At 31.2% G+C, this 121,896-nt stretch overlaps 5 protein-coding genes across 6 annotated transcripts; 3 read left to right on the top strand and 2 right to left on the bottom strand.

Annotated features, from left to right (window-relative positions):
- The first annotated feature begins 856 nt into the window (after positions 1-856).
- Positions 857-16,754, top strand: LOC134707221 (TBC1 domain family member 13-like). The gene is made up of 15 exons (XM_063566812.1): positions 857-921; positions 1,048-1,121; positions 5,901-5,941; positions 6,804-6,865; positions 7,532-7,613; positions 8,817-8,899; positions 9,780-9,939; positions 10,472-10,603; positions 10,882-10,948; positions 11,511-11,612; positions 12,113-12,256; positions 12,880-12,961; positions 13,991-14,048; positions 14,771-14,877; positions 16,547-16,754. Exons 1-14 carry the CDS (start codon positions 902-904, stop codon positions 14,828-14,830), a joined length of 1,167 nt encoding a protein of 388 aa, XP_063422882.1. The 5' UTR covers positions 857-901; the 3' UTR covers positions 14,831-14,877; positions 16,547-16,754.
- A 3,261-nt stretch (positions 16,755-20,015) lies between these two features.
- LOC134707220 (guanine nucleotide-binding protein-like 1) lies at positions 20,016-33,493 on the bottom strand. Its single transcript, XM_063566811.1, has 13 exons — positions 33,327-33,493; positions 31,061-31,202; positions 30,574-30,661; positions 28,663-28,782; positions 28,174-28,314; positions 26,665-26,872; positions 26,079-26,171; positions 25,397-25,543; positions 24,092-24,144; positions 23,202-23,327; positions 22,417-22,567; positions 21,006-21,146; positions 20,016-20,233 (listed from the first exon to the last, which is right to left on the bottom strand). Exons 1-13 carry the CDS (start codon positions 33,400-33,402, stop codon positions 20,031-20,033), a joined length of 1,689 nt encoding a protein of 562 aa, XP_063422881.1. The 5' UTR covers positions 33,403-33,493; the 3' UTR covers positions 20,016-20,030.
- Positions 33,494-33,661: 168 nt separating this feature from the next.
- LOC134707218 (alpha-tubulin N-acetyltransferase-like) lies at positions 33,662-49,793 on the top strand. 2 transcript variants are annotated; one of them, XM_063566810.1, is made up of 9 exons: positions 33,662-33,848; positions 35,006-35,075; positions 37,985-38,076; positions 38,514-38,685; positions 40,000-40,201; positions 40,948-41,105; positions 41,611-41,696; positions 42,907-43,056; positions 44,899-49,793. In XM_063566810.1, the coding sequence occupies exons 1-9, from the start codon at positions 33,757-33,759 to the stop codon at positions 45,053-45,055; spliced, it is 1,179 nt and encodes a 392-aa protein (XP_063422880.1). In that variant the 5' UTR covers positions 33,662-33,756; the 3' UTR covers positions 45,056-49,793. The 2 variants fall into 2 exon arrangements, with proteins under 2 accessions (XP_063422880.1, XP_063422879.1); XM_063566809.1 differs by having other exon boundaries at positions 42,733-43,056.
- Positions 49,794-51,354: 1,561 nt separating this feature from the next.
- LOC134707217 (putative RNA polymerase II subunit B1 CTD phosphatase RPAP2) lies at positions 51,355-64,650 on the bottom strand. Its single transcript, XM_063566808.1, has 10 exons — positions 64,518-64,650; positions 61,769-61,943; positions 61,139-61,237; positions 57,196-57,261; positions 56,772-56,890; positions 54,847-55,978; positions 54,253-54,350; positions 53,622-53,702; positions 52,584-52,652; positions 51,355-51,513 (listed from the first exon to the last, which is right to left on the bottom strand). The coding sequence occupies exons 1-10, from the start codon at positions 64,538-64,540 to the stop codon at positions 51,369-51,371; spliced, it is 2,007 nt and encodes a 668-aa protein (XP_063422878.1). The 5' UTR covers positions 64,541-64,650; the 3' UTR covers positions 51,355-51,368.
- Positions 64,651-64,807: 157 nt separating this feature from the next.
- LOC134707216 (general transcription factor 3C polypeptide 5-like) lies at positions 64,808-117,542 on the top strand. The gene is made up of 9 exons (XM_063566807.1): positions 64,808-64,975; positions 72,768-72,966; positions 73,471-73,725; positions 79,835-79,968; positions 87,836-88,043; positions 89,490-89,656; positions 91,789-91,899; positions 103,401-103,530; positions 117,122-117,542. Exons 1-9 carry the CDS (start codon positions 64,835-64,837, stop codon positions 117,361-117,363), a joined length of 1,587 nt encoding a protein of 528 aa, XP_063422877.1. The 5' UTR covers positions 64,808-64,834; the 3' UTR covers positions 117,364-117,542.
- Positions 117,543-121,896: the final 4,354 nt, after the last annotated feature.

Raw genomic sequence — 121,896 nt, 5'->3', positions numbered from 1 at the left:
CGAAATAGCTGAGTATTGGCGTTAAATTTATGTTAGCGAATTGATTTTTGTCTGCAAAAAATGCGAAAATTAGGTACTACAGCGATGGGCAAAACCCGTTAAAAATCTTTATCAATATGTACATGTGTCATACAGACCCTGAGATCACTATAACACATATATAATTGTCTCAGCTTGAACTTGATAGGATAATTATAGATTATCGTTGATCATGTCAACGAGAAAAGCAATTGAGTTGAGATGACCAATGATAATCTGTTTATCGCTATTTTACCTATGAAGACGTTGTCAATTTCATGTCGATTTCATCAGCAACGCCACGTGCCCCCTTAGTTTCTAGCGGTAATTTCCCATCTCAAGCGAGTAGTCTGATATGAAAATTATGATAAAAAAAGAAAAAAGGAAAAATGCACAAAATAGCGATAACAACAAATAAAACATTTTGCTACAGATCAACGTAAAGATGCTTGTCTTTATAAAATCGGAGTTTCTTAGTTGTCTCCCTTTATATGACTTGATTTGTGAAAAATCCTAATGAAGCAATATATACTGTGTGTGTGTAATATAGTAATAATAATAAGATAAAGCATATAGATTTCTTTTTTTAAATGAAGTTTTAAAAAATGAATAATGATTTTATCTCTTAATGTTTGCATTTCTCTCTTTTAAAAAGTTTGCATATTTCATGAATGATCAAGGCAGATAAATTTATCCTAATTTACATTCTAAGATGGCAACCAAACATGCAAATCTAATCTCTTGAAGGGTAAGTTTCTGTCATTATCTCTTGGTCACAAGTTTTTGTACTGACCCCAAGAGGTTTTGTGTTTATGTTCGATAAAAATAGAAAAGCACGTGCAGGAAGTGGCCCACTGCGCGTGTGTACAGATAGTAAACAAAGATGGCAGCTTACCAAGCAAGGTATGACGCCCACAATATAGCAAGTTTATTTACAGTTTAAATGTGTTTGTCATGTCATGTGTTCAGTTTAAAGACATATCTATATGTTCGACAACTAAAAAAATCTATCAAATTTTAATATTTCAGGTTGAAGCAATTTGAAGATGTCCTGAAAGAAGAGGTGATTGACATAAAGAGTTTACGGAAGTTATGTTTCAATGGTAAAACTTTTATATGGCCACAGACCACAATTAATTCCTCTATCAGTTCTTTAGAACGTTTTGTATCATTAAAAAAATTGCACCATGCACTTTTGTCAAATTTTGTGTGTGTGTAATGTATAGTACTAGTCCAAATATATATCCAAAATTCAGAAAGATTGAAGCAATCACTTTTACAAATTTAGCCAATACACATCCATACCCCTATGGACAAGTCAAGAGATGTTCCGAAAACTGTAAATATTACCTTTTTGCACTTGACCTAATCACTCATTCCATATCAAAATCAGTTTAAATACAACATCCAAAAACTTATTTCACCTCTCTTCTTTCATTTCCACCAAAAAAAATCTAAGAAATGAGTGAGGAAGGGAAAGAAAAAAAATTAAGGAAAAATACACTCTAATTAAAAGGAACTATATTCGTGAACAACGAAACGCGGGGTCATTAATTGTGGTCTTGGGCCTATTAGGGGCTTAAAACTTGACCAATTCTAATAAAACTTGGCATGATTCAAGCTTAGTGAATTATAAAACAGTTTACAAAGTTTCAAAGCCATATGATACCAAATAAAAAAAATGTGGCATTTTTTATATCTGAACTTTGGGTGCTGAATTGTGGCGTTGAATTAGAAAAATTTCAACTATCAAATTTGAGCTTCTAAAAACCAAAAGATACCAAAACTTACACTTTTTGATGTCTCTATGTATAAGTTATTATCTATTAAAAGCAACAGATAACATACTTCATGTATCAGACTTATAAAAATTGGCCAGAAGTTAATTTTATATGAGCCTGTGGCAAAAAATAGAGGTTTTCAAATGGAGTGAGGCTTTATATGAAATGTAATATTTTTCACTTACCACAATTTTCTGAAGTTGTTAAGTTATCAAACAAACTTTAACATGTTATAAATGTACTTTTAATGGAAATATAAGTTTTAAATAGCATAACACATGTGGATAAAATGGTCTTCAGTAATGTCAAGCTTAAAAAAACAGGTTGCCAATTTGGACCGTTCCCCACATTTGCATATTAAAAAGCATATAAATGATATGGGAGATGGAGATATGCTTCTTTTTTGCTCAAATCTTTGCTTAGATATGATAAAACATGGAGCCTGGATGTAACAAGACTGTCACTTTCAACTATATATGTAGACAGGATGGTCTGATGCAAAGTTTATTAACTTTACTGTTTAAAACCTGAATGAGATTTCAGCCTCAAAAGGCCAATATTTTAACCACTAGCTATCCAACAGAAGAAAATAAAGGTAGTCTGTGAAATAGAAAAGGTTAAACAACCAGTAATAAGTGTTTTTGATATGGATTCAGTGCAATCTGTTTAAAGGAATACCACTTTTAAGTGCATAGAACTTCATATTTCACCTGTTGCATACTGACCGTTGGACTTAAGACTATTAAAACAGCACATTATGCACTCTTTTTATGTTTTTATTTACTTTTTTTTGTGTTCAGAGTTCACAAATGAGTAAAACAACTGAAATAAATACCACAAACACAAATAGATATCAGAAAAAAACCTGTCAGATAGAAACTAAGCATGCTGTTTTTGCAAAAATATTGAAAAAAAGAAAAAAACTACATTTTGGGCATATAAGCTGAAAAGTGACATTTTGACAAAATTTCTATCAAATAAAAGTGAAAATCATTTATTCTCATGTAGTTTGACAAATTAATACCAATAGATCATTCAGAGAAGTTGTCAAAGAAAAATATCAAAATTTGCTGAAATGCACCTCTTAGGCCACAGACCACAATTAATTCCTCTATCAGTTCTTTAGAACGTTTTGTATCATTAAAAAAATTGCACCATGCACTTTTGTCAAATTTTGTGTGTGTGTAATGTATAGTACTAGTCCAAATATATATCCAAAATTCAGAAAGATTGAAGCAATCACTTTTACAAATTTAGCCAATACACATCCATACCCCTATGGACAAGTCAAGAGATGTTCCGAAAACTGTAAATATTACCTTTTTGCACTTGACCTAATCACTCATTCCATATCAAAATCAGTTTAAATACAACATCCAAAAACTTATTTCACCTCTCTTCTTTCATTTCCACCAAAAAAAATCTAAGAAATGAGTGAGGAAGGGAAAGAAAAAAAATTAAGGAAAAATACACTCTAATTAAAAGGAACTATATTCGTGAACAACGAAACGCGGGGTCATTAATTGTGGTCTTGGGCCTATTAATATGTGTGAAAGGGGTCTCTTCCGGTATAATGAAATAAACGAAAGACTTTCTAAGGTTCGGATGGTTTTATTACCAGAGAATAAAAACTCTGAAATAACAAGATTAAAAACATTAATGATAGTTCACGTAACATATATAATATATTATTATACACATATTATATCACAGACAATTTTAATACAGTTTACACAATTTCTAATATAATGGTGTTACTATAAACAGTAGATACACATTTACTATGGAATGTTCATTCATTCAATCGTGTAGTGAAATGTACATCACATGTCACATGTACTTTAACAAACCGGTTTCTCTGACCGACATTTAATTATAACGGTAACCAGTTTCAATGCGTTTACAACCAAATAGAATTAAATGTATCTTAAAATTACTTCTCGCAAGTATATGAAAGTTTACAATTAAACTTATTAAATATTACAACATTCAAAAAGTATTTACTATGTCTGAATACCAACATATAAATTCTACCACTGATTTGCTAAAAACGCGCAAATCGCCAATGGAAATAATCCATGAATAACTATCATTTCTATAGTATAAAATAATACAAAAACTACAAATTATGCGCTTACCACTTGTGGAGTGAGTTCTCTAGTAAATAAGGAACTTGGCACAAAGTACAAAGAAGTAATCTACATCAGAGTCCTGAAAACCAAAATACAATAATAAGAACGGACTCTTTGTAATTATATAAAATACTAATCACATGACAATTGTATTCAATTCGTCCATATAAAAATAGCATTATGCGGACATGTAACTCGTTCTTCTTTTTACAATATACTGTAACTTATCATACATGTCGCTATTTTTCTACATGCAGTATTCGTAAAATACTGTTATTACGATATCTCTATACATTACATAATTACGCTATGATCAGCGGCAAATATTACATTACTTTATAAAAATATGACCTAGCTTCTTTACCAAAAATACGCTCATTCAAATCTTTCATTCCGATGTTATAAACATGCAATCTGAAGAGTATTTACTCGAAAATAGGAAAGTTAACCAAATCTATTAATTCGTGTCAAAATGTTATTAAGAAGAAAGTGCAACTTACTAGTCATGTCTAGAAAACTGTCAAGCTGAATATAATAAATACACAATCTGTAAATATGGGTTTCTGCTATAATAGTCTGAGTAAATAAATGGACGTCTTTCACTGACCAGTGTCCAGGTGAATTCTACCCAAGGTACACAAAGGAAAACTCAATTTAACCGCCAATAACTAAGAACCAATCAAAACAAGAGTTCAATTTCAACCCCCATGAATATGTATGAGTAACATTACTCAATACGTAAATTATATACTAAATCAAGTCATAAAGGATAAATATCCTTTAGTAAAAATACTTTGCAAGAGTGAAATAATTAAACTAAAGACCCAATAAGAATTTGATAAGTAGATTTTTAATATAAATCAATGATTTCAAAAGTGCAAATTACATAATTTATGAAGCATGAAAAATCACTCTGCTACATATGTTTATAAATTATAGGAGATAAATCGTTTTTAAGTCCTATTTCAACTTGACAATTCTTTTGCTTATTTTTAAAATTTAACAGTTTTTGCAAATGATACTAATGGCATTTTTGTTCATAACATATCCGAACTTTTTATGAAAGTTGAGACAGTTTTGTTTTTGGGACCCATGGCCATGGACACCCCATTTTTGTTTTCCAGTAATAATATATACATGTATTACGGATTGAAATCTGCTAGGCATTGTTGTTAAATTTATTAACCTTTGATTTGCCTGAGACTACTCTGATGTCCAACAGCTGTTTTGCCAGACAAGCTGGGACCAAGGTACATCTGTTTCGGTACATCAGAGCTTATCCATATCTATAGTGGATGTTTGCCCCTCCAAAATGAATGTGATGTTTGGTTGCTTCTAAAGACGACTCACAGCATTGGCTTCATATAAATCAAGCCTCAATTTGATCATTTTTACATTTATCTCTTCATTCATGTACGTTTCCTCTACCTACATGTACCTACCTTTGTTTTCTCATATTTGAACAGTTTTCACAGTGACCCATTGATACACCTTATCGCCTTTTAGTCCAACAAATTCCTGTTTGGGTCATGCCGCCGAAAATAGAGGTCATCAGTGGTAAGCTGATGGAGGGAAAACTTTAGAAAGCAACCGTTAAGAAACTTTCATAGACATGATAGAGTATGATCCACTTTTTCGAAATTAAAATTGAAGTAAAATATATTTTGGTTGGAAGTATTTATGGTAGTTTAAACAGGTCTCATTAAAAAGTATCATGCATGGTGCAATTTGTTTAAACAGGGTCCCAAATAGCTTTAACTGGATGAAAAAGTTATGTTATTTTAGAACTTATCTGGAATAGAATAAATAGCGATTAGGTGTATTCCAGCATGTACTTATGTATAAGACTCAGAGTGTATAAGTACAAATCTATCTACAGAAAAAAATGAATTTTTGTTTATTTGATCTCAGAAAAAAACAAATAATGACCTTTGGTAACCATGATAACCGTGACAATATAATTTTGTAGGTTGTCCGTTTGAATGTGGTTACAGATCTGTATGTTGGAAGGTTAGTACATTGTAACAATAAGTTCATTCAATTTCAATTTTGACAAATCAGTTGTCAATTATTTGATGTTTCTCTTTAGTCTGTATCAATTTATAAATCAACTGATTCGAAATGTTCAGGTTCATAAAATTAAGAGTTGAGGTACAATTGCTAATGAGACAAATATATATATGAGACCACATGGTTTAGATTTAAGCAATTCTATAGGAAAGCATACAGCATTCAACAATGAGTACATTTGTACAACACATACACTATAGTAAGCTTTTAAAGGCCATCATGGCATGACATGAAACATTGTAAAAAAACATTCAAATACAAAAATACAAAAGGCTTATGTATGTACAAAATGTACAGATAAACAAACCTCAAAACAAATTTGGACATGCACACACAAAATATGTGGGAGAGTTAATCCTGTTTGTAAGAGGTCAACCCTCCCTTAACCTAGGACAGTGGTATAACCCCACAACATAAGCAACTATTTTCTGCATTTTTTCCTGACATGCTTATCCTCTTTGTTGTTTTTGCATACATGTACTTATTTGAGACATTCTGAGTATATAAAGTTTTCCTACCAAAGGTTAGTGGTTTTATCTCTAAGGCTTCCTCTGCCAATAAAAACTGGTCACAGTGAAATAGCCTACAATGCTGAAAGTAGCACTAAACACCAATGGATCAGTCAGTTTATTTTATCACAGATACATATATCGAAATATTATGAAAACACATAACTGATGAAGATACTAAACAATATAATACAGAAAGGGTTTATAATTTGTTTTATATGAGAAGTGTTGTCAATTACAAATGTATTACATGTATGTTTGATACCATATTACATTGTATTATATTTTTGTAGCTGCTGCTGAATTATCTTTCTTGTAAAAGATGTGAATGGGGTGATTTTTTGAGCAAGCAGAGGTTAGTATTGAAATCTATAGAAAAAAGCATTGATGGAAAAATTTCGCACATGTAATGACATATTTGGCATAGGGATGCAAATCTGGTGGTGGTACAGGTGACCTTGACACCATTTTTATGATTGATTGGGCCATTGTAAAAGTTTTTTGTCTTTTTCTTATGAAATATAAGTAATGTATATGTCAACTACATTTTGGTTTAATGGAATGATTGTAAGGTGTACATGTAAGACTGGTAGGATTTGACTGACATTGAATCAATTAGTATATCATTCATAATGTTAAGCCTATGTGATACTTGTAGTAAAACCTTTAATAGTCTCTTCTTTTTTTTTAAATACTTTCAACATAAAAACCAATCATGATCAGTATAATAGGGTAGACACTATCTCATTTAAGTTGACTTTTCTGACACTTTTTTTTCTACCAACAATCAAGAAGTTTATATATTCTTCAAATATTTTTTCAGCTTGAAATCCATTAGTTTCTTACAACCTCCATCAGTTCACTTATAGAATTGTCTAAATAACTATAATCTTGCACTGGGGTTATAGTAAACAATTTTATATTGAAATTGGACAAGCAGGTATATAACAGTTTACATTATTATTATGTGTCTTTTAATATTTTGTTTTCATTTTGAAAAGTTAAATTTTATCTATTTTAGAAAGCTATATACACATTTTATAGATGAGATGATAGTAAAACCTGGACTGGATGCTTCAACTGGAACTCATCAAGATGACCATGTTAGTATACACATATAATGTATTGTCCTAATTATTGTAATTATGTCATCAAGTTATTTTCACCACATGTTTTATTTCAATCTGTGAAAAGAACAGAAAGTTGCAATCAAAGTTGGCTAAGATTTATAAACATGCTTTGAAAGACAGTCATAGTGTGTATGCCAAATCTTCTAATTTCTTAATGTGCCATTTTCGTATTACTATATAACTTCAACAAAGAACTGCTGAACCAATGTATCCACAATTTCGTATTGGTAGAGAACTCTTAAGGTGGTTCGGGCCTATTAGAAGTTTCTATCAGAAGTGCCGTATTTTTGGTTGTTTTATTCTTTAAACAAAAGGAATCAAATTGGTCAAACAAAAATAGGGGGTCACGGACCATTTAAGCTCAAAATTTTACTTTTTAACAGGTATGTAAAACAGACCATTTTTCACTGAAGTGATAGGGAAAATAGAGGTGTTGACATATTTTTATCAGATTATTAAAAAACCGTTCAAAGACAATTGGTTCAAAACTGTAATATGAAAAGCCGGAATATAGCTTCAAAGAATGAGCCAATAAAAAACATAGGTCAATGATAAGGAAAAAAATATTTTGCCTTAAAACCCAAATTTGGGCGGGAAAATGGTGAAAATGGGTGAAATGTCATTTTGACCCTTTAACAAATACGGATAATAACGAAAATATTCTATTAGTCACATAACAACAATGATTTCACATTTCTAAGCAATCAAAATATTTAGAAAAATTTTGTCGAATTTAAGACAAATACTTTTGTAATTCATGCGTGAAATTATGCGCAGTCGAACAGTCCCGAGCCACCTTAAGTGGAAAATGATTGTCTGCAGGGTTGTCAAATAAAAGCACAAATTAAATTAGCAACAACTCATGATATGATGTGATATAATAGAACAAAATTAAAAATAACAAATTGTTCAGAATTGTTTGTTCTGTTTATATGAGTTAGAATTATAAGGGGAAAAAAACCAAACAAACAATTGCTAGAGTCTGTCAGATTACCATGTATACCATTTTTTGTCATATTATTTAACTTTAAAAAAAAAAAAAAGAATAGAAAAAGACAGGAGAGCTGTTAATATCAAACAGGTACAAATGTATTGCCCTATATTAAGTATTAAGTTCTTATTTATTTGTCAGACTTCATTAAAATTTAGATAAATTTTGAATATATAATATTGTAGCCATTAAACCCAAATCCAAACAGTAACTGGGGAACATTTTTCAAAGACAATGAAATGTTATTACAGATTGACAAAGATTGCAGGTAACTAATGTACAGTAGTTTGTTATGTGTCTTTTATAGATTACCAGGTGTGCTTAACTCATATCTTACATGTTTTGAGTTAATCCTATATCTAACATGTATTTTGAGCTATTTAGTGTCAACATTTTACATTTAATAGTAGAAAATAAATGTTCTTGTACCTTGCAGTAATTAAAAGGTAAACACAGGTATATCCCTTGTTTTCGAGGATCAACACAATGTTTTTAAAAATATTTCATTTTTTTCAGGGAGCAATAAAAGGTTAAAAATCTTTTTTTATTGCTTTTCATTGCACAATTGTGTACATTACGGTAAATATAAACATGAGTTGAATAATAGAAAGACTGCCTTTATAGATGTGTAGTAGCTTGCTTTCCTCAACAATGGGAAGTTAATTAGCCAGTTGTTTTTTTTAAAGATTTACAAAATTGGCATTTCCTGCTTCTCTGCTAAACATGTTGTATTTGTGACTAATAGCAAAATGTCTGGCCCGGAATTTGCATAATGCCTAGCCATTATATGCCTATATTGTGTGACATGTCTTTGTTGCTTGAATAAACATAAAACCAAATTTTAAAATTCAGTGATTTTTTTTAGACTAAGTAAGGCCCTTATTGTACCTATCCTTTTTTTTTAATTTATTTAAAATACCATTGTGCAATTTCACTAATAAAACTATATCTTACTTTTAGTAAATTTACAAGGCAATGAAATAATAAAATGCATTACAAATGAAAGTCTCATCAGATTGTTATATTATTATAGGATATTTTAAGGTATTTTAAGATAAAAAAAAGTTGAATCAAGTGTATTGAATTGCTTCTAAGGACAACAAAATACAGTTGCTAATACTAGTAAATATTTAAATCTTATTTTGCAGACGATTATGTCCAGATTTGTTTTTCTTCCAAAAAGCCACAGATTATCCATGTAAAGATATTATACATGCTGATTCACGTGTGGAAACATTACGTAAACGTGTAGAACAATGCGTACTGCAATCAGAAACCATTAAAGTAGACAGGAAAGGCAATTATAATGTGAGCCTTAAAATCTATACCAGACTTGAATGGACTTTTCACAATCTTTTAAAGATATAAGATGTTAAAATATAAAATGATACCTATAATCAGTTGGTTGTAAATTGAAAAATTGAAGAAATTATTGTTTTGCTGTTGAGCTCGAGGTAAACAAATGAAAATTATTTTGTGTTAAGCAATTATCAACACTGGTCAAAGTCAACTTTGAGGTCAATAAACAGTAGTACATCCTATGACAGAATAAGAAAAATATTTTAAAACATTTATTGAAATTGAAACTTTCACCCAAAATGGGTTGGTTTTTACCTAGCTGTTAAAAGTTTAGCAAAGTGAACTGTCCTATTTAATAAATGCAATAGACATAGTTTTCTGGTGATATATATTCAAAAGAAACTTTAAATTTCTTTTTGAAAAAAAATCACCCATAGATTAGTTTGCCTGTATCTTTGATCATTTGATAGAAGTGTGAAACTATTAAGGAAACAGCCAAGCTAAAAAATCTATGTAAATCAATGTTTTTTTTATTTTGTAGAAAGTTTTCAGTAGAAAAAGAGTGAGTGAAGAATACATGGTATTGCCTGATGGTCATGAAGCTCACTGGGAAGTTGTTGAAAGAATATTGTTTATTTATTCCAAATTAAATCCTGGTCAAGGATATGTACAGGTCAGTACAAGTAGAAATATCATCAGAAACATGACAATACAGTATCAAGAGATACATGTACAATATATAAGTATTTCTAGTAACAAAACTATTGTAATATTTACATTAAAAAATATTTTAAATACACTTAAACTATCATTATAGACAAGTGTCTTTTGTCCAAGAAACTTCTATAAAACCTGGTATTCAGGAAACAATTATTTGTCAGTTTTTCCTATAAAGATTATTGATAACAGATATCTGGTAGTTCTTATGGTTTGTTGTTTTGTTTTGAACAGGGTATGAATGAGATTATAGGTCCAATATACTATTGCTTTGCTGCAGATCCTATAAAAGAATGCAGAGGTACAGTATTTTCATATCAAACCTCTTTATAAATTGTTTTAAGTGGTTAGTGCATGTTTTTCCACCAATATTAAGGGATGTTTATGCAATTTTTATTTGGAATATTTGGTATATTACAACTTAAATAGAGCTAATTGATGAACTCTGTATTTTTATCTTTATAGCATCTATATATAGTTCACTTGATTTCATAATTTTATATGGAAATTATAGTAATGTTCTATAGACAATTAAAAAAATTGATAACATTGTATACATAAATTAGGTTTTCCGTTACAATCCTTGACAATGATGTAATTTCAATAGAGTTTTTCTTGATTTGTTACAACATATAAAGTATGATGTAGACCAGATAACCTTGGAGGAATACAAATAGATGATAAGGTTTGAGGGTGTACCAATTCCAGACAGAGTTTTCTTAAATTAATAAAAAACAGCTTATGACAAAATCAAAAGTATTATTGAAAATATTTAGACAAATGCTACTGTTTGATGACTCAGTATATCATCTATTTCCATCTTAGCATTAACATGTTTTCATCATCATATCTATAATTTTTAGAGAATGCTGAGGCTGATTCCTTCTTTTGTTTTATGAATTTGATGTCAGAAATTAGAGATTTATTTATAAAGACATTAGATGCAGACTCACAATGTGGGATAGGTAAGAACAAAGCTACAAAGTAACTTATGCTAGGAACTACAAAGTACATTATCTAACTACTGTAAATTCTGATTTTTGTTTGCATGTATATATATATTATTGTGATTGTTGAACAATAGGCACCACAAATGGCTATAGATTACTGTGATTTTAGGATATGCTGCATAAAAATAATGCCATACAAATTTGGATTCAATTTAAACCAATTTTTATTTCCAAGAGTAGCAAAAGAAATTTGTCCGAACTTTGTTAGGGCTGTTCCAGAAAATACTATGTCCCCCCAGGGAAGGCAATTTTTTAAAATATTATGTGGGTGGTTGTATTTGAAATACCAAAATGCAAAGGGAGTGCTGTTCTAATTAAATTTTATTTCTGTGGGTGGTGGGGGTTAAAAAAAAGTGCCGTCCCTGGGGGGACATAGTATTTTCTGGAACAGCCCTTACTTTATCATTCCTTTTTTTTGCAATTTATTTCATGTAAATATTATTATTATTTTTCAGGTTATATGATGCAAGATTTTTCTAACATGTTGCAAACTAGTGATCAAAGACTTCACCAAAGAATAGAGGAACTCAATATTAAACCACAATTTTATGCCTTTAGATGGTTAACATTACTCCTGTCACAAGAGTTTCCCCTCCCAGGTAAGCAAATATAAACACTTTTACTATGTTTCTGTTCGCTATGGAATTTAACTCCCTTAAGACAACATTCTCCTGTAACACACTGACACTTGTTTCTTACAAGGTACTTTTAAAAGTTGACAATTTTTTAAACACATATGGCATACCAGGTTTTAGTAATTTTAGACTCATAAGACATAATAATAAAAAAATATCTTCAATAATTAAAAAAAACATGTATTATATACGCTTACCATCTTTTTACACCTACATTGTATTGTAACCACCCTTTGTAAAAGGTCAGACCCATTATGAATATAATTCTCTTAATGGATTAGTATTTCTGCAAGAACTACTGTACATTTAATTACAAATGTAATAATGAATCGTAATACTTATGACACTATATATATTTTGCAACAATTATGGTTTGGTTTTCAGTAGACATGAATCAAACAAGTGTACAGAGCTTTTTCACCAGTAATTATGAATCCATCTCCAACAATAATTACTTTGTTTTGCATACAATCCCTTTTGTATACTCTTTTATTATTGAATAATGTTTTTAAACGTGATGGATGTCTTGATAAAGATTTTTTTTTTAAACAGTAATTATTTTCATTGAATGTGTATTTATTTTGCAGATGTAATGAGAATATGGGATTCATTGTTTGCAGATGACAGAAGGTTTCACTTTCTGAAATGTATATGTTGTGCAATGCTGATGTAAGTTTCTTTACAATTAAAAATAACCAGAAAAACATATACTGTAAATCAACTTATTTTCGTGATAGGTTTATTTTCGCAACATTTGCAAGTAGAAAAACAACGCGAATATAAATTGTCGCAAATAAATACAATTTAAATCTTTACTTATCAAACTTCATCAGGTAGATAAGAAAATCGCGAAATCATTTAGCTGCGAAGTGGACTGCGAAAATAATTTGGTTTACAGTAGAGGGCAGCACAGTCTTCATCATAGACTGGTGTCTATACAATATGTCAAGCTATAAATTGTCCTGTGTCTGTCCGTCTGTCAAATGGACACAATATATGTATGATTTTCTGACCGAAAGAAACAATTGTATGAATAAGATTAAAGTAAAACAATAGCCTCATTAGTACTGATTGTTAGTATTTCTACTGAATGTCATGGTTCTCTCCTGGCACTACAGCTTCCTTCAACAATAAGAACTAACTGCAACAAAAATAGCCAATAGTCCTGAAATGGAGGTTAAACAACAATAAATCAATCACTGGGTACATCTACCTATGAAGATACTGATAGTTAAGGAAGTTTGCTACTCAGCTTTTCATAAAACTAGTATATATATTGATAGGGGATTAATTCAGGAATCAAAAGAGCAAAAAATATATAGAGGTCAATGTGCTTGTTTTCGAGATATTAGTCATTGAAATTTTAGCGGGAAAATGTTCTTTCTTGATTTTTCATTGCTTTGTCATTGACAAGTTAAAGTTCTCAAAAACTATTAAAAGAAATAATAAGACTTTTACAAATGGCTTATAATTATAAATGCAAAAAGATTAATAAAAAGAAAAATGGGGTTCTAATAGGATTTTGGCTAGAGTTGGATTTAAAGTTAAACTTTATTGATTTTAAAAATAGGACTTGCTATAGAATTGGTTTTGTTGATTTAGTATTTAAAAGACTAAAGAAAGTCTGGTTTATTTAAAGTTATGTTATTTATGTATTTAAACTTTGTGTTAAAATGTTTTAAATGTTTCTCTTTACAGAGAGGTACGGGATGAAATAATACAAGGAGATTTTCCTCATGTGATGAAATTAATACAGGTACATAGATGTTAATGGAAATCTTAATCAAGATAAAATTGTTATAAAAGATTCAAAATTTGACCTATGACTTATGATACAGGTCAAAATATAAAATTCTGCAATCCTTTCAAAAAAATTTGAGTTTTATCGATAATTACATCTAGACAGTTATTATTTGTTTATACTAGCCTTAATAATTGCTCTTTTTTTGTATAGCTTGAATAACTTTCCGAAATGTAAACTTGTCAATTCATTACACAAGAGTGCTAAAAATATATGATTTCATGATAGCCAACAACTTCAGATGTTTATACATATAACATTATAATTTAATTTTGGATGTAATGTGTCTTCTGATTGGCTGATGTCGTTTTGTTTATCAGCTCATAGACATAATTTTGTCATCAATGTTTTTTCATAGTTTACTCTGGTTTAAAAGGGAATTTTGAATTAAATTATAAGAAATGAATGTAATATTTTTCTGTCTATTCGAAATAACATATAAAATGTGATGCACATTTTAAAATAACCCCTGTAGCAGGTTATTCAGTGTGCACCACATTTTTTATGTTATTTCTTCATAGACAGAAAATATATTACAGTCATTCCCTAAATAAAAAGGGATAAGACCAAAAAAATGAAGTATCCTATAGTGTGTCAAGTATTTCCTAAATAAGTTTCAATGTATATTTCTTAGCTTGATAGCATAATTGTATTTTCTATTTCTTATTTCATTGTAGAATGTTCAAGATAAAGTAGACTTACAAAGAGTAATAGCTAAAGCAACAGAGATAAGATAGCATTAACCTATACTTTATCTGTTTCATCATTTATCTGTGATATAAAGGTATGAACATATATCAGTTTACAAGTTACATTTAAGGAAGATATGTTATCAATAAATCAAATGTCAATAGTTTTTCCATGATATGCAATAGTTTCTAGAATTTTTGAATGATCTTTAGTGTAGTCCGTATGTTAGAAAAGAAATGCATATTAAAAGCAAATGTGGACAAAGAAAGTAACACTTATACATAGTATTTTTATACCCATTCTACATCATATGCGAGGGGGTTGTATACTAGTTAACCTCTCTCTGTCTTTCTGACCATTACACCTTCTGTCACATATTTATCAGCGACTACAAACAAGATATTCTTGATATTTGATACAAGGCTTCATATTTGTTGGCTTTACAGATAGACACATTTTAAAATCAGACATTTATTGTTTCATCTGCAATAAAAGTAACAGTGTGCGAAAAATAGGGAGTACCGGTATTGTTAATTCAGAAATTTTGCATTGTTTTTATTATTGGGAAAAATGCTACAGGGTTATACTCGCAAAAATTTAAGCTTGCATTTTTTAAGATATTTATATGAATTAAACAGAATTTTTCTCAATATTGCAAAAAATTATATCTCATTTTAGTCTCAAAATGAAGTGCATGGAATAATTTCTGAATTTACAGTTCTATCTGGCAGCCTCTTTGGCATCTATTTTTAGAAAGCTTTATATTTCAGTACATGGAAGAGATGGATGCTTCATACCTTGTGTTACAAAGTTTCTGTCTGTCAAATGTCCATTGTCCTTGGCCTGACTTGCATTAATCAGGGAATGCTTAAAAACAATACACGTTTTTTCATGTAAATTTATCATTTATTATCTGTAGTAGGATAACTATATCTGGTATATGCCTACATGTCTGTCAGATAGGATTCACCTGACCTCAATCTCATTTGATGGACGATCAAGGTTAAAGTTAGGGATAGGGTCGTTTCTCAGATACTATAAGCAGTAGATCAGTTATGTGTGGTGTATCATACCCGTAGCCGGAGGGGTTCGGGGGTTCGGACGAACCCCGCCTTGAAAACAAATAAGCACTGTTAAAGTCGATGTTCTGTTCGAATTGTGACTGTTAAAGTCAAGTTTGTGAGTCAAACGAACCCCCCTTTGGAAATTCCTGGCTACGGGCCTGTGTATGGAATGATTGTAAGAGGTACATGTCAGTCTGGCAGGTTTTCTGACATTGAGTACATTTTCATGGTTCATTGGTCAATGTTAGGTTTTTGTGTTTTGGTCTGTTTTTCAATTACTTAAAGCAATTGGTTAGTATTGTTTGGTGTATGGAACAATTGTAAATTGGCCATATCTGTCTGGCAGGTATTATTTGACCTTGACCTCATTTTCATGGTGCATTGGTCTATGATAAGATTTGAAATGTCGTCAGTTAATCAGATACTGTAAGCAACAGGTCAACTAATTTGGTGTACATGTCTGTCTGGCATGGTTCATCTGACCTTGACCTCATTATTATGATAAAGCATTGATAATGTGTAAGTTTATTTGTTGTACAACTTTCATGTTAAATACTTTCAACATTAAGTAAAACAAGTGAGACATTTCAGAGTTTGCACTCTGTTTTCTTCAGATAGATGTTCTATAATATATGGATTCATAAAAACTACAATAACATGCATTTAGTTGATATTAACTTTTATTATATTTATTTTTAGGAGGGCATTTGAATTGATTGCAATAATGAATGGAGAAAGGAAATGACCAAACAAAACCATCAAGAATATCTCTTACCTTACATGTAAATCTGACATGAACTGTGAAATTATCATAAATCGGACAAAAACTGTGAACGAATAGTGCTTCAGTCATCATTCTTATTTCATTTACAGCATTATTTTTACCAAATAAATTTTATTTCTTGAAGTATTATATTTATTTGGACAAGTTATACAATCTAAAGCAGTAACACCAACATTTAATTTTAGATTATCTTTTTAAAAAGATCCAAGTAGAGCTTTTTCTGTTTTAAATTTGACATAATTTTAAATATGCGTGCAGTTTCACTGAATAGGAAAAAGAGGGCAATCAAGACCACAAAAAACACTATACCTAATTCAAAAGACGAACAACTTTAAAAAAAGAACTAGGGCTGAACCGAGGTGCTCTGAAAAGGTTAGCTGTTTCTGTCTCACTAGAGTTGCATGTAAAGCTGAATCCATTGCAAATTTTCTTTAGAAGTTCTGCCCCATAAGAATGACAGAAGAATAATTGGTTTTCAGAGAAATGACCGTTCCTCTGTTGAAAAACACATACATGTACTAGCAATCAAAAAGCAGCAAATGTTGTCAATTAAAAAATTTCAAGCATCTTGATGATGTCAGTTTCAGAGAACTTCTTGTTGTAATCAAGTGTTTTTATTGATGTTGATATGTCCTTTAATAAAACCAGATATTTTTTTTGAATTAACAAATCCTTAACCATTGGCAGTCTATCTGTTTAGAACCAAATAAGAAAATTCCATAGAGCATCTTATTACATCTTTCCCCCCAAGCTTGATTAAGTTTCTGTAAATTCAGAATTGCAGGATTTTATTTTTGCAAATCATGTGAACAAAAAGAAATCGTACTCTGATATATGAATGCAGCTTTTCCTAAAATTGCAATCACTTAAACTAATAATAATTGCACACAACAGTTTCTGAATATGCAGTAGTAAAATATATTCATTTAGGAATATGTAGGTAAGTGCCATTCTCTGCACAATGAAGAACCCTTGCAACAACAATTTGAGGGATCTGTCTGTGGTCCACTTTGCAGAACTTACATATCAGATTTATTGTTGTTCTTGTACTGATTATACATGAAATGTTTGCCACTAGATGTTTAAAAGCAAACAACAACCAATCAATCAGTGAGAGGAAGATAAAAATATGATTTTCCATAGGTTTCAACTGGCACTTAATTTGTTCCACCAATGCCAAGGACAATATCTGCACAAAATCATTGAATCCAGAACAAATTTCGAAATTGATCTGTCATTTACTGTGGATTCATTTATTTTCATTGGTACCAATTTTCATGGTTTGAGAAAAACTTGCATATTCATGGATATTTAATTTCGTGGTTTTGACAAAGTCTGAATACATTCCTTTAGAACATTTGCAATTCACTGAATATTTAAATTCTTGATTCCTTTGTTCCCACCAAATCCACGAAAATTGGTATCCAACGAATATTGAATCCACAGTAAGATCAAACTGATATCTCTAAGCATGATTTAAAAAAGTTTGGTAAACTAATTGAGTGAATTTTCTTTGGCCAAGGACCATAACTGTGCATAAAATCATCAGAAGGGACAAAATTTAAATATGATCTGTAACTAGCCCTGAAATTTTATTATACCAATTATCAATTCAATATTTTTAAGCATGACAAAAAAGGGCAGAAAGCTGATTGAGTGAATTTTCAGACCATAACTCCGCACAAAATCTTCAGACCAAGCAAAGTTCAATCTTGATCTATAAATTTGCATGATTAGAATATTTACCAATAATCAAATCCATATTTTCAAGCAGGACAACAAAAGTTCTGGTGGGGACCATGGAACATGAAAATAAATGGGGAATGTGTCCATTGAAGGCAGTTGATGCTCTGCTTACATACCATATCAAGTTATAAAGGGGCAAAACTTATGAAAGTTGAAAGTTATAAGTGACACTACCCGAAATTTGGATTTGATTAGAGTTTTGTGGTAGTTGGTATTGTGTATAAGTTTCATAATATTTGATTGAGGTAAAGTTAAGTGAGAGAACAGAAATGAAAAATCCAGCAATTTTTCAATTAGTAAAGGGGCATAACTCTAGAACAGTAAAAGTGATACCAACAAAATCCCATCTTGATCTGTGCTTTGTGGTAATAAGCATTGTGTATAACTTGAATAACATTTTGTTGAGGCAGAATAAAGTTAGGGTAAGGAAACGAAAAATTCAGCAATTTTTCCATTTGTAAAGGGGCATTACTCTAGAACAGTTAAAGCCACACACCAAAATTATAACTTGATCTGTGGGTGTGGTTATAAGTATTGTGTATAAGTTTCATAATATTTGGTTGAGGCAAAGTGACAAACTTAAGTAAAAGCTGAAATAAAAATTCAGCAATTTTTCCATTTGTAAAGGGGCATAACTCCAGAATGGTTAAAGTGACACCACCAAATTTCAAATATGATCTGTATTTTGTGGTAATAAGCATTGTGTATTACATTACATTTGGTTGAGGCAAACGAAAATTAGAGAACTGAAACAAAAAAGTCAGCAATTTTTCCATTTGTAAAGGGACATAACTCTAGAAATATTAAATTGACACAACCAAAATTCAACCTTGATACGTCTTTTGTGAAAATAGCATTGTGTGTAAATTTCATAACATTTGGTTTCAGAAAACTAAAGTTAGAGACAAGAAAAAAATCAGCAATTTTTCCATTTGTGAAGGGACATAACTCTGAAATGGTTAAAGGTACACCACCAAAAATAAAACTTGATGTGTTTTGTGGCAATAAGCATTGTGTGTAAGTTTCATATCATTTGGTTGAAGCAAACTAAAGTAAGGGAACAGAAACCAACTTTGGGAGGTACATGCAAGGGTTAAAACTTAATACCCCCTCCCCTACGCCAGGGGCATAAAAATTAGTCAATTGTGTTTTTCAAAATTTGTTTCTAGGCATTGCTTATATCAACCTTTGATATAAATTTCATAACAATACAAGAAATGAAGGCTTGAAAGCCCTGAAAATGCAATTTTCCATAACATGTATAGTTTCAATGAGCATAACTCCTTTAAAAACAATTGTTTGGTTTTGAGCCTCTCCTGGACATTGCTGATATAAAGCTTTGATATCAATTTCAAAATCTTTTTACAAGTGAGATTGCTTATGAGACTAGACATACTTGACAGAAGGAAAGACAGATGGATGTCTGGTTATTGGTATTTCTATGTACAAAGCACCCCATTGAGCAGGGCATAGAAAAGTTGGATAGGGCTTAACTTATCAGATTCATAATTAGCATTAAATCAAAAAGAAATAAGACATAGCATATTTTATAAAAAAAATAACAGTGAGGAGACTGATAATTAGGATAATGAATTAAAGTTGAGTGTAATATCTATAGGCTTATTGCATTTGAAGTCATGTTTGAATAAGTATTTAATCATCATCACATAATAAAGCAAAAGGATTTTTAGTTGTCATTTTAACATCCTCTTCATCTGATGATGTTTCATTTTCATTTTCATCTTTATCAATGCCAAATTCTCCATCACTACCATCAGAAGACTCTTCAGTTGATGGCCTATATTTAGATAGTTTCTCAATCAATCCTTTAGTTTCTTGATGTTCTTTCCAAATATCTGGGGAAAAAATTATAAAAAGATAAATTTCGTCATTTTCTGAATTTTGAAATTAATACATTATAAAGTAACAAATTTATGTACGTGCAGAAACCATAATATTACTGCATGTCAAATAAGAGAACAGAGTACAATATTGTACACTTTGCATATATTTTACATATCCAAGGAAAAAATGCAGTAACTAAAAAACCTTTTATTAAATATCTTCAAGAAATAAAGACTTCAGAGAAAATGCAATATAATTTCCAGAGGCATAACTCGTTAAAAATATTTGATCACCAGTTCTTTTTGAAAGTGTAAAGATTGTTGCTGATATAAACCTATGATATAAGTTTCATTAAATCTGGCAATATATATACATGTATATATATATATGGGAACACTGACAATGCACTTTTCCATAAAATTAATGTTTCCAAGGGTAATATTTTTTTTAAAATATAATAGATCAACACTGTTATTCAAACTTGTCCAAAACATTGCTGATTTAATCCAATGATATAAGTTTCATATAAATCTGACAACAATTGTACAAATAGAGCACTAACAAGGCAACTTTCCATTTAATTAATAATTCAAAGGGGGCAGAACTCTTTTACAAATAAGAGATCAGCAATAATTTTGGAACTCATTCAAGACATTAAAAATATTATCCCATGATATAAGTTTCATAAAATTCTGGCAAGATTTGTACAGATGAGAGCGCTAACAATGCAATTTTCCATATAATTAATGTTTCAAAATGATATAACTCTTTTAATTATTTTACCTCTATTTTGTGTAAAACCTGGTGGCCTCAGTGCTAAACAAAGTCGACCATCTAATCCCATCCGTAGAATTAAATTTGCAGATCTGTGAATATCAGGTCTTCCAGCCTTAGCTGTTATCATTCCCCGCTTTATTGCAAAAGCTGAAAAAGATCATATAATCATAAGTCACTTAAAATAGTTGTCTTTGATCTTTTCTACACTAAAGGAAAAATGTATCCTACATTTAACTTTGTACTGCCTGAATCCTATGTTGCTAATCCAATAATAAATACCAGAAAACAATCATAAACTTTCTCTCATGTTAATAGATGTAACAAAGTCCATGTTTTGATGTAGGAGCCCAAGAAAGTAATTAGATAAACTATTAAAATAGAATGTGCTCAGAAAAGCATTATGTAAGAAATATTTTGTGAGAGATGTTCAGACAGCATTATATTAGAAGTTGTAGACACCGGTGTGTTCACATTTCCATCAGTTCCTAAAGATTGTGTGAAAGGCTGCAGATATAAAGTGTGGATCAACAAATGAATAAGGAGACCAAAAGATCAAATAACTTAAAACACTCACACAATAAGGTTTATCACATTTAATTCTGACTTCCCATGCACTTCAAGGGTGGGAATGCTGTAGTGTTGTTTTAATAATGTTTTCATAAGATTAAGAATTTCTTGAAACTATACAAAGTTTGTCTATCAATGCCATTAATTTAAATGCAATCTGAAGTCAACTATTATATTTCAAAACTGTATGACACTAAAATCATTCAGTGTATAATGTGTTAACTGCAATATACAAAATTTCTTCATTTGAAACAGTAACAAAAACACTGATAATCAAAGGGTCTATTATAAAAAAAATGTATGCATATAAAATTCTCATGACATTACAATGCATCCAAAGTAACTGTATGAAATACCATTTATACAATCATCTTGCATATATTTGTAAATTTAACCTGAATTTAGCAAAATGAAATAATTTGAGAAATATGGATATGCAGTATAATAATTCAAAAATGGATATGTCATACACCAAGTTAATACAATTTTTATTTAGAAAACGGTTGGTCTAAATTTTTAAGGGAGTCAATATTATATAACAATACTGTCACAATAGTCACAAAATATTTTTACATTATATTCATAAATCAATAAACTTGTATAAATAATGCACACACTCACAGAAGAATACTGTGGATTCATTAATATTTGTTGGATACTAATTTTCGTGGATTTTGTGGGAACAGATTAACCACGAAATTAAATGTACAACAAATCACAAATTTTCTATAGGCTTGTACGCAGACTTCAGCAGAACAATGAAATCAAATATCCACGAACATGTAAATTTTCCTTAAACCACGAAAGTTGCTACCAACGAAAATAAATGAATCCACAGCATTTACCTTACCTTCACAAATATCATAAGGAGACCATTCTTTTGATGGCGGATCAGGATGTTGTAGGTGTAAGATGTTCACAATGTTAATTCTCTCAGCTAAATATCTTATTGCACTAAAAGCTTCTCGTACTTGTGAGATTGGATAAATCCCTGCCAACACCTAGAATTGTAATACAACAAACAATTAGATGTTTCCTTGCTTAGCCTAAAATCATGGTTTAATATAATCAATAGATATATATCCATATTCTACAGTGGTTGTTATATTGCTGTCAAATAATTAAATTGTTGTTACTTTACTTTCTAGGTTAGGCACAGTTTCAGAGCTATATCCCTATTCTACAGAGTTGTTATATTGCTGTCAAATAATTTAATTGTTGTTACTTTACTTTCTAGGTTAGGCACAGTTTCTGAGCTAACAAACCACATGAACCATACCCTATTCTTTACATTTCCTTCAAAGCCAGGAGCTATTTATTTAAGTGTTTGTCATTGAATGCTGTCTGCCAATTTATTTTTTTCATTTATTATTGTAGTTTTAATCAGACTGTTGGTTTTCTATAGTGAAGTGTTTTACATAGTTTTTATTCCTCAGACTTTTATAGCTTACGTTATGGTTTTGCTCATCGTTTACAAATCTGTGATGACTTGTTTTTTTCACATCGTTAATTTTGTCATCTCATTGGTGTCATACCAAATCTGGTTAATTTTATACTGGAAATCTTAAATTTGGTATCTTTTCCTGTTAATTACAAACAAACAAATATTACACCTTATGTCATACATGTACATACCTGAAGTGCTTTATCACATTTTGATGGGAAAACCAGACCAGGACAATCACACAGCTTGACAGTTGGTGTTATAAATATAGTCTGAAAGTGTTTGGTATGACCTGGGGTTTTAGATACACTTACAACCTGAAATACAAGTGTCATTTTTAAATATGATTTCGAAAGGAAAATATCAGTTATTAATTTGATGATGTATGCCAGGCATCCACAGTGTCTGTGCAACAACTTAAAAACACTTAACTTAGAGGAATTATTTTCAAATTTAGATATGTTGTTTCCTGTGTCTAAATGTAGGTCTAGTTCTATTTTCAAGATTTTAGCTTCTATTAGACCTTTAAGTAGTGAATACGTTACTTAAATTGATTTTGGTCTTTCTATTACTGAACCCTACAAATATTCATTTATCTTTTAACTTGACCCAGTTTGGGGGTCCATATTTACAAATACTATTTTCATGCAGATATATCTGGTTTGCTGTCTACATAATAGGCTCTTGTCTAATATGTCAGATAAATATCCTCATTTTAATCCTGTCATATATATTATATGTGATTTATGTAGTGACTGCATAATTTAGAAATTGTTACCATTTATTTCATGCATGTGAATAAACTGGTATTACACCTTAATGTAGTTAGCTTGATTTTCATATATTGTTTCAATGATTTGCTTCTAGATATACTTCACAATATATTTTGTACTATTTTTACATTTAATATACACTTGTTTTTATTAGCAACTTTTAAATTCTAATAAATGTTCTTAAGTAAAACAATGTTTCTATTGTACATGTAAATTTTTCTTACAGATGTAACATTAAATAAATGGTTAAAAAAATATAAACAAAACACATCAGTTTTCAAAATCAAATGCAATGTTCAAAATAATACCTTTACTCCTTTAAGTCCATTTAATAATGATGATTTTCCAACATTTGGATAGCCTACAAAATATAAAATGAAGATTTTGAGAGTAGTTTTTTGAAGACACATTTCAAAAAATTTAACAAGAAATTCAAACAAATACATTAAGTCCTAGTTTTGGCCCAAGAAAATGAAATGTTTGATAAATATTTCAAATTGGCACATAATGTTTAGGAATTCATAGGGTCAAGAAACATAAATGAAAACATTAAGATTTTTATCTGATGACGTCAAAAATTACGTCATAATATGTACTGTTTTAACAAAAACCATGAAAAATACAGATTTTATGCAGTTTTCTGACTTTATTTCTGTTGTGGAAACATCATGTGTGCAGCCGAGAAACAACAAAATAATTTAACAAAAGCTTTATTATAACTATTGGCATTATCTCATCAAATATAAAGTTGTTTTATTGGGTGCGCTCATACTTTTTCAGTCTAAAATATACTTAAAATTTTATGAAAAAACAAGGAAAATCACGAAATTTAACAAAATATGCAAATAAGGTTATGATTTGTTGCCATGGTAACTTGTTCTATGTCAATTTTTGTTTGTTTTTGTTTGAACCTTATACCTTAGACAAGTTTTCTGTAATTTAAGAATATTTATGATAACTTTAAAATTTACAGTAATTTTTGGGCCAAATAAGGGCCTTATTGCCCCTACTCTTTTCTCATACAGTCTGTATTTTTACTGTATTCAATAGTTAAATGTAAATTCCTAACCAAATTAATCAATGACAACTGACCCAGATAGAATGAAACTTTGTTTTTTTATCCCAAGTATATATATGTATAATCGCCTTTTCAGAATCTAAGAACTATGGGTAATCTCATCGTTCGTACACCAACACAAAAATAACATTACATCATTGGTTAAATTTCCATTGTTTAGAATGTTTAAAACCAATCACAACTTTATGAAGTACGCTTTTGAAAATATTACCCAAAATGCATTAGATTCCGAAATTGCAAATGAATTTCTATATTAACAGTCTAATTCTAACATCAACCTTTGAAAAGTCTGCATTTTTAAGAAAATTATTTATAGCCTTATGTTTTGCTACAGGAAACACTGAGATATCTAAAAGGGCTTCCTGTTTCTTAAAAAAGAGATTTAAAATGTCTGATCTTGACACATTTCTAAGACTCAATATAACTGAAATTAGGAATTTTATTTCAGTCATTTGTTAAGATGTACATGTATTATAAACCAGTCATGACAACCAGTATGAGTGTGTCGGGACCCTAAGTATATAAAGTTACTAACCTGTACATCCAATTGCAAGCATACCATTCTTATATTTCTCTCGAGAGGGAGATGCTGTGTTATCTTCATGGCTCTCATTAATATCTTCATCCAATCCTGAAGCCTCATTTTCAGATTCAATTTTATGTCTCCAGGATGACAAGTCAACTAGAAAAGAAAAGATCAAACTTTGTTTTTTTCTCTATATGCACAGCTAAAGAGATAAAATAGCATCTATTGATTTGTATCATTTTGAATTCTATTTGTTTAAATTTTGAGGGCATGGAACTTGAATATTATATATAAAAAAAATTAATATGTACTTTTATCTCTGGTGCCAATAACATCGTCTGACTTTATTCACAACAGTTTATCAATGTAATCTCCAGTGAAATCATATGTAAAGATTTTCCATAACAGCAGAATGTGTATACAGCTGTGTGTATATATCAGGCATACTAGTCATTGGGTGTAAAAATAAAATAAGATTAGACACAAATGTTTACATCCATAATTAAAAAATTTATATAATGTTAAGAAATATACATGCTTGCTTAAGCTCATCAGTTTTAAATATAAGGCAAATACATTTATATATGACTTAGAGAAATGGTAATAAATTTTAATACCATTAATATAAAAAAAAATAGTTTTCTCCCTTTTTTCAGTATTTAATAACTCATAAAAAAATGTTTAATCATACCCTTTTTCTGTACAATACTTTCACATATTTCCAATAATTCTCTAGCTCCCATATTTATTGCAAATCTTCCACCTCTGTTTCTTTTCTTTCTGGCTTGTAATAAAAAATAAACAAATAATATTCATGTTAAAGGTTAAGTCTTCTAAAATATTGTGTATGATGTTTTCTCAGCAGCACTTAATTCTAATGAAAGAAAAAGATCATTTTAAAACAGATTGTTTGTAATACTTATACCCCTATATAATAGTAGCAGTAGCTAAGTATTCTAAATATCTACTCATAATCAATTCAATATCTACAAGTTTGACAAAAGACCATCAATGAAACAGCTAAATTTTAGAACATGAAAAAAAGAGTCCTAGAACAGTGGAAGGGGGAAATCAATGAATCTATATTAAATTCTGGTCACTAAGTAATAGATTCACAAAAGTCTATAAAACTATTGGTGTTCAGGTTAAAATACAGTGTTGTGGGTTTTTTAAGCACAGAAATATTTGTGGTTCTAGTCACGAGTGTTCTAAGCATAAACAAAATTGGCCTAATCAAACAAAATGAAAATGATAAAATCAAAAACACATAAGCTTACCTTTACCAGGTATTATATTTGTTATTGCCTCTTTAGGATATGATGTGAAACAAGCTATATGTAGTTTAGGATATTTTAACAGGAAATGCTCTTTCCATGCTATAACCAGTTCTGGTGGTACCATATCAACTTTATTTAATATCAAAATGGCATGTTTTCCTAAATCATTTATTACATGGTTATATAATGCTGGAGAAAAATGGAGCATCTGAAACATAACAATATATATATATATATATGTGGTCTAACGGGACGGCTGCAGTGCAGGCGATTTGGTGTCACGATATCACAGTAGCATGGGTGCGAATCCCGGCGAGGGAAGAACCAAAAATTTGCGAAAGCAACATTGTTGGGTTGATGTTTAGACAAGTTGTATATACATTATGTACACAGCCATGTATCACCATCATTGATGGCGATCCGATGGATACATCTGTTGTAGGGTTGTCACTGACTCAGACGTACTTATGAATATAATTATTTTCTGTGACTGTATCTTACATTAATTTGTAGGATCCTTTACTATAGATAATTTAGCTGATCTGTAACAATAACATCTTCATGCCTTATATATCATGTACTGTAGTACGCCGCTAGATTAAAACTGACGTGGAAAGGTAACACATGCCCACCGAAAGCTCTTTTTTTGAGAGCCCAGGTGGTCATGTGGTCTAGCGGGACGGCTGCAGTGCAGGCGATTTGGTGTCACGATATCACAGTAGCATGGGTTCGAATCCCGTCGAGGGAAGAACCAAAAATTTGCGAAAGCAAATTTACAGATCTAACATTGTTGGGTTGATGTTTAGACGAGTTGTATATATATATATATATATGCAAAATGAAAATTTATAAAATTTAGATATTCATGTAGCTGATGTAGAAACAAATACAAGTAGCTAATGTTTGAAGCTTCAATTATTGCTACACAAACACCTAATAAAATGCTTTAATTCAAACTGATTCATACCTCTTGACAATGTAAAAAGAAGAAGATGCTAACAGAAAATTGAAAGTAATGAATGTGAATCCTTTTATGAATGTTGATATCAAATTTCAGGATGTCATGAATCTTAGTTTCTGTGAATAATGTGAAATTTTGTAAGTTGTTGTTAAGCATCAGTGTGCAAATGCATCACATGATATCAGATGTTTGAATATGAAACATTATAGCAATTCTCCCAAATCTCTGATATGCAGTTTCTGCTAGAAAATGTGATTTAAATTCTGTACCTGGCCATTATGTGTAAACAATAGAAGTATTTGGTGAACAGGAATTATGTTCACATTTGATGAGCAATGAATGTAAAAACACGTCACACAATATAGCAAGCCTTCAGAAAGCTTGCTACCAAATTAAAGAAGCTATGATTTGTTATATCTGACAGACAGACATGAAGGGTCATAATATTTAACCCTTTCTCAGGAGTAAGGGTATTAAAACTATGTTATCATAATTTACAGGATATCTTATATCTACCATAATTAAGAAACAACTTTATGATAACTTACAGGATATCTGATATCTACTATAATTAAGATAATATCTGACATCTCCAGTACTCTCCATAACTGCCTCCATGTCTCCAAGTTCAACTCAAAATAACTCAATTTATTTATATCATGTTCAGCAAAGATCTTTTCCACATATTCCTGAAAGAAAGATTTTTTTTATTCTACAGAAGCAATCTACAATACAGATATACCGTCTTTTTCTATGAGTGGTAAGGTCATTTTCTTCTTTCCTCTATAACTTCCTCCAATAGTTGGAGTACACCAACCTTACTAAATTAAGGTTGGTTAAACCCTCATTACAATCTTTCTGAAGCTTAAAGTTTTATTTAATAAAACCTACATGTGTGCAAAATATATCAACAGAAGCTGTGATTAAAATATGTACAATAATTAACATTTACAGATCAAAAGAGAGAATGAGTTCTTTTCCATATAGAATTTTCTAAATCCAATGTATGAAGGCAAAATTTTACTTTCATGTATTACCTGAAAATATTTAGTTTCTGTTTTTTGTAGTTCTGCTGTTGAACAGTTGTAATGCCATGGTGGTCTCTTAGCAATGTCTATGTAAGGTTCACTGTCATCATCACATACTTCAAGTTCAAGCTGAAATATAAAATTTGTAAGTTCATGCATTGAACTACAATGAATAAAAGGAGATGTGAGTTATAGTCCAGTCAATCTAGCTTTAATTCAAAGTAATTGCAACAGAAGATTTTTAAGTTTTAATCTTTAGCATTATGTTTTATACCTCAAATAGACACAGAAAATGTCCCTTAAAATTTTTTTTGAGGAAGACTTACAAAATCACCATTTAAAATTCCTATGGAGATTTGCATTGAAAAGGGAGATAACTCTTGCAAAAAAGGCAGAAAAATCAATAAAAATTGTTACAAAAATATAGCTTTACCACTTCTATTCATCAGAATGTAATGATTCTTGATTTTTTAGCGGTCTTTTGAGTGTAACAAACAACTCTAATGGTGTTTTCATATCTTTTATCAAGATAATCTAGATTTCGTAATTCATTTAGTTAAGCTTTTATGGAATTTTTCAACATGTCAAGGTAAAGAATCTCAAATATAGTTATGCATGTATTATTCTTTTTGTGGTTTAAAGTTTCTTAAGACTAGTTAGATGCTGAAAAAATATAATATACATATAAAAACAATACCAAATTTTCACCTGATTTTTTCAAAATGGTCACAAAGCTTCAAATTTGCAATTTCTTTAATGAAAAATGCACAAAAAAAAATAAAAATACCCATAACATTTCAGTTTTGTACATTTCATGAGCAGAAGATTATATAATTTATTCAAATATCAACTTATAACCCCATCAAAGTATCATACTATATATAAATTTCAAGACAATCAACCAAAAACTAAAATATAGACTCATTTTTTGAGGAGTTATCTCCCCCTCCAATGTTAATTTCCATAGGAAATTTAAAATGCTGATTTTGAGTTTTCCTCAAGTTAGATTTTATGGGACTTTTTTCTTTGGATATTAAGAACATAATGCTATAGATTAGAACTCAAACATTTTCTTGTTTACCAAAAATTCAGATGCATTTCAAGTTTCTGATTTTGAAATTTCTATAAAAGGGTCAAACTTTGAGTCATATTAGTATTGTCTTGTGCAGTGCAATTGTTTTAAATGGCAGAATTTCCAATGTTACACTATTTTGTGTTTGTTTTCATGATATACATGTACGACAAAAAACAAGAAGAGATTAAATAGCCCTTTCAACTTAGATACAGTGTAGTCCTATTTATTTGAATATTGAAAAGAAGATAAAAACTGCCTTTCTTTCATCATGTTCATGCCAACAACAGGCAATGCCATCATGTTCATGATGCTAGTCTTTTTGATCAGGACAAAAAATTAGGTGCTGACTCGTGGCTCCACCAATAGAGTAGAAAAGGCATCCTCAGGAAGTCCCTGTCCTGTTCGTAGTCAGTTTGTTATACACTGTATTGAAAGCTGGCTTGTGAAATAAAATCGATGATGTGTATGGCAAGCACCTTACACATACTAGATATATATTTTACAGAATTTATATTGAACTCTCTACAATTTTTTCTTGGCCCTCAAAACTAGTTTTTTATACATATATACATGTCATAATAGTTGAAGACTCATTGGTGACCTTCACCTATTGTCTGCTCTTTGGTGGGGTTTTTGTCTCTTTGACATGTTTCCCATTTTCATTCTCAATTTTATATATTCATTTTCTATTCATGTTAATTATACATCATAATATGTATTCAATGCCATGGTATAGCTTTTTTGTGCAACTAGAAAAGAAAACACCAACCATAAACAGTCTCATTTTTAACTATAATCAATAAATAAGAGAGCAAGAGGAAACTTTTACTACTTAAAAAACTTACTTCTGAAACGGGATGTAAAACTTGTCTTCCTAATTCTCTTTTCTTCTTTAATTTTGTATTAGATTCTTGGAGGAATTGAAGTCGATATCTAAATGAAAAGCAATCACATCAATAATAATTAAAACAGGATATAAATACTCTTACCATATTTGTACACGTATACAGATGAAAATTTGTTACCTTATTTGAAAGTTTAATGTTGTTTTAGAATCTTAAATGGTTTGACTGTACACAATTAAGCAGCAAATTGTTTATACTTATTAGTAGTTTAATTGCTCTTAAAGGGTAAACTAAAGGATTAAACCTATCCTTTAGTTTACCCATGATGTAGGTAAAGACTTGCTGTTTACCCATGATGTAGGTAAAGACTTGCTGGATTCAAAAATTCCCAAAATTTGAAAATCAAAAATTGGAATATCATAACCAGGAAAATGAAAGGCATGGTTTGGACAACTGCATGGCATACAGAAACAAAGCAATGTATCACCTGTTTGGCTCAAGAGATTTTGTTGACTGGACAGACTGTTGTTGTAAAGATTGTGTTTGAGATTCATCTTCCTCTACTTTTGATGAACTTGGAACTCTGTCATTTTCCTCCTGGTTTGATCCTTCATCACTGTCATTTTCACCTGTTTACAAAAAAAAAAATATATATTTAAATTTCCAGTACATTTTGTTCACCTTATAATACAAATTAACTGCTAAACATATAAACCAATGATTGTATTCCATACAAGTAGTTTTGAAGAGAAAATGCCACAGTTTGCCTCTCTTTAAATAATTACAATATGCTGTCATGGCTCAGTCTCACTCTGAAATGGTGAACCTGAACAATCATCAATGATTATATAATTATCTATCTGTAATGGTGTACCTGAAAAATCATATTGTAAACGAGGAGCATGAATTTCCTTACAAAATTGAGTCCCTACCTGGACTCAAATCTGGATTCTTTGTGAACATTTCAAGGCAGCATGTCATGCATGTTAACCAACTGAGATAAAGAACTTATTCCTTAGCTCCATCTCTTACGATAAACGTATTTACCCATTTGGTATTTAGCTGAATTTTGTCTCCAAATGACCATAGATCACCTCCGAATAACATTTTGCCTTCAAGCAACAATCACTTTTTTATTGTGACGTCAATTATTTTGAATTGTTATGTCAATGTGTGATTCTACATAATGGCGGACAAATTTGCATACAAGTGTAAATACATCTATTGACTAAGTGTTTACCTCATGAACTAAGGAAAGCAATCCTACTGCATACTCGGATCCATGAGGGGGGGGGGGGGGGGGGGGGGGTCCCTGCCCCTTCCTTTTGTTGAAAAAATTTCGTAGATTATATAAGGCAGATTTTACAGTATTGTGTTCTGTCTCCTACTTTCATGTTGCTAACGTGACGGAGACAAAAATAAGTAACGTTAGCGACATTTGGACATGTAACATGAGCAACAACATCTTTAAAAGTTCAAATGTATGCACAGTGATGTTTAATATATGCCTGGAGTAATAAAATTGTACAGTCTGGTTTAGAATTTCTAAATATACAGAATGTCATTTGCAGGTGTACTTTATATCAAATGAATACACATGAAACCAATTCGTAATAGTAACATTAGCAACATCTACTATCATGACATTACGTTTTGTTGCGAACGTCTTTTTGATGGACGGAATACATTTAAGGTCCTCTTGTAACGATATTACATACAACTAACCTTCTTTGCTACCCCATCATGTGAAGGAACTGACTCCGAATCTAATTCTGCAAAGGGCGATATCGTAACTCCTATACAGGAGAGTTACAGATCTAAATATATGTTGCTCACGTGACACTGATTTGGACGGAAACCTCAAGTAGTAACGTTCGCAAAAAATAAAACAGCCAATGATATTGATTCCTCAAGTCCTTTGACCCCCTTACGTCATCCAAATTTAATATGATTGCTATTTTCAATTATTTATAAAACCCGGGATAAAAATAACTACAATTGCCTGTCTGAGAACCAACAAGAAAATTGCGATCGTGACATACCACAATGGACGGAAAAGACGTGACGTTAGCAACAATATTATTAAATTACCTTTTTTAGCCTTTACCAATAAAAATCTGCCTTAAAGTTATGATTAAAACACAAAAGAAGACTTTTTATTAAAATATAAGTCCATGTGATAAGGCTCAACTTATAAATAATACTTCAAAATTCCACTCCAAATAAGCTGGATGTCAGTAAAGAAGGTCATGATGTCTATTCCATGTCCAATATTTTGAAATTGAAAACCCTCTAATTCTAACAAAAAACACAAGCACAGAGTAATTTTTATTTTTATTTACTCAGAAAGACACATTTTATTCAATAACATAATGCATTACTCCATTACACAGTCTGTTTCACAGTTTCAGCAATTGCTTTTTTGATGGATACAAAAAAACAATAATTCCTTCTTATTGTAAAATCTGCCTCAAGGAATCACTGAAGCATGACTGGAGTGGGGCCCCCTGGGATCAGTCAGCAGCCACCCTCCTTTTTAATATGAAAAGTTCTGGATCCCCAACTGCACCATCACAATACCTCCAAGGGTGAACCTGATCAATCATATCAATTATTTCTTAAGTCCGGTAAATTGTTTTGTTAATGAGCAAAGTGAATACATATTTTATCAGTTTATGTAACTCTGTTATATAAATTTGATGTCTATGATGATGCTCATGATCTGTCAATTCTGTAAATTAAATGCCATTTACTGTTTTTTTTCCCTTTTCTCTTCTCTTGTAGCTGTAACTTCTTCTGTTTTCCACTGTAAGGCTTTTTTCTAGGCATATTTATATAGACTAAAGTATTTTATAGCATCAAAGTTTTTGATTGAGTGGAGAGAAAAAAATCGTCTGTTGTTGCGCAATTTCTAGTTAGCTCCCCTTTTAGCAGTGAATTTATCATGGGTGGTTTTTTTTTAGAGAGAATTAGAAAATGTAGGAATTGCTTATTTTCATTTATCATATATCTTTTTCCTTTTTTAAACATTACATTGCTTATATCTTACTAATGAAATGATAAATTTACTGCGATACTGCAATGTTTGGCGGATACCAAAACATGGCGGATAATGAATTTTTATAGAGTTACTAACTTTGTTAGCTATACTGCCGGTGCTTGCTGTTGAACTAAAGAAGAGAGATGGAATTTGATTTTAATATCAATTATTTATTTAAAGATACAGTAACAAAATTAGATCACAAAGTAACACCATATAGGAAGAATGCAAATGGGTAAGGATTTGGTTGACAACCACCTGTTATCTTATATTTTAGGCCTATATTTTATAGTGCAAGTGGCACTGATAATTTATTTATTTCGTCTTATGTTTTTTGCAATTCGTTGTGATAATATCAATTTAGAAAGGTGATGAGTGATGAAAGTTAACTGTATGTGCACAGTATGATAATTTGCCAATGGAGAACTTCATGCAGGTATCAGGTTTGTTCGCGCCCAATACACTTTTGCACCCTACACATTCACACCTTGCACGTTCGCACCCAAGATCTGTTCGCACTCTACACATTCGCGCCAAATTATAATTCAAATTCCAGTTGAATTATTGAAAATCATGATTGTTGTTATAAATACACCTTATCGCTATTTGCCTGCCATTACTGGATATCACACAGGTTCCCGTTAAATTTTGACGTCATAACACAAAATATCTGACGCCACAATGGAAAGTGATTGTTGTTGACGTCAAAAGTTCAAGCGGCCTGGATTAGCAATCAGGTGTATTGCTTTGATTTAAAGTAAAACATTCAAGATTTTAAATGAAATTGTTTTTAACAGCTTTGTCCCTTTGATCTGAAACAATAAAATATAGCAATACACTTTTATAACCAAAACATGATAAAATTTATTCAACACACACTAAAAAACCATAGTCAGAATCTGACTTTATTTTGAAACAAGTCAAGGTAACAAAGTTATAGCAATACACTAACCAAAACATGATTAAGAGTTATTCAACACAAAATAAAACGTTGACAGAATCCCATTTTATTTAGAAAGGATTATTATTTTTTTAACAATACACTGTCCAAAACATGATTAAGATTTATTCAATACAAAAAAAAATGCTGTCTCACTTTATTTTGAACATGAGTGGGTGCAAACGAGAATGGGCAGGAAAGGACCCGGGTTCAGAACTTCAAGGGGTAACATGAAAGACCGAATAACACTGTTATTATCTGAAATACACTTGTAATGACTGAATAACACTTGAAATTTTAATATTAACACATATAAATAACTTTTAAAAATTGATAATTAAATAATAATATAATATGAGGCAGGTAATACCTGATTCAATAGTTGAAGAGAACATTTTATTTGAAGATACATGTGTAAATTTTTAAAAAAACTCTTTTTTTCTTTCTTTCAGTTATGATTATGTCACATTACGGAAACAACTGCACCAAGTCATTGACCGGATGGGAGAGGCTTCTGCTAGAGTAAGTTAACGCCTTAGGATTAATTACATGTACACCATCGTTTATTTTTCTGTTATAGAAATTAATTATTTTAAATCAAAATATTAAATTAATATATGTGATTCATTGATAAATTAATTGTTTGTGTTTTACACCACTTTTCTACATTATTGGGTATATCTTGACCAGGGATGGGGTAATCGTAATCTGTAATCGTAATCGATTGTAATTGATTACATTTTTTCAAGTATTCGACAGTAATCTGTAATCGAAGACATTTTCGATTTCATGTAATCGTAATTTAATCGATTACACCAAAAATTTGGATGTAATCATCGATTACTTTTCGATTACATTTCGATTACTTTGGTAAAATAGTTTGATGAAAATTAACCTGTTTCAGAGGAAAATATGCATGTTATCACTTTGTAGTACAGATAAAAAATTATGCATCAACAATACTTGAGAGTTAAGCAATTGCCTTATTTCTATCTATTGTCTCAAGCTGCATTATGAGTAACCAGATCCCCTACCTAAATTTACTTTATATCTAGTGTTTGAAACAAATGGATGTATGTGCTTGTCAATAATTCAAGAGCTTTAATATTTAAATAAGAAAATAGATTTGAATAATAAAATAGATCTTAAATAAGAAAATGTGTCTGTCTTTGGTTAAGTTCTGTTCTACATTTTTAAAAGTAGTAAGCTTATTTGTAATATATTTCCCGAAAACATTATTTTCAATCAGAGTTGAAATTAAAGCTTAGAATAGATAAACCGTTGATTTCTTAAATGTTATGATATACATAAAATTGAGAAAGGAAATGGTGAATATGTCAAAGCGACAACCACCCGACCATCATGACCATAGAGCAAACAACATATATATTAAATAAAAAAAGAACACATCCTTTTAGCAATGAACCAATGGCAATGCATAGCAATTCTTTTCAGAAATACATGTAGATACATGTATCCCTTTGACACTATAAATATATATTTTGTATATAATTTGATTGAAGAAGTTACAAATCTTAACAAAATTGCCTTTACTAATGAGATGATCAAAGTCTTCTAATCAATAACAAACATACTTTGTTTTTATTTCAATTATCTTATGTCTAATTAAGAAGGAAATTTACAATATTTGGCCCCAGGTTATAAATTGTACTCCAGTGGCAGTTAAATAATCTGTAATTAGTTTTGTTATCCAAACAAAAGGTTTAAATCCTGCATGTCATTATAAAAATAAATTTTGATCTTAAAAATTAGCTGAATTTAACTTAATAATTATGCTTATTTTTATATTTCCATTAAACATTATAATTAACTATGCTAAAATTGTTTTTTTATAAAGAGTAAAAACAAAAAAGCTAACTTAAGTCAGTAAGATAGCTTAATTTTTGAAAAACAATTATTTATGAATAAGCGATTATTGCAATGCATAGACATCTTTCATTTATGTTGAAAGTGAAAATTTCAAGATTTTTTAAATATTTCTAATCTTCATCAAGAGATTTGATCTAAAACGCAGCTATTAACTTATAATTTAGAAACATGCAATGCTTTGAATGATGCATTTTGTAAAGATCTTAATTTCCACTATTCAAATGTTGAGCAATATAATTGTGTTTTACTCATGTTGTTTTTTGTTGAAATGTTGAAGTATGTAATCGACAGTAATCGAAAAGTAATGTAATTACTTTTGATAAAGTAATCGATTGTAATCGATTACATACTAAAATTTGAGTAATCGATTATTAATCGATTGCACAAAAATCCTTCATGTAATCGATTATTAATCGATTACATTTGTCAGTAATCGTGCCCATCCCTGATCTTGACGGTCAAATTGTATTATTGGTGGAAGTCATGTTCCAAGAGAGAACCACTGACCTTAAACAGAAAACTGACATCACTAGCTATACTAGTCAATTAAGATTGGTGTCAAATGCACCTGCAGGTTTCAGACTCTGATAAGTGACTCACAACCTTATGAAAAATTATGATTTGGGTCACTAAGTATTTTAGTATAGAAAACAAAATTGATTGAATTTTACAAAGATCTACCATCAAAATCAAATTCCTTAATTGGCACGGTTAGTATATACTGAAATATTAGTGAAAGACACTTGAACCTTAGCAACTTGCCCATTGTTAACTCTCCAGTCTCCATAGTTTTCATCATACATTTATAATCAATTTCCCAAAATACTGAATAATTCCAAATTCAAATAATTCCTTGTTCTTATGAGTTGCAGAGTAGGACAAAAACTGATAAAGCTCAATGGGAATTCAAAAATATATAAAAATCTGTGCAGATAAATTAAGGACTCAGATCTTTGATGACCAAATAATAGATACAAAATTGCCAATAAAAGCAGAAAAATTGTTTTTAAATAACTTTGAACTTTAGTAAGCTCAAAATAATAAACTTCCAGTCTTCACGCTGAGTGAATGCCCAGACAGCCCAGGCTTGTAAAATTGCTTTCGGGCCTGTTAAAATCAGATATACAAATGTATACAGGCCAACAGAATCTAACTAAAAATTTTCAAAAATTGAGCTCCAGGCCTGTAGATTTAACAGTTCATCATGAAGACTGAACTTCTGATATTAGATAAAATCATTTAGATCACCTTGGTTTGTTGTCCTTAGAGAAGACATCAAACAGAAAAGTCATTAAACAATTGGACACAGACTGCTGTTGTTTAAGCCAGAGTTACATGTATGGCATTTACCTTGGCCATATAGATTACTGGGTTAAATGTAATGTATTGCCATTACACAGCTGTGTTATTGTTAAGCAAAGGAACTGTTTAAGTTTTGCATCTCACATGGTTTGTTAGAAACAATAAAACAAGAAAGTTGCAGTGTGACTCTTAATGTTCTGTTATTGAAATCAGTTGATATTGTATTTTTCACATTTCAGGCTCAAGGCTTACATGGACCTATTACTTTAGCAAGAAAGTTGGAATTGTCTGATCATACATTGTATGTTATCAAAGATGCAGAAGCTAACAGGTAACTTATCTACTGCAAAAACTAGTATCTCACTCAAATATTGTAATACAAATGTAAATACAAAATATATTGGGGGCTCACAGATACACTAATTTTTGTTTAAAATTTATTCATTTCGGAAATTAACTTATTTAAATCAAGGACACAATGAAATGGTCAACTGCCTGTTCATTATGATATGTTCGACGATACTGTGGATTCATTTATTTTTTATGGTTCCTTAATTTTCTTGGATTGAGGAAAACTTGCATATTCGTGGAACAAAGTCTGCTTACATTCCTTTAATTAGAAAATTTGTATTTCGTTGAACATTTAAATTCATGGTTCTCCTGTACCCACAAAATCCACGAAAATTAGTATCCAACGAATATTAATGAATCCCCAGTAATCCATCATTGAAAATATATAAAAAAGAAAAACAATGATTTTTATTGCAGTGGAAAGGGTGCTGCAGTAGGCATATTGAAGATAGGACCTAAAAGATTGTTTGTGTATGATAGTCTAGGGCGCCAACATGAAATGGAACCTTTATGTGTTTTGGACTTTTATGTACATGAATCAAGGCAGAGAATGGGTTGTGGCAAAAAGTTATTTGAATACTTTCTGAAGGTAAATGATACATGTACCATACTTGTGCTATGCTTTGAACTTCTTTTCTAAATATAAACAAAATATTTCTGTTGCTTATGTTGAATTTTGAATAAACAGTAAATAACATCTTTCTGAACCAATGGAGATGAAAAAGGTTAGATTACATTTATTTTCTTCCTTGTGTCTAGCTAATTACATTTAATTTTTTCAATCTTAACTTGAATTAGAAAAATTTTCATTTCGACTTTTCAATTATTGGTACAAAATATAAATTTGTCAATTCATGGAAGAATTCCTTTTAACTATGTTTTTATGCCCCACCTACGATAGTAGAGGGGCATTATGTTTTCTGGTCTGTGCCTCCGTTCGTTCGTCCGTCTGTGCGTCCGTTCGTTTCAGGTTAAAGTTTTTGGTCAAGGTAGTTTTGAAGAAGTTGAAGTCCAATCATTTTGAAACTTAGTACACATATTCCCCATGACATGATCTTACTAATTTTAATGTCAAATTATAGTTTTGACCCCAATTTCATGGTCCACTGAACATAGAAAATGATAGTGCGAAGTTCAGGTTAAAGTTTTTGGTCAAGGTAATTTTTGATGAAGTTAAAGTTACATCAACTTGAAACTTAGTACACATGTTCCCTGTGATATGATCTTTCTAATTATAATTCCAAATTATAATTTTGACCCCAATTTCACGGTCCACTGAACATAGAAAATGATAGTGCGAGTGGGGCATCCGTGTACTATGGACACATTCTTGTTGTATTATATTTTCATTGAAACAAGTCAAAATAATCAATACAAACTGTCAACTTCAAATAAAAAATTAATAGCCAATTTAAATGAATGTGTTACTTCATTTAATTTCAAATTAACAAAGTGTCAAATACCCACACAGATTTCAATTACTATCACAGTAGAAGTAATGCATTTGTAATACAGTCCATGAATAATAGCTAGCAAATTATTTAAGTCTTGAATTATATTCATGTTTTTGTAGTGTAAAGAATCATGCTCCAAAATATGTGTTATATGTTTTAATTACCATTGAATGTTATGATCTTAACATTTGTCACTATAGAGAGACTTCATATTTAAAATTAAAAATGGACTTTTTAACCCATAGGTTTGCTAAAGTTTGTTATTTTATTTGATATACATGTACCTGAATAAAATTAATTTTCAAGATTAAGGGCAAAAATATCACAAACTCATGATGTCCTTAAGATTTTAATTAGATACAAAAACATGCTATTATACTTACATTATACATGCTGATGACAAATAAAACTTGATCTAAAATAAAATTTACGATGTTTTCTTTTTTCAGGAACAGAACATTAATCCAAAACATCTAGCTATAGACAAGCCATCGTTTAAATTTAGTAGCTTTCTCAACAAACATTACAATTTAAAGGCAGTGGTTACGCAGGTGAACAATTTTGTAGTGTTTGAAGGATTTTTTAATGGTAGAACAGATATGCAAGGTAGACGTAATGGTAAACCTCCAGCTCATCCTCCTAGGTCTCATTGTAAGTACTGTCTACATGTATTTGCCAATTATCTAATTGATTCTATCATCATATATAAAAAAAGAAGATGTGGTATGATTGCCAATGAGACAACTATCCACAACAGACCAAAATGACACAAACATTAACAACTGCTTTATATTTCACTACTGTAGACTGGTTCTAAACCAAGCAAATGCATTATAGGTTGTGAGTGATATATAGATGTTTTAACCACCTTTTTTGTGAAAATAGTGTGGAATGAAAATTTTTAGCTTAACAATTGAATTTGTATTCAAATATTATTAAATATTTGAAAACTTTTACATAGAGTTAAACCCTTTCCCTGCCTTTTTATTTGTACATACAAATTATCTCTCCTAAGTAAGGGAAACAACTCCTACAAATGGATTTCAATTACAGAATTTGCAAAAAGACTATTTTGGTATTTGTGATAAACAGTATAAATTAAACTTTTAGAAAATGTGCTGTCATGTAATTTAAAAACATTTAAGAGGCCTTGGTTGCTGAGTTGTCTAAGTAGATCAAATACTGTATCACTATCCTGTCAACATTGGTGTTGTGAGTTTGTACCCTGTGTTTTCGACAGGGTAGTGGTTGTATTCAGACACTCTGTCTTTCTCCATCAATAGAAACTCGCCACCACCAATAGTGCTAAAAATTAAACACTTATCAATCGATTAAAAGTATTACAGTACAAATTTATAATGATTTAGTTTATAAATATTTATTTGATATAATTTCAGATAATTACAGACAAGGGAGGAACAGTCCCGAGGATGATGTAATCATACGAAGACCTAATGGTATTCATTCAGCACAGAACTGGCACACAAGAGACCGTCCACCATCAGGACGATTCTCTAAAGCATCAAATAATACTTACCCTGTCAGAAATGAGGAGGTAATGCAGATGTTCTCCGAACTTTGTCTTTGATGAAAAATCATTGCTGAATTAAGATTCCATGTTGATCAATAAAAAAGTTTGTCAGATGATTACCTTGCAATAAATGATTGTTTTAATAATTTCCTGCCACTAAATTTGTTATATTCTTCAACAACCATTCCTAAGCATCATATTTTATTTAAAGTTTTGCATTAAGGTCCCTCTTTCTAAACACAAAGTGTATTTATCTCTTTCAAAAGTTTCTGATGCTAGTGTATGATCATCAGGAGGTATCCTATCAATTGCATGGTATATAATATATTATGGTAAAGTGTGTCATTTAACAATCTGGGTCCAATGATTATCTTATGGTTATATGTCAAGGATTCAGCACTAAAATTGCTGTCAAGCATAAACAACCTATGATCAACAATAAAGGCATTATTTTCAACATATCAAGGAATAAAAGATATATACAAAGCAACCAAATAACCACAGTAACAGATATTATTATATTTTTCAGCATCAACCTGTTAATGATCAGAATCTTGCCAATAGACCATTGTCAGGCCAGGTGATGCAAAATGATGTCATCAATGAAAGACTGAAGTAAGTATGCTTATATGGACTAGAACAAAATATATATATACCTTAATTACATATTATTTTCTTTTATGTTTAACAAGAATTGTAACAAGAGTAAACAGATATACTTTTAACTGTCCCTGTGGCCTCATATAAATTCCTTTTTATACAGCAGATATGTCTATTGTGTTGCATCTAGTTATGTGATGTGGCACATTCTTGCTGTTATAGATTTTATATTTGGCATGTAACATTTTTTTTTATCTGTGATGTGCAAAACAATTGTCAATACTAGTTTCACTGAAAAAGTTATTTTGATCTTATCTAAATATACACACTGCAATAGTTTGTCATATTACAACTCCTGAAACCACACAACAGAATTTAATGAAACTTGTAGATAAGAAGGACATAAAATGTTAATGTGCATATCTACAAGAAATCTTGAATCAGTTGCTTTTTGTAGGAGTTTTGATTCTATGAACTTAAGAATTAGGTGAGATTTTGTTTGCTTAGTGATAAATGTGGGCATGGGGTATGTGAGCCTGCTCATTATGTGTTTTTTATTATTATTATTACTGTTTTTGATTAAAACATGTTTAAATAGCTCAAGTCCATAATAAAGTAAAATATGGGCAAGTGTTCATAAAACTGTATTTGAAAATAAAATTTTGAATGTTATTTGTTTTCATTTTTTATAGAACTGAAAACAAAGATATTATACTTTAAACTGTCTGATAATTATAAATTAAAAAAAGAATTATAATGTTAATGAACTATTTTATTGTGTACTAATGATGATTGTTGATCATTAATCTCATTTATACTTATAATCATCTATATAGCAGTAAATAATAAACATTTGACACTATGCCTTAAATTGCTGTATATGTGCTAGCTTTGTCATTATAATTTAAAGTGCTTGTACCGTGAGTGCATCATTGAAATGATTATATTAGTTTTCTGGTGATAGGTTTGTTGACACTGACACATGTGTAGACTGGTTTTAGCATTTATTATCTATAACAACTGGTAAATGGCTTTTGTTATTTTCTCACAGCCCCCAACTAGATTTGCAACAGCTCACCACTGCTGCTGATCGTGCTTTAGGTGCTAGGGCAAACTTATACAGTCGCCATGGTAACACACCACCTGGGTCAAGGCCATCAAGTAATACTCAACGGCCATCAAGTAACACTAGGACTAAAACTAACAATAACCATGCTATTAACAGGAACTACAATGATATTGGTCGACCAGACAGCCCTCCATTACTACAGAGGAATGGTGCACAGACAAACTTTCAAGACAAGTTAAATTTATATCAAGATTATCAAGGTCGTACTGGTCATTTAAAATATTCTCCAGATGCAACTGTTGGAAGGTAGGTTTATATATTTGTAAAAGTAGCATTGAGGGGACAAAGTGGTGTTTGTTTCTCTTCATTCATTTGTAATTCCATTGGTATTTCTAGTTTATATTTTTGTCAAAAAACCATATTAAATCTACAACATCTAAATAAACAATGAAAACTGTCAGTAAATAGTTTGCCACATTTTATAATGCCATTGTGCACCTTTCCTGTATTATTTTGATCTGTAGGATTTTGGGGCTACCATAGCAAAACAAGGATGGAGCATAATCGGTGCATATCAAAGTAGCATGTCACAGTATAAATTCCTCCGAACCCTGTCCTATAGCGCCACATAACACTCCACATTCAAGAACCATTGCAACAACTCCCTGATGGTTCTGTACCCCAAAGATAGACTTTTGCAAGGTTAAGGACATTCAAAATACCCTTAATGTCCTGTCCTTCATTAGGTTGACCTACCTTGAGGAACCATCCTAAATAATTGTCAGTAAATTCTCATTATGAATAGGTATGCTATATTTGCTACCGGATGTTAAACAAGTAATAGGCAATTAATCCTCCTGTAGACCCTGATTATAGATCCCAAAGTTACTTTCAGAAAATTATCAGTTTCTTCTTGCATTATGCACTTCTTTTCATCTGTAGATTTTCTTCTCTTTAAAGCATCTGTTAAAATTGTTGTGCCAAAGCATTTTACCTTAATTTACTTTCGTAATAGAAGTTATTACGTTGTTTAATGCACATAGTTTGTGCAGTTCATTTTTATATTTCATAATTCCCGCAATATTTTGGTAATGATTTTACCGGGAGTTCGTAGCACATTTTAGGTTGTCATTCGCGACTCAGATGTTATGCGGAGTAATGTTCATAGGAACTGCATAACAGATCATTTATATACGTTAAAGTTGTATGGAATTACCTTTTACACATTCATTTATAACGATAATCTTTCATAATTGTAGCCTTTTGCTGCACAGCGTTCATATTTACATTGTAACCATTAACCGGAAGTAGGGAATATCTATTTTTGTGTATTCGCTTTGTAAACTATGTCAACTATAGTCAGTTTCAAATTTGGATGCTAGCGATCAGCTGCTTTACGAACTTCAGATATAACTTTTCAGATTAGGTATTTTATAGGTAATTACATACGTTGATAATATTTAAATAAATGTATAAAAGGTAATTCCATACATTTATTTAAATATTATCAACGTATGTAATTGCCTATAAAATACCTAATCTGAAAAGTTATATCTGTAGTTCGTAAAGCAGCTGATCGCTAGCATCCAAATTTGAAACTGACTATAGTTGACATAGTTTACAAAGCGAATACACAAAAATAGATATTCCCTACTTCCTGTTGATGGTTACAATGTAAATATGAACGCTGTGCAGCAAAAGGCTACAATTATGAAAGATTATCGTTATAAATGAATGTGTAAAAGGTAATTCCATACAACTTTAACGTATATAAATGATTTGTTATGCAGTTCCTATAAAAATTACTCCGCATAACATCTGAGTCGCAAATGACAACCTAAAATGTGCTAAGAACTCCCGGTAAAATCATTACCAAAATATTGCGGGAATTATGAAATATAAAAATGAACTGCACAAACTATGTGCATTAAACAACGTAATAACTTCTATTACGAAAGTAAATTAAGGTAAAATGCTTTGGCTCAACAAAAATTATTCAAGTTATTTGGTTTCCTATTCAACTTCTACACTTATTAGTTGATGTAAAAGTATGCAAAAAATATGTACTAGATAGTTTTAAGAATGACTTTTTGAAATCTCCCATATTAATGTAAAATTAACTATATTTTTATGTTTTTATTTTTTTAGTTTGCCACAGATACAACAGAAGCAAAGCCCAAGTCCAAGCAGTCTCTACTCACCATCATGGAGAACCAAAACTGATTATAACTGGACAGTGAATGGACAAGTACAAAACCATCAGACTATATCACAAAGACATTATAATCATACTCGTCTGTGGTGATGAATGATATTACTTTATGAGTGTTCAGGATTTTCTTTGAGGAAATGAAATTGGAAGGAACATATTTGAAGGATGTGACATTTTGCAGAAGGTCTCAGATTTTCATGAAGTAAAATTGTGTTCTAATAATACAATCCACAAATGTATTGGGATTACAAAGTATATATTGTAGAAATGTATGTCAATTTAAAACTATCCTGTCTTTAACAATTACAAAAAATATCTTCTTAAGGTGCTAAAAGAACAGATTGAATAATATATGCTATGATCTATTTCATATCTTCAACCATATTGATTTTGAATATGACTAGCTGCTGTCCATAAAACATGTTAAGAAGGGTAAAATTATTGTTAGAAATCTTTAGTTCTTGTAGAATTAATTCATAGTTTACATATATGTACATAAAATAAATTATATTACTGTAAATTCAGAAATTATTGCGAGGTTTTTATTATTGCGAATAATGCGACTGAGTTGTAATGCAATAATTAAAACTCGCATTTTGTAATATTTAAACTTAATTAAGCATAACTTTTCTCAAAATCGTAAAAATTAAAATCGCATTCAAGTGTAAAATTACAAAATCGCAATAATAAATGCACGCAATAATTTCTGAATTTACAGTACCTAAAATGACTAATTCACTATTTCACTACAGAGAGGATTAAAAACCAGAAAGAAGCTGTTTCAAATTGGACATTCATACTTTAATAATTTATCTACTAACCCAGTCTAGCATGGTCTGATAGGAAATTCATTAATAGAATAATTCTTTCTAGTCTTTGATGAAAGTCACAGAAGATTAGGATTACCTATTCTCTGTTGAGGGCAAGGCCGTTACAATTGCAATTACTTTTATATCCTAATCCAACTTATGTAAAAATTAACTGTTGGTACCCAAGAAAATAAATGAAATCCTCTGCATGTGACCTTGCAATGACTTCATTTTAAGAGTTTATTAACATTGCAGTATGAGAAACAATTATGTCAGTCAGATTGTTTAAAAAAATAATTTAGATTGATTAAAGACTTTAGATGTTAAAAGCCTGATTAAAAATTTAAGTTATTGAGCTGACAAATCATATTCTGCTTATTGTATACAAATATGACTCACATATGTTATATTTAGAACATATTACGTAGGAATGTATTATACTCATTACTTCAATTATATTGATGTTGCTTTTAATTGGTGACTTTACTTGCCTCACTCATTATTATTATTTGCCAATATGCATACATGTTTAAAAATATCAACTTTTAAAGTTAAACATAGTTGATGCAATCCATTTTACATCTGTATATTTTCTGTTGTAAATTATTTAGAAATTTAAGAAAAAAAGTGCTCAGTTGTTCATTTTAATATTCATCACTTTTTTTGTATATAACATAATTATTATGACTGTATTATTTTAGTTATAGATTATTTATTTAGTGTTATCTGAATATCTTTTTTACACTCACACTTCTTAATTGAGCACACTGCATGTATCCTATTTAAAACAAAGTCAGTATAGTCATTTATAAACAATGTCAATTATGTTTTTCTCACTTGAATCCAAGTCAATGAAGTCAGTAGATAGTATATGGTATGTTTGAAAGTGAAAGGTCTTGTTTTGTAAGAGTGGGAAACAATATGTATTGTATATTTGAAGGGGTGGATCCAGGGGTCAAGGGAAATGTGTGTAATTGTGGGTAGTAGGGTAAAATAAGATGATTTTATGCAAAAAAAATATTTATTTTAGTCAAGGGCATTACATATATCAACCAGTGCTTCATGATAATAGCTAGTCCAAATAACTATGACCTTCCTACGTAGGAAGGCGTCCCAGAAAAAAAATAAAATAGCCTTGCCAGACGTCATAATGATTTGGACTATATAATAGCCTATCGTTTCCATTTAAAAAAAAGAGCTAACACTGAAACTTTACAACCAGTTTTTCTATGGTTGAGATTTATGAATGTTAGTTATTACTGTTAAAAGTCAATGATCATGTAATACCACTTTATGTGTGTAACAAAGAAAAAAACTAATTATCCAAGGCCTAGAGATTATTTTCCTTGTATCATTTGTTTAACAACTTTAAGTGATATCATTCTGTTTTCTAATAATGAATATATATTAAAGGTTTTTGGGTTGTTACATATGCTTTATGTTATATAGCTATATAAAAAAAACTGTTTTTCATATTCTTGTATAATAAGCATGATAAGTTCAACTGCTTTTAATTTGTTGACTATATTTCTATTTTATAACACTGCCTTTTTGTTCATAAATTTTACTGTTTGTCTGTATGTAAATAGTTCATCATTTTAATTGTGTGTGTGATTGGCTGTAGAATGAGCTGTCATAAAGGCTTTCTGGTGAAATAGTGATTTCCAAAGTGCTCTTTTTTTTTTAAGGAAAAAATAGTTTTGAGTTACGTTTGTGTTGGTGTTCATTTTACAAATTGTTCTGGTAATCGCACTAAGAATGAAATAAGGAGAAGTAGTTCGGTCTGCTTTTGATCTATATGAATTTGATAATTGTTAAGATAACTTTTCACTATATGTGTATTGGATTGACAATAATTTGGATTAACACAGTTTCAGTATTGTATTGTTGAAGTCATTTTTGTCAGCGCTTTGTCCCATATAAATGATATCAGAAAGTTTCTTGTTAGCTTTTGAAAGTCCCTTTACATACAACTGTTGGTTACTTTTGATTCAGATGTAAATAATCCAGACCAGCCCCTCTGAATGGCTTTCTTAAATTGAGTAATTTGTAACAATAAAATGTGTTTCATGTTTGTTTTTCAGTAGTAATGTTGGATAAAAAGCATACACCATATATGAGACAATATCTGAAAAAGTCGATTTTTTGGCAATGAGAAAAAACAAAAAAAAATATTTTTAGACCCGGTATTTTAATAGCACGAATCGAAGAACACACATTGTAGATCTAGGAACTGTTGTCTGTAATTCAAACAATTGTTTAATAAGAAAACAATGGCTATTTTAAAAATGGTTAAAAAAAAATCCAGTTATTTCCTGTTTTTTAAAAAGTTTCTAATGGGAATAAGGAATAAGTTTAAGACATTATTTGTGGTTTACTAGTATATCCTGCAATAGTTTATCAAATGCCAATTATTGATTTTAGCATTTGCAATACAAAAGGTTTAGAAATATACTTAAATATAGTCAAATATGTCGGTAACATGAAAGAGTCTTGCGTAACAGGACAATGGTAACAGGATAGAGTTGGTAACAGAAAGGATTTTTCTGCTTTATTTTAAAGTTTAAGAAAAATACATCATTATAGATTGGTCACAATTATAAGATAACAGCAAACAATGTCATTTATCCTTTGAAACTGTATTTGCAAGATGAAAAATCTGCCTAGGTAATGAAAAATTCTAAAATAAATTCCTTGCTGTTACTATCTACTATACTAGAATTGCACAATGTTCTCTGCTGTTATCAAAGGGAAAAACCCTATTTATTTATTCAATTTACTGTGTATTATTTTGAAATTTATTTGATAAGGTGGTGATAACATAAATTAAATTAAAAGGTTGGCATATAGTAGATAAACTTTTTGATTCTTTAGTGAAATTGTCATTAGCATCCTTCCTGTTACTGATGATGGTTATGCTGTTACTTTTTATCTGGTAACACGACAGAACGTAACAGAAAGGAATTACGCGATAGTTTTTGTCCTTTTTATCACATTAAATGCAAGTGTATTTCCTGTAACATATAACATTTAAAAAGATGACATAAAAACACATCTAATGTTGTGGTGCACACTTAAAATTATTCTCAGAAAGTGTAAAAAAAAGGCTATAACAGGATAGAACACCATAAAGTATTTTTCTATAAATTCGTACCTTGGATGGACTTGAATTTCCAAACCTGGCCGCCTTTCCATCTATTTCTTTGTACTTATGCATTCAGAAAATGATGCTCTTCAAAATACATAATGGGAAAATAACTCTTGGTCTTGTAAACGTTTCCACGGGTAAAAAAGACCTAGTGGTAACAGGAGGGAAATCACCCCTGGGGACAAATTTTTTTTCTCTTAAAATTTGCAAAATTTTATTACATGCTCTAGTTATAATATAAAAAGACAAATTAGGGGCAAGTTTATTATATAATTTATCATATATGTGAGAATCGGACGCCTGTTTAATAAATTTGGATATTATTTGAATGAATTAGTTTTCCAAAAAACACAGGGGACAACATGATTTTAGGGGGGGTTGAACATTTAAATTACAATATTTTATTGGAAGAAATATAAGAATGAGTGTTTAATTGTCAGGGGTTGATGCATTATATAATTTAGTTCATACTGAAACTTGAAATTTTCAAAAAAGATGGTTGAATAAAAAAATAATTGCTGGTGAAGTTGGGGACATGGAAAATCGACTTTTTCAGATATTGTCTCATATACAAAATAACCATGGAAAAGTTTTTTATTGAATATAAAGCAAGTTTGTAAATTTTTAAATTAAAAAAAAGTTTATAACTTTGCAAGTTTTTGTTTATGTATAATGATTGTTACTTTGTGTATAACTATTTATTATATGGTGGTTTTGTTCTGTTGACAGAACTTTAATGAATGTTATGTAAATGAAATTGTTCTGTCTCTAAATTACATGTGTATACATGTTTCTTATGCAGGAAACATGCAAAATAATTCACAAAAAAGAAATTGTTATAGAAAAAAAATAAAACAAAATCTATGAATTGTTATATTTTTAGATTACTTAGCCCTGAAGACGACTACTAAGCTATTGTTTGATGCCATGGTTGTTAACTTTTGACATTTTATTAACTCCCCTGATAATTCTAAGAAAATGTTAGCCAAACTTGGCATGAAAGGTCTTTTATAGTTAAAGGGAGGAATGTACTTGATTTTCATATATGATGAAGACATAATCATGATAATCTTTCAATCAGTTAAATTGAGATTTGGAGCTAGCAAGTCAGTAACTGCTAGAAGTCCTTTGTTAATTTGTAATATTCTCATTTTGCTTAGTTTCTTTTGTTACTTATTTTGACCTGACTCAGACTTCATTTAAACTGAAGTGTACTGTGCGGATTGCAGTGTGTTTGTTTTTCTTCATTGGTTAGAGGTTTAGGAGGAAGGTTGAAAATTCACAAAAAATGTTTAACCCTGCCACATTTTTTTGCCTGTTCCAGGTCAGGAGCCTCTGAACTTTGTAAGTCTTAAATGATTGTTAATTTTAGTTTATTTATATGCTTTGGAGTTTGGTGTGACGACCATTATCACTGAACTAGATCACATACTATTCAGGTTATGGGATTTTCTTGTTGTGTTGAAGACCCCTTGGTGGCCTGCAGATATTTTTTGGTCTTTGGTCTGGTTGTTTTCTCTTTGACACGTTCCCTATTACCATTCTCATTTTTTTATCAGTCTTGCTGGTTACATCCGACCTTGACCTAATTTTCATGTTTCATTGGTAAATGTTATGTCTTGTGTTTTGGTCGGTAAAGCAATAGGTCAGCTAGATTTGGTGTATTGAAAATTGTGAGGTGTTCCTATCTGTCTTACAGGATTTATCTGACCTTGATGGCTTGACCCCATTGTCTTGGATCTTTAAACATGTGAAGATTTTGTAAAACTTATATTAGACCCTTTCTCTTTTAGACTATCAACATGAAATCAATTTTCCAAGTAGACAAGACTTTTCAGTATGTGCACTCTTTTGATTGTGATTGGTCATTTTTTATTTTGTTCTCTTCAGAAATTAAAATGCAAGTTTAAGCCTTAAATCTGTTTTCTACATCTACAATGAATGTGTTGCTTAAGAAACAAAAGAGCTCAATTTTTCAGTAAAAGATTCATTCACTTGCAAGACTGTAACCCAATTTACTCTTGATGTACAGACAATTCTTCTAAAACTGTAAAAAGCACACAAACCATAGTGTTGATTGAGGAATGTTAAATTTCTAGTGGAAAATTAAACGTATATTCAGGTTTGTACGGGACGAACACACTGAGCCATATTTGTATCCTTTCTAGACTCATTATTCTTATTTCAGTCATACTAGTCTAATCTCTTCCTCATAAATAATGCTAGCATAATGGATAGTCAGCAAATACAAATTTTGAAATCTTTGGTTTGACCTTGCCAGGGTTTGTACTGACCTCCCACCATAGAGTCTAAAAAGCTACCACAAGACAACTGAGACAGCCATGTGCTTAGGATATCAACATTTAAATCTTAAAACTCTGAAGTCAAAGTCCATCCATAAAATAACCTTATTTGGCCAAAAAAATACTCCTGTATATGGTCCCATATTTTAATTAGTGATAGATAATAAGTCATCAATGTACATATCAATCTGCTGTAAGTTAGTCCCTAGTCTGCCAAGTAAAATCTTGAAGTATGTCACAGATGTTGGTTGGAGGAATGCTTTCTTTATCTTAATATTCTTCCTAGACAGCCTGCAAAAAAAATTGTGCTGGAACAAATATACTAAATAATTTGTTGAAACATCAACAGCAGTCTCATGTCAACCTTTGTGTTTAATTAGTATCTCAAAGAAATCATACCCGTAGCCAGGAATTTAGGGGAGCTACGGGCCTGGAAATTCACAATGTATTTGTTGATAATATCCTACCAAATCAGATCCTGGTATGAAAAGATAATGTAATCAGTTGTTAACAGTAGTCATACAACTTAAAAGAACTGACAATATTTATCAATGGAACAAACAATGTCACATGTCACTCTTGTTGACTTAAATACAGACAGTGCCTGCACCTGGCCAAAAGCCTGTTGGACAGGGGTTACCATCACTTCATGTCTGTCATCTTTTTAATTTTTGTAAATAGATTCTTTATGAATAGGTTATTTTATGATTTTTTTCAATTAAATTGTTCACATTTTTCATGTAGAGGCCTTTTTTAACCTACAATAAAGTTTTTTTTTCTTTGTTGAAGGCTATACTGTTGCATATATTGTATGGATGGTATAAGCTTGAGTGCTGATATTCAAAAATGGCTTATAAGGTGGCATACTACATTTTAGATTGTACTTCATTTAATACTTTGTAATATAGATAAAAGAAACTTTTTACTTTTATACAGAACCTATGACACTGGAAGTGGAAGTCAATATGTTTAATATGCACCTGCTTTTCAAATTTTGTGATAAATAGATCAACACCAATCATATTTTACATTTAAGTGTGTAAATCAATATTAAAATTTATAGACTTATAAGGTTTTGGTGGAGTTGTGTTACTCAGCTTTTAGTTTTCTACATTGTGTTTTGTTCCCCTTATTTTTGTCTGTTTGCCCACATACAAATAAAACTGTTTTTTTCTTAATACCCAGGTAACAATTTGGCCCTGACTTATTTTGTGAAGTGAACCTAGCTTTTTATTCACTCAATCTTTAAAAATTTATGGCTTAGGATGAAAATTTCTAGAAGTTTCATTAGATAACTTTAAATTACACAATGACTGAATGAGTCTACATTACAATGCAAGCTGTTTCTTAACAATACTTACATTCTCAGTAAAATAAGATTGATAATAGTCCACTCTGCTGGCTTGTGCAGGATATTTTTGCTGTCAAGACTGAAAAATAAACAGATGACATATGTCTCTACAGGTTTATATGGATAATTCTATGCAAATTAATGATGGGACTTTTTAATTTTAAAACACTTATCTTGTTTGAAACTAGTTAATTTATTTTCTTTACCAAGTCATTATTTTTTAACAAAAGTTGCATCAGAACACACATAATGATTTCTTTTCTAAGAGCATAACCTTTTTCAGCAAGTCAAGGCATGCAAATTACAGCTCATTTTATGCTTTAGTGACAAGATTATTTTAAATTAAACCTCAAATCATAATGTGGATTTGATATTTATAATCATATGGAAGATTTTTTTCAAATTTGTGCACAGTCTATGTGATGGTACAAAATTTAAAACACTTTACCATGGGCATAGAAAAACAAGAATGTGTCCATAGTACATAGATGCCCCACTGGCATTATCATTTTCTGTGTTTGGTAGACTGTGAAATTGGGGTCAATACTCTAATTCAGCATTACATTAGAAATATCATATCATAGGGAACATGTCTACTAGGTTTCAAGTTGATTGGACTCCAACTTTATCAATAACCACCTTGACCAAGAACTTTAACTCAAACTTAACCTAAAGTGGGACAGACGGACAAACAAATGAACAAACCCACATACCTAAAAACATAAGGCCCTTAGGAGGGGCATAAATATCAATATTTTTTCAATAATGAATATTTATGTGCATCTTTATTAATATATACATTGGTTCTTCTATCTAAAGAAAATTCAAACTGCTTTTATATGAAAGTGTAAACGTTACTTGTAAATGTATATGCTGTGCATATTCCTCTCATTGCTTGAAAAAAGATCAGAAATTAACTTTGACATGGGATGAAGAAATAACAGATATTCTTACATGTCTTACAGAAAGATGCATAAGGAAAACACAGACAGAAAAATATTATGTGGAAGGTAAGATAAAAATGTCAATCCAAAATGCAGCTACTAACCTGAATGTTCCAATCATGTCTTTGTATTCAGTATAAACATCTTGTAGTGTAAGCTTCAAGGGAGATAACACATCTTGTATCCTAAATGGGAAAAAAAACATATGTTCTATAATCATGTACACAGACATAAAAGTAGGATAACTTATAAGATATAAAAAAGAAATAACATTCATTTCTTTTTATTTCATGGTCATAAATTGAAATGTTAACTGTTCTCATGTCAAGTGTGTAAATAATTGTAAACTACATCTGTTTTCTCTTCAGTTTTATAATTATGCAAAGCAATAAACAAAAAAGTCATTTTCTGATAAAAAAAAAAAAAAAGTCACAAAAAGGAGATTTTGGTTATTTTATGACAGATAAATCTTTATCATGACAGCACTCAGCTATTGTATCCAGGATGTGACCTATGAGTGAGATGAAATGAGTTGACTAGACAGAAGAAAGTAATTTGTCCATGACATGTGTACACACACTGACACAAACCATCAGATAGTGAAAATTAACATCATACTTTGAATTTAAGAACAGCAACAAATATAAGGAAACAAAATTTACTCAATGCTAAATTTGAAACACCCCCCCCCCCCCCCCCAAAAAAAAAAATAACAGAAGAAAATAAAAAACTTACACATTTTGTAATCTGTCCATTACTATTTTCCTTCTTATTTGCATCTGATCACAAGTGTCCACTGTAGGCAGGTATACAGGTGTATTTTCTTGGTAATCCTACAATGTAAACAGAATTCAAATGAAGAAAGTTTTTTTTTTTTTTTTGTGTGCATGTATAAATACCGTGCAATGTCCAGTCTGTGTTTTTGTCATATGTCTTTCTGTCTGTGTTTTTTTTATATGTCTTTCTACTTGAAAACTTATCAATTGTTTGGTAGAAATCAAATCTAAAAGCTTAACTATAATTTTCATCTTCTGACATTGAGGCACTATAAATTTTTCACATAAAAAAGGGCCACCAATATCAAAAGTCAGGGATATAATGTTTCTGCATACAAGAGTATTCTGTTGAAATATGCATAGAACGAAGGAAACAAAAAAAAAAAAATTATGTTTTTTTCTCTGGGAGAAGTTACTGGAAGTTTAAAAAGTGAAAGTTAAAATTTTATTTTAAATAACCATGAGTGGTCAAAATAAATAAATGATTGTACAAATTGTTATTGCTGTTGTACATTTCATTAACAAACTAAATATAAGTATTAACTGATAGTACCTTTTCTGTAGGTTCAGTAAACAATTCACCAGCAAAATACCGTTGGACTTTATTTGCATAATCTTTTGTTTCTACTCTCAGTCTTTCAAATTCAGGTATTGGTAGCCTTTGATCTTTATCATCGTCCATATTGGACTCAGTACCAATATCCTCTATTTCAAATTCTCCAGCATCCACTCTTTTACATAAAGCTTGATATAATGCATCAAAATGTGTTTTAGACCAGCTCTTACTGGTTTGATCCTGTTCTGCTGGCTTTTGTAAACAGTCTAAGGTTTCAGTTGTAATCCATGTTTTAACAGACTGACATATCAACTGAATAACAGAATGACTAGACATTTTGGTATTTCCTGGTTTTGGCTTGGAGTCTTTTTCTTTGCCAACATCAGACAAAGATGCTGCCGACTTATCATAGGTTTTACTGCTTTCACTTTCAACAATTTTTTTGAAAACTGATGATCTATCACTTATGTCTCTCTCTGATATACTAGTGTTTTTCTGTTCATGCTCTACATGGACATTTTTGGGAACATTGTTATCTCCTTCAAGAACTTTTGAAACATCTTTATCAATGGAAATGTGTTGCTGATTAGAACTTTTGGTCTCAATGTTTTGTTGTGAATTTCCTCTTGTATTTTGTACCATTGAAGGTTCAGATTCAGTTTCTATTCCGGCCAACTGACCCAGCAACTGTTTTCTTCTGTCTAATAGTTTCATCAACTGTTGCATTTTATCTTCAGTTTGTGAGGGATTATCTCCCTTTGTACAACTTGTCTCAGATATTGACTTCACAGGAGGACAACTTGCATTATCTGCCTCTCCTTCTGAAATTTTACAATCACTTTTAGTTTTTTCTTTAAATGTACCCTGAGTACTTCTTTTAAATTGCTCTTTATCTGTACAAATATTTTCATCATCTTTTTCGTCATCTGAATCTTCTACACAACCTTGTTCCAACAAAGTTTCATCCTCAAGTTTAATATCAGCTGTTTTTCTGGTTATATCATTAATTTCTTTATTGTTTTCATCTGGCTTTTTGACCTTTGATTCTGATTGGTCAAGTTTATTCAACTGGTGAACTTCTTTCCATACAGCTTCTATTGGTCCAACAACTTCTACTCCTGGTAGTCCACTAAAACAAACACACAATCAAATACTATTGGTGAACTTATCTTTTTTTTATTAAAATAGAAAAACAATACATTGGACTATTGTACACATAATCTGATTCCTGGCTGATTTTTACATTTCATGACCAATTACTTGTTGTACTTTTTTTTTAATTCAAAATGTAAATTACATGCTCTTAGGACTTCACCTTTTGAAATTGAAATATAAAGTTTCACCATATTTTTCTGGTTTTACCATTTTATGGTATGTCCAATGATGGAACCTTTAGATCTTACACCATTCTGGTTTTTTTCTATTAAGCTAGTACTCACTATATCCAAAATTTATAAATTCATTATAAAAAGAAATTAAACAAAGAAATTCAAGAGAGCTATTGATATGTTAATGTTTTAATCATTTAAGCTAAACAATAATTTTCTTCCATTAAAAAATCTTTTCTTGGACAATTGCTGTTTTGTAATCACCCCTAAAACACCTAAGATTGTTTTAAATATTTTCTTATATCACTTGAACATATTTTTAATGAATTTCAGGCAATGCTGAATTTCTCAAATCTAATTAAAATTATTATATATGAAATGCTTGTATGTTCATCACTGAAATCAGTGAAATTTTGCTTTTCTTTCATTAATATTAAGACGTCATACATGTTCATGGCTTTATATGTTTATTGTATATTGTTTTTTAGAATGGTACAGTTTACAGATAGTTGTTGAAAGTATATTATATTTTGAATTTAAATAGTAAAATGTCAGACATAAAATTAGTAAAATTTTTAAAGTTAAACCTGGTACCTGTTTGTAGTAAGCAGAGTAACACAAACTCTCTCCTCTTCTCTTAACCATAATGGAGTTGTAGATAACTGATGCTGCAGGTGTCTTGATGCTTTGTAACAATGATTACTGCAGAAACTCTGTTAAAATATAACATATGAAGTTAAATAACTTATATATGTTTTCTTCATAAAATTTTAATAACAATGTATATTAACTCAAATAAGAATTTAATCATGTTTTATTTTTGTAACTTAGACAACTGTATGGAAGACATAGGGAGATAAACCACATATTCTAAGGGACATAATGCTCTGAATGACAATGTTTAATGGTTATGAAATGAAATCATGACTTTCTGTAGATGGCTTGTTTGACATTGAAAAGAGATTTTTTTTCCATAATCATATAATCAAAAAAAATCAATTAAAAAACTATGACATACTTTCCTCTCAGTTATATCATAAACTTTGTTGTCTTTTGTGGAGATATGATATTTCTGCTTGGACACCTGTCAATATAAAATATGTAAATTATGCTTTAGTAATAAGGTACTAACTTGTATGAATTCAAACTATTGTCTAAAGTAGTAATTTTTACAGTTTGGTACAGACATGAAAAAGAACATGTCCATTGTACAAGGATACCCCATCTGCACTATTATTTTCCATATTCAGTGGAACGTGGAAATTGGGGGGAAATCTATAATTTGGCATTAAAATTAGAAAGATCATATCATAGATAACATTTGTACTACGTTTCAATTTGTTTGGACTTCAACTTCATCAAAAACTACCTCGACTGAAAACTGTCACTGGAAGTGGGACAGATGGACGGACAAAAGGACCAAAAAACATAATGCCCATAATTGGGGAATAAAATTTAGGAATTTATAATGAAAAAAAAGCACATGACAAGAAACCAATAAAGCAGCTTAAATGAAATGGAAGATTCTTCATGCATAATATGATGATATAGATAAATAAAATTAAAGGCTTTAAAGATAAAACACAATTTAAAAAAAAGATGCATGCTGTCCTGATAAGCATACACACACTCTTGATTCTAAAAAAAAAAAGGTTCTATGAAGAAAAAAGTTGTTTCTGACCAAGTCAATTTTTACACTGACCAAAATCTGTATAGTGATCTTTTTTTTTTTAACTTCTGGTGCAAGAGAATATTTCCATGATTTATTTATATCAATCATGAAATAAACAAAATCAAACTCCTAACAAATTATTCTGTCTTTACAGTATGCTCCAGTATACCAGACATATAAATAACTTACAGCATTGAGTGGTTTACTACAGACAGGATAGCCACATGTCTTTGTTATAGACTAGAACTTACATCATTAAGTGGTTTACTACAAATAGGATAGCCACATGTCTTTGTTATAGACTAGAACTTACATCATTAAGTGGTTTACTACAGACAGGATAGCCACATGTCTTTGTTATAGACTAGAACTTACATCATTAAGTGGTTTACTACAGACAGGATAGCCACATGTCTTTGTTATAGACTAGAACTTACAGCATTAAGTGGTTTACTACAAATAGGATAGCCACATGTCTTTGTTATAGACTAGAACTTACAGCATTAAGTGGTTTACTACAGACAGGATAGCCACATGTCTTTGTTATAGACTAGAACTTACAGCATTAAGTGGTTTACTACAAATAGGATAGCCACATGTCTTTGTTATAGACTAGAACTTACAGCATTAAGTGGTTTACTACAGATAGGATAGCCACATGTCTTTGTTATAGACTAGAACTTACAGCATTAAGTGGTTTACTACAAATAGGATAGCCACATGTCTTTGTTATAGACCAGAACTTACAGCATTAAGTGGTTTACTACAGACAGGATAGCCACATGTCTTTGTTATAGACTATAACTTACAGCATTAAGTGGTTTACTACAGACAGGATAGCCACATGTCTTTGTTATAGACTAGAACTTACAGCATTAAGTGATTTACTACAGACAGGATAGCCACATGTCTTTGTTATAGACTAGAACTTACAGCATTGAGTGGTTTACTACAGACAGGATAGCCACATGTCTTTGTTATAGACTAGAACTTACATCATTAAGTGGTTTACTACAAATAGGATAGCCACATGTCTTTGTTATAGACTAGAACTTACATCATTAAGTGGTTTACTACAGACAGGATAGCCACATGTCTTTGTTATAGACTAGAACTTACATCATTAAGTGGTTTACTACAGACAGGATAGCCACATGTCTTTGTTATAGACTAGAACTTACAGCATTAAGTGGTTTACTACAAATAGGATAGCCACATGTCTTTGTTATAGACTAGAACTTACAGCATTAAGTGGTTTACTACAGACAGGATAGCCACATGTCTTTGTTATAGACTAGAACTTACAGCATTAAGTGGTTTACTACAAATAGGATAGCCACATGTCTTTGTTATAGACTAGAACTTACAGCATTAAGTGGTTTACTACAGATAGGATAGCCACATGTCTTTGTTATAGACTAGAACTTACAGCATTAAGTGGTTTACTACAAATAGGATAGCCACATGTCTTTGTTATAGACCAGAACTTACAGCATTAAGTGGTTTACTACAGACAGGATAGCCACATGTCTTTGTTATAGACTATAACTTACAGCATTAAGTGGTTTACTACAGACAGGATAGCCACATGTCTTTGTTATAGACTAGAACTTACAGCATTAAGTGATTTACTACAGACAGGATAGCCACATGTCTTTGTTATAGACTAGAACTTACAGTATTAAGTGGTTTACTACAGACAGGATAGCCACATGTCTTTGTTATAGACTAGAACTTACAGCATTAAGTGGTTTACTACAAATAGGATAGCCACATGTCTTTGTTATAGACTAGAACTTACAGCATTAAGTGGTTTACTACAGACAGGATAGCCACATGTCTTTGTTATAGACTAGAACTTACAGCATTAAGTGGTTTACTACAAATAGGATAGCCACATGTCTTTGTTATAGACTAGAACTTACAGCATTAAGTGGTTTACTACAGATAGGATAGCCACATGTCTTTGTTATAGACTAGAACTTACAGCATTAAGTGGTTTACTACAAATAGGATAGCCACATGTCTTTGTTATAGACTAGAACTTACAGCATTAAGTGGTTTACTACAAATAGGATAGCCACATGTCTTTGTTATAGACCAGAACTTACAGCATTAAGTGGTTTACTACAAATAGGATAGCCACATGTCTTTGTTATAGACCAGAACTTACAGCATTAAGTGGTTTACTACAGACAGGATAGCCACATGTCTTTGTTATAGACTAGAACTTACAGCATTAAGTGGTTTACTACAGACAGGATAGCCACATGTCTTTGTTATAGACTATAACTTACAGCATTAAGTGGTTTACTACAGACAGGATAGCCACATGTCTTTGTTATAGACTAGAACTTACAGCATTAAGTGGTTTACTACAGACAGGATAGCCACATGTCTTTGTTATAGACTAGAACTTACAGCATTAAGTGATTTACTACAGACAGGATAGCCACATGTCTTTGTTATAGACTAGAACTTACAGCATTAAGTGGTTTACTACAGACAGGATAGCCACATGTCTTTGTTATAGACTAGAACTTACAGCATTAAGTGGTTTACTACAAATAGGATAGCCACATGTCTTTGTTATAGACTAGAACTTACAGCATTAAGTGGTTTACTACAGACAGGATAGCCACATGTCTTTGTTATAGACTAGAACTTACAGCATTAAGTGGTTTACTACAAATAGGATAGCCACATGTCTTTGTTATAGACTAGAACTTACAGCATTAAGTGGTTTACTACAGATAGGATAGCCACATGTCTTTGTTATAGACTAGAACTTACAGCATTAAGTGGTTTACTACAAATAGGATAGCCACATGTCTTTGTTATAGACTAGAACTTACAGCATTAAGTGGTTTACTACAAATAGGATAGCCACATGTCTTTGTTATAGACCAGAACTTACAGCATTAAGTGGTTTACTACAAATAGGATAGCCACATGTCTTTGTTATAGACCAGAACTTACAGCATTAAGTGGTTTACTACAGACAGGATAGCCACATGTCTTTGTTATAGACTAGAACTTACAGCATTAAGTGGTTTACTACAGACAGGATAGCCACATGTCTTTGTTATAGACTAGAACTTACAGCATTAAGTGGTTTACTACAGACAGGATAGCCACATGTCTTTGTTATAGACTAGAACTTACAGCATTAAGTGGTTTACTACAGACAGGATAGCCACATGTCTTTGTTATAGACTAGAACTTACAGCATTAAGTGGTTTACTACAGACAGGATAGCCACATGTCTTTGTTATAGACTAGAACTTACAGCATTGAGTGGTTTACTACAGACAGGATAGCCACATGTCTTTGTTATAGATCTTTCTTCAACAATATCTTCATAATGGTGAGGTGCAATAAACTGGCACTGAAATCACAAATATTGTTTCTGATTATGAGATTTACATTAAGTATGTGACATGAAGGCCAAACTTCTATGGTTTGTTAAATTGAAAAAAATGAAAGCTCTCCATTCTCAATCCTTAGCTTTTTATGTTTTTTACGGAACGAAGTTTATTGTGTGTGTGTTTCATGCTATGGCATTGTCAGTTTTTCCTCCACTTATGAGTTTTGAATGTCTCCTTGGTATCCTCTGTCTTTTAAAAATATTAAGATGGAGACAGTAGAAGGTATAGTTATGAGGAACAAAAAAACATTTTCATGAACCTACAACCTTCTTCATTTAATGTGTGTACATAGTCATAAACCACAACAATCTGAAGGTGCATACATATATAATAAACTATATTTATAGAGCTCAGCAAACAGAGACATGAAACATGTGAAAAAAACAATTCTTCAGATCATTATGTCAAATAGTGTGTGACACTTATGCTTTACACATGTACTTGCACCATTGAAAAAAAAGGATTAAAAAAATTCTATAATTAAAACATACTGAATCTTTGAGAAATTCTTCTGTAATTGGGTTTTCTATCAGTCTTTCAACAACACGGAAGGCTTTTTCTTCAAATGCAACTTGTTTTCTGATCTTAGCTTCTAATAACTTTTTCTTTTCCAATTGTTTATTTACTTCCTCCTTTCCCATATTCTTCTCTCTTCCTTTGACATGTCTTTAATTCAATAAGAAGTAAAATTATTACATCATTATAAACATTTAAAAGAAAATCACATTAAGGGAAATATGGCAGTTTATTGACCAAGGTGTCAGGGCTGCCAAGTCTCACACATTTTTCTTTGATCTACTGTTTTTTTCTCTTTGATCTTTACAATTAAGCCAAATCTCATGCATTTGCTTCATGAAAAGTTGGCAGAACTAAGGTATTATTTTAAAAAAAATGGATCAATCATGCATATGTATCCAGATATTATACTTCATGTGAAATTTGGATGTTTGACCGCATTTTTTCCTTAGATCCATCAATGAAGTCCTAATAAATTCCCAACAAGTTTTGAGATGTAATGAAATAATTAAGATATTTACAGTATAAATAATTCTACACTTTGAAATAAAAGGGTTCATAGATTGTGGAGTGTATGTCAATTAGATGGCAGTTGAATTATACACTTAAACACCTCCAATAGTTGTATGTTTTGTCATCCTAAATAAATAACAGAATTCAGTCATGTCAGTAAATCATTTAAAATATGTAATTGTGCTTTAGTTTTATGAGATATGGCATGGGTTTTCCTCATTTTTAAAGGCTATACAGTGACCTATAGTTATTAATTTCTGTGTCATTTGGTCTTTTGTAGAAAATTGTCTCATTGCCAATCATATATATATCAAGGTGGCTATCTGTCCACACGAATAGTGCTAGGGCTATTTGTCTGGCCATTGCATAGCCAATGTCAGTTTATGTGTTAGTCCGTGATTACTCTGACGTCCAAAGGCTGTTATGCCAGACAAACTGGGGCCGTGGGACCTTAGAGCTTGGGGTCAAGTAGGATATACGGTACTATAGTTCCATCGGAAGAAAATAGGAGTAAATTGGTTTAAATTAGAAGTAAATCGGTTTACATGTATATATATATATTTTGACATATTAACAGGTCGACAGGTCGACAGGTTGACAATGAAAAGGTCGACAAGTGTTAAAATCGACAGGTCTACAGCTTGACAATGAAAAGGTTGACAAACGACAAGTTTATAAGTGTTAAGATCGACAGGATAACAGGTCGACAAGTTGACAGATCGACAAGTTGACAGGTCAACAAGTCTTATTAACCTGTCTACCTGTCAACCTGTCGACTTGTCGACCTGTCAACCTGTTAACTATAATTTGTTTTTACATTTTTAACATTGTCAATCTGTCGACTTGTCAACCTGTCAACCAATTATTTGAACGATAACATTTTTAACATTGTCAACCTGTCGACTTGTCTACTTGTCGACTTGTCAACCTGTCAACCACTTATTTCAACCATAACATTTTTTAAATTGTCAACCTGTCGACTTGTCAACCTGTCAACCACTTATTTCAACCATAACATTTTTAAAATTGTCAACCTGTCGACTTGTCAACCTGTCAACCACTTATTCCAACCATAACGTTTTTAAAATTGTCAACCTGTCGACTTGTCAACCTGTTAATCACTCATTTATTTCAGTTTAATGTAAAATTTAAACATTTGTAACTTTATTATCCATGAATACATACGCGTATGAATTTATTGCAAAAGCCGGAACTATAGTACCGTATATCCTACTTGAGCCTAATCTTGTCCCATATCAAAAAGTGGATATTTGCCCACCCAAAAAGGATGCGCTGCTTCATCGCTTCTGGTGCCGACTGACAACCTCGGAATTAAATAAATAGAGCATCAATCGGTTCATTTTTCATTTACAATGTATCTCTTCATTTATGTAAGTTTCACCTACCTGCCAACCTTAATTTTTCCACATTTTAGCAGTTTTCACAGCAACCCATTGATTTCGGCATTTTGACTTTGACTTTCAAATGGATGTCAAGTTACAAGAGAGTTCGTGGTCTCGAGACTCAAAATATGCAAATATTTATATTTTTTCACCTCCTTCATTCCTTTATAGGAAATCCATGTTGAACGTTCAGTAGCCAACAACGATTTTTCATCTCCTTTACAGGAGATTGGTATGTAGCATTTAGTTCCGACCACGTTACAATCGGAAGCTCTCGGACATTTAGATAACTTGCATCGTAAATGAACGAGGTGTTACATTATGGTCATTTGCATAAATCATCACTGTTTTCTTGTGGTCACATGATAATCTTTGAAAATGAAAGGCAAAATGCCGAAATTGATGGTTCACTATGAAAACTGTCTAATTATTCATATAATTCCAAGGCCGTCAGTCGGCACCAGAAGCCACGAACCAGTGCCTCTATTTTGGGTGGGCAAATATCCACTTTTTGATATGGGACAGCTCTGACGTCCCACGGCCCCAGCGTGTCTGGCAAAACAGCCGTTGGACGTCAGAGTAATCTCGGACTACTGTGTCTATTAGTTTAGAATATTGTAGAAGAGTGTGTGATGTTATTTTTAACAGCTAACGATATACAGAACAAATTATCAAATGCGTTTCCTGATTTGACTTTAGTTATCAAATTCCAGAAAAGGTGAAAATATTTTTTCGTGACGAAATGACTAAATATGTGCCGATAGTGCGGTACGACATGTACCCCTGATTGAATTAAATAATGGGTTACTTTTCATTTGCGTTCTTTTTCATTTTGAGAGCAAATATATGCGTACAGGTCGCTATCTATGGTGTGTTAGTTATGTTCAAAGATTATGAAATATTTTATCATGGGCGCAGACATCTTGAAAATAATCTCTAAATTCATAAATCTCAAACTTTATTTTCTTTTTGATTCATAAATGAAAACCATAATATCTACAGAAACATCATTTCTTATTTTACATTACATATGAGATACTTTGATAAATAACAAAAACTTAATAGTTTTCCTGGAAAAAATAAAAATTAGAGATTAAAGCACTAGTTGAAAATGAAAACAAAAACATGAACATGTGGTCTAGTGGAGATAAATTAACCAAAGTCCCCTTCAATCACAAACGATTTGTTTGTGTAGATTATCCAGGTGTTGTCAAAAATGTAGATAATGCGTTGAAGTCTGTAGGTGGAACTGAAAATGTTTCAAAGGTGAACAAGACATTTATAAGTATGATCAATGATGATATAGATATATAACATATATATATGCCAGACTCACTGTTTACATTTCTGTAAGTGTTAAAAAAAATATACAACCACCTATCTTCAAGACATTGTAGCACTCTACCTACCAACCTGTATTACTGTGTTGAGTTGAAAACTTCTTTAGCTGCCTTGCAATGGGCTATTCCAGAAATATTCTGTCCCCCCCCTATGGAAGACATAAGATGTAAAAAAAAAAATCCATGGAAATTTTTTTCACCATTACCAAAATGTTCTGGAATTCCAGATTTTAAACACGTTATAAAACTTAAATGTACTGGATTTTTTTTCATACTGCTGTCAATTTGTCTGGAAATTTAACTGTAAATATTAGAAACAATGCCTATGGAAGACATCAGTTAATTTTTTTTTGTCTGGAATTTATAGGTTTCTTTCTAAATGAGCCAAAAAAACTGGAATTTTATACTAAGTAATTATAAGTAACATATTATATGCAACCTTAACCAAAAGAAAAGAAACTGTGTTTGAAAGTTTCAGGACAAACAAATCCTTGACTACAAGAACTGCTAGCTAACATGTTTACCAGTGTTTAAAAAGGCTTGTTAATGGCTTGACAAAAACACCACTATGCCAGTAGAATTTCAATCTAGCACATGCATTCTTGTAACCTCGCTGTATATATTTTCTCTATATATCTGTCCCAAGTCAGAAGCCTGTAATTTTAGTGGTTGTCACTTTTACTATATTTCATATTTGTTTTTCATTTAATGTTTTGAACATGTATATCAATTTCAATTTTTGGCCATTGTTTTTTTTGTCTGTATTGTTTTATAATTGTATCAATAAACCAATTTTTTGAGACGTTTCAGCTTTATTGATACAATTATTTTATTGGAATTTTGAAAACAATGTATTGTTTTACACAGGTCATTTTTAGGCCCATTCTAGCTTACTATGCTGTGTGAGCCTAGGATCAACTGGAGTTATTTATTTTCAAAAATAATAATAAACGAGCCTGTAGCAAGTTCATTTATAGTTAAATTGAAAAACAAGAGTTGATATCAAGCAAAATTCAATTTTCACAAGTTGTTAAACCTATTTCTCTTGAGGTCAACACTCTCAAAGTGTGAAATTAAAAATATGTAGTTTTCATTATTACATACTTTTAATGCTAATTACATTTGTAGGTGAAAGTGTCAAAATAATGGGATCAAAAGCACAAACAGCAAATTATAGCTGTTAAGAATGCATATGGGAAAAATGTTAGGAGAGATAATTGATTTGACCACTATTGTATTATAATATATTGGATACATTTACACATTGTTTAAATTTACCACATCAAAAGATTCTGACATCTAATTAGCTACAGACACTTGTGATATAAACAGGCAAGTTGAAAACTTGACCTTCATCTAAATTTCCAGATTTGATCATATTTAATGAAGCTTGAAATAATGACCATGATGAATTTTTCAGCAGCTCATCCCTACCACTAAATAAATAGTAAATGAAATTGGAGTTCCTGTTTGAAAATGCAAATGATTAAACAACACGACTTAATTGCCGAAGTTTAATTATGAATGCAATAATCATAAACCTTCAAAGATGAACACTTTGAAAAATACTGGTGTTTTAGATATGAAATGCTTTTGAAAGAATAATGTCTTACTGAAAAATTCCAATTATATCTTCATAAAAAAAATCAAACCACCCATTTTTTAAAGAAAAAGAACAAAGTTAAAAACAGATCTATGTTTACAATGTATCATTCTTTACTTATCCTTCTCAAGCAGAAAAACTTCAAAAAGAATTCAGGTAATACTAGCATCTTTTTAAAACAGATTCTACAATAGGTGTCCAATCCCATAAAAAACTATCAATAGGATTCAAAAGAAATAGAACATTGCTGAATTAGCGAAATGAGCTATAAAATTATTTGTATAAACATCACAGTTCCTACAAAATTTCTCACTGTGCAGAACTAATTAAAGACCATCATCATGTAAACCACACATGTAAACTGATATTCTGAAGACAAAATTCTTTTCATGAAACACTGAATTCAACATTTATTGAAATAGTTAGAAAATCAAAAAATCAAATTTTAAATTTCAAATTATATATATTTTTGATAAATAGAAAAAGATATTAATAAACTTTAAACAGTAATAAGAAACATGAAAGAAAAACCAAAAAAAAACCAAAGGGGTCACTAGTCTCTAATGAAGGTTTCCCCTTAATTTTAAACACAATTCTGGGAGAAAATAAACATTGCTACATAGCACTGAGTATCAATGAAATGCCAGAAACATGATTTGCACCAAATATGTGGATATTTGATCAATTTCTATGAAATTATCCCTGATTACAGAAAATGATAATTGAACGTTTAACTTGTACTCTTAATTTATCTTTTCGACTACAAAATTGTGACTTTTTGAATTAAAATGGTGCTTATTTGATTAGTGGTAGCTCTGTAGATCCCCATCTGCATATCTCTTCAATTTAATTATTGCAAGAAATGTTTTTATCTTTATTTTAAAAATTAATCAAAATTTGTTCAGGGTTCTATCTTCTGATTATGAGAAAGCTTCTGTCTAGGTTTTGTAAGTTAAAATTCCACAAAAGTTTGACAAAAGTAATTCAAAATCTTTCACTTACCTAAATGTTGACTGTTATATAATATTTCTTAGTGAATTATGGAAGAATGGGTTGAAAATCTTAATTTTACTCTACACGTCAGGTATTTATCAAGAATGAAGAAACAGTTTCCTGAAATTCCTTGAAGGTTTAAGGAGGAAGGTTGTACATGTATATAAATGCTTAATGAACAAAAATGTAATCATCAGTAAAACACAGCCCCCCTCTAAATCTGCCTCTGAATGCCTAAAAAATGTATTAAGTTGAGCATTTGGGACCCAAAATATCAAAGAGATTTTGCCAAATACAGCTAACAGCTAAGGTATTCTATTCCTGCAATAAAAAATCATTAGTTTTTGAAAATTTCAAAGTTTTGTAAACAAAATATGTTTATACTGCAAAAAAATTAGTCCATTATATCAATGAAATATTGAAAAAGAATAAAAAAAATCTCTTAATGCTGTCTTTGTATAGAAGAAGCGTCTGTCAGATAACTAAAATTTAACAAATCTTTTTTTTTTTTTTTTTTTTTAACCAAAAATGAATTTAAAAGTTGATGACACTAGAGAGAATGGCTATGGCAACCCTAGTTTCAGGCTTGACAAATAGTAAATTGTGAAACAGTATGTCTTATTAAGAATGTCAGTTTGTTATGTGTAATGATTTTTTCTCTAATTTAGTCAATTAATCCCTTTCTGCACCCATTGTATAAAAAAATTTAATCAACGTGTGGGTCATTTGATCTCAGTTCTTCATTGGTTAAAATCCGATTATGACGTCGAATATTCTTGTTTTCCTCTGAATTTCCTATTGTGACGGCATGAAAAAAGGCGGCCATGCCTGATGACGTCACATAGAAAGAACACATCTTTTTGCAGATCAGTCGCAAAGAAGCAAGCAATAAGTTTGCCTGCATATTGTTTAAAAATCATTAGAGAAACAGATTCCACCACCAAACCTCTAGTAATACGATATTTATCCACTCTCCGAGTGGATAAATATCGTATCACACTAGATGCAGTGGTAGAATCTATATTTATAAACTTTAAAATTTCAAAATTCATGTCAAATTTTAGACATCATTGTTAAGAAAATACATTTTCAGATTATTCAATCGGTAGGAGAACATTGCATTCATTATCATCTTAAGTTTCATTCCAGTTCACAATAAAAATATTTTTGAAAATAGGTTTATTCTTAAAACATCAGTCATTTCTTATTAAATATATTCATGATATTTATTTCTTATTAAATATATTTATTTTTCTTATCTTAGTTATATTTGTACACATGTATATACTTTCATATGAGAATAAAACACTTGAACACAAATTATCAATTTATAAAAGTTCACATTGCCATGCATTAATTAAAAAAAAAAGGAGGAGATCTTCTGTGTGTAAAATCAAAAGTCAGTAGACAGTTGGCCACAGATTCTGAAAACAATCTATTTATGTGTAACAGTATTTTGCAATGCATAGTACCCAGCTGGTCATTTCTGGTCATTCATCTACAATATTGTGGTAATTATAGAGGATTTCCTGCTGTGAAGACAAACAATTGTGTTTGAATAAAGGATGTATCAATTATCTGTTAAATTGGTAAATGTTCTGGCTATTGAGCTGAATTAACCCAAAATCTGACATTTGTTTATATGTTACAGGCCTAGGACAAACACTAAATTTCATTCTTAAATTTAGGAGATATTGGTGTTAATTAATGATGAAAAATACAGATTAAATTCTAAATATATATTAGGTCAAATTATCATCTTCTAAATAATATCACAAGTCTGTGAAACTAATCAGATGTCAGTATTTATAATTACTTTTGATATATACATGTATGTTAAAAACTGTCATTAAGGCATCAAAAATTTTGTCAAACCAAATTTTTCTGTTTTTGTCTTCCCTTGTGATAGAATTTTCCTTCTGATGCTGAGTCATAGATGCTGTTAATCCAATCATTTGGAAATTTGCACCTGATTTACATTCAACAGTTTTGTATACATGAAACAAGATAAAAATTATAGAATGCACTTCTGTAAATAAAACAAAGATATTGAAATTTCCCTTTGGAAACCTCTTTACAGCTAAAATGGTGCCACTTTAACTATGAAGTTTTGTAAACATTATATCCTAAAATGAAAAGTTGTTAATATGCAAACCTATTTTATTCAAAAGTCAAAACATACAGCTGTGCAGCATATTTTCAACATTTACATGCCCAGAACGACTAAGAGTTTGAACTTATACTATTGAAAGTCTGTACTTCTCCCCCTCCCTCTTTCCCCTTCACTATGGGTCTTCATCATATTTCAAGTTGGCCCCTACGTACTATAAATGTCAACGTATACTGGTAATATTTCTAAGTTAAAAAATGTATGTCTCTATAAAAAAAAAAAAAGAAAAAAAAAAAAAAAAAAACATAGATAAAACATATATATATATGGATGATATCATGGAACGAATACATATATACAATACAAAATATCTACATGTATGAATATTATATACGGTATACCCCCAAAAGAGGAATATGCATGGTTTATTTAAATTTTATCAGTGTAATAGCTACCGTAATTGAAAACAGTACAATATTTTGAATGCTCCTGCTCTCTTAACTACTATTGCTGACAGTGTCAGATCTTTGCCCCTCCCCCATTATTTTGAAGTCTTTTCATGTTTATACATGTACATGGGGAATTGATCAATACTCTTGTGTAATATACCTGGAAATAATGGGTCACCAAATATTTCTGTTCTGGAAAATCTTAATGAATATCAGTAAAAAATTTCTGGAAATTATTCGCCCCTTTGAAAATTACATGGAATTTCTTGTGCACCAATAGACAAAAAGTTTGGATTTTTTTTGTCCAGATGGAAAATTTGATTGGAATTTTAGAAAAAATAAAGGAAAAAAAATCTGGAATTCCAATGTCTTCCATAGGGGGGGGACAGACTAATTCTGGAATAGCCCAATTAAACTTTTAATAGATACATGTAACTTATACCATGTATACTTAAATATGAGCTGTCTGCTTCTTCTTCTTTTGTTACAGAAAAAAACTTAATGAATAACTTATACTTAAATATGAGCTGTGGGCTTCTTCTTTTGTTACAGAAAACCATCAACGTACAGATGTTTACGCACATGCCTGGTATTTGTTTAAGGTTTATGTACCCTTCTGTAGCCATTTTTGTACGAACTTTTCAAACTTCAATTGTATTAAAACTACAGATATAATGAATAATGGAGATAGGCCATTTTGTACATATTTCACAGACGTCAAAATGTATCATTATGGAGTAAAGGGGGTGGCATCATTATGGAGGAAAGGGTTAAATCTTCTTGAATATATATTGACAGATTTTGCACTAACTGTTTCTGTTGACAGACTTTAATTTTATTTATTTGATGACTATTCCATTGATCAATGATCCTTTTTTGTAAAAGTACAAAGATGTTGAGTTGAATTACACCTATTTTATATTTAATTTTGAAGGATGACCTCTAGTAGAATTTGCAGACAATTCAAACATATTTTGACATTTTATATCATCTAATCAGTGTAAAGCTTTATACATTTGTACATGTGCATCACAGGGGCGGATCCAGGATTTCCAGTTAGGGGGGGCGCAAATTTTTATTTTCGCCGAGCGGAGCGAGCCGAAAAAATTTTGGAGCTTTTTTTAGGTAAAATTATTGAAATATTCTTCCAAAGGGGTGCAATGTTGATATCTCGAACTATTTTGTGTTAAAATTAGGGAGGAATTAAAGTTTCAAGCTGAAACCGCCTCAATCCACACCTAACAACAATCTGTAGATAGACGGGCGAATAGACGGACGCAAAGTGAGACGAGACTGACAGATCACAATTGCTCACCTGACCAATATATTTTTCAAACAAAAAGTTCTACTTTTACCAGCGATTTTTAATTGTCCTTTCATACTATCTGTTTTTTACATTTTTGATTTTCGGAGGTCGTGCCACGGACTTTACTGTGTTCGCCACAAACCACTAAGATCAGAATGAGATGCATTTACACAGTTATGTTTATTTTATTGGGATCCCAAGCATACAGTAATACGGTACAAAATTCGGCTAAATATTTAGGTTGCAAGTGAGAAAATATAGACAGTCACAGAGATACAAATTAATAAACTAACCTTTCGCTTTGTAACAGTATTTCTATCTTTCATTACGGATATTATAAAAGAATCTCACCTGCCGACTGTTTTCTTGACCGTGTCATGATGAATTGTGAAAGTGAGTAAGGGATGTTTTGGAACTTCAATTATCAAACGAATTGATTATAAAAACCGCAAATACAATGTAACATTTGTTTTTACTTTAACTGCTAAAAACCTTTTGTATTTGTCATCAAATTGACACCTTCCTTTGAAATTATTTATAGAACTTTAATAAAGCGTAGGTCAGTTGATTAGTAATCACGTTGATTTGTTAAACTGACTGTTTAATATACTTTGAATGTTAAAAAGATTGAATGGTCTCTTCTGATACTTTAAATATGTTGAAGTCAACCCATGCTTTGCAAATTTTAGGGGGGGCGCACGCCCGCCACGCCCCCACCTAAATCCGCCCCTGCATCAACATATCATCATTCAAATGACTCAAAACACCAACAGACAAATGTACGTACAGCTTTGTAGTATTATTTGTAACTTATTTATATATTTAAGAATTGAATGCTTCTTTTTGCAAATTTATTAGGATGTAAAATTAACAATGACAGAAGTACATTGTACATGTATGTTACATTTTGTATGGAGCATGGAAGGGCTTCATTCTAAAAATGTATCCATGGGCAATGCTTTTACAACCCTATAGAATAACTAAAAGATCGAAGCATTCAATACTTACAAATGACTTTTAATAATTATATTTTTTTTGCTAGGATTATGAAAACAGGATTTCTATCAAGTTTTTCATTTATTTACCTGTGCACCTTATTTTGGAAGCTCGTTTACATGTCTTCATGAATGTTACATTTTATCTTGAAATGAAGGTTGATTTCAGAATGACACTATGCGAAGGATTCCTGTTAGCCAATCATTATAGCGTATTATAATGAAATATACATGAAATGTTATTATTACTTTACAAACTCAGGTATACTCAGAATCAAACAAAAGATTATCAGTAAACTGGAGGCCTGCTGATCCATTCTGTAAACCAGCTTTTGGTGAAAGATGTTCTACCACAAATTTATTGATGAAGGTCAAAAGAAGACCAAAGAAGGGAGATAAATCCAAATATGAATTTCAAGTTGAAGTACTCGGGATTATTGATACAACCTACAAATTTAATGGTAAAAATTACATGACTCAAACAGTGTTATGGTTCATAGCTTACTATACTGCACTGTATAAGTGTTGCTCATTGTTGTCAAAGACATGTAATCATGGTAATTGTTCATATCTTTGTCCTTTGGACATTAGATGGAATTCAAATTATTGATGGTCAGTTTATAAACAAAACACTTATTTTAATTTTCATTTCTATGTTCTAATAAACTGATAAAGCTACAATGTGTGACAGTCATATAAAATATCTGAATCATTGTTAATGGATTATATTTTATTATCAAGCCTAAGTAATTCTTGACTCCATGTTGAAGGTATTTCAGGACAATATTTGATAGACTAAATTGGATCTTCAACCATTTTCATATTTATGCTACCTTCAAGAGCATACATGGCATACATGTAGTCAATAATTCAAATATATCTGTCAAATTTTGTTGAAAAAAATATCAAAATTATCAACATTTCATCATTTGTAAATGAAGTAATTTGTACATTTATATTTACAGCCATGGCAGATTTCCAGTATCTTCCTTTCAATAGAGCAGAGTCTGGATATGAGAACATATCTCACCAGTTACACCTCAAGGAAAATGTGGATAGAAATGAGTTCTTCAATCGAGATGCAGCTTTATTCTTACCACCAGTGATATTTTCTAGATTTGATCTTCCTGACAAGGATTACCTGTATAGAGGAGAGATATCTCATAAACCTGGCTATGTTAATCCTGACCATAGCAGACCAACACATCTCATTGGAACCAGTGAGTTTTGGAGATATGTCTTGTTTTTACACATTTGATGAAAATCTTATTCACCAGAGGGAAATATTTTTCTTTTGACTTATTCTTTATGATTTTGAGATAACTGAAATCTTATTCCAATGTGTTATTTTGCTTTCCTATCTCATAGATTTATATGACACACCTCCTTTTATTTATAGTATATAAAGGGTTATTTTCTCTTTATTACAGACTATATGATTTTACATCATTGTTCAAGAAAAATTTGTACAAATTTACATTGTAAGGCATCAACAGTTTACATGTGATTTAGAATAACCACATTTTATCATAATTTACCAATTACTTTATATATCCTAATAAATATGAGGCAGGTGTTACTATTGAAAAAGGATGAAGTCCTTGAATAGTATTTCTTTTTGAATACTAAAACTATTTGAGTCTTATAACTTATAAGGCTATCACTTCTGTTTTATTATACCCCCGCTTTAAAAAAGGGGGGGTATACTGTTTTACCTCTGTCTGTCAGTCCGTCAGTCAGTCCGCCAGTCCGTCCCATGAAACTTTCGTCACATTTTTCTCAGGAACTACACATCCACCCTTTCTGTAATTTGGTATCAACATTTATATATGTCAGCCATACCGGTGATGCGTTTTCAGATTCATCTTTCATCGACTTCCTGTTTACCGAACACTTGTATGATTTTACACATGATAGCCAAGTTGAAAATTTTCGTCACATTTTTCTCAGGAACTACAATACAAGGATTTCTGAAATTTGGTTTCAGGGTTTATCTAAGTCAGCTATACCGTGTGATGCGTTTTCAGATTCATCACTTGACATCTTCCTGTTTACCGAACACTTGTATGATTTTACACTTGATAGCCAAGTTGAAAATTTTCTTCACATTTTTCTCAGGAACTACAATACAAGGATTTCTGAAATTTGGTTTCAGGGTTTATTTAAGTCAGCTATACCCTGTGATGCGTTTTCAGATTGATCACTTGACAACTTCCTGTTTACCGACACTTGTATGATTTTACACATGATAGCCAAGTTGAAAATTTTCGTCACATTTTCCTCAGGAACTACAATACAAGGATTTCTGAAATTTAGTTTCAGGATTTATATAAGTCAGCTATACCGTGTGATGCGTTTTCAGATTCATCACTCGACAACTTCCTGTTTACCAAACACTTGCATATTTTTACACTATTAATATTATCCACTTGCGGCGGGGGTATCATCAGTGAGCATGCGCAGTAGCTCGCAGTTTCACTTGTTATATCATATTTTGGCATTACAAGATTACAAGAAATAATCCAGAAATTCCTATCTTATTATAATGTATGTTGAATTAGAATTTATGATTCATTTCATAACCTTCACAATAAAAAAAAACCAAATAAAGCGTTCAAACAACTTTTGCAATATAAAGGTCAAAGCTTAGTCTCATGTATAATGCTGCAATCCTGAGAAATCTGCTCAGACTGGTATGGTATTTCACTAGAAATTTATCTCTATTTTAGTACGTCAGAAGAGAACACTTGTATACAAGATTTGTCAGCTATGTTGATGATGTACCATCATATCTCTATTTTAGTACGTCAGAAAAGAACAGTGTATACAAGATTTGTCAGCTATGTTGATGATGCACCATTATATCTCTATTTTAGTACATCAGAAAAGAACAGTGTATACAAGATTTGTCAGCTATGTTGATGATGTACCATTATATCTCTATTTTAGTACGTCAGAAGAGAACAGTATATACCAGATTTGTCAGCTATGTTGATGATGTACCATTATATCTCTATTTTAGTACGTCAGAAGAGAACAGTATATACAAGATTTGTCAGCTATGTTGATGATGTACCATTATATCTCTGTTTTAGTACGTCAGAAAAGAACAGTGTATACAAGATTTGTCAGCTATGTTGATGATGTACCATTATATCTTTATTTTAGTACGTCAGAAGAGAACAGTGTATACCAGATTTATCAGCTATGTTGATGATGTACCATTATATCTCTATTTTAGTATGTCAGAAAAGAACAGTGTATACCAGATTTATCAGCTATGTTGATGATGTACCATTATATCTCTATTTTAGTACGTCAGAAGAGAACAGTATATACAAGATTTGTCAGCTATGTTGATGATGTACCATTATATCTCTATTTTAGTACGTCAGAAGAGAACAGTATATACAAGATTTGTCAGCTATGTTGATGATGTACCATTATATCTCTATTTTAGTACATCAGAAAAGAACAGTGTATACCAGATTTATCAGCTATGTTGATGATGTACCATCATATCTCTATTTTAGTACGTCAGAAGAGAACAGTTTATACCAGATTTGTCAGCTATGTTGATGATGTACCATTATATCTTTATTTTAGTACGTCAGAAGAGAACAGTGTATACAAGATTTGTCAGCTATGTTGATGATGTACCATTATATCTCTATTTTAGTACGTCAGAAGAGAACAGTATATACAAGATTTGTCAGCTATGTTGATGATGTACCATTATATCTCTATTTAAGTACGTCAGAAGAGAACAGTATATAAAAGATTTGTCAGCTATGTTGATGATGTACCATTATATCTCTATTTTAGTACGTCAGAAGAGAACAGTATATACAAGATTTGTCAGCTATGTTGATGATGTACCATTATATCTCTATTTAAGTACATCAGAAAAGAACAGTATATACAAGATTTGTCAGCTATGTTGATGATGTTCCATTATATCTCTATTTTAGTACGTCAGAAGAGAACAGTATATACAAGATTTGTCAGCTATGTTGATGATGTACCATTATATCTCTATTTTAGTACGTCAGAAGAGAACAGTGTATACAAGATTTGTCAGCTATGTTGATGATGTACCATTATATCTCTATTTAAGTACATCAGAAAAGAACAGTGTATACAAGATTTGTCAGCTATGTTGATGATGTACCATTATATCTCTATTTTAGTACATCAGAAAAGAACAGTGTATACCAGATTTATTAGCTATGTTGATGATGTACCATTATATCTTTATTTTAGTACGTCAGAAAAGAACAGTGTATACCAGATTTGTCAGCTATGTTGATGATGTACCATTATATCTCTATTTAAGTACGTCAGAAGAGAACAGTGTATACAAGATTTGTCAGCTATGTTGATGATGTACCATTATATCTCTATTTTAGTACGTCAGAAGAGAACAGTATATATAAGATTTGTCAGCTATGTTGATGATGTACCATTATATCTCTATTTTAGTACGTCAGAAGAGAACAGTATATACAAGATTTGTCAGCTATGTTGATGATGTACCATTATATCTCTATTTTAGTACATCAGAAAAGAACAGTGTATACCAGATTTATTAGCTATGTTGATGATGTACCATTATATCTTTATTTTAGTACGTCAGAAAAGAACAGTGTATACCAGATTTGTCAGCTATGTTGATGATGTACCATTATATCTCTATTTAAGTACGTCAGAAGAGAACAGTGTATACAAGATTTGTCAGCTATGTTGATGATGTACCATTATATCTCTATTTTAGTACGTCAGAAGAGAACAGTATATATAAGATTTGTCAGCTATGTTGATGATGTACCATTATATCTCTATTTTAGTACGTCAGAAGAGAACAGTATATACAAGATTTGTCAGCTATGTTGATGATGTACCATTATATCTCTATTTTAGTACATCAGAAAAGAACAGTGTATACAAGATTTGTCAGCTATGTTGATGATGTACCATTATATCTCTATTTTAGTACGTCAGAAGAGAACAGTATATACAAGATTTGTCAGCTATGTTGATGATGTACCATTATATCTCTATTTTAGTACATCAGAAAAGAACAGTGTATACAAGATTTGTCAGCTATGTTGATGATGTACCATTATATCTCTATTTTAGTACGTCAGAAGAGAACAGTATATACAAGATTTGTCAGCTATGTTGATGATGTACCATTATATCTCTATTTTAGTACGTCAGAAGAGAACAGTATATACAAGATTTGTCAGCTATGTTGATGATGTACCATTATATCTCTATTTTAGTACGTCAGAAGAGAACAGTATATACAAGATTTGTCAGCTATGTTGATGATGTACCATTATATCTCTATTTTAGTACGTCAGAAGAGAACAGTATATACAAGATTTGTCAGCTATGTTGATGATGTACCATTATATCTCTATTTAAGTACATCAGAAAAGAACAGTGTATACAAGATTTGTCAGCTATGTTGATGATGTACCGTTATATATCTATTTTAGTACGTCAGAAGAGAACAGTGTATACAAGATTTGTCAGCTATGTTGATGATGTTCCATTATATCTCTATTTTAGTACGTCAGAAGAGAACAGTATATAAAAGATTTGTCAGCTATGTTGATGATGTACCATTATATCTCTATTTAAGTACGTCAGAAGAGAACAGTATATACAAGATTTGTCAGCTATGTTGATGATGTTCCATTATATCTCTATTTTAGTACGTCAGAAGAGAACAGTATATACAAGATTTGTCAGCTATGTTGATGATGTACCATTATATCTCTATTTTAGTATGTCAGAAGAGAACAGTATATACAAGATTTGTCAGCTATGTTGATGATGTACCATTATATCTCTATTTTAATACGTCAGAAGAGAACAGTATATACAAGATTTGTCAGCTATGTTGATGATGTACCATTATATCTCTATTTTAGTACGTCAGAAGAGAACAGTGTATACAAGATTTGTCAGCTATGTTGATGATGTACCATTATATATCTATTTTAGTACGTCAGAAGAGAACAGTGTATACAAGATTTGTCAGCTATGTTGATGATGTTCCATTATATCTCTATTTTAGTACGTCAGAAGAGAACAGTATATAAAAGATTTGTCAGCTATGTTGATGATGTACCATTATATCTCTATTTTAGTACGTCAGAAGAGAACAGTATATACAAGATTTGTCAGCTATGTTGATGATGTACCATTATATCTCTATTTTAGTACGTCAGAAGAGAACAGTATATACAAGATTTGTCAGCTATGTTGATGATGTACCATTATATCTCTATTTTAGTACGTCAGAAGAGAACAGTGTATACAAGATTTGTCAGCTATGTTGATGATGTACCATTATATCTCTATTTTAGTACGTCAGAAGAGAACAGTATATACCAGATTTGTCAGCTATGTTGATGATGTACCATTATATCTCTATTTTAGTACGTCAGAAGAGAACAGTATATACAAGATTTGTCAGCTATGTTGATGATGTACCATTATATCTCTATTTTAGTAAGTCAGAAGAGAACAGTGTATACAAGATTTGTCAGCTATGTTGATGATGTTCCATTATATCTCTATTTTAGTACGTCAGAAGAGAACAGTATATAAAAGATTTGTCAGCTATGTTGATGATGTACCATTATATCTCTATTTTAGTACGTCAGAAGAGAACAGTATATACAAGATTTGTCAGCTATGTTGATGATGTACCATTATATCTCTATTTTAGTACGTCAGAAGCGAACAGTATATAAAAGATTTGTCAGCTATGTTGATGATGTACCATTATATCTCTATTTTAGTACGTCAGAAGAGAACAGTATATAAAAGATTTGTCAGCTATGTTGATGATGTACCATTATATCTCTATTTTAGTACGTCAGAAGAGAACAGTATATACAAGATTTGTCAGCTATGTTGATGATGTTCCATTATATCTCTATTTTAGTACGTCAGAAGAGAACAGTATATACAAGATTTGTCAGCTATGTTGATGATGTACCATTATATCTCTATTTTAGTACGTCAGAAGAGAACAGTATATACAAGATTTGTCAGCTATGTTGATGATGTACCATTATATCTCTATTTTAGTACATCAGAAAAGAACAGTGTATACAAGATTTGTCAGCTATGTTGATGATGTACCATTATATCTCTATTTTAGTACGTCAGAAGAGAACAGTATATACAAGATTTGTCAGCTATGTTGATGATGTACCATTATATCTCTATTTTAGTACGTCAGAAGAGAACAGTATATACAAGATTTGTCAGCTATGTTGATGATGTACCATTATATCTCTATTTTAGTACGTCAGAAGAGAACAGTGTATACAAGATTTGTCAGCTATGTTGATGATGTACCAGCAAGTCCATCAGATGAGGCAGACAGAGAGTTACATAAAAAATTCTTCAAACCAAAACAGGAAGAAGAACTGAAAAAGGTAAAATTTTGTCTACCTTTTTTATTTTTGATCTTTTTATAATTGCTGTGAGATCTTCTTGAACTAGTTCAATTGTCCAGTGAAAAAGAGAAGGTATAAACGTTCACTATCAACTCAGCAAAACATTTTTGAATTTATTGATTTATGCCATCTTGCCTTAGTGGAAGGGCATTGAGTTTTTCACTGTTCCCAAAATTGGTTTTCGTTTTCAAACTTGAGTTGTCTCAACCAAATGTTATAAAACTGATGCACAATGCTTTTAACCACAAAACTCAGATCAGTTTGAATTGGGGTAGCATCATTATTTACTTTCCAGAGTTATGTCCCTTGACAAAAGGGAAAAAATGCTGAATTTGTCGTTTCCGTTCTCTTACACAATTATGTCGCAACCAAATGTTATGAATCTTATTACCACAAAGCACAGATAAGGTTTTAGTATAATTGGCATCACTTTTACAGTTCTGAATCTTTGCAAGTGGAAAAGTTGTTGAATTTTTTATTTCTTTTCTTAAACTGAAGTTTGCCTCAACCAAACCTCATGAAACTTATACACAATGTTTATTACCACAAAACTCAATTTTATTTCAGAACATCACTTTTTTCGTTTTTGAGTTATGCCCCCTTTATTACATTACATGCAAGTAGGGGCATCATCTGAGTCCACACATTCACAATTCATTTAAAAACATATATGGACCATAATTTGCTATTGGGCTCCGTTTCCTATAACTATAGAAAAGTGATAAAATGTGAATTACTGTAAGAAAAGTTGCAACTACATCTAAAGATGCCATTATTTTTATCAACATACAAGTGTATGCTACTCTTCCCTAGAAAAAAAATTAGAAATATACGAATTTCAAAGATTCTACAACCGTATTTTTGTGTCGTTTCTCGCGTTATTTTTTGCTTCCGAAGAGCATAACGCTGACTGATTTATAGATAATCGTCACCGGCAAATTCGTAACTTTTGCTTTCAAATAACAAAGAACATCGACCAATAAGAATAGTGAGAAGAAAATGCCGAGAACTATAAGTATTTATGTAGCAGATGTAAGAACAGTGGCGTGATTTTTGTGTCCGATTTCGTGACGCAATTTTTAGATGATCTAATCTGCTTTGTTGTAATAGAATTCTTAAAAACAATATGCAAATATGAACTCTCGCAAGATGTTCAAACAGGTAAATCAGAGATGATTTACATTTTTGTTTTGATCTTCGTAATAATTAAGTAAGAAAATTACGTTATCGTTATGCGTTAAATTTCACACGAAACAGAAGTCCAGTTATTTATTAAAATTGTGTTTGTCCTTAAGTTCTAATCATTTCCGGTCATACGTGAAACATGTGACTAACATGTGATAACGCCATTACGGCCGGATGTACGAAATACTAGGTCTAAACATTGTTTTTGTTTCCAACGGGATGTTAGCAAACATAATCTGTAGACTTGTTTCGTCTTGTTTAAAAGAGGAAAATACAATTGTCAAAGAGATTGCACCGATGGTCTGTTATTTTTCCTATGTGCATAATGTTACATACGATCCTGTGTGAAAATAAATGCCCAATGACTTGACAAAATCGATTTCATATTTGACAGACGTTAGAACACACTTCGTTTCCCAATAATGACGTGAAGAGTCCTTGGAAAAATCAATCGAAATTACGTCTCTTATCATTGAACCAATGCTCTTTGGATTGATTTAACTTCAGCAGTAAATATTACTGGATATTTTAGGTGAATAAATATAATTTAATAAAAAATACATGTTAATATTATATGTTATTCAGGTCTCAGACAGGGTATATACTGTGACATTCCTGGCTGAGAGTTTATATCCCCTGAGCCGAAGGCGAAGGGGATATAAGCCCTAAGCCGGGAATGTCACAGTATATACCCTGTCTGAGACCTGAATTACACATATATTACGGATTACCCCTGACGTAATGTTACTTTCTAGTGCAGGTATTTGTTGAACATTCACAATGCAGCATGTATATTCATTACATGTTTACTGTTTCTTTAATATTTTGAGTAATCAATTTGAATGCACCTTTTTTTAATCTTGACAAATTTTTATCCGTTAAAAAATAGTTTCAATAAAGTTTGTAAATCACATTTTGTGTTTGTATGTGTGTCCGGCTTTGTTTTTTTTTATTTACAACACACATATTGAAAACTCAACCTGATATGTTCGGCATACGTAAAGGATACTATAATTTGCTGTTAATATAATTTTATCGTGTATGTTATAATTTATTATAACACTTTTAACATTAGATTTAAATATTTAAAGTGTAAATTGCGTGATTTTGTATTAAAAACGTATTATTGGCTGAAGCACGTCATTATTTTCCCTCTGTGATCCTCTGACCTTCCTTAGTGTTCTGTATAGCTTTTGACTACGTCACATAGTAACCGGTTTATGATGACGTTTTTGAGGTTCCAATTGGGGATTAAAACATCGTATATACCCCGGCAGTTTCCTGAATATATACTGACATCTCTGTGTTGTTATCCAATCACAAACCTCGACACATTTGTAATCCGTAATATACCGTTACACTTGGAATGTACAAAGTTGGAATCTTTGTCACAGTTTTAATTAATATTTTTTATTCATGTTCTGCAAACACTTATCAGAAACGCAATAAACTTGTCAAAGGAGAAGTAAACTTTTACCATGCATGACTTGAAAGGAAGTACTTTATTGATTTTAGCCCACTAAAGTAGGTTAAAATGTGGAAACCGTGTAGATGGTGTACAGGTCACAAGTATCACATTGTGCCTACTTTAAAGATTTTAATTCCAAGTTAAAAGATTTTTTCTTTACTGGATTTAAAGAATGTTACATTGCCAATGATTTGGAATAAATTGTATATATCTGGAATATCAAAACCAAATATAAATACATTTTTTTGGCTTAAACATCAAGATACAACGATTATGGTATCCTGTATCAATGAAGAAAATATGGAAAATTCTGAATAAATTGTACTAATTGTTTTCAAAACAAGCACATATTTAGGAGTTTTATAATACTGTTACATTTAAGATGGATTTTAAGAAAAAGTATACGGTTCAGATTATTTGAAGCAGATTTTGCAATAAAATAAAACTAAAAAAATGCTTTCGGTTTCTTATGGTTTCCTGTCAGGTTTAAAAAAAACTTTAATATAACATTGAAAATAGATTTTAAATATTAACATGAAGCAAGTAACACTAGTAATGGTGTTTATTTATGCCTTTTGAATTATATTGTGCAAAATAAAGAAAATAAAGATTGGTTTCCTGTTTGGTTTCATGTCACGTAAACGGTGAATCAAAATGTATTAATTTTTTCTCGAAAAACTCAATTGTTCCATTCATACTATTCTAACACCAACACAACCCACAAAATAAAAGTTAAAATTTTAGAACTTATAAAAAAGGATACAAAAAGAAACCAAAGGCCGAATACCAAATTATGGTCCATATTGGTATCACGTCGGTGTCTGTGCTGCCAGCGTCGTCCAAAGAGGGATGGTTTCCGGACAATAACTTTAGTATTAGGAAATAGAAATCAATAAAATTTTAACACAATGTTTATAACCACTAAAGGAAGCTTGGGATTAAGTAAGGGGGTTATGGTCCCAAAGGTTTAGGAATTAGTGGCCCAAAGGGTCCCAAAACAAGCATTTATCTAGTGTCAGTACAAAAGGTGTTTCAATTGTTCTTAAATTGTGCCACAATGTTTAATACCATAAGTAGAAGGTTGGGATATATTTTGTGGGTTATGGGGCAAACAGTCTAGGAAAAAAGGGGCCAAAAACAAGCATTTTTGTAGTTTCAAGACAATAAATTGGAGTTATCTTTCTTTGTCCAAAATAGTTGTTGAATCACCTAAAACCATGCTTTCTAAAATCTTTGAAAATTGGAGATATCATTCTTTGTCCAGAATAGTAGTTGAATCAACTTAAATCAGTGCTATATACAATATACAATGCAATATTCACTTTAATACCAACTGATGATTTAAAGTAGTCTTTATCATTCAGTGATTACAAGCACTTTTTGATTACCATTCTAGGGTTATGCCCCTTTACAAATGGCAAAATTGAAGAATTTTTTAGTTTCTATTCTCTTGACTTAAGTTTCTCTCTAGTAAATTTAATAAAATGTGTATATAATGCTTATTACCTCTAAACTCAGTTTAAGTTTAATTTTTGGCAGCTTCACTTTTACAGTTCTTGAGCTATGTCCTTTTATAACGTTATAAGCTAGCATCAACTGTGTCCCTTTGGACACATTCCCCATTTATTTTTTTAGAAGTTACTATTGATTAATATTAGTTTCAACCATGCCTGTATGACATTTTATATTTAAATATTTATGATGTATTTAAATGAGTAATAATTGTTGCAAACTCCAATAGAAATTTGAATTGAGATCATTGTTGGAATAGGGGAAATGGCAGGGTCAATTTTTCTCATTTCAGATTTCAGAAATTAAATCTGAAATTTAAAGACATGGTGAATTGCTCAAAAGCAACAAAAAAAATTATGTTCATTAGACCACATTCATTCTGTGTCAGAAACCCATGCTGTGTCAACTATTTAATGATAATCCAAATTCAGAGCTGTATCCAGCTTGAATGTTGTGTCCATACTAGCCCCAACCTTTCAGGGTTCAACCTCTGCCATTGTAAAAAACTGTGCCCTGGGAGCATCTGGTTACATATAGAATACATGCTTTCAGAAACTAAATATTAGCCATACCTTGACAAGATGTAAAGTGTATGAATTTGGAAGTTTGATGTTAGATTTTGCAGAGCAGGGATAGCTTTTAAAGTTTTTATCTGAAAGTCCTATGCTTTTGAAATTTAAAAAAAACAACAACCCCAAATACACGTATGAGGATTTTAAACATATCTAAGTAGCCAAATGATACAAGCGCAGGAAGACCAATAATAAACAGCTTTGTTTGTAAAATGGCCACTTTTAAGTGACATACTGAAAGACAGAATACAGTGAAAACGTTTGTAAAAATGAATTTTTATACGACCGCAAAATTTGAAATTTTTTTCGTTGTATATTGCTATCATGTTGGCGTCGTCGTCTGCGTCGTCGTCGTCGTCGTCTGAATACTTTTAGTTTTTCGCGCTCTAACTTTAGTAAAAGTGAATAGAAATCTATGAAATTTTAACACAAGGTTTATGACCACAAAAGGAAGGTTGGTATTGATTTTGGAAGTTTTGGTTTCAACAGTTTAGGAATTAGGGGCCAAAAAGGGCCCAAATAAGCATTTTCTTGGTTTTCGCACTATAACTTTAGTTTATGTTAATAGAAATCTATGAAATTTTAACACAAGGTTTATGACCACAAAAGAAAGGTTGGGATTGATTTTGGGAGTTTTGGTTTCAACAGTTTAGGAATAAGGGGCCAAAAAAGGGCCCAAATAAGCATTATTCTTGGTTTTCGCACAATAACTTTAGTTTAAGTAAATAGAAATCAATGAAATTCAAATACAATGTATATGACCACAAAAGGAAGGTTGGTATTGATTTTGGGAGTTTAGGTCCCAACAGTTTAGGAATAAGGGGCCAAAAAGGGACCCAAATAAGCATTTTTCTTGGTTTTCGCACCATAACGTCAGTATAAGTGAATAGAAATCTATGAAATTTAAACACAAGGTTTATGACCATAAAAGGAAGGTTGGTATTGATTTTGGGAGTTTTGGTCCCAACAGTTTAGAAATAAGGGGCCCAAAGGGTCCAAAATTAAACTTTGTTTGATTTCATCAAAATTGAATAATCGGTGTTCTTTGATATGCCGAATCTAACTGTGTATGTAGATTCTTAATTTTTGGTCCCGTTTTCTTATTGGTCTACATTAAGGTCCAAAGGGTCCAAAATTAAACTTAGTTTGATTTTGACAAAAAATGAATTGGTTGGGTTCTTTGATATGCTGAATCTAAAAATGTACTTAGATTCTTGATTTTTGGCCCAGTTTTCATGTTGGTCCAAATCGGGGTCCAAAATTAAACTTTGTTTGATTTCATCAAAAATTGAATAAATGGGGTTCTTTGATATGCCAAATCTAACTGTGTATGTAGATTCTTCATTTTTGGTCATGTTTTCAAATTGGTCTACATTAAAGACCAAAGGGTCCAAAATTGAATTTAGTTTGATTTTAACAAAAATTGAAATCTTGGGGTTCTTTGATATGCTGAATCCAAACATGTAATTAAATTTTTGATTATGGGCCCAGTTTTCAAGTTGGTCCAAATCAGGATCTAAAATTATTATATTAAGTATTGTACAATAGCAAGTCTTTTCAATTGCAAAGTATTGCACAATGGCAAGAAATATCTAATTGCACAATATTGTGAAATAGCAATTTTTTTTTTAATTAGAGTTATCTTTCTTTGTCCAGAATAGTAAGCAAGAAATATCTAATTGCAAAATATTGTGCAATAGCAAGATTTTTTTTAATTAGAGTTATCTTTCTTTGTCCAGAATCAACTTAAATCTTTGTTATATACAATATACAATGCATGTTCACTTTTTACTACCAACTGATAAATTAAAATAATCTTTACCATTCAGTGATAACAAGCATTTTTTTTACATCTTAATATTTTATGATGCATTTAAATGAGTAGTTATTGTTGCAAACTCCATTAGAAATTTTAATTGAGATTAGTTTTGGAATAAGGGAAAGGGAGATGTGATTAAAAAAATTGCGTTCAATTTTTCTCATTTGAAATTTCATAAATAAAAAGAAAATTTCTTCAAACATTTTTTTGAGAGGATTGATATTCAACAGCATAGTGAATTGCTCTAAGAGAAAACAAAAATTTTAAGTTCGTTAGAACACATTCATTCTGTGTCAGAAACCTATGCTGTGTCAACTATTTAATCACAATCCAAATTTAGAGTTGAATCCAGCTTGAATGTTGTGTCCATACTTACCCCAACCGTTCAGGGTTCAACCTCTGCGGTCGTATAAAGCTACGCCCTGCGGAGCATCTGGTTGAGAAATAGTTTGTTGAAAATTTGCAGAAGCTTTTTTTTTTAAATTGAATGATTAATTAAGAATGAAAGATCACTTTCATGAATATGCCATTTTAGGTTTATCACTGAATTTTAAAGAATCCACATATAAATAAAAAGTAAAAAAATATTGAGTTATCTCCCCTCACCTGTGTATTTTATAAATGGAAATAGGATCACACATGTTTCTGGTGAAGCTTTTACTAGTTTATTCTCTGGACCTACCTGAGTCAAATTTTTAATGAACAGTGAACAGAAAGAACTTTGAAATTCCTCATACATGTAATATTTCAAAGAGATGAAAATCATTATCCTTAATTCTAATTGATAAAATTTAAAACATTATACAAAATCGACCAGTTTCCCAAAGATTTTCTATCAATCATTTATTAATGTTCTGTGTTTAGTACTTTTCTGAAAAATGTCACAAAGTATACACGTTTAACTAATTGAACTTCCACTTCACTTCTTCTTCCAATTAAGCGGCTGCAATCAACTGTCTGATTATTCTGCCACTGTATGTTGCGCATGAAGTCCAAAGAAAATTCCGGTATAGATTTTGGATAGCATGACATTTTCCTTATATCAGTTATATCAGGGGAACATGGTAACATCCAGAATGAGTTGTTCTTGATGCTCGGCTTATTTCATAATGTTGCATCTATGTTAACTAGGCAATTAGTAATTTTGAACATTTCCTTATCATGTCTAAAACTGCTGGACCAGTTTCAAACAAACATGAAGAAACTAAGCGTGAAAGTTCTTATTTTCTTAATAAATGATCAGCATATATTTGCAACTTAAATAAAGTATAAAGCACTGTTTTATTACAGCTTTTTGAAACACGTCCTATTTGGTCAAGAGCTGCATTGAATTACCATTTCACAGGATTTAAGGACAAACTGAAGTATTTGTTACCATTGGTAGCTTTTTATTACACGAATGGTCCATGGAGGTGTTTGTGGACCAAATATGGATATGATCCAAAAAAACATCCAGAGGCTAAGATGTATCAAACTATTGACTATAGAAAAAGACAAGGTAAAAATCAAAAGTTTATATGTTAATCTTATATCTCGTCATAATTATGATATTTGTCATTCTGAAAATAAGGCTCCATATTATCAAAATCAGTGTGTTGCTTTATTGCTATTCTCAAAATAATGAAAAGAAGAACATTTGAAATGAAAGAAACCAGCAAAATGATAAAGCAAAAATATAGAATAAACTGTGAAGGACTTTGAAACAGACATGTTTTCTATAAAAATTCTGTTGTTTTCGATCAATAATGTAAAAGACCAGATGCCACCAAACTTTATGTTAATGATACATTTATAAGTCTTTAAAAATAGTAATTTACCCATAAAGATACTGTTATGTTTGTGGAAAGAAATGTGATTGATAGTCCTAACAAGCATGTGTGATGCCAGTTATTGCTACAGATAAAGAAAACTTGATTCCAAAACATTCAGTGGAAAATAAATATATTTTGACTGATATACTTTAATGGTTTTGTGTGGAAGTCATGTCTTACTAAGATACATGTACTACAAGTTGTAGGATGAGATACTACTAAATAGAGATGTCCCTTTGTGAGAATATCAGTATCCATGCAAAACCTAATTCTTCACTGAATTTAATTTAAGTTAAGATTGAATTTTCATCAGTTAGGATTATTTAGATTCATTTAAATTTTTATGTGTACTTTAATGAGTTGGTCTCCATTCAAGTTGTCAAAGTATATTTGTTCTGCCTAGTAGATGTTCCACTGGAAACTTTGTTATAAACAATGTCATAATATCTATTCCTGTTGGAACAAATATTCTATACAATTTATTCCATTAGGAGCATATACCATGTATACTGTAATATTTATTTAAGGAATGACTGTAACATTTTTTCTATCTATGAAGAAATAACATAAAAAAAATGGTGCACACTGAATAACGCGCGTAGCAGGTTATTTAACAGTGTGCACCACATTTTTTATGTTATTTCGAATAGACAGAAAAAATATTACAGTCATTTCTTATAAATTAATTTTAAATTCCATTTTAAACCCTAGAAAACCATGAAAAAATGTTGATGATGTCACAGTTACATGACTAAATTATGTCTATGGGCTCAGAAGATGGGTTACATCAAAAATCAAATTATTCCTGTGGAAATAATATTCCAGAATATTTCTTACTTTTGGAACTTATATAATGAAGGAACTTCTATTCTGTGGCAAAGTAACTTTAAATTACTTGCTTTTATGTCATTGTTTCACTTCCCTAAGGTGACCACTCTTTGTATATTTTAGTATATGTATACCAGTATATAATTATGCTTATATTAATTAATATCTGAGTGTATTTTTCATGCACTGGTCAGTTTCATAGGTTAAAATACAATGTATATAACTAGGAATTTTTTATTCAATCAATGGAATAAAATGATATACTGGATATACATGATATAAGAACCTTTGATTTTCCTTTGTAGCTTCCTGTGGAGATATGGTGGCAATAAAATGTAAGAGATCAGAAAATACCTTGGCATTCCCAGCTCTGAAACGTAATGCACCAAATGTTCCTAAAATAGATCTGGAGAGTCTTGATATAAACAAACCAAGTGGTAGTAAACAAAAACCAGGAGCAACAACAGAATCAGTAAATATTAGTTTACTAACTAACAGAAAAATAAATAACATTTTTAGCTCACCTGGCCTGAAGCTTTTCTCATCACTTTGCGTCCGACGTCGTCATCATTAACTTTTACAAAAATCTTCTCCTCTGAAACTACTGGGCCAAATCACACCAAACTTGGCCACAATCATCATTGAGGTATCTAGTTTAAAAAATGTGTCCAGTGACCCGGCCAATCAAGATGGCCGCCATGGCTAAAAAAAGTAAAATGCAGTTTTTGGCTTATAACTTAAAACCAAAGCATTTAGAGCAAATCTGACAGATGTAAAATTGTTTATCAGGTCAAGATCTATCTGCCCTGAAATTTTCAGATGAATTGGACAACCCGTTGTTAGGTTGCTGTCCCTCAATTGGTAATTTTAAGGAAATTTTGCTGTTTTTGGTGATTATCATGGATATAATTATAGATAGAGATAAACTGTTAACAGCAATAATGTTCATCAAAGTAAGATTTACAAATAAGTCATCATGACCGAAATGGTCAATTCACCCCCTAAAGAGTTATTGTCCTTTATAGACAATTTTTAACAATTTTCATAAAATTTGTAATTTTTACTAACATTTTCCACAGAAACTACTGGGCCAAGTTCATTATAGATAGAGATAATTGTAAGCAGCAAGAATGATCAGTAAAGTAAGATGTACAAACACATTACCATCACCAAAACACAATTTTTGTCATGAATCCATTTGCGTCCTTTGTTTAATATTCACATAGACCTAGGTGAGCGACACAGGCTCATTAGAGCTTCTAGTTTGTTATAATCTTGAATATTGTTATAGATAGAGATAAACTGTAAACAGTAATAATGTACAGCAAAGTAAGACCTAAAAATAAGTCAACATGACCAAAATTGTCAATTGACCCCCTAAGGAGTTATTGCCCTTTATAGTCATATTTAAACAATTTTCATAAAATTTGTAAATTTTTACCAACATTTTCCACTGAAACTATTGGGCCTATTTCATTATAGATATAGATAATTGTAAACAGCAAGAATGTTTAGTAAAGTAAGATGTACAAACACATCACCATCACAATCACCAAAACACAATTTGGTCTTGAATCAATCTGCGTCCTTTGTTTAATATTCAAATAGACCAAGGTGAGCGACACAGGCTCTTTAGAGGCTCTAGTTTTTAAAAACAACTATAAGTCACTGTATAGCCTTCAACAATGAGCAAAATCCATTACATATAGTATGCTATAAAAGACACTGAAATGACAAATGTAAAACAATTTCAAAGAGAAAATTAAACACCTAATTTATGTACAAAATAATGAATGCAAATCAAATATGATACACAGAAACAAACAACAACTGAATTACAGGCTCCTGGCTAGGGACAGGCAGATACAGAATATGCAGAATAGAATACTTTCCAATTATCAGTTATGTTTCAATTTCACTAATTTTTAACAAAGGGAAATCACATGTAGGTAAGACAAACTGTATCCCTGTCATTTCAAAGAAAGTTCAATGAGCATGAAATTGGTTAATGAGAGTTAATATAGGGAATTAATGCTGAGAAGTTGCTTTTTGTCTTTGAACATTGACAATCAGTCACAACAAAAAAATAACCATATTGTGCTGACTATTAAAGGCAGTATGTTTTTTCTATTAACAATTTGACTAAACTTCAAGTATTGATGCAATTAAGTCAAATTGAATGCGATAGTAGACACCATTTACACGTGTTTAGATGCTCGAGTGTCTAAAAACAATGAAACATGATATAAGCCTTTTCCTGCTTGCTTCTAGTCTTATAAATTCAATAATATTAGTCATTTAGAAGTGAGCAGCTATGAATATTAGGAAAGTGAGTAGATTAGGAATCCCAATTAACAATGATATGAAGAGATTTTTTTGCCTCAGTTAGACTTAGATTTGAACAATGATAAGCAAGCAGACATGTGTACCAGACCAGTGACTTGGATTGACAGTTGTCTTATTGGCACTCATACTACATTATCTTATTTATACAGGTAAGTAATATTTGAAATATCTCCTTTTCTACAGCTCTATTTACTTAATTAATATATATTAAAAATCTATGATATGTATATATACTTATTACAACATTTTATCTTTCAGGAACCAGTACATATATACAGACCAGATAGGTTACCACCATGTAGGCAAATGTTTTACCAAATTTGTGATATACAAGTTGATGAAGTTCAAGATTTAGTTAAAAAAGGAAAGGTTAGTATTACATTTATAAGAATTAATGACAAAGTGTCCCTATGTTATCACTTTCCAAGAAGGGGAACTATTAAAACCATTGCATCCTGATAACCTCTTTTAGACAGTTGTCCCAAGCAGATCTATCTTGACAGATTTGTTTTGGGTGGTCATATTTAAAAAGGAAATTCTGGTAGAATGATAAAAAGCTGTGATTCGTGTGTACAGTTTGGATACTTTTTATAATACTGTGATTATTTTGATTCTTTCAATAAAGATTCTGAACAAATAAGATATGTCTGTTGTGTACCACACACACTACATAACTTTTAAAAAACATAAAAACAGAACCAGTTATAACTAATCTATAAATAAATTTGTGACCTGCCAGCAATATGAAATATTATACTGCTTTTCAAACTATAACAATGAGTTTATTAATGTAAGTTTTATAGAAAATTGTATTGTAATCGCTCTGAAGTAAATAATTCTTGCCAAATACAAATGTATCTATGAAATCAAGGGTGTATATCAGCAATGTCTTAGACGAATTCCAGAATCAGCGCTGATCAATTATTTTTACAGGAGTTATGTCCTTAGACATTAAATTGTATAGAAAAATGCACTGTAAGCACTCACAAATATACAAGTTGTGCCAAATAGTTATGAAATTTACATTTAAGATTGACATCAGCAATGTGTTGGTTGAGTTTGAAAATTAGTGTGAAAAATTTTGTTAGCACAGTAGTTAAGCTTGGAAATATCAATCACATTGAACATTGCAGTGTACACACTCAGACTCTCTCATCTACATTTCTTTTTTAGATTGTTGTGAAAATCATATTATGTATTTATATCTGCAATGTCTTGGATGACTTTGAGTACAAGTCTATAGATTGCTACTTAAGGTGGTACATTTTGTACCTAACACTACAGGGAGATAACTCTGTAAAATCAATTTAATGTTTTAATTACATTGTGTTGGTAATGGAATACTAAGCTTCTCAATGATCAAAATGAGTGTTTGTCAAACTCCTATATAACCAGTGTATTTTTTTCTGATAAAACAGTTGGTTCAATTTTTTCATAATTTTTATACGACCGCAAAATTTGAAAAAAATTTCGTCGTATATTGTTATATTTTTATGAAAGGGTCAAAGTAAATACTATGTCAAAATTTTAAGAAAATTAAACGAGCCAAATTAATTTTAGTCCAAGTGTTGGGTACCACTTTAAGGTAGTTGGGTTCTTTTCCTGCATCTTAGATTTTGAAATAGCAGATAACAATTGGTTAAATGAAATGTCAAAATTTGGAGAATAGTATGTAATTCATATGAAAGACTATTAAAGTAATACAGAAAATTATGAAAATTATATGTTTTATTAATATGCTGTATTTTACTAAAACAATATTTTTGTTTCATTCATTTTTTCAACGTTGCCTTATGAATGAACAGGTTTCTGAAGATAACAGACAAATCAATTTTACATTGTCCACGAAATTCCACTTTAATGTTTAATAAAGACATCTGAAAATTATATAAATTATATTAGAGCAAAGAAGTCAGAAGAATTAAAAAAAATTCAGAATGTCTAAGGGACATTAACTTAGCCAAAACAATATTTTCCTATACAAGTAAATAAAATACACTTGTATAAGTATCCTACAAATATACTTATGTAAGTAAATTGATATTACTTCTTCAAGTAAATACCCCGGACTGAGGGGAGATAACTCAGATAAATACTTTTCTATTTAGAATGTGTTCTGATTTTACCAATTTTATTATGTAGCAAGAAAAAGACTTAGAGTGGTGACCCCATTTTATTTCTTTTTCCTTTCTGAAAGTATATTTTTAAGCTATCTTTTCATATTTTATCTTAAAATTTTATGGTGTAGTTTTATTTTTATTTTTTGGTTTTCCTTGCATAACCTATGCACATGTACAACATGTACAAAATATGACAGTTTTGTCCCACCAGTAGCGTGAAAAGAAAGCCCAGTTACCCATACAAAATATTATATATTTTTTTTAAAGCATGACATAAACAACATTTTGACAAGCTATTAAAAATTCTATGGATTTTAAGTATTGTACAATAAAAGGTTTATGTAAAATTTCAAAATTTTCAGTTCTTAGACTGCATTCATTCTGTGTTAGAGACCTATGCTGTGTCAAATATTCAATCACAATCCAAATTCAGAGCTGTATCAGCTTGACTGTTGTGTTAGAACTTGCCTCAGCCATTCAGGGTTCTTGATTTCTTTCACTTTTGTCTTTCAGGACTTCTGACCCTTTGTTGCTTTTAACTTTACACATATAAATGTAAAAGAAACCTTGTTTGCTGTCATTTTACTGCATTTTTTCATTTATATTTTTTCAAATCAATGTCATTATAAATAATTTGTTTCGACCATTTAACTCATGTGGACTATTGAAGTTCTCTTGACATTAACTTCTTCACTTACATCTTTGTGATGCCAAACTAGATAAAGTAAATTTGACCAATATATTATGCTTTAGTGACTATTATAGTCAAGATTGTAATTCTTTTGTGTTTTAAGTTTATTTCACAGATACTTAAAAACATATATAGCATCAGGCAAGTATGCGTCATAGAGATTGTACCAGATTATCATAGCCAATAATAATAGGTGATGATGCCCTACATTTCAAAATTCAAAGACTAAAGTTCTGAGTTTCATGCTCTGTTCCTAACCTAGGTTATTCTTTGACTTACATTTAGCAGTTTATTATAGAATGGATCCTATAATGAACACAATTGTCTACCATTTAATGAAACCTATCTGATGTACATTTTATCAGATTTAAGTTTATTAGGGCTCCTGCTGAATGGCTGGTTGCCCTATAGTGATAAGTTTGTCCCTCTGTCTGTCTGTCCATAACAAATTGTGTCTAGAGAACAGTTATAGTTTCATACTTATTCTTGACATGCTTATTGCCCAACACTAGAGGGTGTGTGATAATGTTTGTACAACTTCCTAGGTCAAAGGTCAAGGTCAAAAACTTTGGTTTCAGTTGGCAACCCCATGTTCTATGGTAAAGATGGTGTCTGCTCTATATCCAAAGAAACTTTATAATTTCAAAGTTGTTTATACTTGCTATCTCTATTAACCAACACCAGAGGGTGTGTCATAAAGTATGTACAACTTCCTAAGTTAAAGGTCAAGGTCAAAAACTTTGGTTTCAGTTGGTAACCCCATGTTCTATGGTAAAGATGGTGTCTGCTCTATATCTGAAGAAACTTTATAATTTCTAAGGTTATACCTGCCATCTCTATTAACCAACAGTAGAGGGTGTGTCATAAAGTATGTACAACTTCCTAGGTTAAAGGTCAAGGTCAAAAACTTTGGTTTTAGTTGACAATCCCTTGTCCTGTGGTAAAGATACAGTTTGTTTTTACCACATGTTATTCACAGCAGGGCCCACATAGATGGCTCCCATCTCAATGATGTCAAGTTTCACCAGTATTCTCCAGTATTTTTGGAAAGTTTGCTATAGCTTGCTATTGCTACTTTCCATAGCCATCGGCCTCAAACTTATGGTGACAGATTATCGCCATTTATTCTGATCCGAGATAATTTAGTACTATTTCTAGTGTTTGAATTCTGATTCTTGGAAGGTTCTTTTAAAATTTTGAGTAACTTCTCGTTTGACTGAAAAGATTACAGCTTTAATAAAAAAAAAGAGACGATTCAGATGAATTTAACTTCATTTTGAAAATGAGTATCTCAAACACTACTTCGCAGATCTGCCATACGCTGAAGAGAAAATCACAAGAAATCTACGTCAGATTGCGTCAGTTTCATTCATGAAAATTTCATGAATGAACATTTTCCGCTCTACTTTTACCTGTTTACAATGTACGTACGTAAACTTGGTAAAAGCCCGAGAGTATCGAAAAAATCAGGAATGAGGTGCAAGCCGTCGGATAATTGACAAGTGATAATGGTTTGTTATAACAATATAGAATATAAAATACTCGATAAGTATATGTCTAATGTCTTAGTAATGGACGAGTATAGGTTAATACGGCACCGGTTTTCATAAAAAAGAATAATTTTAAAATGCATTGTTTTTGTCTAAACATCGATCGAAAGGTTTTGATGCCAAAAATAATTTGAAAACTTTTAATTCCGTTATTTAAATACATTCCAATGTGGATATAAGGACCTTCACTCGTTCAGCATGCTCAAGTGGATCAAAATTGACAACAGAAAAACATTGACCAACGTCAATTCTTCTTCAGTCTTCTTCAAGTTCCAATAATTTACGTCATACCACCTCTGGCTCTGGTGTATTATTTCAAATTCGTATCATATAGCATCCACATTAAAAGCAACCAGGTCAGCATCTACTTCTTGAATAACATAGCTCAGGGTATGAAGACAAGTGCTGTAGAAATGATTAAGGTTCATGAAATTATGATGATGTGTACCCTTTGGCTTAAATGGTATCGGGATCGTTCGCCCTGATTACATGTTCGCCCTGGGTTCGTTCGCACTGAGTTTGTTCACCCTTATAGTCCGTTCGTCCTGGGTTCAGAGACCAGATAACATAATACCCCTCTACTATCATAGGTGGGGCATAAAAATCAGTTAAAAATCAAAGAAAATGACTGCAATCAGGGAAAATCTCTTTCTGCAATGCATACTCGGTATCAGATAGTGTCAATGACTATGTCCACATTCTTCCCATAGTTATTTGCCCACTGTTACTTAATAGGGATTTTTTTAGTAGGGGGTCACAACATACTTATGAAACATCATTTTAAGGGGGGTCATTATGTGGTTCATAAAAATTATGGGGGGGGGGGGTGCCAACAAAACTTTTTGATGTGAAAATTTGAACCGACCCCCTCAGTTGATAAATAATGACCTTTCCCTAAAATTCTTGGCTGCATTGTTACACTTTATTTTATAATTACTGTTGATTAAATTTTGATTGCTGATTAGGTATCATTTCAATCTTTGTTATCACTGATTGTTATATGAATTGTCTTTGTTGGATTAATAATGAAAATAACATTTTTCTCAAATAAAATAGTCAGCTTGGATGGGTAAAAACACTGATGACAAGTGATCAATGTACAGCAGTGTGATTGTGCTTTTGGTATTTGTTTTACTAATAGTACTTTTAGTAATTCAATTTAATAGTGAATGTACAGAAACTTATAACCTAGTCCTAGTAGTAGTAGCTATAAACACATGATAAATCGTAAATATTCGTCCAAATTGTAGACTGACTTCGACACATTCAATTATATACACACAACTCAACACTCTATATAAATTAAAAAATAAAATCAGGGCGAACGGACTCAGGGCAAACAGGTATTAGGGCGAACCGGAATCAGGGCTGCATTTCACCTCAAAATTTATATAGATTACAGACAAACATGTGCATAGCATGCCCTATTTAAATAGAAATTCAATTACTTTGTCATCCAAACACAGAGGCAATGATTACCATAATATATCAAACGAATGGCTTACAACAAAAAAATTATGAATCTAGCCTATATAAACCTTTTATTCATGTGGTCATACTGCTGTTGTTATGCTCCCACCGTATTGAGTTTTATCCTTGTTCTTCTGTAAGTATGTACATTCTTCTCTTACTTATAAGTACCTCCGTATATATCCCAAAATTCGTTTCTATTCTCTTACTTTAGTTTGCCTGAACCAAATTGTATGAAACTGATACGCAATGCTTATAACCACAATTCACAAGTTAAGTTTGAATTTTTGTTGCGTAACTTGTACCATTCTAGCGTTTAATGCTACTTTACAAAAAGAAAAGTTGCTGGAAATTTAAGTTTCTGTTCTCTAAGTATATAGTTTGTCTTAACCAAATGTTATGAAACTTATACACAATTCTCGTTACCACAAACACTGATCAAGTTTGAATTTGTGGATTTATTTTTACTGCTCTAGGGTTGTGCTTTGTTACAAATGAAACCAGATGCTCTGCAGGGCACAGCTTTATACGACCGCAGAAGTCGAACCCTGAACAGTTTGGACAAGTATAGACACAACATTCAAGCTTGATACAGTTCTGAATTTGGATTGCGATCAAATTGTTGACATAACATATTGGGTTCTGACACAAAACAAATGTCAAGATCTTACAATTTTATTGCACAATACTGTATATTTAGAATGAATACACAATGTGTATTAGCCCATAATTCAGATCAAGTAAACATTTTGGTAGTGTCACATTTACAGTTCATGAGTTTATAACGTTAATGCTAGCGAGGGCATCATTTGAGTCCCATGGACATGTTCCCTATTTTTGATAAAAGCCTTTAAAATAAATTCATTTTCTTTACAGTTGTATTGATTTAAGTTTTGCAAAGAACCAATGCTATCCAAAAGAGTCCAAAGAATGAAAATGTATTAATAACTATAGGCCACAATAAAGGTCGTCTATAATGGGAAAATGTTTGTACCATATACATGTACATGTAGAAAGCTTTAACAGGCCCCGATATGAAACATGTGGAACAATTCAAACAAAACAAAAAACTTATGTGTTAATTAACTAAAAACAAATATGAAGGACCTAAACCAATAGAAAAATACTAATTCACAGGACTTGAAGTTGACATGGCATGGGTACTTACAGAAATTAACAGAGCTTTCTGCATGTATATTTCATTATTTTAGATCTACAGTCATGAAAGTTTAAGGTTGCAATCATGAGAAAATATCAAAACTTTTTATGATAAACATAAAAAAAGTGATTTTTTATAATTACTGACGAGACAATGGTTTAGTTTAAAACATCAAATTAAAGCTGTGATGAAATACATATTTGAAATATACACGTCTATAACCTTTTTGGAATGATACACAGCTAAAGTTGCAAACTTTCCAGAGGTGCTATCCAGCACTTTGATTTCCTTGAAGTGATGCAATGGAAGTATTTGGATGAATTCAATGTTTTACATTAGTAGTGAAATCACTATTTAAAAAAAATATGTATAGTAACTTATTTCTGGATATTTTCCTAAACAAAGTGCATGTCATATGTGGTTCATGTATTTTTTAACAAGTGTGTAAATTTTAGCCTGAGCATAAAAAAGGAGATGTGGTATGATTGGCAATGAGACAACTCTTTACAAACTTAAGACACCGAATGACATGTATATTAACAAATATAATTCACTGTTCGACCATCAACAAGTAGCAAAACCCATACATGATACCTCATAGTTAGCTATTTTAAAAGACCCTGTAATGTCAAATGTAAACAAATTAAACAAAAAACAAATGGCCTTATTTATGTACAAAATAATTTTTACTTGTTAACATTGTTATGGACTGAATAAATATACTTAAAAATGCATCTCTGTTTTCAGTCAAGCTCTCAAAGCTCATATATTTTAGTATCAGCGATAAACACAATTAAAAGCATTGGAAACACTATTTCTGGCATATCTTTGACCTAATCTGATCAGCACAGGGAATGAACAAATGCATTATTAATAAACTTCTGGATAAAGTGACAATATAAAATTCCTAGGAAGATTTATATTTGGTAACTTAACACCCACAGCTCAATCCTCAGTAATGAATGATGCAATTGTATTTGATTGCTATGATTTGAATAACATATAATTCTCTCATAGTGACTACAACTAGGAAGCATTATCAGCTTACATCAAACATTTTGTACCAAATGTGTCAGACAAATTGATATTGAACATTTAATTATGCTTTATGAAGTCAGTTGTTACGTAATATGTCAGAATGTTTCTTCCAATATTGGACATTATTGAGACTGTAGAAAATTATCTGGCATTTTACAGTATCTTAAGAAGATTTTATAGATGAAATAATCTCTTGTGTTTTCTTTATTGATTTAAAAGATACTTGAATTTTTGTCTTGGAAATTCCTGTTTTGGTCTTATACATAACATTAAAGAATATATTGGGTAAACGTCAATAAGACAACAACCAACATGGCACATAAGCATTATAGATTTACTGAGATAGCTTTAATGAGTTACCCAACCAGTTTATCAATGAGTCTGTAATCACTTTCATGTGATATGTATAGCACTGTCAAAATAGTTCAAATTCCTATGATTGATTATGGAAGATTTTATTCACCATTTGCTAAAATGAGTGCTTTATACAGAAGAATTTTCTATGGTGCATTTCTAAAACATTACAAGGCTGTTCCATAAAAACATACATGGGACCCAGGGAAGGCACTTGCAAATCTCAACTATGGGGTGGGTGTGATTTATGTTTATGCAGAGTGAAAACTTTATTTGAAATATTGAGTTGCCTCTTCATAAAATAAGGAGATGTGGTATGATTGCCAATAAGACAACTATTCCCCATAGCTCAAATGAAGCAGATGTAAGCAATTATAGGCAACCTGACAGTCTTCAACATTGAGAAAAATCCACACCGTATGGTTGGATTTAAAAGGCCCTGATATGAAAAATTTGAAACAATTTAATTGAGAAAGATAAAGGCCTGATTTATAGTAAATCAATTTATGAAAAACAAATATGACAGACTGAATCAATGATAACCACTGAACTTCAGGCTGCTGACTTGGGACAAGCACATAAATAATGTTGCGGGTTTAACATGATGCTGAGTGATCAACCCTCCCCTAACCTAAGACAGTGGTGTAACAGTACAACATAAGATCAAACGATAAAAAATAGTTCAAAAAAACTTAACTCATCAAAGTACAAATTAAAATATATGTAACAAAAACGCAAAGTGAATACAGAGTGAACGTGGACTGTAACTGGTACATCCCAAAACAAAAAGACAATAACTACAGATCTGAGAGAACTCACAGTTTCTGTCAGCTAGTTCAAAGCTAAAAAAAAATAATAAAAAGTATCATGTATCTAAGACATAAATATCAACCAATTTAAAATGCAAGTTTAAATTATTGCATTTACAACTCGGTCGCATTTTTCTCAATAATAAAAACTTGCATTAATTTCTGAATTTACAATATTGGGCACCAGATAGAAGCAATTCAAAGTTATATCAAATACTTTTTTTTAAGTAAGATGAAAATAATGTAACTGTTTCAAACCAATGCTGAATCAACAATAATTTGATGTCTGAAAGCCATAAAACTTTGCTTGGTTTGTTTTGTTCTATAGATCTATTACATCAAATGTTGCTTAGTCACTTGTGTATTCGAATACATTTTCTACATTACGGTTTTCAAAGCTGTATTGAAAAACATTGTGATCACCAAGGGCAAACAATTGATAGTTTGAATCAGCAGTTCATTAATTTCAAATTAGATTTCCTGTTGGAGTTAGAGATGTCAATTTCTGTGGTGTAATTTGCGACATGAACCATGTTGGAATCATCAGAGAGACTTTACAAATATGGTAATGTCATACAGCTGATTGATATTACAAATCAATACTATCCTGTATGTTACATTCATATTGTAGTCTATGGTTCACTGAATTTCATTTCATAGCATACAGATAAACTCAATAGAAATCTATTATTGACTTCGGCTTTAATAGAAATATGAGTAATCAGGTGTAATTTTAAGCAGGAGAGTTCGCAGTTTCACCAATTTGATCAATAATAAAGTATTAAGAGTCACCTTTAATTAGAGATCAGATGGTATGAAGTTATATAATGTTAGACAAAAATTACCCAGTTTAACAAAGTTTTCTTTTTTGACTCAGCTGGTCCAAACATTTAACTTTGTATTTGTTTACTTTTTAAAAACCTTTCATGAGGATTATTTATAGATGTTATCTTTTGACCCTACTTGACAGTTAGTATGACACTGTTACTATAAAAAGAACTAGTTGGAAAAACAATCATTGTCTGCCTAGACAAAGTTGAAGGCTGTAAAGTGACCTATAAATGCTAAAATCCACATTATTTATAGCTCTGTTGGATAGTAGTCTCATTGGCAATCTAACCTTATCTGCCTATTCCATGTTATGTAATCATTTAATACCATACTATATTTATTATAATCTTGTCCATAGATCTAACATGAACTTATTTCCTTTTTAAAGCCCCTGCCCTAGCAGAAGGGGCATTAAGTTTTACCCTAGTTCCTCTGTATGTCTGTCTGTTTTTCTGCCTTTATGTCCCAAGATTGGTTTCCATTCCCCAACCGTTTGCATCAACCAAATGTTATGAAACTAAAACAATCCTTATTACCACAAAAAAACAAAGCACAGATCAAGTTTGAGTTTGGGTAGCGTCACTTTTACCATACTATTGTTCTTTACAAATGAAAAAAATGCTGAATTTTTTTTTCCTTTCTATAACTTTAGTTTGCCTCAAACAAATTTTATAAAGCTGAAGTGCAATGCTTATTACTACAAAACACAGACCAAGCTTAAACTTTGGTGTCTGCACTTTTACTATTCTTGAGTTATGCCCCTTTTATAAATGGAAAAAATATTGAATTTTTCATTTTTGTTCTCTAACTTAAGTTTGCTTCAATCAAGTGTTAAGAAACTTATACACAATGCTAATTACTACAAAAATCAGATCAAGTACAAGTTCAAATTAGGTAGTATCACTTTTACTGGTTATGATAAGTCATTATTCCTTTTGAATTATCTGAAAAAAGATGGCCACCGGAGAATTCCTGATTCTGATATAAGAGTTTTTCAGACAAATTTCTCCTCTGCAACAACAGCACATTTTGAAATTTATATGACCCGTAATTTGAAGAGAGCAACAAAGATCCTGTATTTTTGGCTGATCTTGCAGTTATGGTGGCGTATAGGCTTCCATTGAATTCTGTTTGGGAATCACACTTATCTCTGAAACCTCTTTGTCAGTCTTTACCAAACTTTGCAGTAATAATACAGTTGAGGTCTGGATTTTTTAACTCCTCATTTTGTACTGATAAGCTGGAAACCTTACAAAGTATGTCAAAACCAGGCTTAAGATAATTACCAGTAACATGAGCCGACCACATACAGGCTTTCAACAATAAATAGAATGGTCAAATACTGGCCAAACTAAAGATTTACCAAAAGTGTCCCTACTGATCTGTGGGTAAAAAAACCAAGGCTATCAACAATAATCAGAACTGTCCCCACAAAACTGTGGTCTAAACCAGACTGTAGACATTTACTAGAGTTGTTACTGCATAACTGTCTGACAAAACCTGGCTATAGACAATAATCAGAACTGTCCCCACAAAACTGTGTGTCTAAACCAGGCTATAGACAAGTACCTGTACTGTCCCCACTAAATGTTTGACAGAACTATCCCCACTATATTACTGGGTAAAACTAGACTATAGATCATATCTAGAACAGACCAATAGAAATCATTTAATAAAAGACAAAATGAAAGATGTGCAAATCATCGGAGAATTGCTAGTTAATAAATCATCACAATAAAATCTGAATATGTGGTAAAATAATTGCATCCTAAAATGAATCCCCTCAATGTAAAATTGAAAAAGTGAAGTCTTTAAATTTTTTTCTAACTTAGCTATTTAACTTTGTAGACAAAAAATTGTGATGAGAAAGATGGATGGTGTCCTAGAGGTACAATAGAGAAATGTCGAGACTTGATGACAGAGCACACAGAGAAACTAATACATCAGTCAGGATCATCATTAGAACCTGGAGAATATGGTAGGTACATCAATCATCTTATGAAGGTTAACATTCAATTATCTCATGAAGGACATCATTCAATTGTCTCATGTAAGACACCTGCAGGACACCATTCAATTATCTCATGTAGAACACCATTTAATTGTCTCATGTAGGACACCATTCAATTATCTCATGTAGGACATCATTCAATTATTTCACTGAGGTTAGCATTCAATTATTTCATGTAGGACACCATTCGATTATCTCATGCAGGACATCATTCAATAATCTCATGTAGGTTACCTACAGGACACCATTCAATTATCTCATGAAGGACACCTGCAGGACACCATTCAATTATCTCATGTAGGACACCTGCATGACACCATTCAATTACCTCATGTGGGACACCATTCAATTATCTCATGCAGGACACCATTCAATTATCTCATGTAGGACGCCATTCAATTATCCTATGTAGCCAGTAGGACACCATTCAATTATCTCATGAAGGACACCATTCATTTGTCTCATGTAGGACACCATTCTATTATCTCATGTAGGGCACCATTCAAATATCTCATGTAGGACACCTGCAGGACACCATTCAATATCTCATATAGGACACGATTCAATGATCTCATGTAAGACACCATTCAATTATCTCATGTAGGACACCATTTAAATATTGCTTGCAGGACATCATTCTAATATCCATGTAGGACACTATTCAAATATCTCATGTAGGTTACCTGCTAGACACCATTCAATTATGAGTATCTCATGTAGGACACCATTCAATTATTTCATGTAGGGCACCATATAATTATTTCATGTAGGACATCATTCAATAATTTCATGTAAGACACCATACAATCATCTCATGTAGGATACCATACAATTATCTCATGTTGGACATCATTCAATTATCTCATGCAGGACACCATTCAATTATCTCATGTAGGACGACAACATACAATTATCTCATGTAGGACACCATACAATTATCTCATGTAGGAAGACACCATACAATCATCTCATGTAGGACGACACCATACAATTATCACATGTCGTACACCATTCAATTATTTCATGTAGGTTAACATTCTAGTCTCAGTCAAAATTAGAAACCAAAATTAGATTATGTAAGTGACAAGTATCAAGCTATTTAAAGGGAGATATAAGATTTATGTCAATAGAGTCTATTCAATAATTATTTTTTTTAATTTGAGTTGAACATCTTCCTTATACAATTTCACAACTTTTTTTAAATTTCAGTCCTCAGGTGAAAACCAAATAAACACTTAAATCTCTTGATAGATCAGTATAATTATTTCTTTGGTGGCCTTCCACAATGAGATGAACCTAAACTGTATAGTCAGCTATTAAAGGCCTTGACTGAGAAAATGTGAAAGAACATTGAATGAGAAAAATGATGGCCTAATTTATAACAATTTTGTTTACCAAAAAAAAAAAAAGTATAAAAGACATGTACCAATGACAACGACTTAACTACAGTCTTGAGACTTGATACAGTCATATAAAACTGTGCGTGCTGAACCCTCCCAGATTGTGTAAGTGTAACAGCACAACAAAAGAACAAACTAAAACTCAGTTGTAATTAATTAGCTTACACAAAACACATCTAACATAAAAACAATTGACACAAGTGAATGATATAAGAGAACTAACATTAACTGAAAGCTTACTAAGCTTACTAAGCTCGTTACAACTAGTAAATAAATCGTGATCTTCTAGACATGAATGAATAAATGGTTTTGATTTTGTCTGATATTTACCACAAGTAATTGTTTTATGAGAGTAAATTATGAGCCTTATTTGTAGTAATTCAAGAAGGAATGTGATTATATAATGACTTGATATATTATACATGTACAATTATAAATGAAACCATGCAACTGTAGCGTTTTCTGAATTAATAGCTCACATCTCATTTAATTGATCCCATGGATAACATTTAAAGATTTCAAACCAATAAAGATTTACCTCCCCTGGCTCATGATAGTTTATATGAAAATGAACCACCATTAAACTCTCATTACTTGTAGATTTGTTTCTGTTTGAAACTAAGTCTGAATTTCATCATGTATACTTAGGATATGCGAACAGAATGGTTTGGTAACTACTGGATAACACTGCTTCCTAGTCCTCTTCCTTTTATTATATGACAATAATAAGATGATAACTGTAAAGTCAGAAATTATTGTGATGTTTTTATGAATGCAATAATGTGACTGAGTGATTATTGCAATAATGAAAACTTGCATTCTGATGTAAATGATATCTGATACATATATCTATACAAGATTTTCCCAAAATCGCAATAATTAATCTCACATTTATGTCCAATTTATAAAATTAGCAATAATAAATGCATGCAATAATTTCTGAATTGACAGTTACTTATTGATTAAACTTTCAAATCTTCCTTGAAAGATAGCAGGTTTTAATAAAGATATTGAAGATTATTACATTAGTGAAAATCTGAGAGCACTATGTTCATGCCAATTATATTTCAATATTTTAGAGTTTGAACATGTCATTCATTACTGTGCCTTTTATAGCACAAAATCAAACATTTTGAAGGGAATTTGAGCAAAATGACAAAAGATCAGTATAGCTAATTCCCCTCGATGAGGTACAATGAGTTTTTATCAGGTGATCTTATAACCCCATACAGATGATGGAATTGTGTATGCTGTTGGATGGAACATAAAGTTCAGAACAATTTCAAAATGAAATTTTGTATTTTATTTAAATGAAGACATTCAAAAACATCCCTTTATTATTTCCTTGACTAACTCACACAATTCATTTATAAAAAAAATAGTCAGTATTGAAAGAAATATTGAGAACAAGTTTAATGTATCAATAAATTGACAGCTGCTTACTATATATAAACGTATTACAACATGTGGAGATATTTGTATTGCATCAGCATATTCATAAAGTGCATAGTGTTAACATCCTTATACAGATACTCAAGGTTGTCATTTAAAATGGATTACCGGTAGTGTAAGAATCTTTAAAAAAAAAAAACCTTTCATTTTAAATGTAATCACAGTGATCAATTAAAATCTTTGAAGTGAAAAAAAAAGAATCCTGATAAAATTAGTTATCCATGATACATGTAATTACTAGTCTTATATAATACCTGTGCATGATTTATAGTAATTTTGTAACACCTACAAGTATATAAAGATCTATATTATTAGACCTCCACTTGTAGAGTGGGTGGTTTACTTCAATCACCTTGTCTCTTTATCTGTTTGTCTGTCTGCTACTTAAGCTTTTGTATTAAAGAATGATTTGATATTTGGTATTATCTTTATGATAAAATAGAAAAGAATGGATTAGCTGCATGGAAATGTAGGACACAAAATAAACCAAAAGCAAATATAGAATACTTTTATTACTGTTCTCCATCTTTAAGTTATAGCAAGAGTTTAATTGCTGTTCTTCATCTTAAAAGTCATAGCATTGAGTTTAACAAGAAGAAAAGTCCCCCCTAACTGCATGTTTAAGACACCATCTAAGCATAACTTGAGCAAATATTTTTAAGAATACAGATGTGAGTGAATATTAAATATCCTAACTATATCTGGAAAAAAATACTGTTATAAAGTGTTTTAATGTAATGAAGCCAGGCAGTCACTTCCTGTTTGACTATACTTTGAATTTTTATAATACCAACTGAGCATTTAATCTTAATGATGAGATTAGTGTATTTTTTGTATGACATCATGGTTTGCATCATGTGCAGTGCAACATCTGTCTTATTTATTTTTGTCATCATTATGCAAATAAGCATTTACTATAAAATTACCTGATCAATGACTAGTAAATAGGCCTGATCATGAATAAGGAAAACATTGAAATGTCTCACAGTAACCAGTATTTTGAGTACTATTATAACTAAACCCTGGAGTTTGAGATGATATGAATTTTTATACCACTGTACGTACAGAGCCAAATACTGAATGAATCTGATTTCATCTTATGATGGTGATGTCTGAATCACTCAAGTCTCTTTTCGTGAAAACATTACAGCATGGCTCACTTTCAAATTTACTTCTGATTGTCCCTGAGCTTACACTCATGCTCAAGCTACTCAATTACAAAAAATGAGAAATTTTATAAAAAAAAGGTATATTAAACAATCTGTACACATTTTAAGAACGCATCAGATAATACCATTCTACAGGGGATTTCTTCAATGTAAAGGTAAACTGATTTGTTTTGTACAGGAAGATTAACATCTAGCCTGCTTTAATGAATAGACTTTAAAAACATGAATCTTTTTTTTTTCTGTAAAAGTTACAAAAACTTGTTTTTTTTCATATAAAAAGAAGGTTGAAATATAGGTCCTATGTTTATCTTTCTGCAAGTTGACACTTTATAGGTAGAAAGTACATATTGACTCAGCCACAGAGTAAATACAATGCATAGCAACCAGTCTAGTAATGCTGGCTACCAAATGTTTAGGGTGCAGTGATGCAGGGCCCACTCACTGTCTCAAATACAGAAATATAAGTTTTTATAATACCTATACACTACTGCAAATGTTTTGTCAATGATACCAAGTTTTTTTTGTGGATTTTATACCTGTGATATATAACACATCAAACCTATCATGTTTACTGTTGACCTTGATGTAGTTTGGATTGCATAACAAACCTGTTTTACCTTATAAACATTAAATACAGGAACTTCATTAACATTTTAAACACATGTTTCTTTTATACATTAATATTGTTTACTACCTCTGTAGGAGTTTGGTTCAATGTATTGTCATCTTAACTTGTGGTAAATCTACCTTGTGTTTCTTGGTGACCATTTATATCTCTACCGTCACTCTGAACTGTCCTTTTAAACATTGACAGATATTCTTTAGGTAATATGTTGAGAATGTTCAACTGACTTTTTATTTTTATTGCATATTATACAGGATTGGCTAAGTAGATTGATACCTTAACATGATGAATGAATATAGTATAACATTTATATGCATATTTTGCTCCAAAAACATGACAAATCTTAACCAAGTCTTAACCTGCATGACTGCACTTAAAAATGATTGTACCAAATATGTTGATCGTCTTGAGGTAGAAGAATTTAGGAGCCCATGTATGATAAGTTTAATTGGCTACCCTGGTCCACACCTTAGATAAATAATAGTTTGGTATTTATATTAGAATATGTTTTTGATTTAGAATTGACAGTATGTGAAGTATACTAGACTGTGTAGGTGTTTTTATATTTATATGACCTGGACGTGGTCCTAGGTGCAATAAAAATTTTATTATCTGCAGATTAAGGATTAAATAAATTGTTGGCAGGATCAATAGTAAAAGTTACAGGGTCATATTTATCCACCCTTTCATAAATCCACGGATTTATTTTAATATAAGTGTACGGGGGTGATGTGTCAATTGCTAAATCATGGAAAGGTAGATTATGATTAAGTTCAAATTGTTCATTCATTTTCAACCGAGTAATTGACATTTATTTTTTGAATCAAATCATTGACTGAATTGAATTTAAGTTATACCTATAGCAGGAAATAACTTTAAGAAATACCTTCAAAAAATTATAATGATGTAATTTATAGCACGAGTCAGTCAGATAAGCTGACCCCAGTTTGATTTGATATCAAATAAAGATATGTTGTAGGGAAGTATATGCCAATTACAAGAATATAAACATCTATAGGTCCTTAATGTAGTCTTTAACCATGAGCAAAACTCAGACTATACAGTAAGCTAAAGAAGGCACAGAATAACAAGCTTTAAGGTGTGATCCAAAGCTCCATGTTGAAGGCCTTACTTTGACCTATAATGGTGTACATGAGTTTTACAAATTGTGTCTTGGATGGAGAGTTGTCTCATTGACACTAATACCACATTTTCTTATATCTAATAAAGGGCCAATAATTGAACTATTTGGGGGACATTTTTTTTTTTCCCATCTCAGATGCTACAGGTACAAGCATAAAATATGTCAACCAAAATCACATAAGGATTTTTTGGGAAAAGGCGTCAGGACAGAAGAGCGTCTGGATGAGAGCATCCAGGGATGGACTGAGGGAACCAAGGGTGCAGCATCCTTCTATTTTGAGCTAGAGAGACCAATATTATATCTTGAAATGATTTTTAGGTCAACTGTACATTTCTTTCTTGCAGAGTTTATCTGATTTCAACCTATTTCCATGCTTCATTGGTCAATGATTAGTTTTTATGTTTATGTTCATTTCACAGGTGCTAAAGTTTACCTATATTAGGTATGTATGATGACTGTAAAGTGTACATGTATGTTTGGTCTGTCTGGCATGATTCATCTGACTTTGACCCCAAGGTTCATGAATTATTGATAATGTGAAGTTTTTGTGATACTGTAGTAATACCTTTATCTTAAAAACTTTCAATATAAATTTCAATCCCGATAAGTAAAGCAGGCAAGAACTTGCAGTGTGTGCACTTTTGTTTTAAACTGAAGAGTTTAATGGGAAAGAATTGCTAACTGATCTGTCTGACCCAATGTTTACTGAAGAAAGTAGCAATGACAGTAAATTGTAAACTATATTTAATGAATGGCTATTATTTATTTTGAATTTATTGAACCATAAAACTAATTTTTGACTCTTCACATTGAATAATCCGCGAAGCGGATTATGTAAAATGTGAAGAGTCAAAAATTAGTTTTATGGTTCAATAAAATCAAAATAAATTATTGCCATTCATTATAAATAAATTTCTATCAAAAATAAGTTTCAAAGAACTTTTTATATTATTCATATTAACAATAATAACGTACACACATGTTGGCGTATGAATACACAACGTCAGAGTGGGCGTGTCGCCATCAAAATTGACAACATTGAAAATAAAACTAATAATTTAAACCAATCAGAAGACAGTAAATACACCAAATTTATTTATTAATTTGTACCCCATAAAAGTATTAGTTATATTAGTAACTGTTATTACTTGCACAGGAATAAATGAATATGTGGGGTTTAAATGGCAGTAAGAGAACAACCTAATAACACAGAAATTTAAAATGCATCTAGATATCTTTGGAGCTAAGTTATGACACAAGTATTATGTATGTAAGAATAAGTTTCACCTTAGTCCATGTGTACGTTTATCTAGATCTGTATGTCCCAAAATTGGTTTCTGTTCTCTAAATTCAGTTTGCTCCAACCAAAATGTAAGGAAACTTATACATTTCTAGAGCAATACTGATTAACAAATGGAAAAATTGCTGATTTTTTTATGTTTCTATTCTCTAACTTGAGTTTGCCTTAACCAAATTGTTATAAATCTTATACACAATGCTTATAACCAAAAAAACACAGATTTAGTTTAATGCTGGTGGTGTCACTTTACTGGTCCAGAGTTATGCTCCTTTTCCCCCCACTTTTCTTAAACAAATTTGCCTCAAACAAATATAAGTAACTTATACACAGTGCTTTGTTTTTACCACAAAACTAAGTCAAGTACACATTTGGGTAGTACAGCTTTATTTTCCTTGAGTTACTGGTATGTCTCTTTATAATGATATATATGCAAGTGTGGGTATCATCTGTGTCCCATGGATTCATTCTCCATTCATTTTTATGCCCACCTACAATAATAGAGGGGCATTATGTTTTATGGTCTGTAAGTCGGTTTGAACGTCCATTTGTCCCGCTTCAGGTTAAAGTTTTTGGTCAGGTAGTTTTTGATGAAGTTGAAGTCCAATCAAATTGAAACTCAGTACACTTGTGCCCTATAAAATCTTTCTAATTTTAATGGCAAATTAGTGTTTTGACCACAATTTCACGGTTCACTGAACATAGAAAATGATAGTGCAAATTTCAGGTTGAAGTTTTTGGTCAAAAGGTAGTTTTTGAAGTGCAAATTTCAGGTTAAAGTTTTTGGTCAAAAGGTAGTTTTTGATGAAGTTTAAGTCCAATCAACTTGAAACTTAGTATACATGTTCCCTGTGATATGATCTTTCTTATTTTAATGCCAAATTAGATTTACCCAAATTTCACAGTCCACTAAACACAAAAAATGATAGTGCAAGTGGGGCATCTGTGTACTATGGACACATTCAGTCAAAATATAACATTTTATAACAAGGTTCAAAATTATTTGATATCCGTATTCATGTATGTCTAATATTGACATTGCTGTAGGTTTTAACGGTTCATGTTTTATTACCAGTATTTGGAGATACATTACTATAAAGCATGCAAATGTAGTTGACACTACCCTTATAAGGTTACACAGTAGGAAGATTTGATATTCTGCATGGTGTAGCAATTTAAAGTAACCTCACATAATCTAATGAAACCATGAATCATTGATAACTTGATCTTGTTTACTTTTAAACCATAAAGTGATATAAAGATCAAAGCCGCTAGACAGTCACAAAATATAAAAAAGTTTAAAGATATAATCTCTTGACATGTTTATGTTTTCTTCATATAATTTGAATGGACACAGTTTTTTTTAGTGCACCTATATTCATGAACTGAGTCTAGTTTCTGCTTTATGTTATAATTGAACTAAGTTTGCCATTCTATGAAACTAAGAAATTGTTGTAATAGCCCATACATTGTATAGAGAATTGAATTTAGTTGTTATAGTTGTTAGTTAATATGTATCAGCAGATTTGAAGCAGCCTGTTTTAACATGAGCTAAATTATCATAACTTGAACTGTAATGTAACTGAAAAGGGATAGCAAAGTTTTAGCAAGCTCTTTTCTAATTGTTTTAGAAATTAGTGAAAGATTTTTATACAACCACAAAAATTGAAATTTTTTTGGTCATATATTGGTATCATGTTGGCGTAGTCGTCGTCCGAAGACATTTGGTTTTCGCACTATAACTTTAGTATAAGTAAATATAAATCTTTCAAATTTAAAGACAAGGTTCATGACCATAAAAGGAAGGTTGGGATTGATTTGGGAGTTTTTGTCCTAACAGTTTAGGAATTAGAGGCCAAAAAGGGCCCAAATAAGCATTTTCTTGGTTTTTCGCACAATAACTTTAGTACATATGTATTAGTAAACAGAAATCTATGAAATTTTAACAGGTTTATGACCACAAAAGAAAGGTTGGGACTGATTTTGGGAGTTTTGGTCCCAACAGTTTAGGAATAAGGGGCCAAAAAAAAGGTCCCAAATAAGCATTTTTCTTGGTTTTCACACAATAACTTTAGTATAAGTAAATAGAAATCTATGAAATTTTAATACAAGGTTTATGACCACAAAAGGAAGGTTGGGATTGATTTTGGGAGTTTTGTTCCCAACCATTTAGGAATAAGGGTCCAAAAGGGTCCAAAATTAAACTTTGTTTGATGTTATAAAAAAATTAATTATTGGGGTTCTTTGATATGCCAAATCTAACCGTGTATTTAGATTCTTAATTTTTGGTCCTGTTTTCAAATTGGTCTACCTTAAGGTCCAAAGGGTCCAAAATTAAACTTAGTTTGATTTTAACAAAAATTGAATTCTTAAGGTTCTTTGATATGCTGAATCTAAACATGTACTTATAATTTTTGATTATGGGCCCAGTTTTCAAGTTGGTCCAAATCAGGGTCTAAAGGGTCTAGAATTGAACATTATTTGATTTCATCAAAAATTGAATTCATGGGGTTCTATGATATGCTGAATCTAACCATGTATTGAGATTTTGAATATTGGAGCATAATAGGTAAATGTCCAAAGTCTATTAAAGTTCTTAGACCACATTCATTCTGTGTCAGAAACCTATGGTGTGTCAACTATTTAATCACAATCCAAATTCAGAGCTGTATCAAGCTTAAATGTTGTGCCCATACTTTCCCCAATTGTCATGGTTCGATCTCTGCGGTCGTATAAAGCTGCGCCCTGGGGAGCATCTGGTTACCATTGTATTACTCCTTTGACTTCATCAGCTGACTTTTCTCTGAATAAAAAGAGCAGAAATAAGTTAAAGATATGTTTTAAAGAACTGTGTTCCTTAATGTCCAATGTTTCAACCAATAATGTTATTTTGACTAGAATATTTCTTAAGAATAACAATTGTCTCTACAAATAATAAACTGATTTATGGTTTGGTTTATAGAATTGTATAATTGGAATTTATAATTCTGTATAAGTTTGGCCCAGTTGACTTTTTTTTACCAAATTTGGACATAGTGTGTTGTTGGCACTAATGTTGTTCTGATTCAAATTATTTCCCCCTTACAATTTACAGATCATGATATTAGATAATTGTGGTAAGGCTTATAGGTGACAACCCTCTTAGGCATAGTTGCAACAGAAGGGTTTGGCTTTTTCTATTTGGATCTCTTTGGCTTTCTATGCTCTAAAACAGACTAAGGACGCCATTTTGTAACAAACTATTTTCTTACCTTTTAGAAATAATAGATTAGATGATTTTAAAAAAGTACAAGAAGGTTTTTCACCAATTTTATATGCTATCTATACAAATAATCACCTATTCTGAAAGAACTTAATCAGTAATATTTAAGACAATAAAACAAGAGATATACATGCATTTTTATGCCCCACCTACGATAGTAGAGGGGCATTATGTTTTTTTCCTATGATTTTCAGTTATAGATCATCAAGCCAAGGTTGTATGCAAGAGTTTACCAAAATCACTTAATCTATGACATAACCTATTTTCTGTTCCTTGACCTTGATGACAAGTATTTTTCAAGTTAGATAATTTGATATGAGTATATTTGGTAGTCTAACATTGACATTTCTGTACTTTTGTCTTATTATGTGGAAATCTTATACTACAAAGCATGTAGAAGTAGGTGACACTATCTGTAAGGTTGCACAGTAGGCAGATTAAATTTTCTGCATGTTGTAGAAATTTAAACTAACCTCACATAATCTAAGGAAACTTGATCTTGTTTACTTTAAACCATAAAATGATATAAAGATCAAAGTTGCTAGACATTCACACAAAAAAAGGAAGTTTTTAAAGATATAATCATTGACAAATTTATGTTTTAGGTAAATAATTCCATAAGATAGTTTTTTTTGGTGCACCTTTATTCACGAACAATTCATGAACAGAGTCCAGTTTCTACTCTTAGGAACTCCTCTAGTAATAACCCATACATGGCAGAGAATACTGTTACTAAAGGTGTTGAATTACTTGATATGTATCAGCAAATTTTCAACAAAAAATTTGATTCAGTTTCATTTTGTAACATAGGGTAATTTATCATAACTGGTACTGTGAAAGGTAAAAAGGAAAAAGGAAAAAATTGAAATCAACACGTTTAATAATTTCATTCGTTCAAAGCACCTTTCTGGATTTACCTTCATCAGGAAATCTCAAAATTATAGCAAACCCTCTTCTAAACAACCTCAAAGCAAGACATAAACTTTGATTATTGTTTTATAATTCTATAAACTTTTTGAATTATAGTTTTTCATGTGTGACGTCATGCTGTGTCTAAATTTCATAAATTCAAATGTGGCATAACGTTTGCCTTTTTGCCATGGTATGTGACGTCATTTTTTTTAATTGCGTTGACGCCTGGACTGATTCGGGTGTTTCTATGCTGTATTGAACTTGGCATCATGTATTTGGGTTTAGTTTTCTGTAATAAGTTAATACTTCAGTTTCATTATGAATATATCTTTCACATTCAGTTGTTAAAATTTACTGTTTGCAATAGCATGAATTGTTCTATATAATAGTGTTATTATCCCGGGCATAAAAACAATGCCGTTTATTTGGCAAAACCTTTTCAACTTTTGATCTTCAGTGCTGTACAACTTTGTACTTTTTTCACTTTCGATCTTTTATATCTGGGCGTTATGTATTCGGGTTTAGTTTTCTGTAATTAGTTAATACTTCAGTTTCATTATGTATATCTCTTTCATATTCATTTGATAAAATTTACTGTTTGCAATAGCATGAATTGTTCTATATAATAAGAATGTTCTTATCCCGGGCATACAAACAATGCCGTATTTGGCAAAACCTTTTCAACTTTTGATCTTCAGTGCTGTACAACTTTGTACTTTTTTCACTTTCGATCTTTTATATCTGGGCGTCACTGGTGAGTCTTGTGTGGACAAGACGCATTTTTGGCGTATTGAATTTTAAACCTGATGCTTTTTGTTATCTATTAAACATGCTTTTCTTTGTCTAATATGTTCTTCTTTTTATTTGTATTGTATTCCTGTAATATTATATTGTCATTTCAATGTTATATTTAACTTTGCCATTAAAGTGCGAGGTTTGGCATGCCATAAAACCAGGTTCAACCCACCACTTTTATTCCCCTTTAAAAGTGTCCTGTACCAAGTCAGGAAGATGGCCATTGTTATAATATTGTTCGTTTCTGTGTGTGTTGCATTTTAACGTTGAGTCGTTTGTGTTTTCTCTTATTTTTGAGATATTGAGATAAGACGTGGCACGGTACTTGTCTATCCCAAATTCATGTATTTGGTTTTGATGTTATATTTGTTATTCTCGTGGTGTTTTGTCTGTTGCTTGGTCCGTTTCTGTGTGTATTGCGTTTCGGTGTTGTGTCGTTGTTCTCCTCTTATATTTAATGCGTTTCCCTCGGTTTTAGTTTGTCACCCCGATTTTGTTTTTTGTCCATGGATTTATGAGTTTTGAACAGCGGTATACTACTGTTGCCTTTTTTTATAAATCAGTGAACAGTTTTTATACGACTGCAAACATTTTTGCAGTCTTATATTGGTATCACGACGTCGTCGGTTTGCAGCGTGGTTGTTGTCAGCGTTGTCCAAAGACAGATGGTTTCCGGATTATAACTTAAGTATCAGCAAATAGAAATCAGTAAAATTTTAATACAATGTTTATAACCACAAAAGAAAGATTGGGGTTGTTTTAGGGGGTTATGATCCCATCGGTTTAGAAATAAGGGGCCCAAAACATACATTTATCCAGTTTCAGGACAATAAGTTGTGTATAAGTATTTCAATTACTCTGAAGTTGTACCACAATGTTCATACCATTAAGTAGAAGGTTGGGATTTATTTTAAGGGTTATGGGGCAAACAGTCTAGGAATAAAGGGCCAACAGGGGCCAAAACAAGCATTTTTGAAGTTTCAGGACAATATTTTATGTTTAACTGTATGGATCTCTCTGGCATTGTACCACAAGGTTCCATATATTAAAGGGAAGGCTTGGTGTCAGTTAGGTTTTTTTTTAAATCCTATATGAGATTTGCTCAGGTTGACCTTTTTGACCAAATTTGGTCTTACAGGTCATTTATAGAAAATGAGTTTTTCTTTCTGTCTAGTTGGCACACTCAACATATATTTATTTCGTTTACACCTGGTAGGCATTAACCCTGATTGATTATCAGTCCCAATATTGTAACATTCTCCAAGTACTGAAGTAACCAGTGTTGACATGATTCAAATGATTTTTTCTAGAGCTTAGATTTCAATCCTCTTTGACAAAGTTAGAACAGAAGGTTTTGGCTTTTCGATTTAGATCCTTTTGGTTTCTATGCTCTCTAAGGTTTTAGGATTTTTTCATTCAAAACAAGATGTGAGACACAATTTTGTATAGAAGTATATTCCTTTATACATTCATGTGCTGTTCATGATAATTTTATATTTCAGCTAGGAATCTGAGATTAAAAAGAATAAAGAAAAAGAAAATTTATGAAGAAGAAACAGATGAAGAGGAAGAAGAAGATGAAATACCAGATACAGAGGAAGAGGATGAAAGGGAGACAAATGAGGATGAACAGGAAATCACTGATATAAATACAGATTCTATTCTGGGAGAGGACTTAAATTTAGAAAGTATGATAGAGGAAGACATGAGTTTCATGGAAACTGAGATGTTAGACTGTGTTTGATGGGCAATAAAGATAGTCTCCTGATTGCACAAGGACTGAAAGTCAGAAAGAAGACCTTGTCTGATTGGTCAGAGTAAATCAATCACCGTATGAGGTTGTATTTGATCAGTCAAAAAATAATCATATTGCCATTTGATCAAGTATATGACAGATGGAGAGAGAAGTGAGGTAAACTAAGGTGCAATTTTGTTATTAAAAACGATATGTAAAATCCAAAGTGATGTTGTACTAAGAATAACGGAGATAAAGAATAAAAAAAAGAAGATGCAATAAATAAAGAACTTGGAACCATCTTAATGTGTCAGAATCGTGCAATAGACTGGATAGTTCCATCATTAACTATCATAATTGTTCTCTTTTCTATTAAAGGATGCTATTAAAGTGCTGTATTGGTGCGTACCTAGTATCTGTCCTTTTTGATATCAATTAGTCAAAATTAGCAATTGTAAACTGTCAATTTCTTTTTATAGAGGTTGTTATTATATATAAGCTTACTTGACCAAATGTCTATACAGATATTTAGGTTATTGAAAAAGAATGTTTGTCTTTTGTATTTTTGCCTTGTCAGTATTTTAGACATAGATATAAATATTTGGCAGCTGCAGTAGTGGCCACAACCATGTAAACTACTGGTATTTGAATAAAGCGTTTCATGGAACCAGAGAATGAAAAAGAAAACAAGTTTTTTTTATTATGTGAATTTCTCACTTATGGTGTAATATGATAACAACAACCACATTTGGTATATGGGTGCCTTGCAAGGTCTACATGTCTGTAATACAAGGTCCACCTTAAATACAGAACTTATTTAATGGATCAGTGGACAAGGTGAAAGTTAAGAGATTAGGTATTTCTCAAATACTATAATAATTAGGTCAACAACATGCGGTGTATGGAATGATTGTAAGAGGTACATGTCAGTCTGGCAAATTACATCTGACCATGACCTCATTTTCATGATTCAATGTTAACTTTTTTGTTTTTTCTGTTTTTCAGTTATCATAATCAATAGGTCAACTGTATTCGATGCATGGGAAAATGTCTATCTGTCAGGATTTTACTAACCTTGACCTCATTATCATGGATCTTCAAAAATGTTAAGTTTGTGTGATACTTGTAGAAAAGCTTTTATGTTTAAGACTTTCAACATGAAATCAATGATTAGTAAAGCAGGCTATACATTTCAGTATGTGCACTCTTGTCCTATTCAAAAGACATACAGGGTACATTTTTGACTTATAAAAAATGGTAAACAGGTCAACAGATACTCTTGAGTTTTCTCAAATACTTGTAAGATGAAATTTGTATCAACTTACTTTATAACATAATGACACGACCATATATAACAGCTTTGATATAAAATACCTGATTTTCTTTTGTTGTTTACAGCAGGCATTCAAGGTCTGTTGGTCAATATCTAACCATGTGTATTAAATAAAGCTATTATTACACCACAATTGTATCTGTTTAATGTTTTTAATAACGAAAACTACTTAAAAGCTATGTTAATGTCACGTATGTATGGTTGAATGAGATGTCTACAAAGGTTTTCAATTATGTTATGCTTGGTATATGTCCTTGGTCAATGATATTGATGTAATAGAGAACTATATTCTGATTATGCTTTGAATGTTTATTGGTTCCAATTATTATGCTCCAAAGGTGGTTAGATTTTAACTTTTCAGTACTTCAGTTTTGAACTATACATCCTTTCAGAAATTGTTGATGTTGACATACTTTTAACATTTCGACCTTGTCATGAATATGAGAATATATATTGAAGTTTTATTTTATCTGACTATTGACAATTGTAATGCTGATATTTGGTTTTAACAGTGTATTGGGTGATTGAATAACATTATATTTTGATTTAATTTCAACGCTGGACAAACAATGTCATAAAGAAAGGCAACAGTAGTAATGCCAGTGTTCAAAAGTCATAAATCTATTGAGAGAAAACACATCTGTGTTACAAACTGAAGCTGTGGGGAAACACATCAACTATAAGAGGAAAACAAAGGAACAACAGGAATACTGAAGTGCATCAAAAACAATTACCAACACATATATTTGATAACAACTGCCATATACCTGACTTTGTACAGGGCATTTTAAAATAAAATTGTGGGTTGAACCTGGTTTAATGAACAACAAATATATTCCATCAATAACAGACACCACAGGATATCAAAAATGCACTTAAGTAACTATGACAAAAGAGGATTTCTGTTTTTGTTAAATTTTGTTTTTAAGGTTTTATTTGTAATTGATTGATGATAAACTATTGATCCTGTGTAAGTTAAAATACAATTGTCCTTCATTTGACATAATTTCATGGTATATGCCAGACGTGCGTTTTGTCTACATCAGACTCAACAGTGACGCTCAGATCAAATTACTTAAAAAGCCAAACAAGTATGAAGTATATGCTGGAGTAATGTCAAATGAAATGGTATTAGATAAAATCTTATAGGTTAAACATCTATTATAGGTAATGTATTTGATGTAGATTTAATCTGATTTACTTTATAGTAGGCTTATAATGTATTACAAAATGTGATAATGGGAAGACAAATCACATAAGTTACTTATTGAGGACTATTGCTTTGATCCTGTAGGCTATTATATAGATTCTAATAACCACTAGTGATCTATAACTAGTGTAAGGAATATCAGGGCCATTATGTGTATGATAAATAGATGTGGACCAAGTATATAATGAATTGAAAATTAAAATACTTTATAGAAAAAAGTGTGCATCTTTATGAATTAATTTGCTTTGTCACATGGTCATCTTTTGCTAAATATGTAAATTTAGTTTTAATAATATGCTGATGTTTTAAATAAAATTGGAATCAAAATGGTGAATGTGTCGAAAAGACACCAAACAACGACCAAAAAGCAGAAAAAAAACTGAATGATTTTAATCATTCAAATGAGCACTGGGTTTATAAATAAGTCATTATTTACACAGTTATATAACTCATTCATAGTATCTGCCATTTTGATTATTATTCATCATGGAAGGTAATTAAAAAATTAGGGTTGGATCAAGTTTTTTCATCATTGGTATCTGTCCTAGCTGAGGTATCATTATTGGTATCTGTCCTACCTGAGGTATCATCATTGGTATCTCTCCTAGCTGAGGTATCATAATTGGTATCTGTTCTAGCTGATTTATAATCATTGGTATCTGTCCTAGCTGAGGTACTATCATCGGTATCTGTCCTAGCTGAGGTACTATCATCGGTATCTGTCCTAGCTGATGTATCATCATTGTTATCAGTCCTAGCTGAGGCGTCATCATTGATATCTGTACTACCTGGGGTACCATCATTTGGTATTGGTCTTAACTGAGGTATCATCATTTATATCTAACCTAGCTAATGTATATTCATTGGTATCTGTTATAGCTGAGATGTCATCAGTGGTATCTGTGCTAACTAAGGTATCATCATTGGTATCTGTACTAGCTGAGGTGTCATCAGTGGTATCTGTGCTAACTAAGGTATCACCATTGGTATCTGTACTAGCTGAGGTGTCATCAGTGGTATCTGTGCTAACTAAGGTATCATCATTGGTATCTGTACTACCTGAGGTGTCATCAGTGGTATCAGTGCTAACTAAGGTATCACCATTGGTATCTGTACTAGCTGAGGTGTCATCAGTGGTATCTGTGCTAACTAAGGTATCATAATTGGTATATGTACTAGCTGAGGTGTCATCTGGTATCTGTGCTAATTGAGGTATCATCATTGGTATCTGTTCTAGGTGATGTATCATCATTGGTATCTTTCCTAGCTGAGGTATCATCATTGGTATCTGCCCTAGCTAATGTACATTCATTGGTATCTGTCCTATCTTATGTATCATCATTGGTATCTGCCCTTGCTGAGGTGTCATCATTGGTATCTATATTTCATGATGGGGAATCATCATTGCCTGTTTGGTATCTGTTCTAGGTGGCATATCGTCATTGTTATCTATACTATATGTGGTTTATCATTTTGTGTATGTGCCCTAGCTTGCATTTCGCAATTTGTATAAGTGGTAAAAGGGTTTAATAGTTTGTATGTTTGAATGTAGATATGTTCATGTACCCGGACACATTAATTTGATTCAGAGTCCACCAGACTTTGCTTTAACTCTTCAATGTCATCTGCCTAGCAGATAACCAGCAGATGCCAATTTTCAAGTCTTGAGTTTGATCTTGGAATATAATGACCAACATATTATATCCCTTTGACCAATAGGTACTTGGGACTGGACTATTCCGTCTAGAATATCTATGTGCATTTAGTACAGAACCGCGCGAAAAATAATTGAAATCAATAGAAAGCAAAAATATTTTGAAAAAAAAGGTGAAGGGTTAAATAATCGTTCTGTCCCAGGTACCTACGATTTGACCCAACATTGGGTCCAACAAATATAGCCCTTACTTTGGTGAACAGTGTATAAGTTGTATTTTTTTCATAAACCTTTCATATTTATTTTTTTTTATTTTCAATTTTCACAAAATAGTATATGGTAGAA

This window comes from Mytilus trossulus, chromosome 2, assembly GCF_036588685.1.
Source record: "Mytilus trossulus isolate FHL-02 chromosome 2, PNRI_Mtr1.1.1.hap1, whole genome shotgun sequence".
Lineage (NCBI taxonomy): Eukaryota > Metazoa > Mollusca > Bivalvia > Mytilida > Mytilidae > Mytilus > Mytilus trossulus.
The sequence above is the reverse complement of the archived record's forward strand: the minus strand, read 5'-3'. Positions and strand labels throughout refer to the sequence as shown.

Bases quoted from the DNA above. Each gene is read 5' to 3' on its own strand.
- LOC134707218 (XM_063566809.1), top strand. From the start codon at position 33,757: ATGGAATTTGATTTTAATATCAATTATTTATTTAAAGATACAGTAACA. The intron at 35,076-37,984 runs GTAAGTTAACGC...TTCACATTTCAG, and splicing joins TGGGAGAGGCTTCTGCTAGA to GCTCAAGGCTTACATGGACC. The intron at 41,106-41,610 runs GTAATGCAGATG...TATATTTTTCAG, and splicing joins ACCCTGTCAGAAATGAGGAG to CATCAACCTGTTAATGATCA.
- LOC134707220 (XM_063566811.1), bottom strand. From the start codon at position 33,402: ATGCCTAGAAAAAAGCCTTACAGTGGAAAACAGAAGAAGTTACAGCTA. The intron at 30,662-31,060 runs GTGATACATTGC...CTTTTCATTTAG, and splicing joins AAATCTCTTGAGCCAAACAG to ATATCGACTTCAATTCCTCC. The intron at 23,328-24,091 runs GTATTATTTTGA...CTTGTATTTCAG, and splicing joins ATGGACTTAAAGGAGTAAAG to GTTGTAAGTGTATCTAAAAC.
- LOC134707217 (XM_063566808.1), bottom strand. From the start codon at position 64,540: ATGAAAAAGAACGCAAATGAAAA. The intron at 55,979-56,771 runs GTACCAGGTTTA...TGTTTGTTTTAG, and splicing joins ACTCTGCTTACTACAAACAG to TGGACTACCAGGAGTAGAAG. The intron at 52,653-53,621 runs GTTAGTAGCTGC...TTTATTTTTCAG, and splicing joins GACATGATTGGAACATTCAG to TCTTGACAGCAAAAATATCC.
- LOC134707216 (XM_063566807.1), top strand. From the start codon at position 64,835: ATGAACATGTGGTCTAGTGGAGATAAATTAACCAAAGTCCCCTTCAAT. The intron at 72,967-73,470 runs GTAAAAATTACA...TTATATTTACAG, and splicing joins TACAACCTACAAATTTAATG to CCATGGCAGATTTCCAGTAT. The intron at 79,969-87,835 runs GTAAAATTTTGT...GTTTTATTACAG, and splicing joins AGGAAGAAGAACTGAAAAAG to CTTTTTGAAACACGTCCTAT.
- LOC134707221 (XM_063566812.1), top strand. From the start codon at position 902: ATGGCAGCTTACCAAGCAAG. The intron at 6,866-7,531 runs GTTAGTATTGAA...TATCTATTTTAG, and splicing joins GATTTTTTGAGCAAGCAGAG to AAAGCTATATACACATTTTA. The intron at 10,949-11,510 runs GTACAGTATTTT...TATAATTTTTAG, and splicing joins TCCTATAAAAGAATGCAGAG to AGAATGCTGAGGCTGATTCC.